The sequence below is a fragment of the Camellia sinensis genome, chromosome 14, assembly GCF_055761805.1.
Source record: "Camellia sinensis isolate YWXY chromosome 14, ASM5576180v1, whole genome shotgun sequence".
Lineage (NCBI taxonomy): Eukaryota > Viridiplantae > Streptophyta > Magnoliopsida > Ericales > Theaceae > Camellia > Camellia sinensis.
Window position 1 is genome coordinate 133,004,182 of NC_138974.1, and position 144,179 is coordinate 133,148,360.

A 144,179-nucleotide genomic window follows, 5' to 3' on the forward strand; every position below is an offset into this window, starting at 1 on the left:
CAAGTCTTACCTTCATAATAACACTTTAATGCATTAAGAACAAGCATAAAAAAAATTCTTTGAAATCCAACACATATGAATTCCTTGAAAAGTCCCAACACATATGATTATTATCCCTCATAATAACACTTTAATGCATTAAGAACAAGCATAAAAGAAATTTCTTGAAAAGTCCAACGCATATAATTATTATCAAAATATTAAATTTTAATATAATATAATAATAAAAAAAATTAATTCCTTGAAAAGTCTAATACTATGATTATTATCAAAATATTGAACTTTAATATAATATAAAAAGGGAAAAAAAAAGGTATTTAAAAAAAAAGACATTTAAAAATCACAATTTACATATATAGATAATTGTAAATACAATCCGTGCATAGCACGGGTGATATGCTAGTAAAAAAGAAAAGAAAAGAGGGCCACAGCAGCCGCAAGCCACACACGGGGAGAAAGTGTGTGTGTGTGTGTGTGTGAGAGAGAGAGAGAGAGAGAGAGATTGAGCGAGAGCAGAGTGACGGCTCGAGGAGAGAAAGAGGAGAGGGAAGAAAATAAAAAATTAGGGTTTTATTTTGGTGACTTCTTTAGTTTTTCAAATAATTTTTTGATCTTTAAAAAAATATTTTGAGTATAAAACTCACTTTTCTTAATTTATATTTAATTCGTTATTTTTATTTATTTATTTATTTTTATTTATTTGATATTAGTTTGATTTTGTTTTTATATAAAGATGATATATTGATTTTAATTATTTCGATTAGTTGTGTATGTAAGGTTTATGATTTTTAGATGATTGATTGATTTTAATTATTTTGATTAGTGGTGTATGTAAGGTTTAGGATTTTAGATGATTGATTGATTTTAATTATTTTGATTAGTTGTGTATGTAAGACTTATGATTTTTGTATGGATTTATTTTATGGTTATAATCACACGCATGGATGTATGAAATTAAAATAAATTAGGAATCCATACATAAATTCCTTACACTCCACCATGACTCAATGGATTGTTGTTTTGTTTGAGTGTTGGTGAGAAAAAGTGTATAAAAAAAATGTGAGAATTATGAGATTTATTTGGATGCCTTAAGCTTGGCATTGTTATGTTTATTCTCACGAGTGAGATGTTGTGTATATATATATATATATTGTTGTCTCGTTCTCATGAGTAAATGAGTGCTTTGATTTACGCGCTTACGTATAAGCTAACCATCCGGGGAGTGTGAGTCAAACTCGGGACGATATCCCCTTGCAAGTTGGGCTTCGGAGCGGTGTTAGGTATACGGGAGGCACATGGGATATATGTGCAGGCCGGATGTGGAGGGCCGAAGTGGTAGAGTTAAAGTACAAAAAATTTAATCATGAGTTTATTAGTATAATGTGAATTGTATTGATTTGCATATCTTGAAAAATAGTAAATGACCTCGATAAATTATGAAATTTAAGAAGAGGTATGTATACGTGATTCTAGACAACTTTTGTGTTTTAACTTTTTATTAAAAATATCGATTAGAACTTATAATCGGATTATCTTGGTTATTGTAGGTTTGATTCATTTTAACAATGTAGATTTTAGAGGCTGTTTTAACCCACGAAATGAGCTCAGTTTTTTTTGTTTTGCGTAAACTGAAGTAAAACATTATTCTACACACTTTTCGTGTTTTGAACTTTTTCGAAAAAAATCATCTTAGGGTATTTTTTGTTCGTTTTCAGCTTCAGATCTTTCGATTGAATTCCGTCTAGGTTTTTCTATCAAATTTTTCTCTCAGCCTGTTCAGTTTCTGTTAAATTCGTTCACGTTGTCTTTTAAAAAATTTGATTCTGTACAACTTTTGTTGTTTGAGTTTTGATCAATTCGAATTATTTAAGTATAAAACGGTGCATTTTTATACTTCTTCAACAAGTTACTTATGATTAAATTATACTAACTTTATTTTTTTTACAGGATGGTGGGTCTTATTAACTTTTTTTACGCAAGGCTGGCCCATCATATTTTTATTCCTATTTTGTGTATTTTATAATCAATTTATATTTCGTTGTGTACGGATAAGAAACTAAATGTCACCGTATCTCGGGAAATTACCCATTCGTCCCGATGCGGTGGGAACTACTTGTCTTGTCTCGTAATAAAAATTGTATGTATTTTTGTTTGTGTCTAGTGAACAAATATGTGTTAAATCTTGTACTCATACCATTATACCTGTATACTGGCCCGTTTTGTTTCTTGGCAACTCGGGTGCGTTCTGTTTGAGCACAACTGAGCTTCCTTCGCAAGATTAATCGGGGCTACGGTGGTGACGTGGAATTACTATAGTGTTAGACTTGTCGTTCGGACTTCTTTTGTTTTCTTGAGTTTAGGGTTAATATTAGTTTATGTATTTTTTTTTTCTATGACTTTAGTATTGTGATAATTTGGCATGATTTGTAACCGTACATTATTTAAGTTATTTTGATTACGTATTGTTACTTTAATGTTGGAGGTATTGGTTAGTTATGAAATTTATGGTGGATGGTTTGGTTGGCGTTTAGTTAGTTTTTTTTTTTTTTTTTGTTTCACCCCTAAGATTTGAATGATGAAATATTGATTGAGGTTTAGCCCTAATTTAATATTTGATTGTCCAAATTTTGGGGCGTGACAGCCCCTTAGGTAGTCCCATGAGCTAAAGCCTAGTAACCACGAGAAGTTCAACCCAAATCCAATAGCGTTTGGACATCTGTCAGAAATGGAGTCAATCACGTGACAGACAAAGATCCTACAGAGTTATTAAGCCCAGGCATCAAGCATTAATGAAGATGCCATAGTATTAAATGCAACAAGACCTCTTGTCCCTTGATATGGTGAAATTATCATGGCCGACGGCGAGTAGACTATAGACTTTCGGCCAATAAGACAGCTCAAATGGATAAGGAAGTGATTGGTAAAAGGTATAAGGAAGCTTGTAGACACCCCATTTTTGACCGACCTTGAGACTCAGACGTCACCAGTTGAGCACTTGGTGATATTGCATAATGTGCTCGTTCAGAAGTTTCAGAGTCTTGGCTGCGAGCCCCGCCTCCGGAATTCCGAACCCTCTTCTGTGCCTTGTCTCGGTTTGCGAACCAGACTCGGTTTTCTCTGTTTCTTTTCCTGAGGGAAGGGAGAGGTCCCGTAGACTATCTCTCAGTGCCCGTGGGCTACATTTGGTGGCCGTAGGCCATTTTGCCCATTTCGGAGCCCGGTTCCCGGTTTTCGGAGCCGTCAGGCCGTGTGCCTCGGTTCGGGACCGCCTAACCATCTCCGTTTGCTCTGATTTTTGGCATACATCTTATTTTCTCCCTTTTGAGGGACACTGGGGTCTGAGAAACCCACTTCATGGCCGAACGCCACTTTCGGTGTTTAACGGGCAGTTTTTGGGGCCCCGAACTGCGTGTTTTGGCCCCCGAACATTCGTTTTGCATCGGTTTTCGTTCATTTTTGGCAGGTACCTCTGTTTTATCACCAGGAAGGTCACTGAAGGGTGGGAGGCTAGTAATTGTTGCAGCAACCAGTTATCTCTCCTCCGGAGCCTCCCGGCGCCCGTTTTTCCAACTTCCGGGCTAATGTTGAACACCTTGGGGTTAGTGTTGCCAACTTTCAACCACATATTTGTGATGTACACACATGGGAGGCCACTAAAAAGTGGTGGCCGGCCATTAATTCAATTTGACCCTTTTGAACCCCTCCTTCCGGGCTAATGTTGAACACCTTGGAGCCATTTTCTTCAAACCCAAACCACATATTTGTGATGTACACACATGGGAGGCCACTAAAAAGTGGTGGCCGGCCATTAATTCAACTTGACCCTTTTGACCCCTAGCTGGCCGGCTAGGGGGGTGGCTGGCCGGCTAGGGGGTGTGGCTGGCCGGCCACCTGCAGAAAAAGTGATAGGCCGGCCGTGTTCCTTGCACTGTGCACTTTACAGCTGTGAGGCAATATCCCCCAGATATTTTCTGTGTCCGGGGGATATTTTGTGGGGGAGTTTTACCCTCCTTTTCCCCCACCTTTACACCCCTTCTTTGGCCTATATAGCAAGCAAACCTTGTTCTTTGTTGGGGTTAGAAAATTTACTCTTCAAAGCTCCATAGCCAATTCCATCTTCTTCCATCTCAATTCTTCGAAAAACCCTAACTCCCTAACCATCATTCCTTCTACACCACCAAGCTCTACCACCACCACCTCACCTCCAGCAGCAAGGAAGGTTTCTAGAAGGCAAAAGAAGCTGCAAATCCATCCAAGAAGCAACAAAAGCTTGAATCTTCAAGGGTAAGTTACACTTTTAACCTTTTGACCCTTTTCCTTGATCTATTTCTAAGCCCCACTTCTTTTTGGTTTCAAGCTCCGGCCCTAACTGAAAAGGGCCATATTTTGAGCTCATCTTCACTTCTCATTAAGGGCTCAACCCTGTTTGAGCCCTCCATAATACACTTGCTTCATTGATCATCTTGTATGTCATGATTTTGCATGCTATTTTTGGCCCATGCGCAATCTGTTTTTGAGCATGTTATAAACTGATATAAGGCTTATTTTGAGCCCCTCTTCAACATTGGAGAAGGGCTCAACATTGTTTGGTGTCTCCATGTGTCACTTGTAGTTATATCCCTTATTTGGCCCCATTTTTGCATAAATTGATAGCCCTCTTTGCTTCTGTTTTTGGACCTTGGTCCGAACTGAAAGTGGTCTTATTTTGGCCTATACTTCATGTTTCATTCACACTTTTTTTCTGTTTGGTGATTATTTTATATACTTCATGTTATAGCACCTTTTGAGCCTTGTTTTGCATCACATTTTTAGCATGTTTGTATACTGATTTGAGGTCTGCCATATACTGTGAATGTTCATATTTTTGGTCCATCTTCAGTGTTGTAGAAGGAAATTTTTCAGTTTGAGTCTTGCTTATACCACTTGCTTCATTACCCCTCTTTTGGCCCCTATTCTTGCATGCTATTTTTCCCTTACCTATACTTGCTGTTTGGCCATGTTCATAACTGTGAAAGTGCATCTTTTGGGACTGTCTAGCTTCTGTCTTTGCATTGCATGTCCATATTGTGCATGTTTGGCATAGCTATAGACCATTTCGGGTGCCTTATGTTGCATTTCGGGGCATTTCCTTGCATTTCATGTCATTTCGCTTCATTTCGGGACTGTTTTCCCCCGTATTTTGTTGCTGAAATTCCATTAGCATGCTTGCATATCATTTTTGTCATATTTCATTGCATTTCATCATTGCCTCGGTTTGCATGCCCGTGTGCACGCATTTCGAGGCACTCCATTTTTATCCAACGGCATCCGATGTGAGTGTGGCTGAGGCTCACTCATGTTGGTATAAGCCCATTTGTCATTTCTATGCCATTTCATTGCATTTCATCATTGCCTCGGTTTGCGTGCCCGTGTGCACGCATTTCGAGGCACTTCTTTTTTATCCGACGGCATCCGATGTGAGTGTGGCTGAGGCTCACTCATGTTGGTATAAGCCCATTTGTCATTTCCATGCCATTTCATTGCATTTCATCATTGCCTCGGTTTACGTGCCCGTGTGCACGCATTTCGAGGCACTTCTTTTTTATCCGACGGCATCCGATGTGAGTGTGGCTGAGGCTCACTCATGTTGGTATAAGCCCATTTGTCATTTCCATGCCATTTCATTGCATTTCATCATTGCCTCGGTTTGCGTGCCCGTGTGCACGCATTTCGAGGCACTTCTTTTTTATCCGACGGCATCCGATGTGAGTGTGGCTGAGGCTCACTCATGTTGGTATAAGCCCATTTGTCATTTCCATGTCATCTCATCGCATTTCATCATTGCCTCGGTTTGCGTGTCCGTGTGCACGTATTTCGAGGCACTTCTTTTTTATCCGACGGCATCCTATGTGAGTGTGGCTGAGGCTCACTCATGATTGGTATAAGCCCATTTGTCATTTCCATGTCATTTCATCATATTTTTGCATCGCCTCGGTTTGCGTGCCCGTGTGCACGCATTTCGAGGCACTCCATTTTTCATTCACCGGCATCCTATGTGAGTGTGGCTGAGGCTCACTCATGTTGGTATAAGCCCATTTGTCATTTCTATGTCATTGCATCGCATTCTGTCATTGCCTCGGTTTGCGTGCCCGTGTGCACGCATTTCGAGGCACCCCTTTTTTCATTCACCGGCATCCTATGTGAGTGTGGCTGAGGCTCACTCATGTTGGTATAAGCCCATTTGTCATTTCTATGTCATTGCATCGCATTCTGCCATTGCCTCGGTTTGCGTGCCCGTGTGCACGCATTTCGAGGCACCCCATTTTTATTCACCGGCATCCTATGTGAGTGTGGCTGAGGCTCACTCATGTTGGTATAAGTCCATTTGTCATTTTCACATATCATCGTCTCGGTTTACGTGCCCGCGTGCACGCATCTCGAGACACATATCATCGCCTCGGTTTGCGTGCCCGCGTGCACGCATTTCGAGACACATATCATCGCCTCGGTTTGCGTGCCCGCGTGCACGCATTTCGAGACACATATCATCGCCTCGGTTTGCGTACCCGTGTGCGCGCATTTCGAGACACATATCATCGCCTCGGTTTGCGTGCCCACGTGCACGCATTTCGAGACACATATCATCGCCTCGGTTTGCGTACCCGTGTGCACGCATTTCGGGGCATCTCATTTTCATAGCATTGAGTATGTTAGGATTGTATCTTAGTTGCATTTCATGCATATCATGCATATTGCATCGTGTCCGGAATAGGAGTTAGTCCGGGCACGGGAAACGAGGTACATTTCGTACTCCGAGTGACGGAATGTGTCTCAATTCCCCAGTCGCCGACACTCCGGATTACCCATGATGGAGTTAGGTTTTGTTATGTTTATACGTGCATTCATCCTATATTGAGTTGCACAATTCGACTCCTCTGCCATCATGCATCGATATGCGTGATTGGTGGCACGAGGATCGAGGCATGCATATATCTGTGAAAATACATTGCCATGCCCCTTTCCTGCTCTCTGTGGCAGCAAAACGAAGAATCAGCAACCTTTCGGGGCTTGGCACGCATTTCAAGAACAGGTGTAAACAGAGGCTAATTGGGGCATTCCGGGGGATTTCCGCGCAAGATAATCCGGACATGCATCATTCACTAGAAGCAAGGCAGTCCCTGGCTTGCACGCCAGTTTTATTTGCTTTCTTAGTTAATTCATTAATTAATTAGGATTCTGTAATATTCTCATATTCGGACTGTAATATTTTGGACTGTAATATTCTTTTATTTTGGGGACTGTAATATTTGGACTGTATTATTTATTCGGACCCTCCGAGTGAGGGCACAATTGTAATAAGTGTGCGTGAGTGTGTTGTATGTCTTCCAACCCCACGTCTTTCTCCCTTTTATTTACCCGCTTTTGATGGTTAGATTAGGGCATATTTAAATTAGCATACAATATGATAGCATGTTTGCATCATTCATCTGTATTGCATGCACCGGGCTCGGCGCATCATACTAACTGCATTGTATTTTCAATTCCAAGTTGAATACATGTTAGTTGTAGCATTTCATATGCCATCTTAGAATAGCCGAGCCTGCCATAGTTGCATTTTGCATGTGTTGCATTAGGCATTTCTGTATACTTAGGGTCATGCATGATTTCTAATACAGTTTTTGTTTTGGCTTGGAGTACTCGGTAAGTTCTATGCTTTAGCATCCTTGCATGCGTGTGAGTGAATGCCATGAATAGCATGCTTACCATGAGGCTATGTGCTCATGTGATATAACTGCCTGAATGCCTGTGGGTGAAGGTTGGGTTACTTAAATTGGGACAATTCATCAAATGTTTGTTTTAAGCCCACTAGATAGTGGCAAAACCATCTTTTCCAAAAGCCCACCTGAGGGTGGCAAATCCGTGTCTTAGCCTACCTGCGGGTAGCACCATCAAACCATTTTCAAATAAACAAGCATGAAATGTTTTGTTCCAATTCGGACGACCCAGTCTATATTTATATGCTGCGAGCATCACATAGTAACCTAGGCTAATAACCGGAATAAGAACATACATTGTTTTCAAAAATTGATATCATGGTTAGTAGAGGCCGGTCTATGACCGGGCGAGCGGGGGTGCTCACGAAGTGACCTTCCCCAATCGTACCCAAGTTCCCGAGCCGAGGCAACTTTGGTGATGACGGACACGTGGCCTTTCGGCACCGAGTCAGGGTTTCCTAAATTTCCCAAAATAAAATATTTAGGTGGCGACTCTGTATCTGGCAAAGCAGTCCATGTTTGGCACTACTTTTTCAAAAAATCTGATTCTCAAAACAATTTGCCAGATTTGGACTCTTTGGTTCAGACTTAGAACCGTGACTGCGAAAGTCGAGTCCGAGCTGTAGCGAGGTCCCCCGCGGGCTTGTTACAAAGCTTGTAAAGAACGTTAAAGACAACAAGTAACACTCTCTTATCTCTCTCTATTCATTCTCTCCCGATCACTTCCTGTCTAACTTAATCATCGGAGTGTCTACGAGGAGAAACCACTCCAACCTTGGTACCTCTCCATTGGACCTCTTTGTAGGCATATATCAAGGAGATGAAGGCCAGTAGACCCATGGAGCACATAGATCAGTTTGATCAATCTCCCATTGACAGTATTACATTGGCATTGTTTGAGAAGTGGGTTTGAGGCTAAAATTGTCACAAAAAAGAAAATAGACTTTTTAGCCTAAAGTATCGCAAGGCACGGACTCCAAGAAGAAGTCAAGCCTGAGGATCAAGAACACAGCGGGCTCAAGATTAAAAGCCAAAGCAGACTAAGCCTCTGTTTGGCAAGTTGGTTCTTGGGCTTTTTTAGCTATTTTAGCCACAAAAGACAAAATAGGCTATTTTAGCCATAACAAACAAAACATCACATCCAACCCATAATCATTACACTTTTCTCTCACAAAAAAAGTCAAAAAAGTCAAAAAGTCAAAAAGTCCTTCCCAAACCAAGCTTTTTAGCCCAGGCTAAAATAGCCAAAAAAGTTAAAAAGTCAAAAAGCCAACCCACTTCCCAAACGAAGCCTAAAAAGAAAGAAAGTGAGCTCAAGATTAGGAGCCACAGCGGACTGAAAAGAAAGAAAGCATAACAGGAGAATAAAACAAGTAAGCCTTCAAGTAATATGTTACAGGAGAGCATTCAAAGAAAGAAAGATGATTTAATTTTTTATCAATTTTAAATCACATTATGTTTTATATTTTTTATTTATAAGAAGATAAAATAAATTAAGAAAAAATTAAAAAAATAAGTTTTTAACAGCTTTCCAAAACAGCCCACAATCTATCTCTCTTTCTTTCTTTAGTCTTTCTATTACCTTTCCTTGTTTTTAGGTAAGTTCATAGAGCCAGTCAAGCCTGCGAGTCAAGTATTTGACAGACAATATTTGACAGACAATACATTCTCCTAGACGTAAATTTTAAAAAATTGTTTGGCTAAGTTTGACATATCTTCTAAAAAAAATTATTATTTTATTTAAAAAATTATTATTTTATTTAAATTACACTGACTTATTTAAATTACATTACTCTTTTACGACGTCCCTTCAAATTCAAATTCAATTTATATTTTATAAAAAGTAAAACATGCGGTTTATAATAATTTAGGAAGGTAGCAGCGTCGTAAGATGCTCTCATCTCCTTTCTTTGCTTCGTCCCTGCCATTGCAGGGTTTGATGGGTTCTTCTTACTACCTGGCTCACCCACTGGAGATCGAGGAAGATCCAATTCATAGTGAAATGGCTTAATTTATCTTCCCAATTTCAGAATCAACAATGCGAGGATTGACCAAACTTATATCCTTAACGCACCCAAGTCTTCACCTTTCGCATCCGACTCTCGAATCCTTCATCTGGAACACCCTCATTCGAGCTCACGTCCAAGGCAAGACTCGATCCACAAGCCCCATCGATGCCCCAATCACCATATTTCACCGCATGCGCTTCCATGGCGTCGACCCTGATTTCCACACTTTCCCTTTCCTTCTCCAATCCTTCTGTTCTCCACCTCACCTTCCCTCTGGACAAAACATTCATGCTCAAATTCTTTGCTTTGGCCTCGATTGTGACCCATTCGTCCAAACATCTCTCATCACCATGTACTCTGCTTGTGGCAATTTGGGTTTTGCCCAACATGTGTTTGACGAGATTGTCCAACCCGATTTACCCTCCTGGAATTCGATTATCAATGCGAATGTGAAAATGGGTTTGGTCGAAATTGCGCGGAAGTTGTTTGATGAAATGCCTGAACGAAATGTAATCTCTTGGAGTTGTATGATAGATGGGTACGTGAGGTGTGGTGAATGTACAGAAGCGCTTGTGTTGTTTAGGGAGATGCAGGAGTTGGAAACCAGGGATGTTAGGCCCAATGAATTCACCATGTCGGTTGTGCTTTCGGCTTGTGGACAGTTAGGTGCACTTGAGCATGGGAAATGGGTCCATGCTTATATTGACAAATGTGGGATGGAAGTTGATGTTGTTTTAGGGACTTCTTTAATAGACATGTATGCCAAATGTGGGAGCATTGAAAGAGCAAGATGGGTGTTCAATAGTTTAGGTCCTAACAAGAATGTAATGGCTTGGAGTGCAATGATCTCTGGTTTGGCTATGCATGGGCAGAGTCAAGAATGTCTTGATTTATTTTCAAAGATGACAAAGCATGGGGTGAGACCTAATGCTGTTACATTTTTGGGTGTTCTCTGTGCTTGTGTACATGCGGGTTTAGTGAGTGAAGGGGAATCGTATTTTAGGAGGATGAGTGTAGAATTTGGCATTATGCCTTTGATTCAACACTATGGTTGCATGGTTGACCTTTATGGAAGAGCTGGCCTAATAGAGGAGGCATGGAATACTATAAAATCTATGCCAATGGAACCTGATGTTCTTGTATGGGGAGCTATTTTGAGTGGATCTAGAATGCACGGGGACATTGGAACATGTGAAGTTGCAATCAAGAAATTAATTGAGTTGGAACCCACGAATAGCGGAGCTTATGTGCTTTTGTCGAACATTTATGCAAAGACTGGTAGGTGGAAGGATGTAAGGCACGTTAGGGATATAATGGAGGCACAGGGGATTAGGAAAGTTCCTGGTTGTAGCATGGTTGAGGTGGGGGGTGTCATTCATGAGTTTTTGGTGGGAGACGAGTCTCGTCCAGAGACGAGAGAAATATATATGATGCTTGAAGAGATTATGAAGAGGTTGAAGATGGAGGGTTATGTGGGAAACACAAAGGAGGTATTACTTGACTTGGATGAGGAAGAAAAGGAGCTAGCACTCTCACTTCATAGTGAAAAATTGGCTGTTGCTTTTGCCATTTTAAAGACAAGTGCAGGTTCACCTATATATATAGTGAAAAACCTTAGGATATGTGATGATTGTCATGTTGCTATAAAGATGATTTCTAGGAATTTTGGCCGGGTTATTGTTGTTAGAGATTGCAATAGGTTTCACCATTTTGTTGATGGCATATGCTCTTGTAAAGATTACTGGTGAGTGAGAAAATTGCCAAATTTTTGATTAGGTCATCTCTACACAACCAGGCATGATGGAATATAAGCTGCAATCTTAATGGAGCGAGTTAAGGAAACTGCTCTCAAATTTGCACATTTGGCTTCAGATGCAAATCTGATGCATATAACCCATATTATTGAGGTGAACATTGATGTCTAACCTTGAAGCATCTCATTCTGCATGAAGGGTGTTTATTAGCAATAACATATGCTCTTATTTTGGGTACCATTGAGACAAACTTACTGTTGAAGTGAATACTATGCAACATTTTTTGCCAATGCAAGTTGTTATCTAGCCATACTTTGTTACAAACATCCTTAACACGTGAACCGTGAAGGAAGAAATGATGCTTTTGATTAAGATTCCGTCTCAGTCTCTGTCTCATGCTACCTACATGATAATTGATTAGAGTTGGGATTACACCAAGTTTAATTCATGCAATTTGAAAAGAAATTCCAAATTCATGTTGCTGCTGGGACCTAGTCTGGATCTGCTCAATCTGTCTCCGATGTGACTTGCAAAGATACATGATTTCTTCACCGTAATCAAATAATTTTATTTAATTGATATAGGTAATTATCAACTGTATTATGATGTGTGAATATTATAATTGTGTTTGTATATTTCAAATGAAGATTACCAATCAAGGAGCAGCCTAACTTTTTATACTCATAAATAGGTACAAGAAGGAGAGCAGCCTAACGTTTTAGCATTCAGTCCGGCAATGATGGATCTACGGGCGACTTTTAATACTCATAAATAGGTACAAGAAGGAGAGCAGCCTAACGTTTTACCATTCAGTGGGGGCGGCCACATCCACAAAATTTGAAAAATATCCTATATTATATTAAAAATTTTAAAATAATTTAAAATTATAGGAATTTGTATCCCTAAATTTTTTAAAAAATAAATTATTTATTATTATTATTATTGTTTTGTTGGTCTAATATGTTGCTGACTTATGCCTATCAGTATGGCCACCTCATTCACGTGTTTCTTGTTTTTGAATGTGGATTATTTTATTTTAATTGTGGTCCAGGCTGCTCCACCTAATTACATCAGTGATCAATGGTTCGAGAGTGATAGAACACAAATGTGGGAAACATGAGACTAGCCACTTCACATTTCGCGCAGCCCATTCATTAGGCCTGGAATATGAAAGCCATGTTTATTGGTTGCTCTGCAGATTTGTTTCTTTTTTGATTTCCAAACTCACGGTTTTGCTTTGGGCCTTGTTTTGCACTCAATTAAAAAGGAAGTTGCTTAAATTGAAAATTATAATTCATTAAAAATAAATCAATTAGAATATATATACAAAATTTTGTCCAAAATTATATGATTATAGTATTTAAAAAAGGTTTTGCTCAAGAACTCTTTACTCAATAGTGTTCGTTAAGAATAATGATCTTAAAAGAAATTAAAATTTTAATATATATTTTACAAATCTTCATAAACTTTTATATAATTTTATACACATTTTAATATATATGTATATCAAAAGTAATCATTTCCCATTAAACATTAAATAACATTTTCTTTCTTGAAATTATCCTCTATTATAAAAAGTCGAGCAATGATACATTTTCTTAATTTTGGAGCTCTAATAGAGCTCTAATAATGTGTCAAGAAATTTAATAATAAAAAAGATTAAAATATCACATTATAATGAGACTCATTCCATTAGAATTCATTATAGTTTCTTTATTAGAGTTATCAATTATTTTTGTAAAAAGTGCGAGGAATAGATAAGGAGTTATATAATTTATTTATTTATATTTATCTAGCAAGATATGTTATTTCGTGATTTTGATCTACCAAAGAAAGGGAAAAAGATAGCATCAACGAAATCAATTTGCTTGTTAGAGATTTTGTACTAAAAATTATTATTGTTACTATTAGGGGTAAAATATAAATACATGTCCTTAGATTTGATTAAAATACGAATCGCTTATGTGGTTTTGAAAATTATATTACACCCCTTGAGATTTTTAATTTCATAACAAATCATCTATTTTATTAATAAATTATCAAGTTAATTAACAGTTTTTAATGATATTAAAAATATGTTTCAATTAATAATTTAAATAATTTTATTATTTTATAGGAGAGAAATTATGAATTTCATTTTTTTAGTTAATTCTATTAAATAAAAAATTCTAATGAGGGAATATTTGTAATTTTTCAAATTACAGGGAATAATCTATATTTTAAGTAAGCGTTAGGGGGTGTATTTGTAATTTATCTTATTATTAAACTAATAATAGTGAATCCAATCAGTGAACTTAAATTCATATGAACAAGAATAATGTTATATGACGTGGCTAAGCCCATAGAGGCCATAGCCCATTATAAACAACTCAAGCCCATCACTTGGAGCCCAGTACATAATCCAGCTGGTGGAGTCCAGAACAACTGGAATCCGGCATGGCACAAAGAGCCAATGACATTCAGACATATGGCAGGCAAAGGACGAGCCACATCAGCAGACAAAGATCTGCAAAGTTATTGCCACTGCACATCACCATTAAGGCAGCCCATCACAGCATTTATTACGACAACACCTCTCCGTCGGAACAGGATCCCCTTACCCTGAACAAGGTAAGCTACAGCATAGACTTTCGGCGAGGAGGGCAGGTCGGAAGGGACAGCGAAATGATTACCAAAGGATAGAAGCAAACGTTGAAGACAAGAAGAAGGTTAAGCTTTTCTATCTCTAATCTCTCCTCTATACTCTACTTCTCTTCCTAACTTGCTCGTCGGAGGGTTCACTGGAGGACTACCTCGTTCCCCGTTGAACTTGTTTGCAGGTTATCCGGTGAGCTTGATCATTTGGACCCAGGCTTGAGGAGCTTGGACCAGTCCGATCCATTCACTGGGACAAACTGTATCATCAGTTGGCGCCGTCTGTGGGAAGTGGTTCTTATCCGGACGTCAGTTGTGCTCATTGTCGCCAGAGACCCTGTCCTAACAACCTTTTCCTCCTACCCATCCAAGTGTATGGTCACGACTAGATCCATGGCCTCTCGCCATAATGTTGCCAACCATCAAATCGACCCTCTCAATCCAAACAACCCACCACAGTATATCGTTGAGCTTTCCAACAGCATTAACCGCATGGCCGAACAAAACCAGGCCCTGATAAATGCTTTACTCCAAAGAAACCTTCCGATGTCTCCTCCACTATCTCCAGATATTCCACCTAACCAAGAAAGAGCCCCGAGCCATACTGTTCCGCAACCCTATCCACCCAACTTGGAAGGTTCGCAACCTCCTCCCCCGTATATAAATCTACCACCTCCCCCCTCACACCCTTCGGTCGTGGCACCCGCCCCTGAAGGGGAAGCCAGCAGTGTCCAGCCCCCATTGACTAACCATGGTGACCACATTCCCCTCTGGGATGCTGAACTCCGAGCAATGAAGCTCCAGCTTCAAGGGGTCATGCAGAACATTCAGCATAAACCCTCTACCACGACAAGCTCACCATTTGTTGCCTCCATCCGAGACAAACCTCTGTCCGCAAAGTTCAAAATGCCTACCATTGACTCTTTTGACGGTACGACGGACCCAGTCGATCATCTGGACACCTACCGTACCCTCATGATCCTCCATGTCTTCCCTGACGAGATCATGTGTCGGGCTTTTCCCGTGACACTGAAGGGGTCAGCTCGACTGTGGTTCAGCCAGTTACCAGCAGACTCTGTCTCCACTTTCTAGTATCTCAGCAACTCCTTCCTCAGCCATTTCATTGGAGCCCAGCGCCAACGCCGCCCTGCAACCCAACTCCTCAACATCCATCAGACCGAGGGGGAGTCGCTGCGCAGCTTCGTTACCCGCTTCAACACCAAAGCCCTGCAAGTAGCGGAGAACGACGAGAAGGTCATCCTCACGGCTTTCATGGTCGGGCTACGATCGTCCGATTTCCTCTTCTCCCTCTCCAAAAACCCCCTGACCTCCATGACAACCCTACTCTCCAAAGCCCAGAAATACATGAATGCCGAAGATTCACTAGCCGCTCGACAGGATCCCATATCTAAAAACCCGACTCCCAGAGAAAAGAAAAAAGACTCAGAACCTAGAAACACCCAGTATAACAGCCAAACACCCCATTATACCGACCGACCTCCTCGCACTGACCGGTCGACACCCGCCCGACCGCCCGGTCAGTTCGAGCAGTACACGCCCCTTAACTCTCCTATGGAACAAGTCCTCCACCAGATCCAACAGGACTACCCCCCTCAAATGGCCTCTACCTTCACGGACCCCTTCCAATCGAAAAGACCAGTCCAAATATTGTCGTTTCTACCAGGACCACGACCACAACACTGATGACTGCAACAACCTCAAAGATAAGGTCGAGACCCTAATACGTCAAGGGTGTCTTAGCCGGTTCACGGACACCCGCCCACAGCAAAGGCAAAGAACCGAGCCCCTCAGAAACAACTGCTAGCACACCCCACCCCGGCAGCCAGCCCAACCTAACCAAGGCCATGATCGCCCTCCACAACAGCCTCGGCCGCCAAGCAATCCCCCTCCACTAGTTGGTGAAATTCGAGTCATTTTCAGGTGGCCTTACTTGTGGGGGACCATCCTGCTCGGCTCAGAGGGCAGAACTCAGAAAGATAAGGTAAGGCTCAGACAAAGCAGTTGCTACGATAGACCGACCCTCCAAACAGCCAAAGCAGTGGACAGAGCCCATTGCCTTCACGGACGCCGACTGTACTGGCATCCGTTATCCTCATGATGACCCTCTCGTCATTTCTGGCCTCCTCTCCAACTATAAGGTCAGACGGGTTCTCATCAACAACGGCAGTTCTTCAGACATCATATTCTTTAGCTGCTTCCGCCAGCTCAAAATTGGAGAGGAAAGTCTGTCTCCCCTCCAAACCCCTTTGGTCGGTTTCACCGGTGACCGGGTGACCTCCATCGGCTCCATCGATCTCCCTATCACCATCGGCGAATACCCACGGCAGACTACCAAGTTGCTCACTTTCCTTGTGGTCGACTGTCCCTCTGCCTACAACATCATCCTTGGTCACACTGCCCTCAACGCTTTCCAAGCCATCACTTCAACCTACCACCTCGCCATAAAGTTCCCTACCGACCAGGGCGTTGGGACAGTTCGGGGAAAGCAGACCATAGCCAGGGAATGTTATATCGCCTCACTCAAGGAAGTCAAGCTGAAGGAGGCCATGATCATTGAAGGACTTGACGCCCGAGATGAGGACGAGCTGGTTAGAGGCGAACCAGTGGAGGAGTTCATTGAGATTCCTATCGATCCCACCAACCCAATGAAAACTGCCAAGATCGGCAGCCAACTATCCCCCCAAGCTAAGGCCGACCTTACAGCCCTTCTGACCGAGCACAATGATGTATTCGCCTGGACTCATTCAGATATGCCAGGCATTGACCCTTCTTTCACAACTCATCGCCTCAGTATTGAACCTCATTTCCGACCTTACCGCCAGAAGCAGTGCATCTTTCATCCGGAGCGCAATACTCTTATAGCCACCGAGGTCGACAAGCTCCTTGAGGCCCAATTCATCAAAAACGTCGACTACCTTAAATGGTTATCAAACGTGGTCCTAGTCTGCAAGAACAATGGCAAATGGTGACTCTGTGTCGATTACTCTGACCTGAATCGAGCTTGCCCCAAAGACAGCTATCCTCTTCCTCGCATAGATCTGCTGGTTGACGCCACGGCCGATCATCAAATGCTCAGCTTCATAGATGCTTTCTCTGGTTACAACCAAATCCTGATGCACCCGTCCGATCGGGAACATACATCATTCATTACCGACCGAGGTACCTACCACTGCCGAGTAATGCCATTCGGATTGAAGAACGTTGGGGCCACCTACCAACGGTTGGTCAATGCCGTTTTCCATCACCAGATAGGTCGGAATATGGAAGTATATGTCGACGACATGCTAGTCAAGAGCAAACTCTCCACTGATCATCTGACCGACCTGCGGGAGCCTTTCGCCACCCTACGCAAGTACCAAATGAAGCTCAATCCAGAGAAGTGCGCTTTCGGCGTAGGGTCTGGGAAGTTTCTGGGCTTTATGATTAGTCAGCGGGGCATTGAAGCTAACCCTAAAAAGATCAAGGCCTTGATTGAGATGCAGTCACCCAGGACGGTCAAGGAGGTTCAAAGGCTCACTCGTCGAGTTGCAGCCCTTAACCGTTTCATTTCCCGCGCAACAGATAAGTGCCTACCGTTCTTCAAAGTTCTTCGGCAAACTTTTGAATGGACACCTGAATCTGAAGAGGCTTTTCAGCAGTTGAAGCAGTGCATGGCCAATCCACCCCTCATTTCATAAGCAATTACGGGCGAGCCCCTCTTCCTCTATTTAGCCGTCTCAAGCACCGCAGTCAGTGCAGCTTTTATCAGGGAAGACGACTCTGTCCAACGGCCGGTCTACTACATCAGTCGGGCTCTCAGGGGAGCAGAGCAGAATTACCCGCTGTTAGAAAAATTATCCTTGGCCTTGGTCACCGCCTCCAGACGACTCTGTCCCTACTTCCAGGCCCATTCCATAGTAGTTCTCACCGACCAACTCTTGAAAAAGGTCATGCAACAACCAGAACTTTCCGGCAGACTCATGCAATGGTCAGTGGAACTCAGTCAGTTCGACATCTCTTACCGGCCTCGAACAGCAATTAAGGGACAGGCTGTCGCGGATTTCATCCTAGAATTCACTAATCCTACCCCAACCGCTACGCCCCCACCGCCACCAACCCTTACCGAGCCAGAAGACCCGCATTCATGGACTCTCAACGTGGACGAATCATCCCGCAGGGAAGGTAGCGAGGCTGGCCTCATTCTCACCGCCCCTGAGGGCGGCTATTTCAAATGTGCTCTCCGTTTCTTGTTTAATGCCAGTAACAATGAGGCCGAGTATGAGGCATTAATAGCAGGGCTCCGCCTCGCTAAGGACATCGGAGTCAGCCACATCCGGGTGTTCAGCGACTCCCAGCTCATCGTCGACCAGATTACGGAGGAATTTCATGCCAAGGAGGACACAATGCGGGCTTACAGGGATATGGCCCTCCCCCTTGTTCACCTCTTCAATACCTTCCACATCAAGCACATACCTCGGGCACAAAACTCTAAGGCAGATGAGATGGCTCAGTTGGCCTCTGCAGACCAGTCCGACCTCAGCCACGGTGTCCACCTCGAATACCTAGCCCACCTGGCCATCTCACCCGACTTACAAGAAGTGCAGTTCCTCCAAAGCGAACCCATCCCTTGGGCCTCCGACATCTTCCTATTTTTGACAACGGGGGAACTCCTAGATGACCAACAGCAGGCCGCCAAAGTCAGGGCCCGGTCGTCCAATTACATCCTGGTCAGTGGCGTCTTGTACAAACGTGATTTTTCACGCCCATACCTGCGATGCCTCAATTCGGCTCAAGCAACCTATGTAATACAGGAAATCCATGAGGGAATTTGTGGTAATCATTCGGGAGGCAGGTCTCTGGCCTACAAAATACTCCGTACCGATTATTTCTAGCCAACTCTCAATCAAGATGCGACTGATTTCGTACTCAAATGTGTTAAGTGTCAACGTTTTGCCAACATCCCCCATGCTCCTCCTACAGAGTTGATCACACTTTGCAGCTCTTATCCGTTCGCCAAATGGGGAATTGACTTGGTCGGTCCACTTCCCACCGGCCGAGGTCAGACCAAGTTCGCGATCGTCGTCATTGATTACTTCACCAAGTGGGTAGAAGCAGAACCCCTTGCCACCATTACCGAGCGAAACACAACCAAGTTTATCTAGCAGTCGATCGTTTGCAGATTTGGCATCCCTCAGGCCATCGTCTCCGACAACGGTAAACAATTTGACAACGCCAAGTACAGGAAGTTCTGTGCCGACCTACAGATTCAACCATGTTTCTCTTCCCCCGGTCATCCTCAGGCCAATGGCCAAGTCGAGGTCACCAACCGTTATCTCCTGAAGATCATCAAAACTAAGCTCGAGGCTGCTAAGGGACTTTGGGCTGAGGAACTATCGAATGTACTATGTGCTTATCGAACTACAGCTCGGACTCCCACTGGGGAAACCCCTTTCCGCTTAACATACGGTGCTGAGGCGATTATCCCAGTAGAAGTCAGTCTGCCTACTCCCAGGGTTTTACATCTGGATCCAGCACAAACGGAAGAGCTCTGTCGGGCAGACCTGGACCTAATCGAAGAACTCAGAGAGACCACCGCTGTCAGACTGGCCTCATACCAACAGAAAATGAGAACACACTATAACCGGAAAGTCCGACCAAGGGAGTTCGCTGTAGGGGACCTTGTCTTCAGAGAAGCAACTTTTGCCACCAAAAATCCGGCTGAGGGTAAACTGGCAACCAAATGGGAGGGACCTTATGTTGTGAAAGCCCGACCACGTCTGGGCACCTACCGACTTCAGGACATGGAAGGTCGAGACCTCCCCCACCCATGGAACGCCGAACACCTGAAACGTTACTTTCAATAAGCTCCTACTTTTGTATCGCTCAGTTATTGTATTTTCTTTTCGGCAAATTTACACATTTTTGATATCTCCTTACGCAATGTAACTTTTCAATTAACTGGGTTACACTCCCCTTGTCATCCATTATATATTTCAGTTATCTGTATGGTGTCTCCATGACGTTTTTATTGCAGTACTCACGAAAAGCCTCAGCCAGACTGAGCATCATAAAGCCTCAGCCAGACCGAGCATCATAAAGCCTCAGCCAGACTGAGCACCAAAAATCCTCAGCTAAACTGAGCATTCTAAAGCCTCAGCCAGACTAAGCACTAAAAAGTCTCAACCAGACTGAGCATCAAAAAGCCTCAGCTAGACTAAGCATCAAAAAGCCTCAGCCAGACTGAGCATCATAAAGCCTCAGCCAGACTGAGCATGAAGCACTCGGCCAGACCAAGCCTCAGCCAGCCTAAGCATAACAAGTCTCAGCCGGATCGAGTGCCACAATTTCAGGTTCAGACTGGGTTCCTTACGACGTCAATGAATCATAGCTTTACATTTTAAATTTCACTCTGCATTGAGGAGTTCCTAACTTTACTCTGCATTGAGTCTTTATTACATTTTAAATTTCACTCTGCATTTAGGAGTCCTTAACTTTACTCTGCACCCAGTTTCTATTACAATTTCAATCTCACTCCGTCTTGAGGAATTCCTAAATTCGGTTGTTATCACAAGTTTATCACAAGTTTTTATCACAAGCTTTCATCCATTTCAGACGCACAAGTAAACACAGTCAAATGCAAAACATAACTGAAATTTTATTTATTCACAACTTTGTACATAAGTTTATTACAATAATTCAAAAAAAAAAAAAAAAAAAAAAAAGGGAAACAAACAAAACAAAACAAAAACAATGTCTGTGCAAAGTCTTCTCCTTCTTCTTCTCCAGTTACTCCTCCTCACTAGAGATGAGGTCTTCTTCTTCGATACTCTCATCCAGGGGGGTTTGGGCCACATCATCCTTACCAACTGTTACACTACTGAGGTCTAAGTCTGGGAACAGTTCTTCAGCTCTACGTTTGAACATCTTCCAGCCACTGTCCCAGAACTCAGCCATTTCGTGTTTGTACAAGTCTGACCGCTGGAAACTCTCAATAACTTCTGCTTCAGTTCTGCCTCCAGCGGTCGTCGTCGATGGGCCCGCCCCCCTAGTGTCTAGCCAAGCTACTGGCGACCGCGGCATCAACTGCCATCTGAAATTCAGCAGACCCTTTGAACTGCTCCACTGCTGCGACGCACAGATCGGGGTAAGCTGCCCTTTCAGAGGCTGCCTTCGCCCTCTCTTCGTCCAGCTCCCTCTGCAGGGCCGCCCTTTCAGACGCAGCCTTAGCCCTCTCCTCCTCCAACTCCTTCTCGAGGCTCGCCTTTTTCGCTGTCGCCTTGGCTCTCTCTACTGCCAACTCCTTCTGAAGTCTCCCCCTCTCCTCCATTGCCTTGGCACGTTCGCCCTCCAGTTCCTTCTTCAGGTCGCCAATCTTCACATTTGCCTCATCTTTCTGCCTGACCAGCTCTTTGTTACTGCTCATTGCCTCTTCATGTCGTTCGACTGCGACTGCGCAAGGCTGCCTCCATTTGAGCGGAGCATAACCCCCTCAGCAGTTCAGCCTCGTTGAATCTGGATGCTGAACGGAGGGCTGCCTCTTCTACAATCCCCACCAGGCAGTCTGCCCCTGCCCTGGCTGGGCCTTCTTCTCCCTCCAGCTGCCCAGCCACCGCACGAGCGTGATAGATCGCTGTAGTCAGACTAACTCCCCCTCCTTGGGGTGCAGGCCCATTCTGGGGCTGTTCTCCCCTCCTTGACTCAGGGGCGACCTTCGCAACCTTTACGCCGATCGCCGGCACCATTGGCACGACTTCCCTGACCTCTGAGGCAATGTCCACCGCTTCTGGGACAATTACCCTTCCTGGGGTCTCCTTCACTTTCCCACCCTCTATCTCCTTGGTCAGACTGGCCTCTTCTGCCCTCACTTCCCTCCTTCTCTTCTGGGCAGACTCTTCTTCACTCCGCATCACTCTCTTCTTCTTCTTCACCACGCCTAACACCTCTATCTCCTTCAAAGACCTCTCCTTCAAAGGGTCCATTGGTGGCGGTCGTGGCACAAATTCACCTAAATCTTTCTCCCCCAAGGGTTTGGGGCGAGGTCGAATCCTCTCTCTGGTAATCGGTTTTGCCGGTCGGTCTGCCTGAGACTCTTTGAATTTTTGGGCCTTTGCAAGAATGGTCCGATCCTCCGCCTCCTGAGCCTTCCTCCTTGCCTCCAACTCCGCTCGGTCAAGATCCCCCCCGCTCGGCTGTGGACCTAAACCTGCCTCAAACAACGCAGACAGCTGTACGAGCTCGTCTCATCTGGCCCATTCCTTTTCCTTTCCATTCCTTTACCCTCTTCACCCTCTCCTCTGCTGCTGCTCCCAGCTTTGGCTCCATCGACTTGGTGGGCACCTTCCAAATGGTGCGCACTCCAACCCCTCCACTGGCAGACACATAGAACCACCGTGGTCTCTACCCCTTAATCGACGACGTCAGCCCCGCCACCAGCCCTTTCCCTGCCGCTACCTGCAGAGTGACCCAAGTCTCTTGCTTCCCGGAGGCCTTGTAACATGCGAAGAATTTGTCCACTGTCATGGCCGCCCCTTCGTTCGCCTTCGGCCAGGCACTTGCACAGGACAATAAGATCTTCTACGCATTAGGCATTAGTTGGCCTGGCGCCACCTCCAAACGATTTAGGACATCTACTACGACCTGCGGCAGGGGCAGCCTTAGTTCTCCTTTCAATGCCTCCTCATAAAGGGCAAACTGCCCTGGCCTGGCATTGGATGGCCTCTCCGTCAACATCGGCAACGATAACTCTATTTCAGTAGGCACCTGATATTTTTCGCGAACAGCCTCCAAATCCGCTGCAGTAACCGTTGATTTATCTGCCTTTGTATGCCAGTGGTCTGGTTCTGCCTGGCTGATTGGCTTTGCAGCTGCTATCATGGTGGAACTGTGGGATCGTGCGACCGACTCCCCCACCCTCTCCATCCTATATTGCTGCGCTAACTCCACTGCATCATCATCACCTAGTGGATCTACCCTGACATTCACAGCTTCTTCTTGGGCCATCTCTAGGGTATGTCTGCGAATCGCTTCCGATGTAGGAGCAAGGAAATTGAAGAAGTGCTGCAGAGGTGTATCGTGAGCAACAAATGAAGTAACACTTGGAATGTCTTGGTTCTTTGTAAACAAGTAGGTGAATCGAATGATGCCAAAAACCCACGATTTGCCCGTATTCCAAGGATCCCAATTAATTTTCGCCAGTTTGAAAACTTTTCAAATCATCCGCTAAAACTGTCTTTTCAAACACCCATAATGACCCGCCGTTTCATTTCTGCTCCAACACCTAATCTCCTCCCACGAGATGTTGCCACGTGTACGACCACGATTCACTGTCTCCTCCCCTTATCCCGTCTTTTCCACTTCAAATCACTACGTGATACGCCGCCTCTTGAGCCCTGCACCCCTCCCACTCGGCCAACTCCCACGGTCGGCCCCCCCTCGTGGTCGGCCCTCCCACTCGGTCACCCTTCGCGGTCGGTCCATCTCGCGGTCGGTCCTCCCCGCGGTCGACCATCCTCGTGGTCGGCCCTCCCATTCAGTCACCCTTCACGGTCGGTCCACCTCACAGTCGGCCCACGCCCTCGGTCACCCCTGTCGGTCGACCCCCACCCCACCATTCCCTGGCATCCTCATTCCTTTCATTTGTATTCCCTTCGTTGGACTAAAGCTGCACTCGGGAATGGGAGACTACTGACGCGGCTAAGCCCATAGAGGCCATAGCCCACTATAAACAACCCAAGCGCATCACTTGGAGCCCAGTACATAACCCAGTTGGTGGAGTCCAGAACAACTGGAATTCGGCATGGCACAAAGAGCCAATGACATTCAGACATATGGCAGGCAAAGGACGAGCCACATCAGCAGACAAAGATCTGCAAAGTTATTGCCACTGCACATCACCATTAAGGCAGCCCATCACAGCATTTAGTACGACAACACCTCTCCGTCGGAACATGACCTCCTTACCCTGAACAAGGTAAGCTACAGCATAGACTTTCGGCGAGGAGGGCAGGTCGGAAGGGACAGCGAAATGATTACCAAAGGATATAAGCAAACATTGAAGACAAGAAGAATGTTAAGCTTTTCTATCTCTAATCTCTCCTCTATACTCTACTTCTCTTCCTAACTTGCTCGTCGGAGGGTTCACTGGGGAACTACCCCGTTCCCTGTTGAACTTGTTTGCAGGTTAATCGGTGAGCTTGATCATTTGGACTTGGGCTTGAGGAGCTTGGACCAGTCCAATCCATTCACTGGGACAAACTGTATCACCATTATGTGTATCAATTAATGTACTAATTAATATACTAACATATGATATGTCATAATTTTAGAGATTTTAAATATTTATAATTTGTATAATATGTGAGGTCAGTAATAATGACATAACACTAATTGATATGCTAATATATATATTAATTGCTGCATGTAATATCACTAAACATACAAAGGTCTTGTTTGATTGACATGGGGTTGCTCATAATTTTTATTTATTTATTTTTAAAAATTTATGTAAAAATATTTGGTACAGTGACACTGCTAGAATTTTTATTACAAGATTAGAGCGTTTCGCGCTGCTAATTATAGATGGCGGTGGTGGTATAATATAAATTCAGCACAACTCACTCTTTAACACCAAATTTTAATTTTTGACTTCGCATTTTCGTTCCCTAAAAGGTAAAGCCGAACGATAAAGAGAACAGCGTCCATGCACGTCTGTTTCCTCCTCAATTTTGTGGTTTGACTTGTGTTTACTCTACATATACATATGTACACAATTTGGAGAATTTTATTATACATATTCTTTTATTATATATATATTTTAATTATATTATTATTTTTTTAATTATGATATAATTTTAAAATATTTAATTATAATTTTTTTTATTTAGTTATAATATTTTTTTAATTATAATTTAAAGAGAGATTTATTTATAAGTCTTTTTTCAGACGCTTATGGTAGGTTAAGTCCTGTGTAATTTTTTATAGAGTCTCAAGTCCTATTTAGATAGGAATATATTCCACAAGATCCTACATAAACGTAACGTGACGTGACATCTACATAAACGTAACGTAACGTGTCATGTTACGTTTCGCAAACTTAATGAGTTTTTATTTTTTTAAATTGAATGTGAAAATATTGCTGATTTATGTGGGTGTCACGTTACGTTTCATATAAATATAGAAAATTGAATGTTGCCATAGATCATAGGTGTCACGTTATGTTTATGTAGGTGTCACGTTACGTTACGTTTATGTCGATATGATCTATGGTAACATTCAATTTCGTAGAAAATTGAATGTTGCCATAGATCATAGATGTCATATTACGTTTATGTAGATGTCACGTTATATTATGTTTATGTATATATGATTTATAGTAATATTCAATTTCCTATATATGGTTTTACTATTATTTATGATATTAACAACTAATATGAGGATAAATGTGTCAACAAATTTTCCATAAGACTTATAGAAACATAGGCTTTGTTTGGTTTGTGTTTCTCAAAAATTTTTAGGAAAAATTCTCTACAAATAAATTTTCAAAAGTAATCAAATCAAACAAATTTTTTCAAAATTTTTTTTCAAAACTTATTTGGTTTACAAGTTTTTCAAACAAATCTCTCTCTCATATATATCAAATCAATTACTTTTTCCAAAACTCTCCCTCAAAATAATTTTTCAAAACATCTTTTGAAAAAAACCAAACCAAACAATTTTTCGTACTTTTTATCTCTAAAACTCATCTCCCAAACTCAAACTAAACATATACATAAATTTTTAGTAGAATCATATATAGCATAAGTCTCCCAAATAGAACTTATAAATAATTTTTCATAATTTAAAAGATATAAAATTATATTATTTTCTTGAATATATATATGGTAAAGGCCACTATAACTAATTCCATAGCAGACTTGGGGGCCAAAATTAGAAGGTAAATCGTTTTTTTTAAACATATAGGTACAGTCTCCATCGAATTCAAAGGCAGCAGGATTCTTCGGATTTGAGGCTCTTCGTCATTATATGCATCGACGGCTCTCCGGCGATCTCCAGATTTCACGGCCAGAGATCTCCGGCGATCCGTACACCTCTACTCTTCAGGTATGTCGGTTCCTTCATGCTCTATTTATACAGTCACAATTTTCCATTTTTCTTTTGAGATTCGAGCACTCGAGAGCATGTCTCAAATTTAGCGGTCGACGTTGTTGCGAATTTAATTAATTAATTAATCTTTTTAAAAAATTTGATTTCATTAATGAGTTGTGAGCTTTGTTCCTTTTTCTTTTCTTTTCTTTTTTTTTTATTTTTTTTTTTAAATTTAAAATTTTATTTTCCTCGTTGGGCAAAATTGCATTATGTGATTCACAGACCAATTTAATTTGGGAATGAGCTTCTGTTGTGAGATTAAGTACTTGCCAGTCATATAAGTGGCGTGCAAGTTTTGTTAATTAATTTATTTTTTTGCTACTGAAAACATTTAGTTATGTTGTATATTCAAATTGCAAATAAACCCAATTAGTTTTTTACCTAGATTTGTTGGAGCTTGAATCAAGCCATCACTTTCAAATAAATCAATTAAAGAATACAACATCAATATTTATGTAATTGAAGATTTTTGCATACTTATTATTGATAGAATGTAATTGTTTTCCTCAAAATTCTGATTTTGGGTTTTGCTTACTAGCTGCTTATTTTTTGTCAGATACGTAATTACTTGCAACAAGTAATCCTCCATTTGCTTGAGCAGTGAAATTCGAACTACTTTGAATGGTCTCCATGTATAACCATTCTGCTGAGAGCATACATCGAATTTCCAATATTTTTGGGCATGAAAAATGCGTAGACTACTTCATTTTTAGTGGTGAAACTGCCCTTAGTGATGGATTCAGGGCCTTTTTGTATTTTCTTGGTCTTGGTTATTGTTTTATTGGATTATCAGCTATAACTGATCGGTTCTTCCGGTCTATGGAAAATGTTGTTAAACACACTCGGACTGTGGTGGAGATAGATCCTTTAACAAATACTGAAGTTGTTAGATATGAAAAAGTGTGGAATTACACAATTGCTGACATCACCTTGCTGGCGTTTGGGACTAGCTTCCCTCAAATCTCTTTGGCTACCATTGATGCCTTACGAAACCTTGGGGAATTGTATGCCGGAGGTTGGTCTGTTACCTTCTTTCTATACCTGTACTCAGTGCTTATTCTAACATAGGAGATGATTTTTTCTATCTGAAAAACAAATGATATAAATTTGGAAATCTTTCCCAATCTTGTTGGAAATTATTGTCATTTTCTATGTATTTAATGATGAGATAAAATTTGGAAATCCCTGTCCATCTTGTTAAACTACTTGTGATGTGATGGCCATTGTGCTTCAAATTTTATATCTCTATGATCCAAGTTATGACAATTAACTCTGTATTCTCATCAAAGTCAACTACATTTGATGTCATAATAATTCTTTGTATATATTGCTTATGAAGTTTTTTTTGTCTTCCCATTTGCTCTTGTTACCTTGGTTCTAGTTCTTGGATTCATTACCATACAGTTTTTCATAACTGCTGAAGTTGAAGTTTCTATCATTGAGTGAAGTTCTTAACTTATCACAAATTTTTTAAAAGATTAAAGAGAATTGGAAGACTAAAATATAATTTGGAAACTACTAGCTTAGTATTGTAAATTTAAATTTAACTCACAATTAATAGTTAACTAACAATTTATTTGTGAGCATATTTGTTTGTGTTCATATGTGTATAAACCACAAGGTTAGTTATTACAGAGGTTGGATTTGTGAACTTTGGTTCTGATTGAGCTGTACACTTGGTCACTCTTGCATGTTTTGGTGATAACCCTGCTAAACAAATATGTATTGACAGGTTTGGGTCCTGGAACACTTGTTGGCTCTGCTGCATTCGACCTATTTCCTATCCATGCTGTTTGCGTTGTGGTTCCAAAAGCTGGAGAATTGAAAAAGATTTCAGATTTAGGAGTTTGGCTAGTAGAACTCTTTTGGTCCTTTTGGGCCTATGTTTGGCTATACATAATATTGGAGGTGATATTTTGTATCCATCCTCTTGAGTGAGCCATCTTGGTTTCACCATTATGTATTTGTTTCCTTCAATGTCAAAACATTTGTGAACAAGTTTTCATTACTTTGCAGGTATGGACTCCAAATGTTGTTACCTTATGGGAAGCCTTATTGACAGTGCTCCAGTTTGGGTTTTTGCTGATACATGCTTATGTTCAGGACAAGCGTTGGCCCTACTTGTCTCTTCCTTTGTATGTTTTTTCTTATTTTAATTTTGTATGCATCTTTCTTCCTGCTGTACTGATGAAAATGTTGCAATTAGAAGGGTTGATATTTGGCTTCACTCACATCTTTTTTATATGACTCAGCGCAAGAACTGAGAGGCCAGAGGACTGGGTGCCAGAAGAGGTTGCTTTTTGCAAACATGACAATGTCTCTGATGAGTATTCTGAAGTACTTCAAGATGGTGAAGATGAAAGTAGAAGCATCGGTGATATTTTTACTGTTCATTCAGGAAACAGGGCAGGTAATGTTGCTCAAAGAGAGTACTGTTTTCCTGTTGTCTTGTGTGGATATTGTGAATAGCGTTATTATAGCTTCAGAAAGGCTCTCTGGCTCAGTAACGATAAACATCTGGAAGGATGTCTAAGCTATGTCAAAGGCTAAATTTATGGAATTTGAGGCTTAATCTGCTGTGAAAAATATGAAAGCAATTAAGCTGTATGAAGCTTAGTAACTCTTGATGTCAAAAAACCATAACTATGCCTAATGTATTAGATTAAGAGATTTGAGAGGAAGCATCATCCAGATGTCGTCATAAATAATGTTCTAATGCAATATACTACACTATTGTTTGTATTTCTCTTGTTTTTCACCATAAAAATTGAATCTAAATCTCTCTCTTTTCAAAGTGTAACTTGCAGGAACTTATCAAAATGTGCCTGGTAGTGATCTAGCTGAATCTTCAAGTGAACATTTTGTAAAAAAGATTGATTCTGAAGAATCTCATGTGCTCTCAATTTGGAAGCAGCAATTTGTGGATGCACTCAAGGTACATGATTTTGAATTCTTTCAAAATTTTCTTTTAGAGTGGATGAAAAGCGACTCTTTTAAGTTTAGGCATGTTACTTTTATTTGAGCAAAAAGTTCAGGCATATTATTGCTATTTGGAGTAGATACTCGATATATATATATATATATATCCACAAGATTTTGATATCCACAAGATTATTTGGATTAATAAAAAAGATACCACAGGATTGGAAATTTGGAATGCTAAATCAAGGCCAATTCTATGCAAACCAAATGCAGCCTCAATGTAACACGTTTGTATATATCCTGCTTACTGTTTTATAGACTTATAAGGCATATATATGACTTGTTAAATTTCAGTGGACAATGTATTCATATCCTTAGAACATAAGAAAGTGGTCACATTTTTATTGAATAATTTTTTCTTTATTTAACAGTTGGAGAGCACAGAATCAAGAAAATTGAACAATATCTACCTGCGGGTCGGAAGAATTTTTGGGCAGATACTCCTTGTACCATGGAGACTTTTGTTTGCTTTTGTCCCTCCTTGTCAAATTGCTCATGGGTGGATTGCTTTCATTTGCTCCCTACTTTTCATCAGTGGGATAGCATACATTGTCACACAGTTCACAGATCTAATAAGCTGTGTCACAGGTTTTCCTCCTGACTGCCAAGCTTTCTTTAATTCACCATGATTATTCATTTGCATTAAGTCTGGTTAGTGTACATAGGCATTTCATGTACATTTTTCATTTATTTGCAGGAATAAATGCGTATGTCATAGCATTTACTGCATTGGCGGCTGGAACCTCGTGGCCGGATTTGGTGGCAAGCAAGATTGCTGCTGAACGTCAGACAACAGCAGATTCTGCCATAGCAAACATCACTTGCAGGTTCATTTGTCAATTTCCAATTCAATTACGACCTTGCTAAATTTAAAAAGATTAGCTCTACTATATTTTCTCAAATTCATTAGACAAGACATGGATATCATTCTTGAAATTTCATGACGTGGTTGTTGCACACCTATCTTGAATTTTACCTTGTGAAAACTTGTATTGATACAGTTTTCTTGTTTGTGCTTTGTAGCAATTCGGTGAACATTTATATTGGCATCGGCATTCCATGGTTCATTGACACAGCATACAACTTCATAACATTAAGGGAACCTTTGCGGATCCAGAACGCCAAGGGACTCAGCTTCTCTTTGCTTGTCTTCTTTTGTACTTCTGTAGGCTGTATCGCTGTTCTAGTATTTAGACGTCAAACATTGGGAGCTGAGCTTGGAGGGCCAAGGCTATGGGCCTGGCTTACTTCCGCTTACCTCATGATGCTTTGGATTATTTTTGTTGTGTTGTCTTCCCTTAAAGTTTCAGACATCATATGAATGTTTTTCTCACTCTATTTTTTACCTCCACAAACCTTGCTTTTGATTGATTTTATTTTGTATTCATCATGTGGCAAAGGCTATTTTTTGGCTAAAATTTACAGAAAGACAACATATTAAAATAGTCAATAAGACAAAATATCACATTAAATTTATAATCATTTCACTTTTTCTTTCACAAACATCACATTTATCTACAAAAAAATTCAACTATCTTCCCAAATACAAAAATTTTAATTTACTAAAATAGTCAAAAATTAAAATAGCCTACTAAAAGAGCAACTTTTCAAACACTTACATAGTGTTTTTGGTATAACTCTAAAATTCACATATGAACATTTATCATTGATTGCAACTAGAAAAAAATAATATACCATGATCAACAGATGTTGCATTCTATGGCAATTTGGTTGCTACAATTTCTGGTGTGGATGTTACAATGAACATAGAGTGAATTATGAATACAAAAGCACGTTTGAGCTTTGGGCAATCACAACTATGATTACGCCTACATGAATTATCGACCAATTTAGGACTATTAAGCACCTCTCTATGACACAATATTGAAAACCACTGAAAAAGGTAACCTTGTCAAGCATTCCTAATAAAATAAAGCCATAACAAAGCAATAAAAGCACAACCAAACAGACCTGTCATTCACAAGAATGGCACATAAACATCCGAAATATTGGACTAATTGGCCATATCTATCAAGAATAAGAAGAGGAGCTTTCATTATCAACAATTATTTTGGCAATCAAGAATACTAGTGTTCGACAAGGAACAAGCTCACTTTTTTAAAAGAACCCTACAACACCTAACAGCTAAAGATTGGGACGTCATTAATGAATGATGAAACTCTCCTTCAGGAATATATTTGCTTTTCACTTCTAATACACCCTCCTCCCTCAAGCAGTGGCAGCTGTGCAAGCTGTGACCGGAGTAATGCTTGGTTGCCTAGCAGAGCTGTATTTCTTGGTAATGAATCTGAAAAACCACCAAGAAGAAAGCAATAGCATCAGCCATTTCATGAAGAAAGACAATTCAGGAGCCCACACTTGTACACTTATTTTTACGTGCATATTAAAAAAATCACAATATTTAAAAAAATGTGGTTAAAGTGTGATATGAGCTTAATGGTTTGTTGAGAAACCTGAAGAAATCCCTCCACAACAGCTCATACATCAACCAGTTCATTCCAGTATCAGATGAGCCGCTGCCACCATCTTTCTGATTTGAGGCAGCGGCAATTGTCCTGTCAATCACATCAAATCATTCCAAAGTAAGAACATGTCGGACAATTCCATTATAGAGAACAATTTTTCTCAACCAGCAAACAAGAACACAGTAAACTAGGGCATACCGGGAAACAGATTTCTTCAGCTCATCAAACATTGTGCGGGGAGAGAGGCATCCCATAGCAAGCCAAGGAGAGATTTTGCAGGAGAAGTTTGCACCGTATATGCTATCATTGTTTCCATTCTTGGTTCCCTTGTTTGGTTGTGCTTGGCATTCAGCGGCAAATTTTGTAAGCCTCTGCAATGCTTCAGTTTCTCCTCCCACCAGAGAAGCATTGGTGGCTGGTTTTCCATCCTACATGACAGTAAATGCTGACCATGTTACTTTTCGAAAGTAGACAACGAAGTCTGTCAGTTTTTCTTACTATTTCCAATAAATGTTGAAATATTGTTGATGCTGTAGGCCACATATATATATATATATATATGTACATGTATTTGTGCAGAACTCAGCAGGTAGCATGAGTATACCATTAAAATTGGTGACTCAGTGCGAGAAATCATTTCAAAGGGATGCTACAAAGCCTAAAACATTTCTAAATGTGATTGTCTTCAATGGTTTCACACCCAACATGTCAACATAGTAGAACTGCTATTTAAGCATTGTTGCAGGAGAATAAAAGGACTTCACAGAATGTAAAGCTTTCAGTTTGTGATTCCTGTCTACCTTCAGACAAAAGGCAAAACGGTTTGCGATTTGATAACAATGGTCCACGCGCAATTCTAAGGGGAATCCCAATTCTATACACAAAATATAGTTTAGGCAAAGTAATAAAGGCTTGACTCAGGATATGAATGCATATCCTTTACATTGTTCAAATAAAAAAAGAAAACAAAAAAGGGAAAGAGAAAACAAAAACAATCAAATTGTTTTAAATGTGAACTTGAAACAATTCACCAGTACTCATATTTCTTCCCACAGAATGCATTATAATTTATAAGCTACTAGTCTTTGTTCATTCAATTATCTTTATTTCTTTATGTTTACAACTATTGGTAAGGTTAACAAAATCAGTAGTACTTCAGAACTTCAAGATTTAAATACTCCCAACTAAGCCAATATTATATGACTAGTCACAAAGAATTCCTATTCCCTTCCTTCTACCAATCATTTGCAATACGAAAGGCATACATACAAAATGGCAGAACAGTTATCATAGAATCAACAAAAACTAAATTGGATAAAATAGCAATTTTAAAGAACCAGGGACAGAATGAAATTGAACCATACAAAACAACAACAAATCCCATACCTGACCCAATGTTGCAGATGGGTTGAGACCCAAATCGACCAAAGATGGAATCTCCCCAGACTCCACATCTCCTCTAGACGGTAACCCCTTCAATTGATCCAAAGCCGTGATCGTCTTCCTCACTTCCAAACCCTGCACTTTCTCCTTAAACCCACCATAATTCGTGGGCATTTCCTCCATTTTAAATGGCAAATCATCAACATGATACAGAGTGCTTCCCCAGAAGTACTTGAATTCAACACCCTCATCCTTCATCGCCGCCTCAATCTTCTCCTCAGCCTTAACCTCATCGTGCGAGACCTCTCTGTGAGCATACACAGCATCGGCCCCAATTTCCTTCGCCAATTCAACCAACACAGTCTCGGGCTTCCCAATTCTGACCACAAGATCAGACCCTCTTGCCTGAAGGTTCTTCCTGAGGTCCGAAACCGATTCAATCAAGAATGCGGCACGGTACGGACCGGTCTTATCGAACCCAGATGACGATTTTCCGTAATCTCTGGGGTCGAAGCAGTACAGAGGAAGAACAGACATGGATTCATTGTTGGCTGAATTGAGGCACTCGTTGTCATGGACTCGAAGATCGTTGCGGAACCAAACAATGGAAGCTCGACGAATTCCGGCTGGGTAGGAGGGGTCGGAAGGGCGGCGGGGGTTGAGGGAAAGTGGGTTTTGGAGAGGGTTTGAGGAGATGGTTGATTTGAAGAAAGGTTTAGCAGGGGAGAGAGAGGAGGAGAGAGAGAGGTGAGAGAGGGATGAGATTTGAGAAGGGATTTTGACCTTGTTGGGGTGAGTAGGAGAGGAGAGAAAAGAAGAGATTTTGGGAGGGAGGAGGAAATGGGTTGGGAGGATTGTGGAGAGAGAGAGAGAGATTGAAGCAGTGGGAAGAGGGTTGTTGTTGTTGGAGGAGGATACAATGGCAAGACGGTTTTGGTCTTCTGATGGTGTTTGGGATTCTGGGTTCTCTAGGGTTTGGTTATTGGGATCCATTTTTTCTTGGGTTTTTCTTGAAATAGAAGATATGGTTTGAAGATAAGCACTTTTTATCTCCTCCTGCCCTCTCCTCTTTCTGCTTTGCTCTCTTGCTCCTGTTGTGTGTCTGTGAAATTGTTTGGTGGCAAATTCGAGGGGGATATAAAGCCGTTGTCTGCATTAGATTAGATTTGACCCCTCTCTCTCTCTCTGTCTCTCCTATGACTATACCCAACTTCTCTGCCACTAACCTTCAAACTCGATAGCCTTAGAGTGGGTTGTTTTTGGAATCAACAATGATTTATCCCATTAAAAATATCACCACTAATAGCCTTAATACATTAAAAAACTAAAAAAAGAAAAAAAATACAATTTTAAGACCAAAACATCACATCATTAATGGCGGGACCCACTGTCACATAATTAGTGCTGCCACCTAATTAGTGGGAGCACTAATTAGTGCTCCCAAGTATTTTTCTTTTGGAATTTCATTTTTGGGTTGGTAGAATAGCATTGGCAAGGTTAACTATTTGTTTTTAAGATCTAAATACAATTTTATATATCTCTAAGCATATTTTAAGACTCGGAATGTGGGTGACGGAGCTGCTAATTGGTGCGAGGCGTAAGGCAAAATCCATACCTAGTTTCGTCTTGTCAGAGAAGCAAGGTCGAAACCATAGATAAGGTGGAATATATTTTTTTAATTAGTTAAAGTCCTTATCGAAAAATTAAGGTCTTGATTTGTTTGTTTTTCAGAAAAATTTTTGAAATTTTTTTTTATAAATAAATTTTTAAGAATAATTAAATTAAACAAATTTTTTTTAAAAAAATTTCAAAATTTTGTTTGGTACTTACTTTTCAAAATCACACTCTTCCTCTCATACACATCAAATTAATTATTTTTTTAAAACTCTCTTTTTAAAATAATTTTTAAAAAAAGAAAAATCAAATAAGTTTTCGTACTTTTTATCTCAAAAATTACTCTATAAACACAAACCAAACACACCCTAATTTTTTTTTGTCGAGTTAAAATATTTTTGTAAAAATATTAAATTTTTTTAATTATTATAAAAATATTATCTATCTTTTATCTTATAAAATTTTAATATAAAAGATTTTAAAAAAAAAACTCCACAAAAGAAAAAGGTACAACAATTTCAAACTTGATAAGACATCTTGTTAACAAATTATTTTGTAGGGTAATTTGTTCCAAATTCTAAAATTATGAAAATATGAAATTATATAGGGTATGTTTGGTTTGTGTTTTAAAGATGTGTTTTAGAGATAAAAAGTACGAAAAGTTGTTTGGTTTGATTTTTTTCAAAAGATGTTTTGAAAAATTATTTTGAGAGAGAGTTTTGGAAAAAGTGATTGATTTGATGTGTGTGAGAGAGAGATTTGTTTGGAAAACTTGTTTGGTTTACAAGTTTTGAGAAATTTTTTTGGAAAAATTGTTTGGTTTGATTACTTTTAAAAACTTATTTGTAGAGAAAATTTCTCAAAAATTTTTCAGAAATACAAACCAAACGAACCCATAATCTCTCCTTACTTAAGCCTCTTTGCCAAGTAACTTTTTTTTAGCTTATTGGCCTTTTTAAAAAATATATAGGCTTATTTTGGGAAGATAGTAAAAAGTAGTTTTTTGGTTTTAACCAAGTTTTTGGCTTTTTTAGACAAATGATTTGGAAAGTTGGTAAAAAGTGACTTTTGACTTTTTTTATTAATGTTTGTTTATGATGTCAAATCATAATAAAATGACGAAACTACCCCCATTTATTTAAAATATTTACGACTTCACCTATGTAACACATTTTGACTCATGAGGGTAAAATTGTAATTTCACCATTGGCTAAAAACCAACTTCCCAAATGAAAAAAAAAACAAAAAAGCTAACTTTTGGCTTTTGTTACCAACCAAAAAAAGTGACTTTTAGCCAACTCCCCAAAATAGCCCATAAAAAAAAAAAAAGTAACATAACTTCAATAAATCAACTTTGATAAGTCAATAAATTATTATTATTATTTTTTGTTTTTCTATTTATCAAAATAGGCCTAAATGAGTTTGAATCCCGCGCAAATTACATAATCTGGGTGTTGAGTTATTCACCGGACCTGACTGCACCACCACATACATGGAATGTGTGGCAGCGGCCTTCTCACCCTCGGTGGCTACTGCTATTGTGCGCCAGCCATTATTAACATGCGCCTCCAAGAAAAGGAAAATTAGTGGTGGGTTGTTGTTGAGAGCCAAACTCAACGACGACGACGAAGATGACCCTTTACTCCAATCCGCCATTGATCGCGCTTCTCTTCGCTTTCAGGAGACCCATCGTCCAGGCAAACCCACCTCTCTCTTTCTCTCTCTCTCTGTAGTACACTGATTCAGATAAATTTATTCGTTGAGGCATTTTGTCGAACAGTTTGTGTTAAAGTTTACTTTTTGAAGTGTGTATCGACATTGTAATTTGTAATATTGAGAATTTGATCATGGTCAAGTGAAGGTGGAAGAAGACATAGGACTTGATGAAGTATTGTCCAAATTACTTGGTTTTTGTCTGTATTTTTTGTTAGATCATTTGACAATCTCAAATACTCATGCTTTTCTTTGCTCATGTTGTCCTACTTGAATCGTCGATTTGAACTTACTTATTGTTAGTATATTATTATACTTTGTATATAATATAGCATTGTTTATAGCATTACTTTAGTATTGTTTATTAGCATTGTATCCGTTCATTGTTATCATTATGTTTGTTCACTTTCGGCTAAAGCTTTAGCCTTGCCTTTCGGTGCCTCGCGTCTCGCATGGCATGCCTCGCATCCAATATCAGACTATAAATAGAGAGCTAAGCTCCCTTTGTAATTACAACAACAAATTCAATATACACATTTATTCACTTGCTCTCTCTCTCTATCAATTTATTTTACATGGTATCAGAGCATCACATTTAGACAGATTGTTGCATCTCTCGAACTTCTCTGTCTTCGTTATTCAACCACACCAATCTCTTCGTCTCCTCACGACGAATCCATCGCCACCAAATTCATCACCAGACGACCTTCCACGCGCCTCCACGCGCTGCCAGAAGTTAAGGCCACGCTCATCCTCGTTCTCCGACGCGCTCTACGCGCCTCTGCACTGTCCCGTGCTACTGTGCGCCGCGGCCTTCTCTGCTAACGTGAACCGCGTGTTTCTGCGTCAGCCGACGTCAGCCCTACTGCTTTCGTGCGCCGCCTGCCGTCCTCTGCTATTGTGCGCCGCGCACCTCTCTGCTAACGTGCGCCGCGCACCTCTCTGCTTTCGTGCGCCGCCTGCTGTCTCCTGCTATTGTGCGCCGCGCACTCTCTGCTAACGTGCGCCGACCGAATTTTGACCAGCCACTTTGACCAGCCCATTTAGTGCCTTTCTGGTCCTATTTTTTGGTCCGGTCACTCTTTTCCCACTGATTTCGACCTTCTGAATTCACTGGTACCCTCGGATTTTTCAAATTCTACCTCGAAAGTACGCTTTTGCCCTCATGGATCGTCTCGACTCCTCTAACCACCCTATTTCCGTTGTTCTTGACGGGACTAACTATGTCTTATGGGCACAAGCTATGTCTGGGTTTCTCAAAGGAAAGAAACTTTGGCGCATCATCACTGGGGATGTGTGCAAACCCATCCATACAACCACCGAATCCGCTGCCACCACAGACTCCGCTGCCAAATATATCGATCGTCTGGAGGATTGGGATAGTAAAAACTATCAGATCATTACCTGGTTTCGCAATACTTCTATCACATCTATCAGCCTTCAGTTTGGTCGGTTCCAACTTGACTCTGCTTCCTCTCCCGCCAAGGACATCTGGGATTTTTTACAAGAACGCTATCAGACTACTGGCCTTGCTCACCAATATCAGCTTCTGAGTCACCTTCACCGTATGCGCCAAGAACCAACTCAGACCATTAATGATTTCTTGTCCCAAATGTATTATGTTTGGGATCAACTCGCTCTTTCTGAACCTCCATGGGATTGTACTAAGGATGCTGCCTTGTTTACTACTTACCGTGACCAACATCGCTTGGTTCAGTTTCTCATGGCTCTTACTTCCCGTTTTGAGCCCGTACGAGCTTCTCTCCTCAATCGCACTCCTTTACCCACTCTTGAGCAAGCAATTTCTGAACTCTTGTCAGAGGAAACTCGGTTTGGTACTCTCCATCCGCACCCTGTGGACTCTGTTCTTGCTACTCCCCAGACTAAGAGTTCTCATTCCCCACCTTCACCACAGAAGTCAACCTTCTGCAACTACTGTCAAAATCGCAGTCTTCCGTCGACTCATCTTCTGGTTAATTGTCCTGTTTGCCTCTGTCGATTTTGCAACAAGACTGGTCCTGGTCATCTCCAGCAAGATTGCTTCCGCAATCCCGCCCGTGCTTCTCGCAATGGTCTTTCCCCCGGGCATTTTTCCCGCAGCACCTCACATGGTCGGTTCCAACGCACTGCTGCTGCTGCCTCAGAGGATGTACCTTCCCCTGTCCCTATAGATCCTTCCACTCCAGTCTTCTCTCACACAGATGTCGAAGCCATGTTTCAACATTTTTTGCAAAAATCTGGTACTCCTTCCTCTCCTGCCTTGTCTGTCACTGCAGGTAACACTTCCTGGTACTTTGACTCCGCTTGTTGTAATCACATGACCTTTGACTCTACTATTTTTACTCCTATCTCTGTTACTCCTCATGTTCCTTCTATCCATACTGCTGATGGGTCTCTTCTGTCTGTGAGTCATGTTGGTTCTGTTTCCACCTCTCACTTATCTTTATCTCATGTCTATCTTATGCCTGCTCTCACTTTAAATCTTATCTCCATTAGTCAATTATGTGAGCATGGTCTAACTGTTACCTTTTCTCCTACTGGTTGTTTGGTGCAGGACCCTCGGACGGGACAAACCCTTGGGATAGGCCGTAAGCATGGACGCCTCTACGAACTTATCCATCTTCATGTTCCGGATTCCTCTCAGATCACAGCTCCTACCACTACTACCACTGCTCCTCGTTTATCTCCTTTTCAGCTTTGGCACTGTCGTTTAGGCCATCTTTCTGCTGGTCGTTTAAAAACTTTAATTTCTAGTGGTCATTTAGGTCCTGTCAGTTCTGATGCTTTAGATTGTGTGTCCTGTCAACTTGCTAAACAACCTGCTTTGTCGTTTAATAAAAGTGACTCTGTTTCTCTTGCACCATTTGATCTCATCCATTCTGATATTTGGGGACCCTCTCCTACTCCCACTATGGGCGGAGCCCGCTACTTTGTTGTTTTTATTGATGATTTTTCCCGTTTTACATGGTTGTTCCTTATGAAAACTCGCTCTGAGCTCAAACAACTTTATTACAATTTTGCTACAATGGTTAACACACAATTTTCTAAAACTATTAAGATTTTTCGCTCCAACAATGCCATGGAATATAAAGATTTTGACTTTCTTTCCTTCCTTCAGAGTCATGGTACTCAACCTCATCGTTCCTGTCCCGGTACGTCTCAACAAAATGGCCGTGCTGAACGGAAACATCGGCATCTTCTCGACACTACTCGTGCTCTTCTTCTATCTTCCTCTTGTCCGGAACATTTTTGGGGAGAGGCAGCTCTCACTGCTGCTTACACTATCAATTGTATCCCTACACCTGTCATTCATAATCACACTCCTTATGAGCGACTGCACGGCACCCGTCCTCCTTACACCGCCCTTCGGGTCTTTGGCTCTGCCTGTTTTGTTCTTCTCCAACCTCATGAACGTACCAAACTTGAACCTCGTTCTCGCCTTTGTTGCTTCTTGGGCTATGGTATTGAACATAAAGGGTATCGTTGTTGGGATCATCTCTCCCAACGACTTCGTATCTCTCGTCATGTGGTCTTTTGGGAACACAAAATGTTTTCCTCTCTCTCTCTCTTCCGTTTGTCTGTTCCCTCCCCCTCTCTGTTTTTTACTGATCCTTCCACCGATCTATTTTCTGATGATCTTCCTCCCCCACCCACACCAGCTTCTCTCGAGATCGCCTTGCCTGCTGGACTGTCCCATGCTCCTGCTCCCTCTGATGGTCCTGCTCTTACTTCCTCGACATCCTCCCCTCCTGCTGAGTCTCTTCCACTGGCTCCTCCTCCGTCTGCTCGACCACGCCGGGTAACACAACCTTCTACTCGTCTTCGTGACTTTATTGTTGGTTCTACTGCTTTTTCTACTTATGAACCGACCTCCTATCGTGAGGCTCGCTCTAATCCTCTTTGGCAGCAAGCTATGACTACTGAATTGCAGGCCTTAGCCAAAACTCATACTTGGGACATTGTTGATCTTCCTCCTGGCAAGTCTGCCATTGGCTGCAAATGGGTATACAAAATCAAGACTTGTTCTGATGGATCTATTGAGCGCTACAAAGCCCGCCTTGTTGCCAAAGGCTTTAACCAAGAATATGGTATTGACTATGAAGAGACCTTTGCTCCTGTTGCTCGTCTCACCTCAGTTCGCAGCTTGATTGCTGTTGCTACCTCCCGCCACTGGGATCTTTATCAAATGGACGTCACCAATGCTTTTCTTAATGGTATTCTTCTTGAGGAAGTCTACATGCAACCTCCCCCTGGGTCTGCTTCTCCACCTCATAAAGTCTGCAAACTTCGGCGTGCCTTATACGGTCTCAAACAAGCTCCCCGCACTTGGTTTGCCAAGTTCAGCTCTACTATTCATGACTGTGGTTTCACCTCCAGCTCTTATGATACTGCTCTTTTTATCCGGAAAACAGCTCAAGGGACCACCCTGCTTTTACTTTATGTGGATGACATGATTATCACCGGTGATGATTTTGATGGTATTCTTCGCCTTAAACAGTTTCTTAGCCACCATTTCGAGATGAAAGACCTTGGTCCTCTCAGCTATTTCTTGGGTCTTGAAATCTTCCATGATTCTACGGGTTCTTTTATCTCTCAAGCTAAGTATACCTCTGATCTTCTCACCCGTGCTGGTCTTATGGATTGCAAGACTGCCTCCACTCCCCTCGAGCCTCAGAGTCGTCTTACACCTCTTGATGGCACTCTTCTCTCTGATGCTACCCTATATCGACAGCTGGTTGGCAGTCTTGTCTATCTCACTGTTACTCGTCCTGATATTGCCTATGCAGTTCATATTGTCAGCCAGTTTATGTCGGCTCCTCGTACCCCTCATTATGCTGCCTTACTTTGTATCCTTCGGTATCTCAAAGGCACCATGTTTCATGGTCTTCATTATTCCGCCCGCTCCTCTCTCTAGCTTCGTGCTTTTTCCGATGCTGATTGGGCTGGCGATCCTACTGACCGCCGGTCTACTACTGGGTTCTGCTTTTTTTTGGGTGATTCTCTTATTTCTTGGCGCAGCAAGAAACAATCTCTTACTGCTCGTTCCAGTACTGAGGCCGAATACCGTGCTCTTGCTGATACTACTCAGGAACTTCTCTGGCTTCGTTGGCTTCTTACTGATCTGGGTGTTCCCTCCTCTGGTGCTACTGACCTTTTTTGTGACAATCACACTGCTCTTCAAATTGCTCACAATGATGTTTTTCATGATCGCACCAAACATATTGAGATTGATTGTCATTTCATTCGCCAGCATGTTACCTGTGGTACTGTCCATCTTCTCCCTATTGCTTCTGTCGATTAACCCGCTGATATCTTCACTAAAGCTCATCCTCCTGGCCGCTTCACTGATCTTGTTTCCAAACTCAACTTGGTTGATGCTTTCCCTCCTTGAGTTTGCGGGGGGATGTTAGTATATTATTATACTTTGTATATAATATAGCATTGTTTATAGCATTACTTTAGTATTGTTTATTAGCATTGTATCCGTTCATTGTTATCATTATGTTTGTTCACTTTCGGCTAAAGCTTTAGCCTTGCCTTTCGGTGCCTCGCGTCTCGCATGGCATGCCTCGCATCCAATATCAGACTATAAATAGAGAGCTAAGCTCCCTTTGTAATTACAACAACAAATTCAATATACACATTTATTCACTTGCTCTCTCTCTCTATCAATTTATTTTACACTTATCACTCGGACCCAAAAAGAATTCCTCATCATTCTTTGTCAAAGTGTTCTCAATTCAATTGCCTGCGTACATTTATCCCTCCCCACTCGCTTTAGCAGGAATCCCGTGCTCTGATTCTCCCTTTTTTCTTCTTCTTACATTGGTTACTTGTAACTTTTCACAAGCACATTTCTTACATGTGACCTTGATTCTTGTCTTGCCACTTGTCCATCTTAATGTCCCTACCTCATCACCAATACCTAGAAGGTTCTCTTGGTCTCTGCAAATACCGGCTTCTATATGTAATCTCTCCATGCACATCCATCTTCTTTTTTGTCATCTCTTGACATGTGTTTTTTATATATTTTATGCAAGTTATAAGGAGAATTTCTTGGTGAACCAAGAGGTGTGTGATTAATGCTTACTTGCAGATCCTCTTTTTGTCGACCAATATGCTGGTTGCTTTGTTTCTCACAATATTCTGATGGATATGGAGCACTACTCACACCATTATTGCCTTGCAACCAAGTTTATTGATGATAAATTACTTACGACAATGAACAATATGGACGGACTTAAGCAGGTATAATGTGATGCATATGTATGATAAAGTGACTAATTATATTGGTGTGAAATTTTATATAGATTTCTACTTATATCCTGCAGGTTGTTCTGTTAACAGATGGGATGGATACTCGGCCTTATAGGCTCAGTTGGCCAACTTCGACTATAATGTTTGACGTATCGCCTGAAAGAGTATTCAGAAAAGCAGCTCAGAAGCTTGAAGGTGCATTTTACTTCACCAAATTTATCGGTATAGATATGAACATATAGTACATAATGCAGCTTCAGTTAAATGGTTTGAATGCTAAACAAAGATGAATAAGTTTTGTATCTTCATTTTTTTCTTTGGCTGGTAGGGGAAAGAAACAAAACACAAACAACAAGGGACAAGAGAGAAAGAAAAAAAGAAAAAGAAAAACAGAGAAAACTAAACTAAGAGATGACCACAAACAAAGATAACATGTTCTCGAGCAATTCCTAACTGAGAACAGGAGAACACCTTGGCAGAGGAGCCTGAAAATATGTTTCAGAATGCCCAAGCTGCCCATTCATGAGTCACTCCATTAACAGTTTGAGGAATCCATCTGACAGACCAATTAGGAATGGTATCCAAGAGAGCTCGTCAGATGTCTTGAATAATTGTGGCATAGCCCCATCCACCATCATTATTCATTTTCTTGATAGCATTCACAATCTCTAGAGGATCTCCCTCCAAAATGATATTGTTCCAATTAGGAATGACTAGATTTTGTATTTATGGAACAATTTGAGTAATGCACAAAGTATTTTTTGTTTAATACAATTATAACTAAGTTGTTTATTATTATGCAAAATATTAAAAGGGTATGTTAGCTTGATAAAATAGTTGCTTATGAAAGCTAAAAATCTAGGCTAATTTATTGCCCCCAATGCTTAAAATTGTGCTTGAGATTCTTAAAAATATGCACAGACACACACACACACAAATAAAAAGTTTACTGGCCAGTTGTCATCTTTATGTTGCAGAACACTCACCAAGTGTCATGGAGTTCTATGAATTCCAACTGTCCAAGTTTCTCTTATACCAGTTTTCCTTTTGTTTCAATAAGGACTGCAGCTTGTCCTGACAATATTTTCTTGAGAAACCGTTAGATGTTGGAGCTAAGATTCCAAAGAGCTGCTTGTTTCTTCATGTTTCACTGGAGGAATCGCCTGATATACAACATACTTTACGCAGCAAGGGATTTAATGGAAATCGACCAAGTATATGGGCCCTCCAGGTGATTAAGGCTTTATTAATATTTATAAAGTCAATCACATGTGGCTCCTCCATACCACTGAGGCATTAATGGGGGATTGCTTTAGTTAACAAGTCATTTTGTTTTTCTTATGCAGGGACTGCCAGTGATGACTTTGGAGAGTTTTGAAGAAATTATTTCCATTGTAAGTAACTTGGCCATGAAGGGATGTCTTTTTTTGGGGGAATTACCTGCCTGGTTGATAGAAACCGAGACTGAAATCAAGGTCAGTTTTGAGTTGGAATGAGGATCTCTCTTGAATTCAAATGCCTTATTTTTATTTTTTAGTTTTTAAAGACCATCTGTTTTTCGGTTCTGTTTCACAGTCAAGCACACAGAATATGGACAAGCTTTTTGTGAGCAATGGTTTCCGAGTGGACATGATTAGCAACAATGAAATTGCAAAGAACCTAGGCAGGAAACCGTTGCCAGGAGACTACAAGAGCATTTTTTTTGTTGCCGAACAATTACGATTTTCTGATGATCAGGTGAGAAAGCTTCTTTCAGCTTTAATGTATAACTGTTAGTATTATTTATCTGATGTTAGTACATGTGGGACAGATGGATACATGGAGGAGAGAATTTCAAAGAGTAGAGGAAGAAGGTGACGAGGAAGGATTTGAGGAGCTCTAAATTTAAAAGGACGTTGTCAATACTATATTGAAAATATATATGAGTAGTGCAAATCCATTACACCAATGTTATATGTTGACAAGTAATTCCGGAAACATAGTATGATATAAAAATGAAACAATGTCAGACACATCATTAGGGGGTATTTTCAAGTGTCTCAAGCATTTTTCTAAAAAAGGTGGTGTGGCATTATTGTGAGATACCCATTGTTGCAAAGCATTCAAGAGTTCTTGTACTTGGTAGGTGGTGCATTCGAGAAATTTATTCAATGTTTATTTGGTGATTCAATTTTATAATTATTGGTTTAAATTGGAGAATTTATCACTTTTGTGCTAATACTGTGAAAGACAACATAAGTATAACTTGATAAATGGCTTAAAGCATTACTTCAGTAGCAAATAGTTTCTTAGTTCATTCGGTATTGGGGGTGTTGTTGTAGGTGGTGTTGTGGTTTATTTCCTTTTGGCCAACATTTTGCAATATTAGTTAATCTACATTTATACAATTGTAGAATTAGATGCAAGTCTCCATATGTAATCAGATTTTATGTACTTAAAAAAAAAATTCTTGGAAAACCTCATTATAAGGCTTCAAGCTTGCAAGATCGCATAACTAATCTCTCCTTGCTTTGGTGACAATTTTTTGCTTTTTAATCACCGCATTTATCCATGATTTTGTATCACAATGATATGCTTTCTACTCCAATAGTAGGAGTTTTTTAAAAAAATATTCTAAAAAAAAAAATCTATTTAGAGAATTGACCCACTTTTTAAATTATTTAGAAAACTAACCTGCTTTTCAAATCGCATTTTGAAAATACGATTTTGAAATTGAAATTACATTTTCAACGCATTTTCAACCTGTGACTTTGAAATTACATGTTGAACATGCAATTTCACCATGTTATAATAAATTGCATTTTTAACCTGTGATTTCAAGGTAAAATTACATGTTAAAAATACAATTTCAATTTTAAAATTGTATTTTGAAAATACAATTTCAAAAAAAAAAATTAATTTCTCAAATAATTTAAAAAATGAGTCAATTCTCTAAATAATTTTGTTTTTTAGAAAATTAAAAAAAAAAAAAAAACTCCCCATAGTAGAGGCTGCAGATTAGAGGCCCATGTGAAGTGTTAGTGGTGATTTTTTTATTATTAGTTAGTGTAGGTTAACCCCCGCGCCCCGGGGGGGAACATAACTCCATATGCACATTCCAGAGTGTACAGAATTTTCTCTCTCTCTCTCACACACACGCGCGCGCGCACACACACACAACCGTCTTGTTACAAAAATAAATACCATTACATTTTGTGGGCCCATTCTCAAAAATAAATAAATAAATAATGTTATTAAAAAGGGTATAATGCACCTGACTGATTTTTGTAATTTTCTTCCGTTCAAAATGATGTTTGCAATTTCTTTTTGAGTCATGCTACGTCGCTCGAAATTGAGCGATCCCTAATTTTTTGAATTTTTTTTTTTTTTCAGAAGCAGAGAAAGGAGGAGGAGGAGGAGGAACTGGAGGGGGCCATCAAAATGGAAGGAGGCGGAGGCGGGGCTAGGCAGAGGCTGCGACGGCGGGGCAGCTGAGAAGACGACCGGGGCTGGGCAGACGACCGGGGTTGGGCAGACGAGCGACGGCGGCGACAGGCTGGGCGACGACGGCAACGGGCTGGACTCTCTTCTTTCTCTCTCTCTCTCTCTCTTCCCCTCTTCTCTCTTTTTCTCTCTCTCCCTCTTGCGTTTCAGAGTCGAAATGGAAGAAGAAGAAGAAGAAGAAAAAAAAAAAATGGCCAAAACGACGTCGTTTTGACTATTAGGAGGATTCGGGAGAAGAATTTCGAGGGACAAATCATTATTCATTCTTTTTTGATTGGATTTTTTTATAGACTCTCAACCTCCAATCAAGATACAACCAAAAATACACATTACATTTTTATCAAAAAAAAAGAAAAAAACCTTTTGCTGGGAAACATTCAAGGAAGCAGTCAGCGTCAAAGTCAGCTACCTAACAAGTGCTTATCACCTAAATACCATAAAAAAAATTCGTACAATCTTGAAAATGGGCCCACAAAACCTCCATCTATCAGGACCACCTAAAGCTTTAGTCAAACAAGAAACAAGAAATCGAACCACAAACCCAAAACTAGCCATCAAAAACACCACCCAACTTTCACCAGCAGATCAATTATCATCGGTGTCATTTGAATTATATATTATATATACATATATAAAAACATATTTAATAAATATATTAGTACGGAAAAACCCCTTGCGGTGTGGGGCGGGATGTAAAGGTAAAACCCATCTGAGATAGGGCCGGGACGCAGAGATAGAGTGGAGTGGAGGAAAATGTGTTAGAAATGGTTTTGAAGTTTTGAAAAAATTTGATTTTTTCTTAACTTTGGTTTATTTTTTAGGTAAGACTCATTCGTCAAATTTCGCAAGTCAAGGTGATAACACATTCTATGTCGCGTTGTGATTCACGTGATATATTTGATTGCTCAAAACCATTATCGGGTGAATAGAAAATTGAAGCTAAAATTTGCTCCGTGAAGATGAAATTTTTGTGAAAAATCTTTAAAAGTTTGAATAAAGGCTTATCCTACATTGGTTTGGTGGGAAGAAATTTATGGGTTTAAAAAGCTTGGAATTATAACTTGGAGAGGGCCCCAAGGGACACCCCAAATTTATAGAAGGGAGAGGTTATGGGCAAATTGGGCTAGACCCGTTGGACCCAAAAATAACTAATTGCCGTCCATCTAGGCGGGCTGGGTTGGGTTGGGTTAGGCTTGTCTAGTCCAATACTTATCTTTTTGAGCAAAAAACATTTGAATTTTACTCTTTTAAAATTAAATTCTAATTTTTTGGAATTTGAATTTCAGAAATTTAAATTCAAAAATCTGTCCAGTCTTTTGGTTCCAAAAATTCGGTTAGAAATCTATACAGGTTTATATCTGTCCCAATTCAAATTCAAACCCAAACAGATTCATATCTGTTTGAATTCAAACCCAAACAGTGTCATTCAAACCAAACAAGTCTGCTACTTGTTCAAACAGGTTGATTACCTGTTTAATTCAAAATGAAAAGTCATCTTTACACTTATATATAGACAAGTCTCTCACTTGGTTTTTCACACCAATTTCGTCCAAAATTTTGCCTGCCCTCTCTGCATTTTTGCTGCATAATTTTTCTTGTGAGAAAGAGTGTAAACACTTAGTATATTCGTTGTACAAACAATTTGTAGTGCTATTATTGTTTGCTGTTGATCATTTTATCCTGAGAGATAAATGCCCACATTCTAAAAGTACCATGAAGATGATGAATCTGTCTTAAGGACACTGATTAGAAAATTTGTTCAAGAAATTAATTTGGTATGTAATTAATTTATTTTCTGTTTTATTTTTTTTTCTGTTTCAGATTTTCATTTTGTTTTTGTAACAAAATAAAAATCTTTTTTATTTATTTTATTTTATTTTCTGGTTTGATTTTTGTAATCAAACAAATTCTTTCATTTCCTTTATTTCTTCTATATTCCGTTTGTTGTTAAATACACAAATATAATTTATTTTTCAAATACAGTGAAGATTGTCTAACAATCTTAAGACAGACTTTTATTTGGTGTCTTCATTGTATTTGATTTTCTGTATTTTCATAAAGTGATATTATGGTTGAAAAATACAAATAGTGTTTGACAAATAGTAGTAGTATACTGTTTATTTTCTTTGACAACTAGTAATAATATACTGGTGTCATTAGCAATTGTAGAATATTAATTTGTGTTACAGAAAATTATTGTGGTATTTTATTTTTTTAGTTTTAGTAACAAGGAAAATAAAATTATTTTGTGTTATAATTTATTTTCTAGTTTTAGTAATTAGAAAATTAATTTGTGTTTTGGTTTTTTCTGATTTTTGTAATCAAATATTATGGCTGCTGAAAGTAGTACTCCAAAACCAATCGTTACAACGACTCTGGTCCCTATCCAGAACCATGTTCAAGTTCTGATAAATCATGGAAAAAAATCGAAAAAATTTAATGGCACTGAGTTTAAGAGATGTCAACAGAAAATGTTGTTCTATCTTACAACTCTAAATTTGGCCTGATTTCTCCGTGAAGAGACTCTAGTACTTAGAGAGGATGAAAGTGATTGGCAAGTTGTTGTCGCGGTGGATGCTTGGAAACATTCTGATTTTCCATGCAGAAACTACATCCTTAATGGCCTTAACAACATGTTGTATAATGTTTACAACCCTCTGAAAACCGTAAAAGAATTGTGGGATTCTTTGGAGAAAAAATACAAGACAGAGGATGCTGGCTGTCACGCCCCAAAATTTGGACAATTAAATATTAAATTAGAACTAAACCCCAATTAATATTCCATCTTCCAAATTTGAGGGGTGAAACAAAAAAACTAAACGCCAATCAAACTATCCACCATAATTTCATAACTAACCAATACCTCAAACATTAAAGTAACAATATGTAGTCAAAATAACTTAAATAATGTACGGTTACAAACCATGCCAAATTATCCTAATACTAAAGTCATAAAAGAAAATAATAATAAATAGAAAAACTAATATCAACTCTAAGTTCAAGAAAACAAAAAAAGTTCAAACGACCAATCCAACACTATAGTAATTCCACATCACCACTGTAACCCCAACTAATCCTGCAAAAGAAGCTTGGCTGCGCTCAAACAGAACGCACCCGAGTTGCCAAGAGACAAAACGGGCCAGTATACAAGTATACTGGTATGAGTACAAGATTTAACACCCATGTGTCCACTAGACGTAAACAAAAATACATTTAATTCTTATTACGGGACAAGACAAGTACTTCCAACCGCACCAAGACAAATGGATAGTTTCCCGAGATACGGTGGCATTTTATTTCTTGTCCGTACACAATGGAATATAAATTGATTATAAAATAAACAAAATAGAAATAAAAATATGGCGGGTTAGCCCTGCATAAAAAAGTTAGTAAGACCTACCATCCTGTAAAAAAAAATAAAGTTAATAGAATTTAATCATAAGTAACTTACTAAGGAAGTATAAAAATGCACCGTTTCATACTTAAATAATTTGAATTGACCAAAACTCAAAGAACGAAAGTTGTACAGAATCAATTTCCTAAAATATAATGCAAACAAATTTAACAGAAACTGAACAGGTTGAGAGAAAAACTTGATAGAAAAACCTAGACGGAATTCAATCGAAAAATATGAAATTGAAAACGAACAAAAACTTCCCTAAGATGATTTTTTTCGGAAAAGTTCAAAACACGAAAAGTGTGCAGAATAATGTTTTACTTCAGTTTACGCAAAACCAATAAAAATGAGCTCGTTTAGTGGGTTAAAACAGCCTTTAAAAATCTGCATTGCTAAAATGAATCAAAACTATAATATTTAAGATCATCCGATTATAAGTTCTAATCAATCTTTTTAATAAAAAGTTAAAACACAAAAGTTGTCTAGAATCATGTATACATGCCTCTTCTTAAATTTCATAATTTATCGAGATCGTTTACTATTTTTCAAGATGTACAAATCAATACAATTCACACTATACTAATAAACTCATGATTAAATTCTTTGTACCTTAACTCCACCACTTCGACCCTCCACTTTCGGCCTACACATATATCTCATGTGCCTTCCGTATACCTAACACCACTCCGAAGCCAAACTTGCACGCGGATATCATCCCGAGTTTGACTCATACTCCTCGGATGGTTAGCATATACGTACGCGCGTAAATCAAAACACTCGTCTACTCATGAGAACGAGACAACAATATACATATACGAAAATCTCACTCTTGAGAACAAATATAACAATGCCAAGCCTAAGGCATTTGAATAAATCTCATAATCCTCACTTTTTTTTTATACACTCTTTCTCACCAACACTCAAATAAAACAACAATTCATGAAGTCATGGTGGAGTATAAGGAATTTATCTATGGGTTTCTAATTAATTTTAATTTCATATAACTATGAGTGTGATTACAAACATAAAATAAATCTACATAAAAATCCTAAAACTGACAAACACAACTAATCAAAATAATTAAAATCAATCAATCAACAAAAAATCCTAAACCTTACATACACAACTAATCAAAATAATTAAAATCAATTTATCATCTTTATATAACTACAAAATCAAATAACATCAAATAAATAAAAATAAATAAATAAAAATAACGAATTAAACATAAATCAAAAGAAATAAATTTTGTACTCACAATATTTTTTTAAAGATCAAAAAATTATTTAAAGAACCAATAGAATCACCAAAACAAAACCCTAATATTTTTCTTCCTTTTTCTTTTCACCCTTTTCCGCCGTCTCTCTATTCTTTCTCAATTCTTTGATTAATCTCTCTCCCTCTCGCACTCGGCTGCCGCATACACTTTTCTCTTCCTTTTTGTTTGGTTCTGTTTTTTTTTTTTTTTTTTTCTCCTTATTAGTATCAGCCACTTATACATGCTTAACCTAACTTAGGATTATATATTATTTTATAATACATAAAACATATTTGACTAATATATTTATATTATAAAAATAGAACATAAATATAATATATATAAATATAAATATGATATATATTTTATCAATATATAAACATCTCTTTTTTTTAAACCATATAAATATATCAATATTCAAATTAATTATCCATAATTAAACAACACATTAAATTAATTAAATACCACATTAAATTCTCATGGATCTACATAATTAATAAAGTCAAAAATAAAATAAGATAATAATAATCATAATAATAATAAATAATGACTTAAGAAAATTAGGGTCACTACAATATACACACCTCAAAAGAATCTCGCTACAAGATTCGATAGGAGAGAATACTAGGCAAAAAGTTCCGAGTGCATAAGCCGAACTTTCTCTTCTAACTCCCAAATAATATTGTTCTCATCTTCGCTCCATTGCACTTTCACCAAGTTCACTTTCCTGCGCCGTAACTGCTTTACATCCCAATCTAGAATAGTAACTGGTCGCATCACATATGTTAGATCATCACTAATCTCCAACACTTCTGGTGATACTACTTAGGAAGGGTCTTGTACACACTTCCACAATAAAGATATATGGAACACATTGTGAATCATAGCTAAAGCAGGCGGTAGAGCTAATTTGTAAGCCACATTACCAATTTTCTCAGTGATCTCATATGGTCCCACAAATCTAGGTGCCAACTTTTCCCTCTTTCCAAACCTCATGACCCATTTCATCGGCGAGACCTTCAAATATACAAAATCTCCAACATTCAACTCAACCCCTTTACGTTTTCTATCAGCGTAACTCTTTTGACGACTATGTGCAGTCTTAATACGTTCCCGATTAATGTTCACCTTCTCCATGGTCTCTCTCACCAACTCTGGCCCTAATAACGACCTATCTCCTACCTCCATCCAACATGCAGGTGATCAACATGGCCTCCCATACAAAGCCTCAAAAGGTGCCATCCCGATACTGGAGTGATAGCTTCTATTATAAGCAAACTCCACCAATGGCAAGTGTTCTTCCCAACTACCACTAAGATCGAGAACACAAGCTCTCAACATATCCTCCAAGATCTGATTTACCCGCTTAGTTTGCCCAACTGCCTGAGGATGATGAGCCGTGCTCAGGTTTAACATAGCACCCAAAGCATGCTGAAAACTCTCTTAAAACTTTGCCACAAACAACGGATCACGGTCCGAAACTATAGAAACTGGTGCGCCATGAAATCGCACCACCTCCCGAATATACAACCTAGCCAGTTTATCCGCAGTTCGGCGAACACTGATAGGAATAAAATGAGCAGACTTGGTAAGTCGATCTACTATCACCCAAATAGATTCATTGCCTCGCTTAGACCGCAGAAATCCATCCACGAAGTCCATAGAGATGTACTCCCATTTCCAAGTAGAAATCTCAAGAGGCTGCAAAAGTCCAAACGGTCGTTGGTGTTCTGCCTTAACCTGTTGGCACACATAACATCGAGAAACATACTCTCATACGTCTTTCTTCATACCTTCCCACCAAAACATCCTCTTCAGGTCATGATACATTTTAGTTCCACCAGGGTGAATGGTATATCGGGACCTATGGATATCATCCATAATCTCTTTTCTCAATTCAACAATGTTAGGTACACACAACCTGCCTTTAAATCGCAATCCCCAATTTGAATCCACAGACCAATCAGTAGGACAATCATCGATCAAATCCACTACAAGATCATTGAGCTTGCTGATGAGAAACCCATCTAAATTCTGCATCTGACGAACTTTACCCAATAAAATCGGCTGCACGGTCAAACTACCATTGTATGCCTTCTCAGCACTCTCTATTGGTTGAACATCATGCATAAAAAGAAGCTATAATCCCATGTTGTCGACTAAGTGCATCAGCGACCACATTTCCTTTCCTTGGGTGGTAAAAGATCTCGAAATCATAACTACTGACGAATTCAACCCACCTCTGTTGTCTCATGTTCAACTTTTTTTGAGAAAAAAGATATTTGAGTCTCTTGTGATCTGTGTACAACTCAAAGTGCTCCCCAAACAAGTAGTTCGCCACACTGTCAACGTAAAAACAACTGCTGCCAACTCTAAGTCATGAGTAGCGTATCGTCTCTCATGAGGTTTTAACTGTCGAGAAGCATAAGATACAAGTTTTTGATGCTGCATCAACACACATCCCAACCCAGTTCCACTTGCATCAGTAAACACTACTAACTTTTCCCCTTGTACCGGTATAGTTAACACCGGAGCTGTAGTTAATCGCTGCTTCAATTCCTAGAAAGCTTTCTCACAATCATCTATCCATAAGAACTTCACATTCTTGCGGGTCAACTTGTTCATGGGTGCTGCAATAGTGGAAAACTTCTCTATAAATCTTTTGTAATAACCAGCTAGTCCTAAAAAACTTCTCACCTCTGTAGGGTTCGTGGGCTGCTTCCATTCTTTGACCGCAACAACTTTCTCAAGATCTACCGCTATCCCTTGATTGGATACAACATGCCCCAAAAATCGAACTTCTTTCTCCCAAAAGTGACACGTATTGAACTTAGCGTATAACTGTTGCTCCTTCAAAGTCTGCAATACAACTTTCATGTGTTCTCTGTGTTCCTCCTTATTCTTAGAATACACTAGAATATCATCTATGAAGATAATCACAAACTTATCTAGTTATGGTTGAAAAATTCTGTTCATCAAGTCCATGAAATAGGCAGAGCATTGGTCAAACCAAAAGGCATTACAGGAAATTCATACAACCCATACCGAGTCCGAAAAGCAGTAAGCGGTATACTTTCCTCTGATACACCCATCTGATTGTAACCTGTTCTGAGATCAAACTGAGAGAACATAGCTGCTTCCTTCAACTGATCAAACAAGTCATCAATTCTAGGTAGCAGATACTTGTTCTTGATAGTCACATTGTTCAGCTCTCTGTAATCTATGCACCTACGGAGAGTGTCATCTTTCTTGGAGACAAAGATCGCAGGTGCTCCCCACGATGAGTTACTTGAATGTATAAAGCCTTTCTGAAGCATCTCTTCCAGCTGCTTCTTCATCTCCACAAGCTCTTTAGGCGCCATTCTGTATGCCGCCTTAGAAATTGGTGCGGTTCCCGGCACTAGGTCAATGCGAAATTGCAGCGACCCTAATTTTCTTAAGTCATTATTTATTATTATGATTATTATTATCTTATTTTATTTTTGACTTTATTAATTATGTGGATCCATGAGAATTTAATGTGGTATTTAATTAATTTAACGTGTTATTTAATTATGGATAATTAATTTGAATATTGATATATTTATATGGTTTAAAAAAAAGGGATGTTTATATATTGATAAAATATATATCACATTTATATTTATATATATTATATTTATATTCTATTTTTATAATATAAATATAATAGTCAAATAGGTTTTATGTATTATAAAATAAAATATAAATCTAAGTTAGGTTAAGCATATATAAGTGGCTGATGCTAATAAGAAAAAAAAAAAAAAAACAGAACAAAAAAAAAGGAAGAGAAAAGTGTGTGCGGCAGTCGAGTGCGAGGGGGGGAGAGATTAATCAAAGAATTGAGAAAGAACAGAGAGACGGCGGAAAATGGAGAAAAGAAAAAGGCAGAAAAAAATTAGGGTTTTGTTTTGGTGGCTCTATTGATTTTTCAAATAATTTTTTGATTTTCAAAAAAATATTGTGAGTATAAAACCCACTTCCCCTGATTTATGTTTAATTCGTTGTTTTTATTTTTATTTATTTGATGTTAGTTTGATTTTGTATTTATATAAAGATGATAGATTGATTTTAATTATTTTGATTAGTTGTGTATGTAAGGTTTAGAGTTTTTAGATGATTGATTGATTTTAATTATTTTGTTTACTTGTGTATGTAAGGTTTAGGGTTTTTTATTGATTGATTGATTTTAATTATTTTGATTAGTTGTGTTTGCCAGTTTTAAGTTTTTATATGGATTTATTTTATGGTTGTAATCACACTCATGGTTATATGAAATTAAAATTAATTAAAAACCTATAGATAAATTCCTTATACTCCACCATGACTCAATGGATTGTTGTTTTATTTGGGTGTTGGTGAGAAAGAGTGTATAAAAAAAAAAGTGAGGATTATGAGATTTATTTGAATGCCTTAGGTTTGACATTGTTATGTTTGTTCTCAAGAGCGAAACTCATGAGTAGACGAGTGCTTTGATTTACGCACGTACGTATATGCTAACCATCCGGGGAGTGTGAGTCAAACTCGGGGCGATATTCGCGTGCAAGTTTGGCTTCGGGGCGATGTTAGGTATACGTGAGGCACATGGGATATATGTGTAGGCCGGAAGTAGAGGGCCGAAATGGTGGAGTTAAGGTACAAAGAATTTAATCATGAGTTTATTAGTATAGTGTGAATTGTATTGATTTGTACATCTTGAAAAATAGTAAACGACCTCGACAAATTATGAAATTTGAAAAGAGACATGTATACGTGATTCTAGACAACTTTTGTGTTTTAACTTTTTATTAAAAAGATTGATTAGAACTTATAATCGGATGATCTTAAATATTATAGTTTTGATTCATTTTAGCAATGCAGATTTTGGAGGCTGTTTTAACTCACGAAACGAGCTTATTTTTATTGGTTTAATACAAAATGAAGTAAAACATTATTCTGCATACTTTTCGTGTTTTGAACTTTTACGAAAAAAATCATCTTAGGGCAGTTTTTGTTCGTTTTCAACTTCAGATTTTTCGATTGAATTCCGTCTAGGTTTTTCTATCAAGTTTTTCTCTCAGTCTGTTCAGTTTCTGTTAAATTCATTCGCGTTATATTTTAGGAAATTTGATTCTTTACAACTTTTGTTCTTTGAGTTTTGGTCAATTCGAATTATTTAAGCATGAAACGGTGCATTTTAATACTTCTTCAGTAAGTTACTTATGATTAAATTATACTAACTTTATTTTTTTTGCAGGATGGTGGGTCTTACTAACTTTTTTATGCAGGGCTGACCCACCATATTTTTATTTCTATTTTGTTTATTTTATAATCAATTCATATTCCGTTGTGTACAGACAAGAAATTAAATGCCACTGTATCTCGGGAAACTACCCATTTCTCGGTGCGGTTGGAACTACCTGTCTTGTCCCGTAATAAGAATTAAATGTATTTTTGTTTGTGTCTAGTGGATACATGGGTGTTAAATCTTGTACTTATACCAGTATACCTATATACTGACCCGTTTTGTCTCTTGGCAACTCGGGTGCGTTCTGTTTGGGCGGGGCCGAGCTTCCTTTGCAGGATTAGTTGGGGCTACAGTGGTGACATGGAATTACTATAGTGTTGGACTTGTCGTTTGGACTTCTTTTGTTTTCTTGAGCTTAGGGTTGATATTATTTTATGTATTTATTATTATTTTCTTTTATGACTTTAGTATTGGGATAATTTAGCATAGTTTATAACCGTACATTATTTAAGTTATTTTGACTAAGTATTGTTACTTTAATGTTTGAGGTATTGGTTAGTTATGAAATTATGGTGGATAGTTTGGTTTGCGTTTAGTTTTTTTATTTCACCCCTAAAATTTGGATGATGGAATATTAATTGGAGTTTAGTTTTAATTTAATATTTAATTGTCCAAATTTGGGGGCATGACAGAAATTCTACTACCCGTCGAGGTGGAGGTCCAGGTATCTCCTGAAATACATCTTCAAACTCACGTACCACACCTACCTCACTAATATCCTGCTTAGGGATTTCTACTGAGCATAGAAAACTCGTCATCACCGACTCTTCTCCATCGCTAGAAGTGTGGGTAAGCCGTGGCATAGCAAGAATATCTATATTTACAATCCTTTCAACACAATCTAGAGTCACAAAGTATTTTCGCAGCCAATCCATACCCAAAATAGTTGTAAACCCCTCAAAACCTAACATAATTAGGTCCGCATACAAGACTTTACCCGCAAACTCAATCTCAAAATCTTTACACATCTCATAAAGAGTAATTGCCCCTCCTAAAGGGGTCTCAACATGAATAGGTCTAGATAAAGAGGTAGTTACAATATGTTCTCTTTCTACAAACTGTCTAGATATAAAAGAATGAGAGGCGCCAATATCAAAAAGTACTTTAATGGGTTCTTGAAAAAGATTAAAAGTACCTTGCACTTTGTCAGTTCTTGGCATCACTACAAATGCTTTGGCTGGAGCTGTCTGACCCTGTCGCGCCTGCTGTCTCTGAGGGCAATCCTTGATTACATGCCCCAACTGCTGACACCCAAAACACTTCCTATTGCTCGGCTGAGGTGCTACTGGTTGGATAGGTGGGGGCCCCTTTACTGAGGTACAAGAGGACGATAACCCAACTGTGGCACTTGGTGCTGCTGTCCTTGATAACCCTATGGGCGCAGACCACATTGTCTCTGATAATAGTGCCCTTGGGGCTGGAAATTGCCCTGAGGCCGAAAATTACCCTGAGGTCTGAAATTTCCCTGACTACCCTGTTGTCGTGGCCTCTGAAACTGTTGATCCCTATGCCTTTGATCATAGGGTTGGTATCTGTTCCCATCCCGCTGCTGTAAGTGACTCCCTCTAGAAGTCTCTCCGACCTTGGCCTTCCCTTCTTTAAACTGCTTCTCTTTTTCCTCATACTTCAGTGCCAAGTCAAGACCTCTATCAAACGGTTCAGCATCAAAGGGAATAAGGGACTTAGACAAGTAATGACTCAATCCCTTAATAAACTTCGCATTCTTCTTCTCTTGCGTATCAACCAAGTAAGGGGCATATCGAGACAACTCATTAAACTTGGTGACATACTCGACCACTGTTCTACCTTCTTGAGTCAGCTTCGAAAATTCATCACTCAGCTGAGACCGAATAGCAGCAGGAACAAACTTCCGGTCAAAACGAGTCTTGAAATCTGTCCAAGTCAAAGTTGTTAAATCTAGACCCTCCTTCCACGAGTTCCACCAAAATAGGGCTGCTCCCTCAAGCTGATGTGTCGCCAGCTCCTGTTTTTGGACCTCGGTGAGCTACATACGACTAAACACCATCTCACATTTTTGAACCCAAGCATCAGCTGCAATGGGTCCTCCATTTCTAGAGAATTTCTGACCTCCCAAAGAACCAAAGTCTTTGTTTCTCTTCAGAAAGGGCTGGCCTTGATTATTGTTCTGAACAACCTGAAGTAACTGAGCCATCATCTCCCCCACATTAACCTGCACCGTATTGGTTGCCTCAGTAGCAATCACCGCTGCCACTGCCGTTGCCGCTGCGTTAGCAGCTGTTTCTTCCCATATGCCATTAAGCTCAACACTTCTCAAATTATACCTTCCAGCCATCACCTTCAAGTTAAACACACAAAAATTCGTTCATGAATACTTAGAATAAATTCAACCACCAACCTAAACCAGCTAACCCATGTTTCCACAATCCGAGGATCACCTAAACTCTCACAAGTCTAGGGTAACCTAGAGCTCTGGTACCAAACTGTCACGCCCCAAAATTTGGACAATTAAATATTAAATTAGAACTAAACCCCAATTAATATTCTATCATCCAAATTTTAGGGGTGAAACAAAAAAACTAAACGCCAACCAAATTATCCACCATAATTTCATAACTAATCAATACCTCCAACATTAAAGTAACAATATGTAGTCAAAATAACTTAAATAATGTACGGTTACAAACCATGCCAAATTATCTCAATACTAAAATCATAAAAGAAAATAATAATAAATATATAAACTAATATCAACCCTAAGCTCAAGAAACAAAAGAAGTCCAAACGACAAGTCCAACACTATAGTAATTCCACGTCACCACCGTAGCCCCAACTAATCCTGCAAAGGAAGCTCGGCTGCGCTCAAACAGAATGCACCCGAGTTGTCAAGAGACAAAACGAGTCAGTATGCAGGTATACTGGTATGAGTACAAGATTTAACACCCATGTGTCCACTAGACGCAAATAAAAACACATTTAATTCTTATTACGGGATAAGATAAGTAGTTTCAACCGCATCAAGACAAATTGGTAGTTTTTCGAGATACGGTGACATTTAGTTTTTTGTCCGTACACAACGGAATATAAATTGATTATAAAATAAACAAAATAAAAGTAAAAATATGGTGGGTCAGCCCTGCATAAAAAAGTTAGTAAGACCCACCATCTTGCAAAAAAAATAAAGTTAGTATAATTTAATCATAAGTAACTTGCTGAAGAAGTATAAAAATGCACCGTTTCATACTTAAATAATTCGAATTGACCAAAACTCAAAGAACGAAAGTTGTATAGAATCAAATTTCCTAAAATATATTGCAAACGAATTTAACAGAAACTGAACAGGTTGAGAGAAAAACTAGATAGAAAAACCTAGAAGGAATTCAATCGAAAAATCTGAAGCTGAAAACGAACAAAAACTGCTCTAAGATGATTTTTTTCGAAAAAGTTCAAAACATGAAAAGTGTGCAGAATAATGTTTTACTTCAGTTTACACGAAACTAATAAAAATGAGCTCGTTTCGTTGGTTAAAAGAGCCTATAAAATCTGCATTGCTAAAATGAATCAAAACTATAATATTTAAGATCATCCGATTATAAGTTCTAATCGATCTTTTAATAAAAGTTAAAACACAAAAGTTGTCTAGAATCACGTATACATGCCTCTTCTCAAATTTCATAATTTATCGAGGTCGTTTACTATTTTTCAAGATGTACAAATCAATACAATTCACACTATACTAATAAACTCATGATTAAATTCTTTGTACCTTAACTCTACCACTTCGGCCCTCCACTTCCGTCCTATGTGCCTTCCGTATACTTAACACCGCTCCAAAGCCAAACTTGCACGCGGATATTGTCCCGAGTGTGACTCATCAAACTCCCCGGATGGTTCGCATATACGTACGTGCGTAAATCAAAGCACTCATCTACTCATGAGAACGAGGCAACAATATACATATACAAAACATCTCACTCTTGAGAACAAATATAACAATGCCAAGCCTAAGGCATTTAAATAAATCTCATAATCCTCACTCTTTTTTTTTATACACTCTTTCTCACCAACACTCAAATAAAATAACAATCCATGGAGTCATGGTGGAGTATAATGAATTTATCTATGGGTTCCTTATTAATTTTAATTTCATATAACTATGAGTGTGATTACAACCATAAAATAAATCCACATAAAAATCCTAAAACTGACAAACACAACTAATCAAAATAATTAAAATCTATCAATCAACAAAAAACCCTAAACCTTACATACACAAGTAAACAAAATAATTAAAATCAGTCAATCATCTAAAAATTCTAAACCTTGCATACACAACTAATCAAAATAATTAAAATCAATTTATCATCTTTATATAAATACAAAATCAAACTAACATCAAATAAATAAAAATAACGAATTAAACATAAATCAAAGAAAGTGAATTTTGTACTCACAATATTTTTTTGAAGATCAAAGAATTATTTAAAGAACCAATAAAGCCACCAAAACAAAACCCTAATCTTTTTTTTTTCTTTTTTATTTTTAGCATCAGCCACTTATATATGCTTAACCTAACTTAGGATTATATTTTATTTTATAATACATAAAACCTATTTGACTATTATATTTATATTATAAAAATAGAACATAAATATAATATATATAAATATAAATATGATATATATTTTATCAATATATAAACATCTCTTTTTTTTTAAACCATATAAATATATCAATATTCAAATTAATTATTCATAATTAAATAACACGTTAAATTAATTTAATACCACATTAAATTCTCATAGATCCACATAATTAATAAATCCAAAAATAAAATAAGATAATAATAATAAATAATGACTTAAGAAAATTATGGTCGCTACACCGGCACAAAGAAATTTGTTGTCAGTAAATTTCTGGACTTCGTTATGGTGGACTTTCAAATGGTAATTTCTCAAGTTCAAAATTTTCAATTAATTTTTCATGATATTCATTCTAAAGGTATGTCTCTTAGCAAGTCTTTCCAAGTCGCTGCTTTAGTGGAAAAGTTACCACCGGCTTGAAAAGATTTCAAAAATTATTTAAAATATAAACGCAAGGAGATGATCATGGATGAATTGATTGTAAGATTAAGAATTGAGGAAGATAATCGAAAGGCTGAAAAGATGAATGGTAAAAATTCCATTGAGTCTAAGGCTAATGTGGTTGAACAAGTGCACACACCACATAACAAAAAGATGAAGTTTACTAGAGATGGTCCTAAATAAGGCAATAACAATGGCAATAAAAAGTTCAAAGGTAAATGCTATAATTGTAGCAAGACTGGACATCGAGCTTCTAATTGCTGCCGCCCTAAGAAAGATCGCAGAAGTACGAGCAAAAAGACCACCAATCAGGCCAATGTGACAGAATTAGATTACATCTCTGACGAGATAAATGACATCAACCTCTCTGTTGTGGTGTCTGAGGCTAATTTGGTTGGAAATCCCAAGTAATGGTGGGTTGACATTGGGGCAACTCATCACAAATGTGCGGACAAAAAGATGTTCACTACTTACAATGAGGCTACAAATGGTGAACAACTTTTCATGGAAAATTATTCTATTTCTACTGTGAAAACCCATATTTAAATTATTCTTGAAAGAAAATAAATAAATAAATTAATTAATTAGTTTTAAATTAACCAAATCCTATCACTAACAAAGACCCTATTAAGAATAATAATTTTGTGGGTGTTCAATATTTATTGTTTATAAATTATTTTAATTAGGATTCAATATAATAATTATTCTTACTAAATACCTTAGATAAAAATCTTAGTGTATCAATTTTCAGAACCCATACAAATACACACACACACACACAAAAAAAAAAAAAAAGAAAAAAAAAGGAGATGTTCGTAGCTATGCCACGTGCTTGTTTGCATGGCGGTATAGGAACCATAAACCACAATCCCTCTTGGAATTTAGGGAAAGAAACCACCATCCCTCTTGGAATTTAGGGAAAGCTTTCATTCTTGGAACTTTGAGAAAGTGAGCAAGATAAAATAATGGAAAGAATGAGAGGGAGAGAGAGATGTCTTCAACTAGCATTTTATATATATATATATATATGCATGCAAGCCTTCCTTGTGCATGCAAGCATTCGGTAGAAGAAAAAAAAAAAAAAGAGAGGAGAGAAATCTCTTAAGCAACCAAGTTTAGTAGTAGGGGAGGAAGAAGAGTAGGAGGTTAAGGAAACCAAAGTTCTCAACCATTTTGTCACCCTACTACTAGGTAAGAAAAACCCTTCCAACCCTCTCATTTTTTTTTTATTGTTGGAATCTTCAGATTTTATTCCTATGATAAAATGACTAATTTATAGATAGAAATTTTTATATATATGTATGTAAATTTTGTGATGTGTATATCAAATATCTGAAGATACTGATAGTCAAAAAAAAAATCATGGCATTATTGTAAAAATAGGCTTGCATGTGTATTTCATACCATTAAAGAGTGAATTGAAGAATTTATTTGGTCTTTGAATCTGCCAGCCTGTTACCCGAATTTTTAGATTATTTTATACTCAAAATTTCGAGATGATTTCTTCTACAAAGTTGTTGATAATGATGTCTAGTTTGTCTAGAAATTTTTGGGAATAATTTTCGAGTTTTCTACGAATTTATACAAATTTTTAACTAAATCTGAAACTGTGTTGAGAATAATCTGTCTTGAATCTGCCAGCATGTCACTCGAATTGTTAGATAATTTTATACTCAAAATTTCGAGATGATTTCTTCTACAAAGTTGTTGATAATGATGTCTAGTTTATCCAGGAATTTTGGTAACAATTTTTGAGCTTTTTACGAATTTATACAAATTTCTAACTAAATCTGAAACTGTGAGACAGATTTTACCATGTATTTGAAAATTTATTTAAAATTCTATACTAAGCCAAATATGGTAATTTCTAATTAAAATATGAAATTTGAGAAGTCTAGTTTCATGATAAATTTTTAGATTATGGGTTTGATCTATAAATTTAAGCATGGAATTAATGTAAGGAAATGTAACAAATCTGTGTCATAAACACCCTTGGAATTTGTTTAGAATTATTTATAAGTTATTTTTGGAAAATAATTTCTGAAAAATAACCATAACATGTTTATTGAGTATCCTGTAGATTGATATGAATTTTAGAGTTGTATAAGTAATGTATTTATAATTTTATTTGCAAGATATATACTCTGAAAGTTTTTCTGGACAGGATAAAATATTATGCTAGTCTAATTTTGTAAATAAAAAATTTGTGCATGTGTGTATTTATGGTTTAATTCTTGTATCTAAGTTATTATTTCATACCATGGTTTAAATAAATTGTTTATTTAAATTCTGTACTTTTATTTAATATTGTGTGACACATGCAATATTTTATGATTGGGAATTTTAATGAGTTGGTATAACATTACTTGTGATTAAAAATTTGGAATTATTTGTGATTAATATCAAAATTAACTAAAATGATTAACGGCATATACAAAGTTAACAATTGACGGTTAATATCAGTTGTTCGGGGTGAGTCTTGGTTTAAAGACTGTACGGAATTAAGGGTTGACGGTTAACCTCGGTTGTTCAGGGTGAGCCCTGGTTTTGAGAATTCTCACGTAAATTGTGTTGCGAAACTCTAAGATGGCACGGGACTTATTTGAACCCTTTTCGGTATTCGGTTTTGGAATAAGGGTGGATGTGCAGGTGGCACACAGGGAGGTTACTTACCCCTGGCAGACCGTTTCCTTGGGGCAGACCACGGATGCCACTACTTGGGTATATAACTCCGGACGTGGGCATCCCTGGTAGTTACGGTTGGTAACACTTAAATATTTGACCAAGGGAGGGTTTCAAATTAACCGTTGCCATGCTTAGTGGTTGGTAAGTTAAATCTCTTTGGTGAGATTTCGAGTGTCACCTAATTTATAAAAAATTACTGAAATTATTCTAATGGTTGTAAATTCTGTGTATAATTATATTGTTATCTCATGTTTAGAATATTATTATTTTTCTTTTAAAAAGAATGGTAGGTTGGTTACGTTTTTCTTACTGTGTTGCAAAACTCATGGCATATATTTTGTTGCCCTGGCGTTTCATGCCAGATTATGTCGAAGAAGGGACTGAGGCTGAAATTGGAGCTGCTGCCAATATCGAACCTTGGCTGACTTAGAGTCAAGATTTTATCAAAATAAAATCCTGTTATCCCTTGTATTAGGATTTAACTATGTTGTGACGTTGTGTGTGAACTTGTAGTTTTATTTTGTCGTTGGACTTTGACTATGTAAGAACTTAAAAGTTCCTAATTAGTAGTTAAAACTTTATCTAGCAAGTTATCGTTATTTAAATCTTATGACGTTTCAAAAAAAAAAAAAAAAATTGGGGCGTCACAGCTTGGTATCAGAGCCTAGGTTTGAACCTTTGGGCCATGGGTAGTAGTTTATTATTTTTACAATTAAGAAAACCTTAAGTTAATTTGTAATTCTCGGTGACCTAACTAAGTTAGAACCTTTTTATTTGTAGGATGCCAGGGTCATCAGACATTAACTCTAACGAGGAAAATTCGGTGGAAAACTATGACATAGAATCTGACCCAAGTGAAGAAGTGGAGATACCTATAGAAGACTATGAATCCATAGAATCTGACCCAAGTGAAGAAGTGGAAATGCCTATAGAAGACTATGAATCTGAGCCTGAGCTTGACCCTGAACCTGATCCTGAACTTGAGCCTGAACTTGAGTCTGAAGAAGTTGAAGAAGTTGTACCAATATACAACCCCCCGGAGGTTATTGTGATTGAGTCGGACACGGAAGATGAGTCTATGGAAGGCAATACCGAGGAGAACACTGGAGATACAGGAGCCACGTTTGAGGGTTGGGATGTGCAAAACGGGTTGCAGATTGGCTCTTTTGTATATGTCAGACTTTATCCTCTAGGAGGTTGTGCTTGGAAAGCTGAGAGTTGGGTGGGTACCTATATCGGACCTGTCCAGATTCTAGGACAAAAGACTCCCTGGGTATATCAATTAGGCCCTTTCCCGGATGGTTTCACTGATAGAGTGGGCGACCTTTTTGACTTTTGGAGCCTTCAGTGTATCATGCCCGACCCAAGCAGAATTGTGAGGAGAGATGGGTCAGTGAACTTCAGGGACTGGAGGAATTATCGGGAGGAGCCAGCGCTGCTGCTAGGGCATCGTGTGTGCGAAATTGCTATCTTTGTAAGGGTGCTGTGGCGATTCATGGGACTTTTCCAAGCCACATGGGAGCCGGAAGCCCTGGTGTGGAGAGACTCTCCTTGGCTATTTTAAGGGGTCTTAAGGAAACTATAAGCTAGGCTAACTGATTGTTTTGTATGCTCACATGTAAAAATTGCCTAGTTTAGAATTGTGAGTGTAGGAGTCAACTCGGATTGTAGGGACTATCCCTTGCCCGTAGTATGTTATTTAATCTTTTCCTTTGTTTTATTTGTATTTTGCTAATTGTAGCTTATCTAATCTAATTAATGAAGTCTTTTTTTTTAACTATCCTTGCACATACGTATAATAATAATAATGATAATAAATAAATGAATAAATCACAAGAAAATCCCATCATGCAGAATGGCTGGACGAACAAGAAATAATAACAACGGTAATGGTGATGGAGTGCCGGAAGGCGATGTCGCTCGAATTATACGCGCGATTGTTGATAGGGTAAGCAATATACCACCCCGAAACCAAGATCAAAACAAATCGGAGATGATAGCAAAATTTGAAAAACTACGTCCCCACAAATTCCTTGGTGGACCAAACCCCCATGAAGCTGAAGCTTGGTTAAGACAAATTAAGAAGTTGCTAGATACTTCCGACATCCGAGATGAACAAGATAGAGTGACCATGGCGGCGTTTCAAATGGAAGGGGAAGCAGATCATTGGTGGGAAATGATCAAGGGTACTCGACATGTAGAGACATTAACTTGGAGACAGTTCGAAGATCTGTTCATGGAAAAGTATTTTCCTAACTCGCTAAAACAAGAAATGATTCAAGAGTTCCTCCAACTGAAACAAGGAAAAATGTCAGTCGCTCAATATGCGAACCGTTTTGAAGCTCTTTCACGGTACGCTTCAGCCATAGTAGCAAATGAAGAGGATAAGGTTAGGTGATTTGAATGGGGCTTGGACACAGACATTAGAGGAAGATTGATCGCAGTGCAACTCTCCACCTATGCCCAGATGGTGGATCGAGCTTTAATTGTGGAACGAGAGTTAGCAGATTCCGAACGCATTCGAAATCAGCGATCAAGGAACAACAACCAACCACGCGGAGGAGGCCCAGTCCGCAACACCAGAAACCATCCTGCGCCAGCACCTTATGCCGGAGGGATGCAGCAGCAACAAAGGCAGAATCGAGGAAACCAGCAAGGAGGAAACTTTGTAAATGAGTGGAAAGGAAGATGTTTTAGATGTGGTCAACAGGGGCATCGTCGAAGTGAGTGTCCTCAAGGTGGGGAGTATTTTATGGATCAGCGAGGGGCACAACAATACAACAGATGCCAACCTGGGCAAGGTTCTAAGCCTACTCAAAATACTCAGACCAACAAGGGGCAGCCACAAGCCTCTAGGAATGCAGGCCGACCAAGACCACAACCACAAGGAGCTGGAAATGGGAAGAAACTAGGAGAGACTAACCAACAAGCAGTAGGGAGAATGTATGCTCTCCAAGAAGAAGAAGATGTTGATAACCCATCAGTGATTCAAGGTATGTTAATCCTTATGAATTCTTGGGTTAAAGTATTGTTTGATTCTGGAGCTTCGCATTCTTTTATATCCACTGCATGTATGACAAGTTTGGGTTTAAAGCGAGAGGCGCTAGAGATAGCTATGAGTGTCGTTTCACCCTTAGGAGGTCAAACCCGAGTAAATCTAGTATGTAAATCTTGTGAGCTAGAAATCTCCGGTTCATATTTGATCTGTGATCTAAGAGTTATGGATATGTCTGATTTTGACATCATCCTAGGAATGGATTGGTTGTCAGTTCATCAAGCCATTATTGATTGTTACCATAGGACAGTGACAGCATCCTCCCTTAACGGCACGAAAGTCCAATTTAAAGGAGATAGACAAGATTCTCTAACTCCAACGTGTCGCAAGTCGAGACGGCATGATCAACTAATCGGATGGTTGGCAAGCCTAATTTTGGAAGGCAAAAATCGAGAGGATCCAGGATTACCCCATGTGGTGTGTGAGTACGCTGACGTTTTCCCTGATGAATTACTAGGGTTACCCCCAAAACGAGATGTAGATTTCACGATTGAGCTTCAACCCGGGACTTCACCGATTTCAATAGCACCACATCGTATGGCGCCAGCTGAACTTCGAGAACTGAAGGAGCAGTTGCAAGAACTGTTGAGTAAGAAGTTCATCAGACCAAGTACGTCCCCTTGGGGAGCGCCAGCATTATTCGCCAAGAAGAAGGATGGAACCTTAAGATTGTGCATCGATTATCGACAACTAAATCGAGCCACCATTAAAAATCGATATCCTTTACCCAGAATTGATGACTTGTTCGATCAATTAAGAGGTTCAAAATGTTTTTTCAAAATTGACCTTAGGTCGGGATACCACCAACTTCGTGTCAGAGGAGAAGATATACCCAAAACTGCATTTCGAACCCGTTATGGCCACTATGAGTTTGTGGTAATGCCATTTGGTTTGACAAATGCTCCTGGGGTATTCATGAGTTTAATGAACAAAATTTTTACCCCCTATTTAGACCAATTTGTGGTAGTATTCATTGATGATATTTTGATATACTCACGATCGGAGGAAGACCACGAGAAACATCTGAGAACCGTTTTGCAAACTCTAAGAGAAAACCAATTGTATGCTAAAGCTAGCAAATGTGAATTTTGGTTGAAGGAAGTAAAGTTCTTAGGTCATGTTGTGTCCGAATCAGGGATATCAGTGGATCCTGCTAAAGTAGAAGCAGTAATGGGGTGGAAACAACCTAAGAATACGTTTGAGATTCGTAGTTTCTTGGGATTAGCAGGTTATTATAGGAGATTCATTCAGGATTTCTCCAAATTAGCCAAGCCAATGACACGCCTAACGCAAAAAGGAGTAAAGTTTGAATGGAACGAAGCGTGTGAGCAGTCATTTCAAGAACTCAAGAAGAGACTGACAAGCGCTCCAATATTAATCATACCCGAATGCGACGTTGGGTATACTGTTTACTGTGATGCCTCTAAAGAAGGGTTAGGTAGTGTGTTAATGCAAAACGGGAAGGTAGTGGCTTACGGATCAAGACAATTGAAGAATCATGAGAAAAATTATCCTACTCACGATCTGGAGTTGGCAGTTGTGGTCTATGCACTTAAGACTTGGCAACATTACCTTTATGGCGAAAAATTTGAGATATTTACCGATCACAAAAGCTTGAAGTGCTTGTTCACACAAAGAGATTTGAACATGAGGCAGAGACGCTGGATGGAGTACCTTGAAGATTACCAATTTACCTTGTCTTATCATCCCGGAAAGGCTAATGTTGTAGCAGATGCACTAAGTCGAAAGACAAGGGAGATTGTAGCCAACATATCAATTAAAGAATGGGAAATGGTAAGCACTGTGAATGGTTTTAAGCTACAACCAGAGACTCAGAATGGAAAGGGTAGGTTGTTTACAATAGTTACAACACCCCAACTTCTTACCAAAGTGTTGGAAGCCCAAAGATTTGATCAGGAGACCAACTTCATCAAGGCCTGATTAGTGATCGAGGAATCTTCAACGGATTGGACACTCCATCAAGATGGTAGTTTAAGGTATTTAGGTAGAATTTCTGTGCCAAACATTGAACAATTAAGAGAGGAAGTACTTAAAGAATTTCACCATTCGATTTTTGCGGTTCATTCGGGAGGAAATAAGATGTACCAGGATCTTAAGCGACAGTATTGGTGGAGTGGAATGAAGAAGGATGTTGCTCAATTCGTATCTAAGTGTTTGACGTGTCAGCAAGTGAAGGCAGAACATCAAAGACCGGCAGGGAAACTCCAACCTTTACCAATACCTAAGTGGAAATGGGAACACATAACAATGGATTTTGTAACGGGATTACCCCGGTCGCCGCAAGGCCATGATGCCATTTGGGTGGTGGTTGATCGATTAACTAAGACGACACATTTCCTACCAATAGGACCAGCAGGCACACTCGAATCTTTAAGCCGATTATTTGTTCGAGAAATCATTAGATTGCATGGAGTACCAGTCTCAATAGTGTCAGATTGTGATTCTCGTTTTACGTCACAGTTCTGGCAAAGTCTGCAAAAGGCCTTGGGTACAGAGTTGTGTTTTAGTACAGCTTTTCACCCTCAAACTGACGGTCAATCAGAAAGAACAATTCAGACTTTAAAAGACATGCTTCGAGCTTGTGTGATGGACTTTAAAGGTAATTGGGAGAAACACTTACCACTAGTCGAATTCTCTTACAATAACAGTTTTCAAGCAAGTATTGGTATGGCACCGTATGAAGCTTTGTATGGACGGCCTTGCCGATCACCAATATGTTGGATAGAAGTCGGAGAGGCACCTCTTTTAGGGCCAGAATTAGTTCAAGAAACTACCGAGAAGGTGAAACTAATTAGGCAGAGGCTCGAGACCGCTCAGAGTAGGCAGAAAAGCTATGCAGATAAAAGGAGAAGACCTTTAGCATTTAAAGTTGGAGATCATGTGTTTCTGAAAAATACAGCCTCGTTGAGGAGTTGTTCGTTTCGAAAAGAAGGGAAAGTTGTCACCTCGCTTCATTGGACCTTTCGAAATTTTGGACAAAATAGGAGAAGTGGCGTACCGTTTGGCTCTACTGCCTCAACTGGCTGGAGTACATAATGTTTTCCACGTCTCTATGCTACGGAAATACGAGCCACACCCTTCTCACATCATTAATTGGGAGGAGATTAATCTTGATGAAGACGTGACAATTGAAGAAAAGCCTGTCAAGATTTTAGATCGTCGCGAGAAAAAATTACGAGGTAAAACTATACCATTGGTTCGAGTTCTCTGGAGACATTGTGGGACGGAAGAGTCAACGTGGGAGCGAGAAGATGTGATACGTGTCAATTATCCTCAACTTTTCGAATCTAAAGGTACGAATTAATTTCGAGGGCGAAATTCTTTTTAGGAGGGTAGATTGTGAAAACCCATATTTAAATTATTCTTGAAAGAAAATAAATAAATTAATTAATTAATTAGTTTTAAATTAACCAAATCCTATCACTAACAAAGACCCTATTAAGAATAATAATTTTGTGGGTGTTCAATATTTGTTGTTTATAAATTATTTTAATTAGGATTCAATATAATAATTATTCTTACTAAATACCTTAGATAAAAATCTTAGTGTATCAATTTTCAGAACCCATACAAATACACACACACACACACAAAAAAAAAAAAAAAGAAAAAAAAAGAGAGATGTTCGTAGCTATGCCACCTGCTTGTTTACATGGTGGTATAGGAACCATAAACCACCATCCCTCTTGGAATTTAGGGAAAGAAACCACCATCCCTCTTGGAATTTAGGGAAAGCTTTCATTCTTGGAACTTTGAGAAAGTGAGCAAGATAAAATAATGGAAAGAATGAGAGGGAGAGAGAGATGTCTTCAACTAGCATTTTATATATATATATATATATATATATGCATGCAAGCCTTCCTTGTGCATGCAAGCATTCGGTAGAAGAAAAAAAAAAAAAGAGAGGAGAGAAATCTCTTAAGCAACCAAGTTTAGTAGTAGGGGAGGAAGAAGAGTAGGAGGTTAAGGAAACCAAAGTTCTCAACCATTTTGTCACCCTACTACTAGGTAAGAAAAACCCTTCCAACCCTCTCATTTTTTTTTTATTGTTGGAATCTTCAGATTTTATTCCTATGATAAAATGACTAATTTATAGATAGAAATTTTTATATATATGTATGTAAATTTTGTGATGTGTATATCAAATATCTGAAGATACTGATAGTCAAAAAAAAAATCATGGCATTATTGTAAAAATAGGCTTGCATGTGTATTTCATACCATTAAAGAGTGAATTGAAGAATTTATTTGGTCTTTGAATCTGCTAGCCTGTTACCCGAATTTTTAGATTATTTTATACTCAAAATTTCGAGATGATTTCTTCTACAAAGTTGTTGATAATGATGTCTAGTTTGTCTAGAAATTTTTGGGAATAATTTTCGAGTTTTCTACGAATTTATACAAATTTTTAACTAAATCTGAAACTGTGTTGAGAATAATCTGTCTTGAATCTGCCAGCATGTCACTCGAATTGTTAGATAATTTTATACTCAAAATTTCGAGATGATTTCTTCTACAAAGTTGTTGATAATGATGTCTAGTTTATCCAGGAATTTTGGTAACAATTTTTGAGCTTTTTACGAATTTATACAAATTTCTAACTAAATCTGAAACTGTGAGACAGATTTTACCATGTATTTGAAAATTTATTTAAAATTCTATACTAAGCCAAATATGGTAATTTCTAATTAAAATATGAAATTTGAGAAGTCTAGTTTCATGATAAATTTTTAGATTATGGGTTTGATCTATAAATTTAAGCATGGAATTAATGTAAGGAAATGTGACAAATCTGTGTCATAAACACCCTTGGAATTTGTTTAGAATTATTTATAAGTTATTTTTGGAAAACACTTTCTGAAAAATAACCATAACATGTTTATTGAGTATCCTGTAGATTGATATGAATTTTAGAGTTGTATAAGTAATGTATTTATAATTTTATTTGCAAGATATATACTCTGAAAGTTTTTCTGGACAGGATAAAATCACCACTTTAATATTATGCTAGTCTAATTTTGTAAATAAAAAATTTGTGCATGTGTGTATTTATGGTTTAATTCTTGTATCTAAGTTATTATTTCATACCATGGTTTAAATAAATTATTTATTTAAATTCTGTACTTTTATTTAGTATTGTGTGACACATGCAATATTTTATGATTGAGAATTTTAATGAGTTGGTATAACATTACTTGTGATTAAAAATTTGGAATTATTTGTGATTAATATCAAAATTAACTAAAATGATTAACGGCATATACAAAGTTAACAATTGACGGTTAATACCAGTTGTTCGGGGTGAGTCTTGGTTTAAAGACTGTACGGAATTAAGGGTTGACGGTTAACCCCGGTTGTTCAGGGTGAGCCCTGGTTTTGAGAATTCTCATGTAAATTGTGTTGCGAAACTCTAAGATGGCACGGGACTTATTTAAACCCTTTTCGGTATTCGGTTTTGGAATAAGGGTGGATGTGCAGGTGGCACACAGGGAGGTTACTTACCCCTGGCAGACCGTTTCCTTGGGGCAGACCACGGATGCCACTACTTGGGTATATAACTCCGGACGTGGGCATCCCTGGTAGTTACGGTTGGTAGCACTTAAATATTTGACCAAGGGAGGGTTTCAAATTAACCGTTGCCATGCTTAGTGGTTGGTAAGTTAAATCTCTTTGGTGAGATTTCGAGTGTCACCTAATTTATAAAAAATTACTGAAATTATTCTAATGGTTGTAAATTCTGTGTATAATTATATTGTTATCTCATGTTTAGAATATTATTATTTTTCTTTTAAAAAGAATGGTAGGTTGGTTACGTTTTTCTTACTGTGTTGCAAAACTCATGACATATATTTTGTTGCCCTGGCGTTTCATGCCAGATTATGTCGAAGAAGGGACTGAGGCTGAAATTGGAGCTGCTGCCAATATCGAATCTTGGCTGACTTAGAGTCAAGATTTTATCAAAATAAAATCCTGTTATCCCTTGTATTAGGATTTAACTATGTTGTGACGTTGTGTGTGAACTTGTAGTTTTATTTTGTCGTTGGACTTTGACTATGTAAGAACTTAAAAGTTCCTAATTAGTAGTTAAAACTTTATCTAGCAAGTTATCGTTATTTAAGTCTTATGACGTTTCAAAAAAAAAAAAAAAAATTTGCGGCGTCACATCTACTGTGGTTGGACAAGGAAATGTGATCTTGAAGATAACATCAGGGAAGGAACTTACCCTCAACAACGTACTACATGTACTAGACATCCAGAAGAATTTAGTTTCTAGTTCTTTGTTAAGTAAAAATTGTTTTAGACTTGTATTTGAGTCTGATAAATTTGTATTAACAAAGAGTGTTATTTATGTTGGTAAGGGATGCATGAGTGATGGTCTCTTCAAGTTGAATGTAATGATGGTTGTACCAAAACTTGCTATTAAAGAGAATAACACATCTTTTGCTTATATTCTTTAGTCGAATTTACGGCATGGTAGATTAGGACATGTAAATTTTGATGCTTTGCGTAGATTAATTGGTTTAGATTATATACCAAAGTTTGAAATTAATTCTAATCACAAATGTGAGATTTGTGTAGAAGTGAAACTAACTAAGGCTCCATTTAAATCGGTTGAAAGAAAAATCGAACCTCTAGAATTAATTCATACAGATGTATGTGATCTTAAATTTGTTCAAACTAGAGGAGGCAAAAAGTATTTCATAACATTTATTGATGATTGCACAAGGTATTGTTATGTATACTTACTTAGAAGTAAAGATAAAACCTTAGAAATGTTTAAACTCTACAAAACTGAAGTTGAAAATCAACTTAGAAAAACTATTTAAATGGTTAGAAGTGATAAGGGTGGTGAATATGATGCACCATTAAATGAATTTTACATGGCATTATTCACCAAACTACAGCACCCTATTCTCCACAGCAAAATGAAATTACTGAAAGAAAAAATAGAACCCTAAAAGAAATGATGAATGCCATGTTTTTAAGTTCAAGCATACCTCAAAACTTGTGGGGGAAAACAATATTGTCTGCTAATTATGTTCTTAACAGAATACCCCATAAAAAAACTAACAGCATCCCTTATGAATTGTGAAAAGGTCGACCACCTTCCTATAAATACTTAAAAGTGTGGAGGTGTTTGGCAAAAGTTGAAATTCCTATTCCTAAAAAAACTAAGATTGGACCAAAAACGGTGGATTGTGTGTTTATTGGTTGTGCTCAGAATAGTAGTGCATATCGATTTCTGACTTATAAATCAGAAATACTTGATATAAATGTGAACACTATTATAGAGTCAATGAATGCTTTATTTTTTGAACATGTCTTTCCTTACAAGAAATGATAGGAATTAAGTTCACAGAAAAGAACTTATGATTATACACAAAGTTAAGAGACTAATGACAATTAAACACAAGAGACTAGTAATGGTCTCGACCAGCAGGATTTAACTGATGATGAACCAAGTCGAAGTAAGAGAGCAAGAACATCAAAATCCTTTGGTCTAGATTTTCTGACATACTTGTAGAAAATGAACCTCAAAGCTTTAAGGAAGCAATGACAGGTCCTGAAGCACCTTTGTAGAAAGAGGCTGTTAATAATGAAATTGAATCCATTATGCAAAATCATACTTGGGAATTGGTGGATCTTCTATCCGATTCTAAACCTCTTGGATATAAATGAATATTCAAGAGAAAAATGAAATCAAATGGTTCAATAGACAAATATAAAGCAAGACTTGTAGTAAAAGGTTACAGATAAAAAGAAGGTCTAGACTATTTTGACACATATTCCCCTGTGACAAGAATAACATCTATTCGCATGCTTATTACTATAGCAGTATTGTATAATTTAGAAATATATCAAATGGATGTTAAGACAGCTTTCTTAAATGGTAATCTAAATGAAGAGATCTATATGGAGCAACCCGAAGGGTTTATAGTGCCGGGACAAGAAAAGAAAGTTTGTCGGTTTGTAAAATCTCTTTATGGATTAAAACAAGCACCCATCCAATGGCATGAAAAATTTGATCATGCTATGTTTACTAATGGGTTAAAGATAAATGAATGTGACAAGTGCGTTTATGTTAAAAATACTGACCAAGGATATGTCGTAATTTGTCTTTATGTGGACGGCATGCTTATCATTAGAAGCAGTCAAAATATGATCAAATCAACTAAGCAAATGCTGAATAGAAGATTTGATATGAAAGATATGGGGGTCGCAAATGTTATATTAGGAATGAAAATTACTAAAACATCTTATGGGTATGCATTATCTCAATCTCATTATATTGAGAAAATTCTTGATAAATTTATCAAGAATGATATGAATGTAGCTAGAACACCTGTAGACATCAGTCTTTATTTATCGAAAAATAGAGGTGATGCGGTGTCTCAGTTAAAATACTCCAAAATCATTGGAAGCCTAATGTATCTAATGAATTGTACTCGTCCTGATATAGCCTATGTTGTCAGTAAATTGAGTAGGTACACTAATAACCCCAGAGAAGACTATTGGAAAGCGATCATTCGGGTTCTTAGATATCTAAGATTTACCCGTGATTATGATTTGAACTTTACTCGATATCCAGCAGTACTCGAAGGGTTATTGTGATGCCAATTGGATATCGGATACTAAATATTTAAAATCCACTAGTGGATATGTTTTTACTCTAGGAGGTGCTGCTGTTTCTTGGAAATCCACAAAACAAACATGCATTGCACGATTCACAATGGAATCTAAGTTCATTGCTTTAGACAAAACAGGAGAAGAAGCAGAATGGCTTCGCCACTTCTTAGAAGGCATTCCAATGTGGCTAAAACCTATGCCAGGTATCTGCATTCATTGTGACAGTCAATCTGCAATAGGTAGGGCACAAAATCATATGTATAAGGTAAGTCACGACATATTCATCGTTGATATAATACCGTAAGGCAATTGCTCTCAAATGGAATAATCTGAATAGATTATATAAAATCTAAAGAGAATATTGCGGATCCATTAATAAAAGATTTGACAAAAGAGCAAGTGTATAGTTCATCAAAGGAGATGGGATTAAAGCTTATTATATAAAAGTCATCATAATGGTAACTCTACTTATATGACTAGAGATCCCAAGAACTAAGTTCAAAGGGACAACTAAGTTATGTGTGGCTCACCAAAAATCACGAAGGGATTTAAAATTCCCTACCCATTCCTATGGTGAGAGTGATATCTGCAACATGTGTCGTATGCAGGACTCTAAGGATAAGTTTTGCTTTTAATGATTACTTATATCTTGATCTAGGCATAAAAATCAAGACGAGTATAAGGAGATACTCACAATAAGAATCACCTATATGCGTGTTGAACTGGGGTCGGTTCTATGAGAATGAAGAGGCTAAATTCTCTAGAAGCACTCATGAAAACCAAGAGCGTTCAAGGCCAAAATGAACACTACCGTGAGAATTATGATGTCTCAGAAGATATTTTGTATGAAATCTATTGTCTTGGCTTACACAAACGATTGAACAATTCAAAGCATCGCATCCATTGGTTAGCTAGTAAGTTCGATAGGTTATCATTAAGGAAGGTTCAAAGTTAAAAGTTACCTATCTTGATGCAAGATATTTTCAATTTATACTCTTTCGACAAATTCTGCATATTGTAGCATTTCCGCTGTCATCAAATTCCATTCATGTGAGGGATTGTTAGAAATGGTTTTGAAGTTTTAGAAAAATCTAATTTTTCCTTAATTTTGGTCTATTTTTTAGGTGGGACCGATGCGCCGAATTTCGCGGGTCAAGATGGTAACGCGTTTTATGCCGCGTTATGATTCATGTGGTATATTTGGTTGCTCAAAACTATTATCGGGTGAATGGAAAATTGAAGCCAAAGTGTACTCCATGGAAATGGAGTTTTGGTGAAAAATCCTTAAATGTTTGAATAAAGGCTTGTTCCACATTAGTTTGGTGGGAAGAAATTTATGGGTTTCTAAAGCTTGGAATTATGATTTGGAGAGGGCTCTAAGGGGCACCCCAAATTTGTAGAAGGGAGAGATTATGGGCAAATTGAGCTAGATCCATTGAACCCAAAAATAACCACACGCGCACGCCGCCGCCGTCTATCTGGGCGAACTAGGCTGGGCTGGGCTTGGGCTTGGGTGTGAGGTTGGGTTGGGTTTATCCGGCCCAATACTTATCTTTTTGGGCCAAAAACATTTGAATTTTACTCTTCTAAAATTAAATTCTAATTTTTTGAAATTTGAATTTCGGAAATTTAAATTCAAAAATCTATTCGGTTTTTTTGTTCCAAAAATTCGGTTAGAAATCTATACAGGTTTATATCTGTCCCAATTCAAATTCGAACCCAAACCGTGTCATTCAAACCAAACAGGTATGATACCTATTCAAACAGGTTTATTACCTGTTTAATTCAAAATGAAAAGTCACATTTACACCTATATATAGACAAGTCTCTCACTTGGTTTTTCACACCAATTTTGTCCAAAATTTTTCCTGCCCTCTCTGCATTTTTGCTACATAATTTTTCTTGTGAGAAAGAGTATAAACGCTTAATGTGTTTGTTGTGCAAACAATTTGTAGTGCTACTATTGTTTGTTGTTGATCATTTTATTCTTGGAGATAGACGTCCACATTCTAAAAGCATCATGGAGATGACGAATCTGTCTTAAGGACACAGTATTAAACACTGGACTTGATCAGAAAATTTATTCAATAAATAATTTGGTAAGTAATTAATTTATTTTCTGTTTTATTTTTTTTTTCTGTTTCAGATTTTCATTTTGTTTTTGTAACAAAATAAAAATCTATTTTATTTATTTTATTTTATTTTCTGATTTGATTTTTGTAATCAAACAAATTCTTTCATTTCCTTTATTTCTTTTGTATTTCGTTTGTTGTTAAGTACACAAACAGAATTTATTTTCTAAATACAGTGAAAATTGTCCAACAATATGACCATCCCTAGTTTGGTCAAATGATGACTCCCCTTTATAGGAGCAACCTTATCCTCTCTAGAAATAATCTAGAATGTACAATTAATATAGTGTGTGAAATCCTCTAGAAATAATCTAAAATGTACAATTAATGTAGTGTGTGAAATTCTCTTGAAGCCTTCCACAACCTTTCTAATCATTCTAAAACTCTTTAGAATCTACTCTAGGATAGTTTTAGAATTGTGTACAATATTCTTACATGAGAGATTTTGAAATCTTATATTAACCTCTAATGTTTCAACTCTCTTCTAGGGGAAGATTGGGCTCACCTGAATTACGTAAGTTGGACGACCTCCCGGACGATTGCCGAAATGACTAGTGTCACCCTTGTTAACCGCAGTTGTCACCTTTGTCAACCAGCGTGTCAATCGACATCCGCCTAGATGATCGGTCATACAACCTCCCGAATGACCCGTGTGTCAACTGGCATGCACAAATTTGGATAATTTGGGCGAGTTCAAATTTAGTGGATGTAGCATTACTGTTCAAACTAGTCAAATTACACAACAATACTTAGGTACACTAATATACTATTTCTTTAATAAAATTAAAGACAACGAGGTTGCAATTTTCAATCAATCAATCAATCAAACAGAGAGAGGAGACAAAATGATTGTTTTTAAGAAACCAACAAAAAAAGTCTTTGTAAGTAATTTAAAATTTGTGCTTTGAAAGAAATCTATTTTTCTTTTAATATATTGCTTGTTTTTTTACTTAAAAAACAAAATTTCATACTTTAAAATAAATCTATTTTTCTTTCTTTATTTATTTAAATTTTTATAAAGGAAAAATTATTGAAAAATCCTATTTGGTAGAGTTTAAATCCAAGGAATCCTCTTTTTATTTTTTAATATATTAGTAAGTCGTTCCTTTTTGGCAATGTGACCCGCAAGATTCCTTTTGTTATTTGTGGAATGAATTTAGTGACGTTTTTACCCTTTTCATCGTGAGAGAAATGCTTTGAAATGAATTTTTTAATTCCATTGATTATGTTAAGCTCGATATTATGTACACATCATAATGATGTGGACAAAGCCACCCAACCTGACAATACTTGCCCTCCCACAAAACACACGGCAAAAAAAAAAAAATCCCTAACTTTTCCCAAAATCTCATCCATCCACTCCCCCACATCCCACGCACAGGTGGTCACAATGTGACACGTGAATATCCATGGAACAATACACAAATTACCAAACATATAACAAGCATTTACACAACCATGTGGGGAAGCATTTACACAACCATCCTGTAACAAAAAACAAGCATTTACACAACCATCAAAACCAACCATGTGGGGAAGACAAACATGGAGGTCGACTAATGTGACACCATAGGTACACAAACAGCAACACACTCACTATGAAGCAAAATCAAAATAAAACCAGACAAACCAAAGCCACTATTTAATCATAGTATACAAACTGACATATACAACACAAACTCTAAATACACGCGGATGATTTCATAATATTAAATCCCATAGTTGTGGTTGCCACATTAAGATGCAATGTCGACAACAAAAACTTAGTCGGAGTTGACGAAAATTGTAACCCAATCGAATGTGGAACACCCAAATGAGAACAACAATACGTTGCTTTAATGACAATGACGATACGTTGTGGATTTCATGGGATTCGGGAGGGATTTTTGTGTTTTTTTTTGTGTTTTTTTTTTTCTTTGATGTGGATTGATTTGTTTCCTTAACTACATTGCATGATATGTAATTCGATGCTATAAAAACCATAATACGACATGATTTACACAAACTATAAACCCATACAAATGATTTCGGAATATCAAATCCTGCAGATGTGGTAGCCACGTAAAGATGCAACGTACATGTTGAAAAACCCCGATTGGACTTGCCAGAAACGATTACCAAGGTGGTTATGGCACACCCATCTACAAGAACGACGACACGTCGAACTGTCGAAACCTGACAGACACACCGAATTAAAGATGCTAGTCGGAATCCTCAATCTCTTTGAGAGCTGAACCGTTTGACATAATTCCCAGATGAGAACAACGAAAACGTTGCTCTAATGAAACCCCAATCGACAAAAGCACAAAATCAGTGGCGTTTGGTTGGAATTCTGAATTTTGGAGGTTTAAATGTTTGGATCGGATTTGAATGTGGTTTGATCAGAATCCTCAATTTTGGGAGGCTGAAATGTTTGGGTTGGTTCCAAATGTGGGCTACCATACATAGCCTTCGTTTGGCATGCCAAACTTTTTAATTTTTTGACTTTTTGACTATCTTAACCACAAAAAGAAAAATAGACTTTTTAATTTAATAAAACAAAACATCACATCCAAACTATAATCATTTCATTTTTTCTCTCACAAAAGTCAAAAAACAACGAGGCTTTCCAACCCCAAATTAAAATAATCAAAAAACTAAAATGCCAACCCATATCCCAAACAAACCCCTAGTATGGTAAATCCAAAAAAAATTCCTATACTACGCTTTTTCTAAACATATCATAAACGGAAATCAGGATAATAAAATATTTCAATTACAACACCATTCACAAATGGGCCAAAATATCACTCCACACCAAATGGTACTTCCGTGTGTATTAAATAAAAAATGGGACTGAGTCTACAATTCATCCTTTTCGGACTTATGAATCAATTCTTTTTTATAAACTCTATTTATATATAAAAATTATACCAAAAAACCAATCGCAAAAATAATGTTACAAATAAAAAGCACCTTCTTCAATGTTTTATTTTAAAATGAAATGTTCACATTAAATTACATCATTTTATACCAAAATTATAGATGAATTTTTTTTTATACCATTATTAAAAAAAATGATATCATGATTGCCAACTAAATTAGCCTTTTCAATAAGATTATACTCACCATATTTTTAAGTCATGTTTTATACTATCTAATATGTGACATACAATGATTGTTGTAATAGTATACATACAAGTCTCATTCATATGAATATTCAACCATTAATAATTATGTGTGGTAAACCAAAAAATGATATAAAAATATGATAAACATATAACTAATTGTTTTTTTAAACAAACTTTTTTTTTTTTGATAATATATATATATATTTTTTTTGGAACAATTTTGATAGTGTAAATTTATGAAAATCTCTCAAAAAAAGTTTTATATAATACTACATAATTCTTTTAAAAAAAAAAAAAGTTCAGTGGTCCAATTGAACCCCGCCCATGTGTCTAAAGTGCCCGGCTAACAGCAGGCCGAGCATTGGATTCAACCTTCAAGCTTTAGCTACAAGACGATGAATCAACTAAATTTCAACTATCACATGAGAATCTATCTACATTTGAACCAGGACCATTGGAGCACTACCTCACAGTCAATACCTTGGCCGGTTCTAAAGCAGAGAATATTGAATGTTAATTTCATTATTACTAATGCAAAACTGGGAGTATTGGGCGTGGTCTGACAACATTCAGTACGCCTCGAGCAGTTGTCTGTTGACAGAAAAATAAAATAATTAGAACATCAGTGTTGGAACAAAATTAAAAAGAAGCATCTCTTGAGAAGATCGAGTTACCTCAAAGAAGTAATTGAAGTTTAGACGTAAAAGAAAACGCCTAAGAAATGGGGCTCTCTGACTCCCGGCAAGCCTGCTGCTACGTAGTATGGTGTATAAGGAGTTTGATGTCTTGTTAAATTCCTGGAGTGGAAGAAACACAATAAAATTTGATGGTGAAATTCAAAGCTAATAATAATAATAATAATTAGAGGCAACAATACTTTGGATTAGAATGCTACTACCAAACTTGGCAGAAGTTTACTTGATGTTCATAATATTCAATAATGATATTGTTGGTTACATATTTTGTATAGGCCAATCGTAACTTAACACGTGGCACATAAAGGGTAATTTGGAGAGTTAATGCAAATCTCCAACCAGTAACAGACACGTAGCAGTTTATATTAGTAATGGTGGGTCTGTGTCGCATAAAAGCAGTTAGAAGGTGCGACATGACATGGCCCAACGGTTACTCAAAAGTTCAAATTCAAATACAGGAGGGAAGCCTAACGACAAAGAAGACGTCGTAGGAGCAGATTGTTCAGGACAATAACGAAAGATCACGGCAGTACATTTTGACGGTTACCATTGGGAAGTATAAATAGAGAGAAGGCCCTAGAATGAAAGACCCAGATTCAAATCCAGAAACCAATTTATTTACTTCATATTTCTTTCCAGTTTTACATTTTCAATTCTTTACATTTCCAGTTCTTCAATTCTTGTGCTGAACTTCATTTCTTAAGAGTAGCTTCAAGTAGTCAATGCTGTAAACCTTTTCAAAGGCTGGGTCATTTCATTGTAAGTTCCTATTTAGTTAATGAAATTCAGTTTCTGAATTGCTCTGTACTTGTTATTTCTTATCAATTTTTCCTAAAACAAGTCACTAGTAAAAGTCTTCTTCATTGAGGCTAAAAGAAGTTCAACACAATCACCTGATAATTGGTTGGCAATTAAAATTCTGTAAGAACTGATTGATCCTTATTGGCACGCTTCAATTTACACTATTAACCCTTGAAAGCCAAAAAAGCCAACAGATATACAGAGGGATGCATGATCAATAGCTTCGGTAAAATTCTTACGTCTCATAAGACAGTGACCATTAATAGTAATTTACTTCACAGAGATGCTCAACTCCAATGCTAAAGAGTAGCAACTCATCTGAAGCTGTAGGTCGCATGGGGCAGTGACCTATCTGGTAAAGGGCACCGACCCATGCTCCCTGTACATGTACAGACAAAATTGAAAATATAGCGGATGAAAAGCTCATTTTACGGCCCAAATTATTATACAAGATAAAGATTAGATAACAATACCTCAGTTATACGATCCAGCTCAACAGTATTTGAGCTGCTTTCTTGGTTCTCAATATTCCAGCAGAACTGCAGGCAAAGTTTCATTATGCTGTCCAGTATCCTTGATACAGAGCCAATGTCCAAGAAAGATTGTGAAATTAAAGCTGATAAGTACCTGCAAGTAATGTCTCAATTATAACTAACTTACTAATATCACTGAATTTCGAACCAAATCCATTTAGGTAACCCAGAAGATCAATAATAGAAACCATATAAGTAAGATGTTCACTTTATCAATTCGTCAAAAGAATAGAACTATAAATGTACAATTATGAACAAGATACCATACTACAAATGCTTTGGAGAGAAACAGTTCCATCTAATTTTACTTACTCTTGATGGAAGCCCACCAGTTCAGTGAAATCACGAGAATCCTGAATATGAGCTTGCAATACATTCCATTGAGATTCAATCACGTCCACCTGGGAGGAAACAGGTGGTATTAAATAAGTTGAATAACCCTCAAAATGAAAAGGGAAAATATAAAGATTCCAAAGTATCTGTAAGATTGATTGGAATCATAGTGATGACATAACAGGTCCCACCAAGGACCTCTCTTGTACACCCCACCCTCAGGGGGAATAAAGGAGGGGTTTGCAGGAAAAACTCTTGGATAGCAAAAAAATGAAAAAATAAAAATCAACAATTAAACAACCAGACAGGAAAAAAGAAAAAAATAGGAAATAATAGTTCAGGCAAGGTTCACATCTACACAACAGAATTCAAATAGGGAAATCGATTTTGGAAGCTTAATGGGAAAGATTTTCACAATTTTCTTGCATCATGAAAATGTAGTTCTCCCAGCACATCTATAAATTTAAAGATTTAAGACACTTCAGTACATTGTGCATACATGATTTATGTAGATTCAGTTATAATTACACAAGATATGAAATGGAAGATTGTGCATATCAATTACCTGGATATAAAATTGAAGGTTTCTAATCAAGAAAGCCATATGCTCCCTAACCCGCCACATTGGTCTAAAACGTTGCCGTCTCTGCTGAGATATGGAGCAGTTCATACGGTCGTTGCGGTGTTTGGCAAAATCTGTGTGATCTTGATGCATCACAGAAGCCCATGATTTCTCCAATTCCATTTGGGTCCGCTTAAGCCGGAGCAAATATTGGAAGATCCGGCGGTACCTACAGCATTCTTAATGTTTTATAATTATAAATAAGGCAACTAAATTGACAATCAATAATGCTCTGCCACTGCATTTGCGCACACAAACAAGCCGGGGGGAGGGAAACTATGAAAATGTCACAGGAAAGGGAGGCTGGGAGAAGCTTTGTGAAGTAACTCCAACTCCATTACTTAGAAAAATAATTTCACCAAATCAAGGCAGCTCAGAAACTTACTTCGAGAGAACTTCTTGTGTAAAGAACAATTGTAAGGGCCAATCGACAGAGTATTCAAGAGCAATACCATCCCAACCATCAAGTGACATCTCTGCTGTATCTGATAGTGTGCTTGAGTCTCCCTCGCTGCAAGCTTTTGCCTTTGGCAAATCCACTTGGGAGGATTTAACTGAAATTCCAAAGGCAGGCATCCTGGTAGTGGTGAAAAGAGAAGTAAGCACATGTTCTTACTGCTATTAGATTACTAGGAACAAAAGAAACTGCTATTTGACAAACCCCATCTTCAATCAAACATAAAGAGTAGTCAACAGAGCTCTAACCGCAAGGACACCCTTGGAAAATATTTGTCTTCATCACTGATGGTCTTTATTGCGGCCTGCATTTCAAATATGCAAATGAATTTATTTTCATACTGAGCTGTTGAGAAATTCAACTTTTGCTAAATAGACAAGAATAAGTTGATGTGAAACTATAAAATCTTGGCAAACAACAAGAGGAAAGTTTCAGATTTAAACCGGCCATGGAAGAGCACCATTGGCACTTTAACTAGTAACTAAAACAAATTTATTTGGATGGATGTTCCCTAAATGCAACAAAACATTAGGTCAGAAGATAATTTTAAGAAAATGATCTTAAGCTAAACGTACCAGCTGAAACGGGACCATAAGATCAGATTCAGCAGTTGACTGGCGAGGTGGTAGACGCATCAACTGGCGACTTTCTTCGAGAAAACTCTAGCATATTAAACCATTTCTTATCAAGAACAATCCTCAATGTTTTAAAAGTAACAAAAGGAATTGCATAAAATTTGCTGACAAGATAGCAATGCAGGCAACATTCTTTCTGATCTTCATTTTGCTTTTAATCGTCATTATTTCCTAGCTTCATTGATGTTTGATTCAGAAACAAGAGGCATAATCATCATCAGGAGATGCTCGACTATATCATGAAGGCATGGAAGGATCCAAGAAATTCAAATCTCTCTTTTTTCACTCAACCTCCGCAATAGGATAACCAAAATAGTGAATTAGTGGGTCCACTAATTACTTCATCTATTATTTGGTTATGAAGTTTATGCTTGTTAACTTCATATTTATTTGAGTCCAATAGGAAGGATACAAAAAAACAAATGGAGTTACTGCAAGTTCTTTTTCCCACATTTTGGTATGTATAAAAGGAGTTGCAAGAAGTTTTGGAAAATCACAGTTCAAACAAAAAAAAAAGTTGTTTTGGAAAATCAGTTTTCTTTTTCAATTTTAATTAGTAATTATAAAATTAAGACATAATTAAACTATATGTTAAACTTTGAATACATTGCTGTGATATATAAAAAGTAAAGATTCTTCAGAAGGATTCAAATGCAAAAATATACTTAGAAGATTCTACAGATCAATTTTTGATTGGCATAAAAGTCGAGCAATATGTAAAGTTGTCAATAAATATTAATAATCACTAAAAGTCCTTAGAAATCTAAGAGCATGTTTTCAGATTGCCCCAAAACATTGCCATTGACAATTTTTGAAAGAGCATTTGCTTTTTTTTCTCCGAAGTGCGTGCACAGCTATATGCATCTTTTGCAAGGTTAATAAGAAATGACAAAAGGAACTCCACAGCATAAATATAACAGGGATAATCAAACTATTGGTCATTTTTTACCTGGAAGAAATCACCTTTGGCTAAAAGAAAGTAGTCTTTAAGGGCCTTCAAGTGGCCATTTAAGTTGGCACGTACAACCACAAGCTGCAGATATGGAGGGAAAACAGTAAAACAGATACTCTTGAGAAATAAAAGGAAAAAATATGTCACATTCAGAACCTGCCAAAGGTGACTGGCTGCAATAGCCTGAATTGAGTCCATAGCACACCCAAATGATCTTTTGTGGAACTCAGATGATTCCTGCACATAGTCAACCAAGGATTTAGCTTAAAAGCAAAAATGTGATACAGGAATATAATCTTCATTTCAGTTCCCATATGGGAACATAAAAGTAGGCCATTAAGTTGAATGAAGAACTATATTTCAAGTAGAAAAGTCAATGCATACAGTAAATAAACCAGAGCATATCAGTGACCTCATGCGAGCATCAATGATAGAAGGGGTGGCACAAAATAATATCTAAATCATACAAATGGACAATGCAGGAGGACCTTCAGGTTCTGAAGCATAGCTTCGATCTTATCAGCCTCAGACTGAGGAAGTAATTCTTCTCCAATTTTTGTATCCAAAGACGGTTCCCTCTGGAAAGAAAAGCGTTCCATAAATCCTTGAATTCTTTGTGATCCTCTTGGTTTCTGTTGATGGTACACGGCATCCTGAAATCGGAATGCAGGACTTGGATTCCGCAGAACCCTGACTGCTTTTCCAGCAAAAAGAACGGACTCTGCAACACGCATGGGGATATACTCTGGCAACATATCCTGTAAACAAAGCAGAAAGCACAAAAAGCTTTGCAACATCAAATATGGTCCATAAATTAGTACACAGCCAGCAAGATAACCCAAAAAAAATAATTCATGCACACATACACATAAAACCAAATAAAGCCCTATGGAAGTTGATGAGAAAAACCAAATCATCACCAATCTGTGTTCCAATTGAGATATACAACAAAGAAAATCAATAAAATGGTGGCAATCTGCATAAGGTAAATAATGCAAGAAATATGTTTTAATGTACCAAAGAAATGTGAAATCCCAAGTGCCAATCCGTTAGAGATGCTTCATTAGTTGACATGCATGCAAACTTTTCAAGCATATCTGAATGAGATGAGTCATGTTCTGTGTCCCTGTCTTCCTGCCTTGAGAAAAAACAAACACCACATACCCAATTTCAATCCTACTCCCCAAAACCAAAAGTCAAAAAACATACAATAATAAAGATAAACAAAAAGAGTTAAATGGAAAATGTTCAACTAGTCAATCACTACAACAAAGTGAGGGAAAGGAGTCAGCTTTTATCTACAGAAAAGTAGAGTAAATTCTCAAAGTTCCCTTGTTCATAATTTCTTACATCTCTATGTATGTGAACTTAGATAGCCATCACAAGAGGCACAATAGGACAAAAGAACATAAGGTCCATGACATTATGCCTCTCCAAATTGTATATATTAAGAACTAAGAACATTAGAAGCTGATCCTTTTTTTCCTGCTACTTTTCACTTTCTTCCTCATTTTCATTCTCAATTTTCTTTTATTGTTTCTACTTAAATATCGTTTATCTTGTGCTTCTCCTTCAAATTCTAAAGCACCAACAAGAAAGCCAAAAAAAAAAAAAAAATTGATTTTATTCATATAAGTTACCCACAAACAAGAAAAGCATGAAGGCCTGTTTGCATTTGGAATCGGGAGGAAATCACATAAAAATTCATTATTATTTGTTACCTGCTAATGAAAAATTCTCCATGCTGGTCATTAAGAATCCCATAAACCATCCAGGAAGCAAGTTGATTATACATGACCTGGTGCCCATGCCAAAGAAGCCTATGCTTTCAGGAAACCAAAACAAAAATAGTTTGGTTATTATTTTGTATCTCAATAAATATTATGTCTGCATTTCATAAACAACTAAAGTATAATTAACACAATACTACTCCATTGGGCTTTTAAGAATAAGTCATTTAGTCTGTCCCAGAAAAAGACCACTGGTTAAATCAACACTTATCACTAATCATATCACAGTAAATTTACGTTTGAAGTCCAAGATTAAGAAATTGTACCAGACAAAGACTGTAAAAACTATGCATCAAACACAATTTCAGAAATCTACCACTACTATTACATTTGAAGCATAGTATTAGTAACATGTTAAAACCTTGTTTAAAAATAAATTCTCCCATTCCATAGTCCAACTGAAGAACATCACTAACAGGTCAATTTAGTCACACAGATTATGGTCTGCTAATTTGACATGATGGTGATGGGTCCTAATTTAAACTAGTAATTCCTGATTGTAACATTTTTTACATATGGCTGAAATTGTAAGAAAGCATGTCTATATGGAAAGATCTAGGAGTTGCATTATTCTTGGATTCACGTAGCTCAGGCATGCTACAGGGCTCAAAGAGAAAATATGTTTCCTCTATATTGGACGATACCAGTATGTAAAACACTAAACCACAGTATGAGAGGCCTTGTGCATAGGTACACGGTAATTTTTTTTGTAAGGAAATGCATATAACAAAAAAGTCAACATCGACCCACTTTTAGCTGAAGACAACTAATTGCTGAGCAATAGAAATTTTCATTTCTACTTTTAATTCACTTCTATATGGATATCACAGCTATAAAAATGCATCATTTTTCCAATGTGTCAAAGAACATGGAACAACATATACATTTCATCAAAATTCTTTTTTAACAAAAATACATACAGCTGCCACGTGGTTGTGAACTTTAATTCAATTAAAAGACTAAACAGCCAACCAAGGCAAAAGAAAGTGGACCGTAAACATCCATACCAATTTACATGTAAACAAAGTTGATCGTAAAGTTCATACCTTTGGATGCATGTCTGTAGTTCAGGCACCCCACAATGGCATCGTTTGTGCAAAAGGTTAAGAAGTCGTCCTCCACAAATATCTTCACGCTCAATCTCTAGAATGAGCTCATAAAGAGGCGGCAAAAGAACAAAGAACTAGAACAAACATCCATCAATAACAAACACACGGGATAAAAGGATAAAAATCACTTCCAAAATGAAAATGAAAAAGAAAGAATACAATCCCTAGATACGAAACCCTTGAAGGAGTCACTTAGAAAAGGAAGTCACTTTGGAAAAATAAAACTGCAGCCTAGCAAACAATACATATAAGTTCATCCTTCTCATTCTCATAGTAAAAAACACTACTCAATGGACAGACAGCATATTCTGATAATAATAATTATAAAAAACTAATTCTTTACTATATTTTTATTACAAAATTAATTATGAGTATGAGCATTTGTATTAGTTAAGGAAAGAAACAAACATAAAAATAAAAATAAAATATATTTCCATGCCACCACAAGAGACTACAGATTTATGAAATTTACCACATACCTTATTGAGGCCTTGGGTAACTGTTGCCAAGATGGGCACAGAATCTGCCAACAACTTCTGCTCAATTTGTAGAACAGCAGACCTGTAAACTGACAGCACCTCAACAATGCCATTAGCAATGGCCCTCCTGTACACACTCTGCTTCTCCTTTTTCCCATTGATTAATTCAGAAGTTCGGGACATAGGAGACACATTTGCAGACCTTATCCAACTTAAATTCCGCGACTTTGCAGCAAAGCGGTCAAGTTCCCTATAGTAAAACCCTAAGGTAATTATCCGTTCAATTACATCCCTGCAAGCATTAGCAGTACAACACAACGTAAGAACCAAAAGAATTCGGGTTGTTTGGGATGATTTAAATAAGTGCACTTTTTAACATTTTACAAAAGGATATGCAGAAAATAAAGAAGTGTTGTGATCCAAATAAGTCACTACATATGCCCATGATGCTTGTAAAAAAACAACAATTCAAAGACTAAATTAACATTTTAACCTAAGAAAGGAGAGAAATTTATTAAAGATCGCTCACAATTAGGAATCAGCAAAACAAAAAGCTTAATTCTAACACCCAATTAGCCAAAATTAGGAACCAGGAAGACGTAAACCAAATGATTCAAAAAAAAAAAAAATCTTGGCAACCAAACACAGGGCAAGTTTCCATATAATACACATCAGAAAAACTGCTTCTTCCTCAGCAATCCATAAAGCCCTAGTACTAGAGAGAAATTTCGGCAGAACACTGTTGCGATCCATACAAAAACTTCAGAGAGAGGGGGAGAGAGAGAGACCGTTCGCTGGGTTGAAGAAAAGATATATCAGGAGCGAGCTTGAAGGTGCGTTCGTCAGAGATGGGAGTGTCGGGAGATAAGAAAATGCCGAGAGATTTCTGGTCTTCTCGCTCGTCGATTATGAGGTCTCCTGTGTAGCCCAATAGTGCCAGTAGAAGTTCGTGCAACATTGCGAAGATGATGATGATGAGTGAACGCACTCGCACACCAGTCGACAGTGAGAGAGATTGCTCACCGCAGTCCCGTTTGGTGCTCTGAAAGAAACTGGAGGAGGAGTTTTGAATTGCAAATGGAGACCGGAGTTTGTCTAGGAAAGGGGGTTTGGTTTTGCTGCTGTTGAGCTTAATGCGATCGAGTGCGGTAGTCCATGTGTTCCAATAATGAATTGCCACGTGTAGTCCATGTGTTCCAATAATGAATTGCCACGTATACCGATAAACACGTCGGCAAATTCAAATGACAATCCCGCTCTGGGATTTTTTGGGAAGTAAAATACCAAAAAGTTAATTTTTAACTTTTTTATCTATTTTGGATCATATTAACTTCTCATGTTTTACTTATAAAAAGATAAAATAGATTTTATAAAGTTAAAAAGTCAACTTTTCATCAATTTCTCAAAACACCACTATGTAACTCGAAAAGATGAAGTTCGAATGGCCCGTTTTTTTTTTTCTTTTTTTCTTCCTCTTCTCCCTCTATTCTTTCCAGCAGCTCTGAACTCAAAATTAAAATCAATTTTTTTTTCTTCTTTTTCCTTTCCCTTCTCTTCTTCCTTTTCTTCCTTCCCCTTCTTTTTTTCCTTCCTCTTCTTCCTCTGTTCAAAATCAAAATCAAAATCAAAATCAAAATCCAAAATCCAAAATCCAAAATCCAAAATCAAAATCAAATCCAAATTCAAAACCAAACCCATATAAAATCAAAATCAAAACAGCCACAACCGTTTCTCTCTCTCTCTCTCTCTCTCTCTCTCTCAAACCCAAGGATGAAGAAAAATAGATCGAGAAAAAAAGTTGGTTGGCCAGCATTTTTTTTGGGCGGCCAAATGGTTTTATGGCCGGCCGGCTATCTCCATACAAATCTTGTTTGATCTTGCATTCCCAATTTCATTATTTCCTCAGTAGATAAAGAAAAAAGCTATTAATTTCATCATTCCCAGTTTGATTTTGTATTGTTGTCACTAGTACAGTTTAATTTCATCATTCCAAGTAATTACTATTCAACAAAGCACAATTTGCAAAATAACCCAAAAAAAACCACAAAAAACAAAACAAAACAGCCACACCCGAAGATATCAAAATCATAATCAAAACAGCCACACCCGAAGATCAAGCTTCGGCCTTTCCGTCCATGGCGGTGGGTTGGGTTGTGGTTCAGTCAAAAATCATGGTTTAGCAAAAGATCCACAGTTAAAGATTAAACTTCAGCCTCGCAGTCCATGGTAATGGGTTGGGTTGTGGTTCAACCGAAGATCAAGTTTCAGCTTCTCCTCTCTTTCTCCTTCTCTCTTTCTCTCGCCTCTATGTTTCTCTCAAACCAATTTCGAGAAAGAAAGAAAAAAAAAAGAAAAAAAAAGTCATTTTGGCACTCGGGGCATTCGAGCAGCTCCAATTTCAAGCTACCACGCATTTCTCTTTAAACGAAGAGTATTATTAGAGTTGCTCTTAGTTATGATGAATATTGATTAATTTAAATTTTTACAAAGATACTACATTTAATAAATTTTATATTATGAATTGTTCAGAATATTAAAGTTTGAAATAAACCCTCATATCACTCACAATAATTGATGTTATGACTAACATGTTTGATTTAAATTTTTATAAAGATGCTATATTTGATAAATTTTATAATATGAATTAGAAGTGTTCGCAGTTCGATTGCGGTTAGAAAATCTCTAATCCGCTATCCGTCCACTGAATTGACATATGCGGATTGAACGGATTGGTGGTTTGACAGATGGATGCGAATCGGTTTAACGGTTTAAACTTTTATTAATTTTGAACATAACATAACAACTTGTCAACATTGTTTTTTTGATAACAATCCAACTCAACATAACCAAAAGATTATCAAGTAAATTGTCAAATACCAATAATAAATGCGTATAAGAAAACTATGCATTATCAAACCTATTTAATTTGATTTTTTAAAAAATTGACAAAATCAAGTTTTATATTTTTCACACAAAAATACCAAATATCAACCATTGTCATTTGATAAAAGGATTTCCAAATTGAAAATACAACAAGAAATCTGTGGGGCCGAATTTAATATACTAAGGAAGGCCAAATGGATTTGAAGACACCAGGCTAAATACAATTCGGCTCTGACCAAGGGCTCTTGAAGCCAAATATACAAATCGGCCACGTAAGGAGTCAAATAGAAACCAGCACACAACCGCAAAGCCGAGTAAGCAAATCATGCGCGAGATTAAGAGTGGGCTCGATCCTTGGGCCCAGAAGGTAATATAAATAAAGGAACATCAACCAAAGAAAGGTATGTGAGAAGAAACAAAATAACTTGAAAGAGAAGTAAGTTGGAGAAAATACTAACTTGTCCGTCGGAGTGCTAATTCCGACAACCCTGACCGGAGTGTTTGTCCATTTTTCAAGTAGCGATTAGAGGATCAAGGACGTATGGCTGGATCCTGGAGTATTTCCAAACCACTTCTCCACAATTGGCACCGTCTGTGGGAATACTCGAGCTCATCTATGGCGGGCGTAACAGATGATCCTCCGGTAGTTGCTGACGACGTTATGCCAAGAGATGACATCACTCCAAGGAACATGCTTGGACCGGAGAATATCACTGCGCGACGAGCCTTGAACTTCGACTCAATAGCTCAAACCTCACCCCTCAACTTCAGTGCAAGAGACAATGCAGACAATCATGGATCAGGCAAAGCAAAATGAACAGTGTCTAGAAAACATGATGGCTGAGAACGAGCGCCTACGCCAGGAATTGGCCCTGGAGTTAGCCAAATCCCAACAGGCCACATGCCATGACCGGGGTCGACCCCCAGGAAAGAAGGATGATCGATAACGTCGACTTCGAAAACATGATAATGACAGTGATTCTGACTCGACATCCCAGGAACCCAGAAAGAAGGAACGAGTCGATATATCTAGCTCATCCGAAGGAAGTTTGTACGTACGGCATAGACGAGGGAAAAGAAGTGATGATTCGAATGAAGAAGACAAGCATGACCTTTTTGTGCGACGCATCGCAAGGGTTGTACTGCCCAAGAAGTTCAAAGCACCATCGTTCACCCTGTATGACGGAAAATCAGACCCCACTGACCATATTCTTCATTATAAACAAGCGATGACACTGTATGCTGACGATGAAGCCCTCATGTGTCGAATGTTTCCAAGCAGCCTGGGACTATTAGCCGTCAGATGGTACTATAAACTAGATTCGACATCGATAAAGAGATTTTATCAACTCCAAAAATCTATCAGGGCAAGATTCATCACCAATGAAATTCAGCCAAAGCAAGCTGACTCTCTCTAGGCAATGCAAATTAAACGAGAATAAACCGTTTGTGAATATTCGGCCTGCTATTGGGAATGTTTTAACCTAGTAGATGATGCCTACAATGACTCCATGGTCATCACCGCCTTTAAAATAGGATTACATCCTGATAGTCCCCTCCATAGTTCGTTGACCAGACGGCCCCCCAAAACAGTTTGGGCGTTAATGAAGAAAGTCGAAGAATATTATAACGTGGAGGACGATGCCCTGCGGGTTAAAGCCGGACAGAAAGCCATTAAGGCGGCTCCGTTTGGTATTGTTCAGCCAATAAGCGTCATGCCATTAAGGAGCGCTAAGCCGTGGAATTGGGCTAAACGAGACAAAAGGCGTGATTCGCGCCGATCAAGCGATCAATGTACACACCGATCAAATGAACAATATCAAGTAGATAGCAGAGGCGCAAGACGCTCGGACAAGAAGTACACGAAATTAGCAGAGCCGATTAGCAAGATTTTGTCGAAAGTCCAACACCTTCCGTTCTTTAAAATGACCTTCCAAAATGATGAGACCTTCCGATACAATAAGAAGAAATAAGCGGTGCAAATACCACAAGGACCATGGTCATGACATCGATAGTTGTTATGTACTGAAGGATCACCTGGAGGAGCTGGTACAAGATGGTCTGCTGGCGCAACACATCCAAAAAAATAATCCACCGAACATGGTAACCTTACGACTAGATTCACCTCTGCTTGGTGTAATTCACATGATATACAATCTGCGGTCGTCAGTCGAGGTACATACAATTCAGTTGCAACCTAGCCTGCGTAAGCCAATCACACCAGCAAAACGGTCCCATGAAACTGGAAGGATTAGTTTCGACGACACCGACTTAGTTAGAGTAACTCTCTTCCATACCGATCCCCTCGTCATCGAGCTACGCGTGAACAGATTCACCATTGAACGCGTTCTCATCGATCAGGACAGCACTTTAGAAATAATGTATTACAAGATGTTTGTTAAACTCAGCTTCACTGACTCGGATTTGTTGCTGGCCGATTACCCATTATTCGGCTTCAACGCTAACCCTGAGTATCCTTCGGTAAGATCACACTACCAGTTCAGGCAAGCACCAGGTCAGTAGATGTAGAATTTATGGTTGTCAAACTTCCATCAGTATACAACCTCATCATGGGAAGTTGGTTGCATACCATGCAAGTTGTGCCAAGTACCTACCATCAATTACTTCGTTTTCTGACTGAGTATGGCATTGAACAAATTTAGGGTTCTCAGAAATCGGCACAGGCATGCTACCTTTTTGTTGCTGCAAAGAGACCAAAGGAACTGGAAATGAATTCGATTGAAGTACTGGATCGAGAGAGCCTCGAGGACATTGGAAAAGTCCTCAGCGAAAAGGCAACTAAAGACCGAGATCGAATCGAAATTAATGAAAGTCTTGACAAGGTCTTCATGACCGGCACTTCCTTAAACGAAGTTGACAGACACAAGCTTGTATCCTTTTTACTCGACAACCTCGACGTGTTTGCGTGGACATCATACGAGATGCTAGGGGTGGATCCATCTGTATCCCAGCACCTCTTAAACGTTGATCCAAAATGTAAGCCAATCATTCAGAAAAGTCGACGGTCAGCCGCAGAGCATGCTTCGACCGTTATTGAAGAAGTTGACTGATTGCTTGACGCTAGGGCAATTTGCGAAGTAACCTATCCTACATAGTTGTCCAATACCGTAGTTGTAAAGAAGAAGAATGGATCTTGGCGTGTTTGTGTGGATTTCATGGATTTGAACAAAGCTTGTCCCAAGGATTATTTTTCCCTCCTCATAATAGACCAACTCGTAAATGCAACGGCACATCATCAATGCATGAGTTTCTTGGACGCTTATAAAGGCTATCACCAAATTGTCATGCATCTGGAGGATCAAGAAAAGACCGCATTCCTCACCCCCAAGGGAAACCTATTGCTATAAGGGCATGCCTTTTGGGCTGAAGAATGCGGGGGCAACTTACTAGAGACTTGTTACTGCCATGTTCAAGGAACAGCTCGGTCGCACCATGGAAGTATACATCAACGACATAGTGGTCAAATCCAAGGAAAAGCATGCCCATCTAGCTGATTTGTCAGAGACATTTGGCATTCTTCGAAAGTATAAAATGAAACTGAACGCCTCCAAGTGTGCATTCGGCATCAGATCTGGCAAATTTCTCAGCTACATTGTTAACCACCGCGGAATAGAGGCCAACCCAAAACAGATCACAGCAATTCTAGAACTTGGCTCTCCTCAATTGGTCAAAGAGGTTCAGAAGCTGATAGGAATGGCCGTCTCGCTCAACAGGTTTATCAGTCGTTCCACAGATCGCTGCCGATAATTCTTTCACACACTTCGGCAAGACAAAGCCTTTGAATGGACCCCCGAGTGCCAGGCCACTTTGGACGGCTTCCGATCATTACCACTCTTGGCAACCTACTCGGCAGACGATCCACTCATTTTGTATTTGGCGGTATCTGATCGGGCGGTTATCGCCGTACTTTTAACGGAAGAACTTGGGGTACAGTAACCAGTTTACTATATAAGCAAGGCAATGGTTGACGTCAAAACATGTTATCTGCCACTGGAAAAGCTCATCTTTGCTCTCGTCATGGCTGCAAAAAAACTGATGCATTACTTTTAGGGGTATACCATAAGGGTATTAACAGACTATCTCCTCCGATCAGCGCTCCGTAGCGTGGAAGCATCAGGGCGCATTTCGAAATGGGCTTTGGAACTCGGCTAGTATGATATCCAATTTCTGCCTAGAACTGCCATTAAGGGGCAGGTGTTTGCCGACTTTGTAGTCGAATTCACAGGATGCCTTGCCAACCTCAAGTCCGATCAAGTGCAACCTAAACCCAATTGGAGAACATATGTTGGAGACATTTAGCAGATATACTGTAATTGGTCATCTAACCAACGTGACAGTGAAGCAAGCATAGTAATCATGACCCCTGAAGAGGCAATTATTAAATAGGCGGTCAAACTGGGCTTTGATGCATCAAATAATAAGGCTGAATACGAAGCATTGCTAACCAGCCTTTGGAATGTATTTCACCTTGGTGCGCGGCGGTTGTTTGTTTTTTGTGACTCGAAATTAGTCATCAACTAGTTAAAAGGGGAGTATACAGCTAAAAATGACTGCATAGCAGCCTCCATGAAAACGGTGAATTCCTTGCTCGCGAAATTCGACCACCACAAATTGAATCAAATAACCCGAGATCAGAACACGCATGCGGATGCCCTTGTTTGCCTAGCCTTTACCATCAACTCAGAAATCAAACGGACAATCGAAGTAGAATTCATCATTGAGCCGAGCATTACCTCTTCTGAACCAGTTCAAATTAGCATCATTGAACCAGGACCAAGTTGGATGGATCCTATTGGTGTATTCCTTTCCTCAGAACAACTCCCAATGGATAAGAAAGAAGCCCACAAACTGCGAAATAAAGCCCTGTGATACTACTTGGATCCACATGGAAAACTCTACAAAAAATCCCTTTCTGGGCCGTACTTAGAATGTCTTCATCCAGATAAAGTTGAGGAACTCTTGGCTGAAATACATGAAGGTAGCTGTAGTGCCCATTTTGTAGGACGCTCATTGGCCCATCAAGCCGTAACACAGGGGTATTATTGGCCGACTATGCGAACAGATGCCGAGAATTATGTCAAGAAATGCGCACAATGCCAGAAGTTTTTCCCTTTAACTCATCTATCTGCCGATGAGTTAAACTCTATCAGTAGTCCTTGGTCGTTCGCTCAATGGGGACTTGATATCGTTGGACCATTACCACGAGCTCCAGGGAACAAGCGATTCCTGATTGTTACAACAGATTATTTTACAAAATGGGTCAAAGTAGAGGCATTAACACATATTCGCGATGTCAATGTTAAGCGTTTTGTGTGGAAAAATATCATAACACGATTCGGCATACCAAGAGCACTTGTCTCAGACAACGGCACCCAATTAGATTGCGGCGTCTACCGAGAATTATGCAACACGTATGGTATCCGGCCCTACTTTTCCTCGCCGATTTATTCATAAAGCAATGGTCAGGTGGAGGCCTCCAATAAAGTCATCCTGGACGGTATCAAAAAAAGGTTGGAAAAAGCTAAAGGTAGATGGTTCGAAGAGTTGTCCAGTGTGTTGTGGGCTCATAGCACTACTCCAAGACAATCCATTGGGGAAACGCTGTTCGCTTATGCTTTGGAACCCAGGTGATTGTCCCCCTAGAGATCGGCCTACCCACGCTGAAATCCAAGGTTTTTGACATGAGCCGTAATGACATGATGTTGGCCTTAGACTTGACTCTGATTGAAGAATGCTAAGATCGTGCCCTTGCGTACATGGCGCAGTATCAACAATAACTCGCTAAATCATATAATTAGCGTGTACAGTTTTGTCGTTATACACCTGGAGAATTAGTCCTCAAGAAAGTGCTTCATGCTACTAAGAATCTAACAGACAGAAAAATTAGGCCCCAACTAGAACAGCCCTTATCAGGTTGATTCAATCGCCAGAACAGGGGCGTATTGACTCAGGGATATGGCTGGGAGAAATTTGCAACACCCCTAGAATTCCACACATTTGTGCAAATTTTATCAATAAGCTAACTTGTACGGCATGCTAGTTTATTTCTAATTTTTGCTGATATGTTATGTGTACATCTTTAAATTCCCCAATACAATATCCTTTCTTATTGCAGTCTCGTTAATAATGGTTTAATAACGAATAAAAGACTCATAATTTGGAGCCCCCTTCATGGATATCACGATTGGCCACCACAATAAGATTTCGAATTCGGAGCCCCATTCGTGGATATCACATTTGGGCCGAATAAGCCTCCGAATTCAGAGCACCCTTTGTGGATATCACGATTGGCCAACACAATAAGACTCTGAGTTGAGAGTGCCCTTCGTGGACATCACGATTGACCAACACAATAAGACTTCGAATTCGGAGCCCCATTCGTGGATGTCACATTTCAGCAAAATAAGCCTCCGAATTTGGAACCCCATTTGTAGATGTCACGTTTGGGCCGAAAAAGCCTCTGAATTCGGGGCACCCTTGTAGACACCAATTTTTGACCGCCTGTAAGACTTAGACTCTTGATTCAATGCACTCAGTGATGAAAGTTAAATTGTGTATCCGCAGCAATTCGAAATCAGTCAGGCTTCCCAAATAACCTCACATCTTCAATAATTACCTTGTTTGAACCCTTGGGTTTCATTTTTGGACCATTTCTCACCTTAAGGTGAGTTTGAACCAAAAAAATAGAGGAGCCCATCAAGGCCCAGCCGTGCGTTAGTGATGGCCGGCCGTGGCTGTGAATGACTGGCCGACCTTCGACGGCTATAAACACTATTCTGGGCGAGAGACTGCCAGTTGTCCATTTTTGAAGATATTTATCACATTTTCAGCTCAAATTCTATAAAATCGAAGCTTTGGGATTGTTTTGAGGGTTGAAAAAAATTCAAGAAGAGATATATACACCTTGAGAGCCCTTCACTCCTCCTTCTTCCATTGCAAGTTACCTTGAAGCTAACCTAGCTTGCTTACACCACTTATATACACCATATACAACCTTGCCTTACCATCAAAAAGTCTTGGTTAATCTTGAGGAAGTGTAATTCAAGCTTGAGAATGTATTGAAACCAAGTTTGAAACTCCAAGAACAAGTTTACTTCTTGAAAGGTATAAGCTTGTTTTCTCTTTTCTTGCCTTCATTTCTGTTCTTTACTCCATTATTCTTGCTGTTTTGGTTGGTTTTGAGTTTGTTTGAAGTGTTGGAGTTGGGTTTGAAGGGTTACCAAAAGGGTAGAGAGAACTTGCTTTCTACACCTTTATTCATAACTCAAACTCTTCTCCTTTTCACTCTTTTTCTTTGGTATTCATACTGATTTTCAGAGGTTTGAAAAGGCTGAAAATAATGTTTTGAAGCTTCAAAAACGGAGGGGTTAGCCACCCCTCTTCACCCTTGTTTACTAGCCTTAATCTTTATTGTCTAACTCTTTAACCCTTTTTATGCATGTTTCACCTATGATTTTCATGTATTTAGGACTGTTTTGAGGTTGTCTAAGCTTTCTCAATTGGTTTGTGCCTTATTTGATACACTTGAGGTCTCATAAGTTGGTTTGATTGTTGTTTAATGCACTTTCTTTGTTCATTTCCATGTTTGGAGTCTAAGTTTGCTAATCAACCAATCATTTCATATCTTTCATTCATGAGGATGGTTTCAACCAATTGAGGTTACTCAATGCATGTAAAGGAGACCTACATGTCACGACCCAAACCCGGCCCTATGGGTTTAGCACCGTAACCGGCCAGTAATCTGAGGTTACCGAAGACCTGCAGAACAGTAGTACAGTAATACAAAGTACAGAGCCTGGCGGAAGCCAAAACAGTAAATAAACAATGCCCAATGAGCTGTGACAGTCTGTATGCAAAAAGACTTTTCATACATTTATACATAAACAGTACCGAATAGTATGCACAATATTTACAATCATTCAGACTCGGGACTCAATCCCTGCATAACAGTACAGTAAACATTCAGTCTATACAGAACAGTAAGACAGTACAGAAGGGGGATTCTAAAACACCCCTAAGCCTTAGCACGATAGGCTCGGAACCTCGCAGTGAGGCACATAGGCTGGCTTGACAAAACTGGAGTAACCCTGACGCCTCTAGCCGCGGTCTGGTGCCTGAACACCTACATATATATATGAGCAGTGAGCTAAAGCCCAGTGAATAACATAAAGCGTAAAGAGGTTAAGAATGAATGTCCTTACAGTATGAAAACAGCTCATTTAAACAGTATTTCAGTCTTTCAGTCAGTACAGTCATATGTGGTACACCCATTAGCATAACAGTACAGTAAACAGTAGGTCTTAAAAGACCGAGCAGTAATGATGGCCATCAGTCAGTAAACAGTAGTGGTTCCAACAAGGGAACCGACAGAGAATTCTGTCGCAGTAACAGTAAACAGTAGGTGCTAAGGATGCCACAATACAGTTCAGAATATAGGACATACATTCATTCAGTTAACAGTAATCAGTTCAGAAAACAGTACAGTTCAGTTGTTCAGAAGATAATCATTTGTGAACATATCTTTACACAATCGTTACTCACAGAGTTTGGGCTACAGTATGCTAGAGCGTGCCTCTCCAGTCGCCAACCCTACACAGTTAACAGATTGAACACACTAAGCTACACAGCTGGGAAAGATAATAACTTAACCCCTAATGCCTCGGTGTGTTCTACATCTATATCCTCAAAGATGTCTTAAACTAGGCCTAAAAATGCCTAGAATGGGATGAGGATGCAAAGATGTACACAAAAAGCAGTTTCAGAATTTTCAGAAAAACAGAGTCCCGCTCGAGCGTAGGTTTCCCCGCTCGAGCGGTCATGCAACAAAGGTACCCGCTCGAGTGTCAACTTTCCCGCTCGAGCGTACTGTAAAAGTACTGGATGGGTGAAATCTCCACTCGACGCCTGCTCGAGCTTGAGACACAATCTTCCGCTCGAGCGCCCAATCCTCCGCTCGAGCGGACTGTAAAACAGTACGCAGAAATACTGGATGCTCGGATTCCACGCTCGAGCGCCATTTTCCCCGCTCAAGCGGAAGTGCAAAATCTGGGAATTCCAGATTGCACCTCCAAGCCAAAACCAGGTTCAAATGCATCAAAACCAATCCTCTTGGGCCCATTTTTCTGGAAAACCTTTATAAACACATAGAATATCATGGTTCAAAGCTCAATTTTGAGAAATCAAAGCCCAAGGGTGTTTAATTCAAACCCAATTTCAAACCAATTTCAAGAACAATATGAACATGCAAACATGCATGAATTTAAAACAACTTCAAAGTTCAATTTGATGCTCTAAGGAGCCAATTGATCCAAAAACAAGTTGAAAACATGGACCATTACAAAGTTATGGACATGCATGTACCATTTTACCATGAAATCAACTCACAACTCAACAATTCAAACATGCATGCATGAAATGAGCTTCAATTCACCTTGTATGAACTAAAACATGACTCAATCTTCAATTTTGACATGAATCATGCAAGAACAAGATAACAAGAGGGTAATTACTCTACCTTAGGTCTCCAATGCAAGACTAGGAGCTCAATTATGAAACCAATACTTCAATTACCAAGCAATTCTTCAAGGTGAAACCAAGATCAACTCAATTCTCTCTCTCTCTCGACTTGGTCGGTTGAGTCTAAGGGATATGGACTGATGAAATGTTTATGTACGAGTGCAAGGAGGCTCAAAAATGTTATATATATTGAGTGGCCACTAAGGCTAGTTTGGTAATTAAGTCAAACTTATGCAATTGATCAATATTTAATCTAATTTAATCATACCTAATCAGTTTTCAGGTAGATACACCATAAATTCACATTAATTATGAGGATCATAAAACATCAATCAATTCTCGGTTCGGCCGCCGATAAGGCCTTCAATTAGCAGTTTAAACATAAAACGTGAACAGATCAAATAATCAATCAAACAGATAGAATACAAATTAACATGCACACTCAGTCAATTCAATTCCAGTTTTCAGTCAGTCAGTTCAATTCAGTACTTTAATCAGTTCAGTTATCAGTCATAATTAGTTTAGTTCAACGGTAATCAGTGGTTATTCGGTAAACAGTGACGAGGGTTATTACACTACACTTAATGGCTTAATCTCTTCGGAGATTCATCGTCAATGGTGTAGTCTCCTTCTCATATTTTGGGAGGACCTCTTGTTTGACATCACTTCTTGTTTAGAGGACTTTAACATCACATTTTAATAAATGGACTAATGAATGGCAAAGCCTAAAACAATTGGTTTAAATTTTGGATCAACACACTTAAAGAAAATGGCTTAAATAGCTTGAACTTGGCTGGACATTATGCTAAGCTCATTGTGTCAAGGGTCATCAAGCATTAATTCATGGTGTTTTTAATGTCCTTGAAGCGTTTCAACTTCTCTTGTTAAGTTCATTCCATGACAAAAGGAAGTGGTGGTCCATTTGCATTACTTTCATTGATTTTTGGTCCAAAATGACATTCGAGATCATCAAGCGATCATATTGCTCATTGATGGTTTTGGAATCAATTCCAACCTTCTCTTGAGGTTTTCCTATGACAGAGAAGGAAGTAAGGACAAATAGAGCTTGAAAATGTTCTATTTGCATTTGTCACGACCCAAAATAGGGGCTAATCGGAATCGCGTGTGGCCAGCGCCTCGTCTCGCACCCTAGGCCTACTACTAACTAGTTTAGAGAACAAATAAATAAATCATCGCAAATACTAGGTGATTACATTTAACTAGAGCGTTGCTATATAAGTCATACAAGTCATAAAGGAAAGTTAAGTTACAACAATAACTTGGCCCTATGCCAACAAAAGAGGTAATACATGACTTATATAAAACTATAGGTCTAGAATCCATCCCAAGCCATGAGACACCACAAAAATAGGCTTTTGGTTATCCACTAAGCATTCTCCTTACCTGAAATGGGTTAGTAACACACCCGTGAGTTATAAAGCTTGTGAGAACATATTTACACAATTTACAAGTTTGCCACGGTTCAAACATAAATATTCCAAGTTTCAAGCATGACGGTTCAAACATAAATATTCCAAGTTTCAAGCATGACTGTTCATGTTCAAAAGCCCAATGGCTGAAAAGACAAAATAAATGCTCTTTTATATATATATATATATATATATCAAAATATACATACATATGTCCATTCAACTAGATATGTTGCCAGAGAAGTAGGGAGCTACCCATACTAATATTAAGTGGTCATGATCATGCCAAGGGACGATGGTCGCATTCCAACAACCACCCTTTTGACGCCTCACTCGTTGGTATCTTTAATTTCCCTCAACGTCCGGGATGTTCCGTTCGAATGTACGTTATTACATTTGCAAGAGTTTTATAACAATGTCTTAACCATGGCTTCATAAAAACAATATGTATATAAGCAATACGTGTGAGTCGTCTTATCCCGTTAGCTCATGTTTTCTAAAACATAGCATGATTTTCAAAATGTATTCAAGGTGCTTTTCCAATCATAGGCATACTTGCTAAAGTTCAAAATCATATGTTTATTCAGTTATTCATAAATCAATGCAATCTCATACTCCAAAATAATTCATCAATCAAAGCATGTCATTATATTCAAATACATGTAAAAAGTGTAAGCATGAACTCACCTAAATGTACACGAAGTTTGGTAAAATCAACCGGAACCGAGATCTAAACACAACGTATGAAAAACTTGTAAGTATTAATAATACATGTAACCATAATAATAATGCGGAATTAAACTTAATAGAATCTTGAATTCAATACAACTCAAGAATAAAACGAACATACCTTTGTCAGCCATTGAATTAGAGAAGTTGAGAAAATACCCCTAATAGTTGAACCTTTAATTCTTGACTCACCTTCTTCTCTCTGTCTCTCACTTCATTAGGATGACTATAAAACTTAGAGTAATGGAATACTATCAAAAGAAGGGGAGTCACCCATCCTTATATAGAGGAGAGAAGAGGGCCAGATAAACTCTATCAGAAAAATTCCTAATCCATCAAGGTTTCCTTCTTATCTTAGAAGAGTGATTATATTAAAATTCTAATTACTGAACTTTATATATAATATTGGCTTTATCTAATTGTAGAGTCCAAATAAAATAAAACATGTAAAAATATGTAGGCTATTGGGTCACACTAGAAAATAAATCTGACATTCTCCCACTTGGCCCATTAAGCTGATTATGATGCAATTATGAGTTTTTCCAAAAATATGCAACTTATAAAAATTTTGACTCATTGGATTCCACACTAAAAACTTTGACACGTGATTTTAAAAAATAGCCAACAAGTTCAGATATATTAGGAACTATAATACTGTGATTACTTCAGATCACCAATGTGAGTCATAGCGGTTATATAACATTTATGTCATATTTCCTTCTATGCACTATACCATCGATAACCTTCACCAACCCAGTCCATTATCAGGATATATAATTATTTTCCTGAAAGGCCCCTGTAATTTGTCTTGTTAAGACATTTCCTGTTTATCAATATTCAATTTAATGTGTACACACACTTTTAGAACAGGAAAAACAGAAACAAAATTATTATTGTGCAAATAGTGTCAAATAAAAAATAAGCACTCGCGATTAACCATACACATCAAGGGTTGCTTAAAAGACCCATTCTGATAACATGCTCTTTTTATGTCTTTGGTGGCAATCCCTTTGTGAATGGATCAACAATCATAAGAGATGTGCTTAAGTTTTCAATTAACACTTGTTGTTTCTGGATTCTTTCTCTAACGACTATGTACTTTACTTCCATGTGTTTGGAACCACTAGAGTACTTTCCATTCTTAGAGAAGAAAACTGTTATGGTATTGTCACAATATATCTTCAGCGGCCTGACAATTGAGTCAACAACACCAAGTCCTGAGATGAAATTTCGCAACCATAAAGCTTGATTTGTAGTCTCAAAGCATATGGAATGTCCTTCATTTGTTTTCTTTTCAAGTCATTTCTTGGACACTGTTTTTCACTTAATTTATCACCCTTCATGATGGGTGCATCACCGGCTGAACAAAACTGCATATTGAATCTCTCCAAAACACGATCAATATATCCTTTCTGTGATAGTCCTAGCAATCATCGAGATCGATCCCTAAAGATCTCTATGCCAAAAACATAGTTTGCCTCACCCATATCGACCATTTTAAAGTTTTTGGAGAGATATTCCTTTGTTTTCATGCAATAAGCCAAGGTCATTACTAGCTAACAAAATGTCATCCACATATAGCACCAAAATAATGAACTTGCTCCCACTAACCTTCAGATATATGCACTGATCAACTACATTTTCCTTAAATTTGAAAAAGATAATGGTATCATTAAACCTTAAATACCATTGCTTTGAAGCTTGTTTAAGGCCGTATATGGATTTCTTTAATTTGCAAGCTAAATGTTTTTTACCTTTCTTTGCAAATCCTTCTGGTTGCTCCATATAAATTTCTTCATCCAAATTCCCATTTAGAAAAATAGTTTTCACATCTATTTGATGCAACTCTAAGTCATAATGAGCTACCAATGCTAGGATGATTCTAAGCAAGGCCTTCTTAGATACTGAAGAGAAGGTTTCTGTATAGTCTATGCCTTCTTTTTGAGTAAAACCCTTGGCAACAAATCTGGTTTTAAATCGTTCGATATTGCCTTTTGCGTCACGCTTGGTCTTGAAGACCCATTTACACCCGACCTTTTTGCACTTATTAAGCAATTCGACGAGATCCCAAACACTATTCTATTCCATGGATTTTAACTCTTCATTTATAGCATTGACCCATTTAGAAGAATCATCACTATTCATGGCTTGTGAAAATGAGACTGGATCTTTGTTAATCCCAATATCAAAATCAGATTCCTGTAGATACACCATGTAATCATCTGGAATGGCAAGCTTTCTTTCCCTCTAAGATCTTCTCAGAACTGCCGGTTGTGGTGGTTCTACAATATTTTCAATGGTGGTATCTTCATGAAGTGGTGAAACATGAAGTGGTGAAGGATTTTCATTATGTTGTTCGTTTCCCTCAGCTTGTGGAATAGTCTGAGGAACAATAATTTTTCGATAAGGGTCAAATGTTGGCACATCTACCCTAATTTCCTCGAAATTCACCACTCGTGTTTTCTCACTCCCACTAATTTCACCATTCTCTAAGAATCTAGCATTACCAGTCTCCACTATGCTCGTACTGTGATAAAATTTGTACCCTTTAGACTTGTCTGGATAACCAATGAAATATCCAGATATTGTTCTTGAGTCCAACTTTTTCTCTTGTGGGTTGAAGATTCTTGCCTCTGCTGGACAACCCCAAATATGTAAGTGTCTCAAACTAGGTTTCCTACCAGTCTACAACTCAAAAGGAGTTATTGGGACTGCCTTACTAGGAACCCTATTTAAGATATACATTGCAGTCTTTAAAGCTTCACCCCACATTGAAATAGGTACAGTTAACTAACTTAACATACTCCTAACCATATCTTTAAGTGTATGTTCAGCAACTCCATTTTGCTGTGGCGTACCAGGCATTGTATATTGAGCACAAATGCCTTTCTTTTCTAAGAATTTGGCAAATGGGCCAGGATTTTGGCCTAACTCATCATATTTACCATAATATTCACCACCCCTGTCTAATCTCACTATTTTAACCTTTCTATCTAATTGTCTCTCGACTTCAGTTATGTACACCTCAAGGATGTCAACAGCCTGAGACTTTTCATGAATTAGATACACATATCCATAACGTGAGAAGTCATCTATAAATGTGATAAAATATTTTTCACCACTAAGACATAGGATGTTGAGTGGCCCGCAAATATCTGTATGAATTATCTCAAGAAGCTCATTACTTCTTGTGGCACCTTTCTTGGTGTGTTTGGTTTGCTTTCCTTTAATGCAATTCACACATATCTGAAAATCAGTGAAGTCTAGGTTTTCCAAAATCCCATTCTTCACCAATTTTTCAATTTTATTTCTAGAGATATGCCCCAACCGTCTATGCCACAAGATTGAGGATTTTTCATTAATTAGACCACGTCTTAAACCAGTATTCGAATGCAGAGTTACTAATGATTGTGCAAACTCATGATTTAAGGTAATTTTATATAAACCATCACATAAATTACCAGAACCAATCACTTTTGAATTAAACATTAAATTGAGTTTTCCACAATCAAATAAAACTGAATATCCAACACGATCTAATTTGGATAATGAAACAAAATTCCTAGAAATTGAAGGAACATAAAAAGTGTCTTCTAGATCCATCTAATGACCTGTCTCTAAGATCAGTCAATAGGTTCCTACAGCTACGACTTCAGCTTTGAGACGGTTCCCCATATTGACAAATTTTTCACTTTCCTTCGGTTTCCTGGTTAAGAGATATCCCTGCATGTCATTTGTAATGTGGATCGTGGCCCCAGAGTCAATCCACCAAGTATTAGAAGATACTTCAGCAAGATTTGATTCATAGCAAACAAAAGAAAATTTCTTACATTTCTTTTCGAACCAAGCCTTTCGCTTGCTGCAGTCTTTCTTCACATGTCCTTTCTTGCCACAAAAGTAGCACTTGACAGTGAAACCATTCTGAGCCTGATTTTCTTCCCCAGGTTCATTCTTTTTCTTTGGTGGATTTTTCTTTGATTTTACAAACTTACCCATCTTTTTCTTTATAGCTCCATGAGTTACAGCCAATGCAGTTTGGCGTCCTTCCTTCCTCAACCTCACTTCCTCCTGAACACACATATTAGTCAGCTCATTCAAACTTCACTTATCTTTATTGGTGTTATAGTGAATTTTGAATGTACCGAACTGTGATGGAAGTGAGTTGAGAATAAACTAGACGAGGAAAGTTTCATCAACCTGCATCTCTAAAGTTTTAAGTTTTACAACTTTGTCGCCATATTGAGGATGTGATCCTAAACTCCTCGGTGGCCATTATATTTCACTGTTGTTAATTCAGCCATAATAGTGCTAGCAAGTGGTTTGTCGATCTTCAACAGCCTTTAACCAAATTTTACTTTAAGCATTAGGGTAACGCTACTAAAGAGTCTTTTGGTCAATAACCAAGTAAGATCCCAGGAAGGTCGGAGGAGTCAATATAGCCTCCCTTCTAAATCCAACCACCTTAGATAGCAAGCTATCTTTTTGATAGATCTTAAGAGGTATTAACACAAGATCTCATAAGTAACACGGAAAAAGGCATAAACAATATACATATTAAAGCTTTGAGAATTATGATGAACTATTGATATCACATAAGTCTTTCCTTTGGGCAAAACTTAGGTATATCTATTGTCCACTCGTCAATAATCACTTATGTAGGTCTAAAGTAATTTATGCAATTTTTTCAACTAGTCATGTTACCTTTGGATATTCAATTCTAATCTGTCAAATTACATAAGTTACATTATCCTACCCAGTTTATAACTATTTGAAAGTGACTCTCCTTTGGGCTAGTCTCAATCTCCTAATTATAACTGTAATTGAGAATATTATCGACCTTAATGTTACCCTTTTAACAATTCTTTTATATAGTTCTATATTCATAAATTTTACAAATCTAGGCCACTTTGGCAGCTACTAAATTAGTAAACCCTATGAATACGAAACTAACCAACAATATTCTCTATTCATTAATTTTGAGTTATTTAATTATCCTTAATTCAATCACAATTTTAATGAAATCACAATTTTATGATTTCTAAAATTTCTTTTATGTGATTGCAATTACCAATATAATAATAACAATAACTCTGGACGAACATAAATATTTATATATCAAAATCATGTAATATAACAATCATGAATATCTCATATAATGGTTAATAAGAATTACACCTAATATGAATTAACCACTTTAATATTTAATATTCAATGTCATAAAATTATGTCATGATATCAAATTTAAATCATGAAAATATATAAATATCAACAATAAGTGCATATAATCAAATGAGGTAAAATCATAATTCTTTAATAGACCGAATGATTCAACAAATTATAAAATTGCTTTTAATCTATGCACTTTATCATAACGGTAAGCAATACGTGCAATTTAATATCATATTATGATGATTATAAAAATTATTATCACTAAAATTGATATTAAATCAAAACATGCATATGAACAGCATATAGAATTACATAAAAGCCTGCACTTAACAAATCACAAAACAAAGTGAGTGGACTGTGCTCTTATTTAGGTTAGGACCTAACAGATCATGTTGTCTTGTGAGTGAGGGAGTCTATGATGTGCATACTTAGTGGAGTGCACATCACATGCCGACAGAGTTCAAACCTTATAAACAAAAGTATATTTTTTGTGAATAATTATAATTATAATATAATAACAATATTCATAAATATATTATTATTCCAAGGTGTATTGATTCACAAACTAAAGCTCTGATACCACATGTAAGTATTAATAATACATGTAACCATAATAATAATGCGGAATTAAACTTAACAGGATCTTGAATTCAATACAACTCAAGAATAAAACGAACATACCTTTGTCAGCTATTGAATTAGAGAAGTTGAGAAAATACCCCTAATAGTTGAACCTTTAATTCTTGGCTCACCTTCTTCTCTCTGTCTCTCACTTCATTAGGATGACTATAAAACTTAGAGTGATGGAATACTATCAAAAGAAGGGGAGTCATCCATCCTTATATAGAGGAGAGAAGAGGGCCAGATAAACTCTATCAGAAGAATTCCTAATCCATCAAGGTTTCCTTCTTATCTTAGAAGAGTGATTATATTAAAATTCTAATTACTGAACTTTATATATAATATTGGCTTTATCTAATTGTGGAGTCCAAATAAAATAAAACATGTAAAAATATGTAGGCTATTTGACCACACTAGAAAATAAATCCAACAAAACTACATTATAGTAGGTCTAGGAATTAATTCTAAGCATGAAATAAATATTCAAACCATAATCCAAAAGTGTACAATTTAAAAGGGGTCCTTCTCTTATGGTCCAGAAATTCTTAGTTTGTAGCACTTTAGATCAGAGGCTAAAATCCTGATGAAAACACTTTAAAATATTCTGAAATTTTACAAGGTTATCAATCAAGATGTTATGAAACTTTTTCATGGGGACTCGTCTCCCAAAAATGCTCATAAACAGGGTAAAATGGCAGTAAAACAAAGCTGGTCCAGATCCATTGCAGTTTCTAAAACATCATTTCCACAACAATCTAGCCGTTGGATCGAGTTGAAACAAATTGGGTTGGAAAGATAGCACTCTAATTTAACTCCGGTACAAAAATAAACCGTTAAAGTGGCATAACTATTTTTTGACAAATTTTCAAAGTAGACTGTCTATTCAGGAAAAAAAAACTGTTTGTTGGGTAAAATCCTTGTTTTGAGCTTTAGCCTCATGGTTCATTGCAACATGATATCAATAGGAGGAAATAAAGTCTAAATCTGTATTTTAAGATTTAGATTCATGGTTCATTGTAACATGAAATCAAAGGAAAGAAATGAAGGCTTTAACTTATGGAATTGAAGTAGATATAGAGAGGAATTTACCTAGACTTGAAGCTTGAAGAACAAAGATGAAAGTGTTTGATTTTCTCTCTTAAATCTACAAATTTTCAGCAAGAAGATGAAGTTTCTGCACATATAGGATATACATAGGAAGAAAGGGGTAGGTAGGATCAATGGCTAGGATTGAATGGTGAAGTATGTGGTAAAAAAGGGAGTGGGATGGATATATCTTTCACCTCACCAAGAAATTACAGCCATGGTGGCTGATTTTACCACCACAAATTGCACTGCTCTGATAAAACGCAATGCGCGGACATTCGGGCTGTCCAAAAATCGATTCAAGAAAAATTTCATTTAATCACTGTTGACTAATTTTGACATTCTGAGTTCGATGGTGTGATCCGTTTTGCCTAAAGAAAAAAAATATATACATCTTTACGAGTTTCATTTTTTGACACACTCGAAGAGGATTATCAATTATTGTTCTGTTATAGGTCCGCCCCGGATGGCGAAGTATAGATAATATTTATTAACATGACATTGATGAACTTATTAAATATGAGATGTGACCTCCGTTCATTGACGGTGTCAAACAAATGGCGAAAAGTTGGGTCGGGCCTTCACAGCATGGATTTCACCTTAGAGCACAAAAACAGAGTTTGCACCAAATTAATGCACGACCGGCCGTCTGTAGGCCCAACCGACCATCAGTAATGCACGGTCGACCCTTGGTGTGTGGCCAGCAGTGCAGTTTTGCAGAAACAGAGGCAGTGGCTGAAGGTGAAATAGAGGCAGTCTAGGGCAAACAGGGCAGCTTTCAGGCGATGCACATGTAACCTCCATCCATCTTCCTTAATATCCATATCAAATGCGTTGTTATTTAATTGTTTCATTAACATAGCAAATTGTGTTGTAATATTTAATTAGTCTAATTAGTTGTAGCTAATTAGTTGATGTTGTAATGTTTAATTAGCTTAGCCTAGTTAATTCATTAATTAACTTAGATAGTTAGTTAATTACTCATTTTGAGTTTTGTAATAATTAGCTTAGCTAGTTAGCCTATTCATTCGGACCCTCCTTCGCGAGGGCATAATGTTGTAATAAGTGTGCGTGCATGTGTGTATGTTTTCCAACCCCACGTATTTTTCCTTTTTATTTAATCGTTTTTGATGGTTAGATTAGGGACACGTTTCAATTAGCATACTTTATGTTTGCATCCATTCATTCATATTGCATGCACTGAGACTCGGCGCATCATTCAAACTGCATTATCATGTCAATAATTCTTTGAATACGTGTTTAACCGCATGTTATTTAATTGAATCATATGCCATATTAGTAGCCGAGCCTATTAATTGCATTCTTTGCATGCGTTGCATTAGTTATTTAACATAGTTAGGAATCATGCATATTTTTCTAACTCATATCTTATTAGCTGGGAGTACTAGGTAAGTTTTTAGTACTTTAACATATTTGCATGAGTTTGAATGTTGCCATGTCTAGCATGCTTATCATGAGTCTAAATGCTTACTTGTTAAACTACTTGAATGCCTGTAGATGAAGGCTTGTTGCTTGAATTGGACCGATTCAACGAATGTATGTTTTATGCCCACTTTGTTGAGTGGCAAATCATGTTTTAAGCTCACTATGTTTGGTGGCAAATCCGCAAACTTTAAGCCCACTTAAGGTGGCAAATTCAAACCATTTTCGCAAACAAACATGAGTTGAATTGTTTCAAATTGAGCAAACTAGTCTATACTTGCTTGTGTGCATCACATAGTAATGCTAGCTTAATAACCGGAATAGGAACACATAATGTTGATAAAATCATATCATGATTAGTAAAGGCCGATCTTTGATCGGGCCAGTGGAGGTGCTCAATTCATGACCTTCTCCTCTCGTACCCAAGTTCCCGATCCGAGGCAACTTTGGTGATAATGGACATGTGGCTTTTGGCACGAGTCATGGGTTTCTTAAATTTTTCCAAAATAAAATATTTAGGTGGCGACTATGTATCTAGCAAAGCAGTCTAATTTTGGCATTTTCGATTCAAAATCTATTTTTCAAAACGATTTGTCGGATTTGGACTCTTTGGTGTTTATCAATTTCACATTGCACTTGTGAGATTAGATTCAAAACCACGGGAGTCCGAACTGTAGGGCTTTCTTTTCAAACTTCCAAAAGGGGGCTCGAAAAAGCTGAGCTACAGCCTTTCGTGGATATCACGATTGGCCAATACAATAAAACTCCAGATTCGAAGCCCTATTCGTGGATGTCACGTTTGGACCAGATAAGCCTCCAAATTCAGAGCCCCATTCATGGATGTCACGTTTGGGCTGTATAAGCCTCCGAATTCGGAGCGCCCTTCGTAGATATCACAATTGGCCAATACAATAAGACTCTGAATTTGGAGCCCCATTCGTAAATGTCACGTTTGGGCCGAATAAGCCTCCGAATTCAGAGTGCCCTTCGTGGATATCACGATTGGCCAACACAATAAGACTTTGAATTCGGAGCCCCATTCGTGGATGTCACATTTGGGACAGATAAGCCCCCATTCATAGACGTCACGTTTGGGCCAAATAAGCCTCTGAATTCTGAGTGCCCTTTATGGATATCACGATTGACCAACATAATAAGACTCCGAATTCGGAGCCCCATTCGTGGATGTCACGATTGGGCCGAATAAGCCTCCAAATTCGGAGCGCCCTTCATGGATATCACAATTGGCCAACATAATAAGATTTCGAATTCGGAGCGTCCTTCGTGGATATCACGATTGCCCAACACAATAAGACTCTGAATTCAAAGCCCCATTCGTAGAGTCACATTTGGGCCGAATAAGCTTTCGAATTCGGAGCGCCCTTCATGGATACCATGATTGGCCAACCCAATAAGACTTTGAATTCGGAGCCTCATTCGTGGATGTCACGTTTAGGCCGAATAAGCCTTCGAATTTGGAGCGCCCTTTATGGATATCACTTTTGGGAAAAATAGATCTTCGAATTCGGAGCGCCCTTCGTGGTATATAACCACGAACGCCCGAGTAATCCTCCGAATTCGGAAGGACCAAATTTGGCAATAGAATGGCATGGATCAATGTATAATTGTCACAAGTAGATACAAACATTAATCGAAACAATACAGCAAATATTTATTTCATTAAATAAACACAAATACATGGCTTTTGACGAATTCAAAAGTACAACAATATGTATTGATATCTAAGTCTATTCGACACCCTCTTCATCGTCGATTTTCTCGGCGTCGTAAGCTTCGAAAGGAAATTTGTAATTCTGATATAGAGGCGATGTCGAATCGATACCCGTGACCTGCAAAGCCTTAATCCATCCATGTTTAAATCTACGATTTTCGCATCGATAGAAATCCTCAGCTAATTTTTCCTTCGTCTTTTGAATACCAATTTTTCGGCCGTCATAAAAACCTTGTTCGTAGGCCTTCGTTTTTATTGCTTCTCTTTCGAACATGCTTACCGTATCTCGGTCAGTAATCGCATGCTTCAGAAGACGCCGGTTTACGCTTTTCGCCACGCTCGGGTTCATTTGACTCGCTGATGGCGTTTCGAAAGCCTTAGCTTTTTTCAACTTATTCTCAGCTTTCTCTGCACGATGTTCCAAGCTCTGAATGCGGCCATCTTTCTGTTTTATCTCTCTTCACGGAGACGCATGCCAATTTCGTAAGAGGTTGTTACAATCCTGACCTATGATTAATGTTAATCCATGATTTAATATGCCTAATAAGTTCTTGAGATCAAAACTTGAATTAAATTGTATGTGTGTTACCGTATTTGAGTTTATATCTGTTTAACGTGGAATGATCTGTTCACGTTTCTGATCTGTTCTACAAATTGGAGGCCTTATCGGCATCCTATCATGAAATTGACTCAAGTTATGTGTTATTTAGAATTTTTAGAATATTATGATAGGTTTGGTTAAAATTCAATTCGGAACCAAATAATTAGACTAATTTAATGCGAAATGATTGCCTTTAACCTCAATTGAACATGTGTCCGTAAGTGGGCCATATACTTTATCCCATTAGATCATTTTTATATCATCAACTCATGCTCCTAAGATACACAAACGTGAGAGAGAAGTGAGAGACTAAGAAAAGGTTTGGGATTAAGTGAGAAAGGGGAAAACTTGCAAGAAATTGTTGTGTGATTGAAGAGAATTTAAGAGTTTCAACTTCAACACTTAGGAACTCAAGTCTCTAGGTAAGAATTTTATCCTTAAGCCTTGAAATCTAGACTATAATGCATGAACACAAGAGAATTATGTTAAATAATGCAAGAATTGAGCTAGAAATGAAGAGTATTGAGCCATACCATGCATGTATGCATATTTTTTTCACATTTTGAGTTTAATTTCCAAGAATTCCCTCATGCATGTCTTGAATTCACCTTAATTATGGGAAATCATCAAGTTTCATTTTGTTTTGTAGCATTTGATCATGTTTTGAGAAGCTTAAGTTCAAAGAAATTCATGGGTGTCATGTTCATGGAACATTCATAAATTTTAAGTTGAATTTTTGCACAATTGGCAAGCTATTGGGCCATAATTTCTTGAAATGATCCTTAATTCATGATGTTTTATGAGTTTCTGAGTGTTTTCTCAAGTTTTGGTTCAGAAAAATTGAGTTTTGATTCTTTAAGATTGAGTTTTGAACTTTGGGAGCAAATCTAGAAATTCCAAAATTTACACCCTCTACTCGACCGACCACTTTTGTTTTTGCACCTCCGCTTGAGCGACCAGAAGTCCGCTCAAGCGTGACATGCATGCTCCCAAAAGTTCATGTGTTTTTGCAAATCGCTAAATTGACAAAAGTCATGCTCGAGCAAGGGTCTGAGTTTCACGCTCGAGCGAGGATCAAGCGTCCGTCGAGATGAAAATCAAGCAACCAGTACTTTTTCAAAGTTTGTAGACCACTCGAGCGAAGAAAGTTGCGCTCGAGCGAACCCTCATATCTTGCATATCCGCTCGAGCGAGAAAAGCCATGCTCGAGCGTGGACCCTGTTTTCAGCAAGTTTTGAAAAATATTTTCAAGTACATTTTTGCATCCTCATTCTATCCTAGGCATTCCTAGGCCAAGATTAAGACACCATATTAAGGATAAAGGCTAGAAACACACTAAGAACAAATGAAATAAATTATGTAAAATCCAAGCGTGTATTTCAATGTATGTATCTATCATGTTATGTAGGTCACGCGTCTCAAGTTAAGTGAATTGGCCACCCTACCCATCTATTTGGAGCCACCAGTTATCTGTGAGTAATAACTTTGTAAAGTTATGTTCAATTATAAGTATTTTCATAATCATATAAGATGATCTATTTCTGAAATATTATTTTCTGTATGAATGAATGGTTGTCTAATATTTCTGAAATGTATTCGTGGCATTCTTAGTTTCAGATGACATCTGTTATCTGTTCTGTTACGTCCCAATTATGGGTCAATTATACGTCTCATGAGTCAACTGTTATGGATCCTTCTATATATGTCCCTTTATAGGTCAACTGTACGTCTCATGAGCCAACTATTATGGATCCTTCTGTATACGTCGCTTTATGGGTCAACTGTACGTCTCATGAGCCAACTGTACTGTCTCCATGCACGTGAGTCAACTGTATGCCTTTATGGCCGTCCCTTTAAGGGTCAACTATTTCTGCTAGTGCTAATAAATGTACCACGTATGATTAACTGCAAATTCTGATTATTAATATGAATCTGAATCTGTATCTATTATGAACTATGATTTCTGAACATGATTATGAATCCATTTCTAATGACTACTGAATTCAGTTTTCTATAACTGTCTTGGACAACATTCATTAAACCCCTTTACTCTGTTATTACTCACTAGGCTCCAACTCACTATTTATATTATATATGTAAGTGGGAAGGCACGTGACCAAGCCTAGAGTTGATGGCCTAAGATTCTGTTATGTTAGCCAACTACCATGCCTCCTGAGGAGGTTCCGCTTGAGAGGATCACGTCAAGGCTTTAGTTGAGTTTGTTCTGTATATCTGTACTTGGGCTAAGCTCCCCTCAACTCTATCTGTGTAATTGGGTGACGTAAGACTAATGTATTTTTGACGTCACATCTGTATACATATATATATATGTTTGTTTTGTAAATTTTCTGTCCCATGTAGGTCTGCACAACTCTATGGACTATGTAAATTTGTATATTTGCTTCTGCAACCCCTATTATATGTTATTCTATTCTAAGGCCTTTGGTAATCTAAGGATTACTGGCCGGTTACGATGCTAAACCCATATGGGCGGATTTGGGTCGTGACAGGGGTGTATAGGCCCTTTACTACTCCATGGATGCCCTCTCGAAAAATTTCGTCATCGGGCCGACTGTCCATTGATTGTTGGACTTCAGGCAAAAAAATTTGTCGAGCAAACTTGACTACCACATTTGGATCGCGGATAATCGAATCCGCTTCAGTCATCGGTTTATTCCCAACAAAAACCGAAAAACTCAATGGATGTGGTGGCCTACTAGTTTCATTTCGCAAACGGTGGGAGCTCCCTCGCTGCTGCCTCTCCTTCCTGGGTGACTTCTCTACCCCGCTCCCTCTTAGAGACCTACTTCGACAACGGGGGAGAGCGATACCTCTCACGCTCCTCCGACGTCCTGTTTCCCATTCGCACAGGTTCGCTACCTCCTTGATTTATTTCTAAGTCCAGTTCTGCTAGTGTCCTGCCCTCCTCTCTACTGTTGAAGAATATTCTTCTTGACATCCAAATTTCCTCAATTCGACACCACGCTCTTTTCCCTCTTGCAGATTGTCGAATTTGAGCACCATATATTTATAGACAGCACAGAACCTAAGCGCGTCTAGCCTCCACCCTGCTTATTAATTATGGGTGCAACGTTTCCAAAGCAGTCGCTTCAATGCATTTCATCGAATAATTATGATGCCCCACCCAATTCATGAACTACACATATTCGGCGGTTTTGTTCATTAATCAGCTGGGGCAATGGCAGATACATTAATCTATTCGGCCTACTTGCAATGCATTGCGCAGACAAATTATTGTGCCCCACCCAATCCATGAACTACACATATTCGACGGTTTTGTTCATTAATCAGCTAGGGCAATGACAGATACATTAATCTATTCGGCCTACTTGCAATGCATTGCGCAGACAAATTATTGTGCCCCACCTAATCCATGAACTACACATATTCGGCGGTTTTGTTCATTAATCAGCTGAGGCAAGGGCAGATACATTAATCTAGTCATCCTACTTGCAATGCATTGTGCAAACAAATTATTGTGCCTCACCCAATCCATGCACTACACATATTTGGCGATTTTGTTCATTAATCAGCTGGGGCAAAGGCATATACATTAATCTATTCGGCCGACTTGTAATGCATTATGCAGACAATATACAGTAATATATTTAGCCTTTATTTATAAATATACTAACTTCAATACCCCTTCTGATTGGCAGATTTTATTCAATGTGATGTTGCAAGCTGTATGTTTTATTCGGCTCGTCAATGACGTTCAAATTGGCACAAGACATATGATTATTCGACTTTAGACCGACTTGTCCAAATGGGGCAAGGGCAAATATACCATTATACTCGGCATATGATGTTATAGCCGAATTATAATACATCACCCCACTTGGCCAGTTAAGTTTGGCATTAAGTCGACAGATTATGCTATAGCTGAATTTTACTACATTTCCTTGCACTGTTGGTCATTAATTTTATCGCCGAATTACGTTACATCACCCTACTTAGCTATTAATTAGCATATGCAGAAGACAGACAAAAAGGCGATTTTCATTAATAAATTGAGTACAAACAATCATCATTTTACACATAAAAATTGCCTTATATTTGACTTCTAAACAAAATAAATAAGCAAAAATCTACAAAAACTATGTACAGAAAATACCAAACAAAAAGAAAAATTACACTGACACTACTCAGTCTTCAGGGTCAGACTCCAACGACTCAACCTCTGGCTGCTCATATGTAATTGGCTGCTCCAATGTCACATTAGCGGTAGCCAAGGCTTTGAGCCAGCTGTGTTTGAAGCCCCGATTTTCAAGCTTGGGTACTTCCTCCACATATTTTTCCAAGGTCGCTTTTTCCGGCTCCGAACGCCTTGGAGATCTCAGAGTTGGCGATTTCTTTTGCCTTCTTTGATTCTTCCAAATTAGCCTCCAGTTTGGCAATCACCTCCTTGGCCAACTTGAGCGCATCATCACTCGCGTTCGCCCTCTCTTCGACGGCCAGCCTGAGTTGATCAAAGCATTTGGCCTTCTCTTCCTCGACACTAACCCTCGCTCGTTCTTCCACTGCTTTTCTCACCTCGGATTCGGCTCTAAGAGGGGCTATCACCAATTCGGTTAACACCTCTTTAGCCTTGCCTTTTTAGTTTCAATCTCAGCTTTGAGCAAGCTGATTTGCTCGATAACGTCAAGTGACGGCGGCCGATTTCTGCCTGCTCGTCGCCTGAAACCAAAGATTAATAAGATAGCCTGCATAAAAAGGAACGAAATATTTTTTCAAGTTAGTTACGCACCAATATCGCCGATTGAGCAGCTGGTGCTATCGACACCACATTTGGCTCTGCACGGAACACTGCCTTGTCAATCGACAGAGAAATCGACGAGGCCATGCTTAAGGCCACGACAACATCCTTCAAAGCTGACGCATCAGTCGAAACTGACACGTTCTTTATTCTAGGCTGGATGATAAACGGCACCGTCAAATCTTGTGATTCTTCCATGCGTGGCCGTTTATTGACCAAGTCTCTAGAAAAATTGACTCTAATTTCAGCGGGCATTTTTCCCCCCTCTGTTCGGCCACCAGGTCATCTGATTGTCCAATGACCAGCTCGGCCGCAATAACTTGCTTCGTTTCCTCATCAAGAGCAGGAGAAGATTCAACCTTAACCGGAGCTGGTGGAGAAGATTCAGTCTGAACAGGTGGTGGTAGTGGGGGCTCAGATCTTGTGACACCCCGATTCTACACTATAGGTTGCAGTCAAGGGAAAGTCACTAGTGAGTTCTATGGTCAATAACCAAGTAAGATCCCAGATCGCCGGAGGAGTCAAATAGCCTCCCTTCTAAGTCCGGCTTTCTTAGGCAGCGCACTACCTTTTTGACAGATCTTACAAGGCATTGACACAAGGTCTTATAAGCAACGCTAAGGTTCATACATAGAATATAATTACATAACAACCACAATATACTTGATTAAAAAGATTGTTCCATTACATTACATCCCAAAAAGAAAGTTTTAAACTTCATATGAGTCTTACAAAATAACAAAAAGGAAATTTCTAGTATTCCTAAGATAGCCAAAAGTCTTCAAAGGTTTCCGGCTCGTCGTCTTCCGCTGTGAGTTCCGCTTTGTCACCTGGCATGATACGCCGTGAGCTTTGAATCCCCAGTAAATGCACACACACACCCCACCTCTTTTTCCCAGTCTAATACACAATCATAATTATGGCACCAGGTAGTAAAGCATGATAGATATATAAATGATTAAGTTAGATGTCAGTAAACTAGGAATCCCCCAAAGAGATTCCGTCCTCCCAACCACAAGAATTGGACGCAGATTATTCGGTATGCCCCCTCTTTTGCTGCTTTGTTGCAGAACTAACCTCGGATGCCTACCAACGGTTATATACCGCGTAGCGCCAACCGCAGGGCCTCAAAAGAGACGGTAAAAATTGGGCCTTGCCCGAATCCCTCCTTACACCAAACCACCTAGGGTCCGAATACAACCGCTCTGTTCAAGGGTTCCGAAAACCACTTGCGCAAGACTTTAACTTTTAAGTAGGGAACGCATCCCAACTTACCATATACCACATATTCTCATCTTTTCATTACTCAAATGTTCGAAAAACCCAATACCCACCCAATTAGGTTTCCCGTTGAATTAAGTGTTTTAAAACAAGGTTAGTTCAACATATAAAACATTAATATCCATATAAGCATGCATTCTTAAGACGAGAAAGGTAAATAACATAACCACAACACATATATTATCAGGTCAAGACATGATTATAAGCTACAACAATCTCATGAACTCAAAGGTACAAAACATCCATACCTAACAAAATTTCCAGATTTAGCATCGCATAAAGATTAAAATGAAAGAGCTATTTTAGATCCTTTATCGGGCTTGGCCTTCCTATGATTTGTAGAGGATTCAATCTAGTTTCTAGAACATTTTTCGAAATTGGGGTTGCTCTTCCAGATTCTAAGTTATTTAGAAAATATTTCAGCATTGTCCAGGGTCTGTCCAGAATCTGCCCAGATTTGTTGATTGTTACGAAAACTTGATTTTCTTGCAAACCGCTCAATTTTTTTCGATGAAACAAATTTTAGTTGAAAGCTAACTTCTAAAGGAAGGTTTTGACATAAAATGGAGGTTTAGAATATTTTTTTACATTTTTCTGGAATTTTCGAAGGTTGACTGCAAAAACAGGTTTTAACGTAGGATGCCCAAAACAATAAAATTTATAAAAAGAGGGTTCCACCATGGGAAAGTTTCATTTCTTTTGTTAAGAAAATATGCTAACTATCACATGTTTAACTCAGAAAATTTGTTTGAAAGAGTGCCCTTGAAAAGTTGAGAGATTTGTACAAAAAGAAGATGGTTTGTGCCAAAATGAGGAAAATACAAGAGAGATGGAAACAATACTCAAATCTTGGTATTTTTAACATAAGAACATGATAATAACAGATCTGAAACATCACTTAAAATCTTTAAAAGAACATGCATTAGAAAAGAAAATGAAGAGAAGGTTGTGTTGGTGGCTTACCTTTTAGCGTTGCACAAGAAACTCTCTTCTTCTTCCCTCTCCTCCTCTAGACTTCTCTTCCTTGCTCTCCTCCCTCTCTCTAACCAAAATGTGTGTGTGAGTGAGTGTGTTGTGTGTATGTTTGCAAGCTAGGGAGGGTGTGGTATATATAGGCAAATTTGGGGTAAAAGGACATAAAAGCCCTTTAGTTGGAATTGGATGGAAGGGTTAGGGTTTGATTGAATTCTAAGGGAATAAAAGGGGCTTAGGAGGTTTGTTCCATTGGTTAAGGCCACATCTAGTTGTAATAAAACTAATTCTTGGATTTTGCATCCTAGGTAGGTCACTAGGTTGTGTTTTTTCTTAGAACATCATGATGGTGGTTCTTGAAATGGGCTCCTCTCTTGGGGAAGTGTGAGAGGGTTATTATTTAAATCGTTTTAGGTTCTAGGCACACTCCTCTAGGTGTATATGTATATATATATAACAAGATTGATGGCACTTCAAGGTACAAGGTATAAATACTAGTTTGGGCAAGTTTTGAATTTAAAAAAAAAAAAAAAGTGAGGGCTTGGAGTAAATACATGTAACTTATGTAGAATTAAATTAGGTTAGGGATCCTAATCCGATTACGGAAATTCCTGTTTCGATAAAAAAAAAAGTAATGCTAACCAACAAGATTTGAATTAATTCAAGTAAACGAGGGGCTAAAAATAAATAAATAAATAAATATAATTCAACATTAGGGTCTTAAAAATAAATACATATTTCAGGGGCTTTACAACCTATCCCCCTTAAAACAATTTCGTCCCCGAAATTCAGCTACATACTGCCTTCGAAAAGCTCGGGGTAATTTGCCTTCACCCAATCCTGGCGCTCCCAAGTAGATTCTTCAATTCCTCGGTGACGCCATAGCACTTTCACCAAGTGAACCGTCTTGCCTCTGAGGTTCTTCTCTCGACTGTCCTGTATTGCTACCGGTCCTTCTTTAAATGTAACATCCTTGTCAAGGCTGATATCTTCCCATTTGAGGACGTGTGATGGGTCAGCGATGTATTTTCTCAACATAGATACATGGAAGACGCTGTGTATCCCTGCTAACTGCGGGGGTAGAGCTAGTCTATATGCTACTTCGCCCACTCTCTCCAATACCTCGAAAGGTCCAATATATCGTGGTGACAGCTTCCCTTTTCTCCCAAAATGTACGACTCCACGCTTGGGTTGCACCTTTAGGAACACGTGACTGCTTACTTCAAACATCAACGATCTCCTCCTCTTGTCTGCATAATTCTTCTGACGGTCCTGAGCAGTCTTCAACCGTTGTTGGATCAATTTGACCTTCTCAGTAGTTTCTAGGACAAGTTTGGGTCCTACCAGATTTGCGTCACCCACTTCCGTCTAACAAATCGGCGATCTACAAGGTCGTCCGTATAATGCTTCAAAGGGTGCCATACCGATGTTAGCTTGGAAGCTGTTGTTGTAGGCGAATTCAATTAGGGGTAGGTGTCGTTCCCAACTTCTTTGAAAATCCATTGCGCAAGCTCTTAGCATATCCTCGAGCGTCTGGATAGTGCGTTCAGATTGTCCGTCTGTCTGCGGGTGAAAAGCGGTGCTAAAACATAACTCCGTACTAAGAGCTTCCTGCAGGCTTCCCCAAAAATCGAGAGGTGAATCGTGGATCACGATCTGACACAATAGATACCGGAATTCCATATAGTCGAATAATTTCCCCAATGTAGAGTCTGCACATAGACTCTAAGGTGTCGGTCATCTTATAGGGTAAGAAATGTGCTGACTTGGTAAGACGGTCCACTATTACCCATATAGCGTCGCGCCCTCTAGGTGACTTAGGCAACCCTGTCACAAAATCCATCGTCACATAGTCCCACTTCCATTCGGCTATTGGTAGAGGTTGCAACATTCCTCCTGGTTTCTGATGTTCCGCTTTCACTTGTTGGTATGTCAAACATTTTGTTACAAATTTAGCCACTTCCTTCTTCATTCCCTTCTACCAATACTGCCTCTTCAAATCTTGGTACATTTTAGTCCCTCCTGGATGTACCGCAAATGCAGAATGATGACATTCTTTCAGTACCTTTTCTCTAAGTAACTCGTCACTTGGTATAAACAATCTACCCTGGTATCTTAAACTCCCATCAGGGTGATTTACCCAACCGAGCATGGGTTCTCCTGACTCTAAACGTCCTTTGATGTAGGCTACCTCTTGATCGTGCTTCTGGGCCTCCATGACCTCATTCATCAACTTAGGCATCACCTTCTGCGCACTAAGACATGCCTTTGTATCTTGAGATTCTACTTGGATCCTGAACTCACTGAGTGTCTTAACCATATCCCATTCCTTGACGGAGATCTTAGCCCTCATCTCTCTGCTCTTATGACTTAGAGCATCTGCTACTACATTGGCCTTACCAGGGTGATATGAGAGAGTGAACTGGAAATCCTCAAGATACTCCATCCATCGTCACTATCTCAAGTTAAGGTCCTTCTGTGTAAATAGATACTTCAAGCTCTTGTGATCTGTGAAAATCTCAAATTGTTCCCCGTACAGGTAATGTCGCCATTGCTTTAGGGAAAAAACCACGGCTGCTAACTCTAAGTCGTGGGTGGGGTAGTTGCGCTCATGAGGTTTCAACTGCCTGGATCCATATGCGACTACCTTTCCATTTTGCATGAGCACACAACCTAACCCTTCTTTAGACTCATCGCAATACACAGTATACCCCTCTTCTCGTTCTAGGATGGTCAAAATTGGCGCACTAGTTAACCTCTTCTTCAGCTCCTGGAAGGATTTTTCGCAAGCTTCGTCTCACTCATACTTTACTGCTTTTTGCGTCAAACGAGTCATGGGTTTAGCTAGTTTGGAGAAATCTTGGATGAACCTCTGGTAATAACCGGCCAATCCTAAGAAGCTACGGATATCTGACACGGTCTTTGGTTGCCTCCAATCCAATACTGCCTTCACCTTGGTCGAATCCACCGCAATCCCATTCTCTGATACCACATGCCCTAAGAACTTTACTTCATTCAACTAGAACTCGCATTTACTCGCCTTGGCATATAACTGATTATCCCTAAGAACTTGAAGGACAATCCTTAAATGTTGCTCATGCTCTTCTTCAGACCTTGAATATACCAAGATGTCATTAATGAATACTACTACAAACTGGTCAAGGTATGGTCTAAAGATCTTATTCATTAGGCTCATGAATACTGCTAGTGCATTGGTTAGTCCGAAGGGCATTACTACAAATTCATAGTGGCCATATCTAGTACGAAAGGCAGTCTTCGGTATATTCTCATTCTTGACTCGTAGTTGATGGTAACCTGACCTGAGATCGATCTTTGAATAGCACCTTGAGCCTCTAAGTTGGTCAAAAAGGTTATCAATCCTTGGGAGTGCGTATCGATTTTTAATCGTGACTCGATTAAGTTGACGATAATCGATGCATAGCCTCAACGACCCATCTTTCTTTTTAGCAAACAACACGGGTGCTCCCCATGGCGAAGTACTTGGCCTAACGAATCCTTTCTTGAGCAATTCCTGTAGTTGTGTCTTCAATTCTCGCAGTTCTGCTGGTGCCATGCGATACGGAGCCATGGATATTGGGGTAGTTCCAGGTTGTAGCTCGATGCCAAAGTCTACTTCCCGGGTTGGTGGCAATCCTGGTAATTCCATGGGAAACACATTTGCATAATCACACACTACGCGTGGAAGCTCTAACTCTCCTCGACTTTCTCATTTAGAATCAAACTTGCTATTCCACCCGCAAGTTGATTGCGCCACTGCGTTTGATGTTTTGTCGAAGCCATGGGGTCTTGTCTATCCCCCTTAAACTGGAAACGTATTCCATCTTGCGTGTGAGCTACCACTTTCCTCTGACAACAATCGATCACCGCTCGGTGGGTGGACAACCAATCCATACCCAAGATGATATCGAAGTCCGACATTTCCATGACACGCAGGTCGCAAGTTAAGCGTAGGTCCGACATTCCTATCTTACAGTCCTTACATATCAATCCTACCCGAATGCATCCTCCCATAGGTGACATTACACTTAGGGCAGTTTCTAAAGGTTCACATTCAAGTTCTAATGACTTAGCACAAGTAGAGGATATAAAAGAATGTGATGCACCTTGTAGACGTCCCCCGAACGCCCTGGAGAGAAACGAGGTCTCCCGTTCCGTTCAATATTGGGCTCACTACAGCTCAGGACTCTCAAATTGTCACGGTTCGTAATCTGAACCAAAGAGTCCAAATCCGGCAAATCGTTTTGAGAAAACAGATTTTGAAAGAAGTACCGAACATGGACTGCTTTGCTAGATACAAAGTCGCCACCTAAATATTTTATTTTGGGGAAATTTAGGAAACCCTGACTCGTTTGCCTAAGGCCATGTGTCCGTCATCACCAAAGTTACCTCGGCTCGGGAACTTGGGTACGATTGGGAAAGGTCACTTCGTGAGCACCCCCGCTCGCCCGATCAAAGATCGATCTCTACTAACCATGATATCTATTTTTGAAAACATTATGTGTTCTTATTCTGGTTATTAGCCTAGATTACTATGTGATGCGCACAGCATACAAGTATAGACTGGATCGCCTGAATTGGAACAAAACATTTCATGTTTATTTGTTTGAAAATGGTTTGATGGTGCTACCCGCAAGTAGGCTAAGACATGGATTTGCCACCCTCGGGTGGGCTTAGAAAAACATGATTTTGCCACTATCTAGTGGGCTTAAAACACACATTTGATGAATTGTTCCAATTCAAATAACCCAACCTTCACCCACAAGCATTCAGGCAGTTATATCACATAAGCATATAGCCCCATGGTAAGCATGCTATTCATGGCAGTCACTCACACGCATGCAAGGATGCTAAAGCATAAAACTCACCGAGTACTCCAAGCCAAAATAGAAGCTGATTAAAAATCCATGCATGATCCTAACTACACAGAAATGCCTAATGCAACACATGCAAAAATGCAACTATAGCAGGCTCGGCTATTTTAAACATGGCATATGAGATGCAACAGCTAACATGTATTCAACTTGGAATTGAAAATACAATGCAGTTAGTATGATGCGTCGAGCCCGGTGCATGCAATACAGATGAATGAATGCAAACATGCTATCATACTGTATGCTAATTGAAACATGCCCTAATCTAACCATCATAAGCGGGTAAATAAAAGGGAGAAAGACGTGGGGTTGGAAGACATACATCACACACACACACACTTATTACAGTTGTGCCCTCGCCCAGAGGGTCTGAATAAATAGTACAGTCCAAATAATACAGCCCAACTATGTACAAATCCCTAATTAATTTACAAATTAACTAAGAAAAATAATAAACTGGCATGCAAGCCAGGGACTGTCTTTGTAACAACCCTCATACTGTTTACTGATTAATGACTGACCGATTACCGATAATCACCGATTACTGTTAAACGAAACTGATAATGACTGATAACTGACTGATAATCGAACTGAATGAACTACTGAACTGACTGACTGAAATTGAAACTGAATTGACTGAGTATATGTTAGTTAATTGCATTCTATCTGTTTGATTGTCTGATTATCTGTTCATGTTTATATGTTTAAACTGCTAATTGAAGGCCATACCGACGGCCGAATCCGAAACCGATTAGTGTTCCGTGACCCTCATATTTAATGTGATTTTATGGTATAATTATCTGAAAATTGATTAGGTATGATTAAATTAGATTAAAATAAGCTAATTAAAGAGTTGGACTTAATTACCGTTTTGCCCTTGAGTGGGCCACTACCTCTATACCTTGAGCTCATTATACTTGAGCCAAGAACATTTCATCAGCCACTTCTCATTGTGCCTAGCCGACCTTAGAGAGAGAGAGACTTGAGGAGTTGATTTCATCTCAATTTTGCTTGTAGAATTGCTTGGTAATTGAAGAAATTGTTGAAGTGATTGCATATTTGAGCTCCCTTCTTGAACTACAAGACTAAAGGTAGCTCCATTGTCTTCTTGTCCATGTTTTGAGTTGATTGTTGCATGGTCCATGTTAGATTGTAGAGCTAAGTCATGATTTGGGTCATTAATGGTGAATTGAAGCTTAAGTGTTGCATGCATGTACATATATTGAAGTTTTGAGGTTGTGGTTCATCATACCTCACATGCATGTCCATCTTTTGGTCATACTCCATGAGTTCATCTTGTTTTTGAAGGCTTGAGCTCTCTTGAAACAGCATTAAAGCTTTGAAAATGATTTAAGATCATGCATGTCATGTTTGAAGATTGTTCTTGGAAAATGATTTGAAATTGGTTTGAAATTGGGTTTGAATTAAACACCCTTGGGCTTTGATTTCTCAAATTGAGCTTTGAATCATGTTACTCCATGTGTTTATAAGAGTTTTCCAGAAAATGAGCCCAAGAGGATCGGTTTTGATGCATTTAAACTTGAGTTTGAGCTTGGAGGTGCAATCTGGGTTTTCCAGATTTCGCACTTCCGCTCGAGCGGGGAAATTTACGCTCGAGCGTGGAATCCGAGCAACCAGCATCTCTCTGCACTGTTTTGCAGTCCGCTCGAGCGGAGGATTGGGCGCTCGAGCGGAGTCATGTCTCAAGCTCGAGCGGGCGTCGAGCGGAGATTTCACCCATCCAGTACTTTTACAGTACGCTCGAGCGGGAAAGTTTGCGCTCGAGCGTGTACCTTTGTTTGCCTGTACGCTCGAGCGGGGAAACCTGCGCTCGAGCGGGACTCTGTTTTTCTGAAAATCCTGAACATGCTTTTAAATGTACATCTTTGCATCCTCATCCCATTCTAGGCATTCTTAGGCCTAGTTTAAGGCATCTTGTTGAGGATATAGATGTAGAACACGCCGAGGCATTAGGGATTAAGTTATGATTTTTCCCAACTGTGTAGCTTAGTGTGTGTTCAACCTGTGAACTGTGTAGGGTTGGCAACTGGGGAGACACGCTCTAGCATACTGTAGCCCAGAACTCTGTGAGTAACGATTGTGTAAAGATATGTTCATAAATGAATATCTTCTGAACAAATAAACTGTACTGTTTTCTGAACTGATTACTGTTAACTGAATGAATGCATGTCCTTTATTTCTGAACTGTACTGTGGCATCCTTAGTACTTACTGTTTACTGTTACTGTTACTGCGACAGAATTCTCTGTCGGTTCCCTCGTGGAACCACTACTGTTTACTGACTGATGGCCATCATTACTGTTCGGTCTTTTAAGACCTACTGTTACTGTTATGCTAATGGATGTACCACATATGACTGTTTACTGTACTGAACAACTGAAATACTGATTGAATTGAACTGTTTTCATTACTGTAAGGACATTCATTCTAAACCTCTTTACGCATTATGTTATTCACTGGGCTTTAGCTCACTGCTCATATATATATGTAGGTGTACAGGCACCAGATCGGAGCTAGGAGCGTCAGGGTAACTCCAGTTTTGTCAAGCCAGCCTATGTGCCTCACTGCGAGGTTCCGAGTTGCCATGCTATGGCTTTGGGGTGTTTTGTTTGTTTACCCCCGTCTGTCTCCATACTGTTTGGACTACTGTACTGTTATCAAGGGATTAGGTCCCTGCACTGTGTGATTGTAAATTTTGTATAGACCGTACTGTTTTGTACAGACGGAATGTTTTCTGTATTATTATGTAGGGTTGAGTCCCTAGTTTGAATGGATGTGAATATTGTACATACTGTTCTGTACTGTTTATGTATAAATGTATGAAAAATCCTTTTGGCATACAGACTGTCACAGCTCATTGGACATTGTTTAATTACTGTATTGGCTTCCGCCAGGCCCTGTACTCTGTTTTACTGTATTACTGTTAAGCAGGCCTTCGGTAATCTCGGATTACTGGCCGGTTACGGTGCTAAACCCATAGGGCCGGGTTTGGGTCGTGACAGTCTTGACTCTTCTCCAGATGATGGATGATGCATGTCCGGGTCGCCTTTGCACGGAAATCCACTGTGATGCCCCAATTAGCCTCTGTTTTGCAATATTTTTTGGAAAGCGTGCCAAGCCCCGGAAGACTGCTGATTCTTGATTTGCTACAACAGAGAGCAGGAAAGGGGCATGGCAATGTATTTTCACACATGTATGCATGACTACTCTTCAGAGAGTGTAGTTCTCGATCCTCATGCCACCAATCACGCATGTCGATGTATGATGGCCGAGGAGTCAATTTGCATGACTCAATATGAAATGAATGCACATATAAACACAACAAAACCTAAACTCCATTACGGATAATCCGGAGTGTCGGTGACTGGGAATTGAGACACGTTCCGTCACTCGAAGTACGAAACGTCCCTCGTTTCCCGTGCTCGAGCTAACTCCTATCCCAAGCACAATGCAATATGCATGACATGCATGAATGCAATTCTAACATGCAACCTAGCACACACAATGCTATGAAATGGCATACACGATGCACGAGGTAATCATGGCATACACAATACGCTAACATACAACCTAGCATACACAATGCTATGAAATGAAATGACATACACAATGCACAAGGGACTTACACCAACATGAGTGGATCTCAGCCACACTCACATAGGAGGCCATGAGATGAAAATGAGACACTCGAAATGCGTGCATACATGCACGCAAACCGAGGACCGACCCTAAGGCACCAAATGCCACTCTAACAAGACATGGCAAGGCATGGAATATGGCATACAAGCATGCAAATTTCAGCACTGAAATACGATGCAAAACAGCCCCGAATCATGGAAACATGGCACCCGATGCATGAAATAAGACCCGAAATGCAAAACTAGGCATACGCAATGACCTATAGCTATACAAAGAATGCATTATTTGATCATGAAGAATGAAGACAGATTCAAGGAAGTCCCAAAAAAAGCATATTTACAGTTTTAAGCAAGGCCAATAGTGAACACAAATGGGGCTAAGCTAGCATGCAAAAATGGCCCCGAAAGAGAGATAATGAAGCAAGTGGCAGATGCTGTCCTTAAACAGAGAAGGGCCCTTCTACAATGTTGAAGAGGGGCCCAAAATATGGTATTCTACAGTTGGTGGATGAGCCAAAAACAGTACACAAGCATGCTCAAAATACTATACAAAATAAGGCCTAAAAAGAGGTCTAAACACAAGGAGGAAAAAGGAAACATCAAACAGCAAAAGACCCTTGATGAAACATGAAGAGGGGGTCAAAATAAGGCCATTTAAAGTTTGGACCAAAGTCCAAAAACACAAACACAACGGCTAACAAATCATGCAAAAATGAGGCCAAAAGAGGGATATAAAGGCAAGTGGCAAATGGAAGCCACAAACAGTGATGAGCCCTTCAACAATGTTGAATAAGGGCTCAAAATAAGCTTCTTTACAGTTCAGACTAGAGCTCAAAACAGTTTACATATAGGCCTAAAATAATATGCAAGAAAAGGGCATACAAAGGAGGTAATGAAGCAAGTGCAAAAAGGGAGCCTCAAATAGTAAGAGGCCCTTAAACAAACATGAAATAGAGCTCAAAAAAATGATATTTTTAGTTAGGGTCGGAGCCCCAACATGCAAGCACAAAGAGCTAAGATGTGAACCAAGAAAAGGGTCAAAAAGGGGAGAAGAGGACTTACCCTTGAAGACTAATCTTTGACAGCCTTTTAGACCAAGAAATGCTGCCTCCTAAGCTCTGAGAAGACCCTCGAAGCTGCTGGAATGCAGTGGTGGTGTGGTGCTAGGTGATGGTGAGGAAATGGTGTAAGAATCAAAGGGTTTTTTTAAGGCTTAGAGTAGAGAGAGAGAGATTTAATGTGAGAGCTCCAAAATAAAATTTTCTAACCCCTAAAACACAGCTGGGGGGTCTGTTATATAGATACAAGAAGGTGGAAAAGAGGGGAAAAATGGGGGGGAAATGAAATTCAAATTTCCCCCCAAAATTGGCCTAAAAGGGAGATAAAGGGGCAAGTGATAGTAGGAGATCTCAAATAGCAAAAGGTCCTTAATCAAACATGAAAAGGACCTCAAAATATGACTATCTCAAGTTCAAGTCGGAGCCCAAAAATGCAGAATGAAGGTTCGGGAGCCAAAACACGCAGTTTGGGGCCCCGAAAGTGGGCTATTAGGCACCGGAAGTGGTGTCTGACCACGAAGTTGGTCTCTCGGACCGCAGTGTCCCTCAAAAGGGAGTAAATAAGATGCATGCCAAAAAATGGAGCAAACGGAGGTGGTTAAGCGGTCCCGAACCGAGGCACACGGCCAACGGCTCCGAAAAACCAGAAACCGGACTCCAAACGGGCAAAACGGCCTACGACCATGAAACGTAGCCTACGGCCACTGAGAGATGATCTACGAGACCTCTCCCTCCCTTCGGGAAGAGAAAACAGAGAAAACAGAGCCTGGTTCGCAAACCGAAGCAAAGCACAAAAGAGTCCGGAAGTCCGGAGGCAAGGCTCGCAGCCGAGACTCTGAAACTTCTGAACGAGCACAATATGCAATATCACCGAGCGCTCAACTGGTGACGTCTGAGTCTCAAGGTCGGTCAAAAATGGGGTGTCTACACACCTGTATCAAATAAAACATGCACCCAAGAATTGTATAGTACTAAATTACCCTCGATTACAGACGGGTCCGCTTCTTCCTCTTGCAAGACAAAGATTCTGCTGGTTGCCTTCTGGTTGTCACTGGCCTTGGCGTTCTGAGTTCCTCCATTCTTCTGGTGCTGCTGCCCGGTGGTCCTGTCATGTTTGTCCAAGGCTTCTGCCCACCTAATGCCTAGGCATTTGCTCCGGAACCTCCTCCTTGATATCCAGATGGAGGGAGTTGGGGGCATTCACTCTTCTTGTGCCCTAACCGTTGGCAATGAAAGCACTGGATTTGTCCCACCGGCCTTTGATAGCCTCCTCTCTGAATCTGTTGCTACGGTTACTGTCGTTGTTGTTGTGGTTGTGGTCTGGAGTAGGGCTTTGAGGTCATGCTTCCCTTCTGGTTCCTCTGGGGTCTAATAGTCGCCTGACTTCCTCTTCCCTTGTTCCAAGCCTTTCTGGCGTCGTTCACTTCCTTTTCAGATTCTAATGCCGTCTCCAGCACCTCGGCATATGAGGGGAGTCGTTGTGAAAGAACTCTTCCCCTGATTGTAAGGTCTAGTCCCCACTCGAACATCCTTGCTTTTTCTTCATCATTTGCCACGAGTCTAGTTGCATAGCGGGCTAGCTCTTCGAATTTTGCAGCATACTGGGTCACGGTCATATTTCCTTGTTCGAGGTTCTGGAATTCCTTGACTCGTTCTCGGCGGATAGTACTTGGGAAATATTTATTTAAGAATAGTTCCTTGAACTGGTTCCATGATAGGCTTGCTACGTCACGAGTGCTCTTCATCAACTCCCACCAATGGTCAGCCTCATCATCGAGCTCAAATACTGCCAAAGCTATTCTATCAGCGGCCTCGGTGATGCCTATGGTGTCTAGCATTTTCTCTATCTTCCGAAGCCAATTCTCAGCTATTTTCCGGTCCGGTACGCCTGTGAACTTTGGGGGCCTCTGCTTCCGAAACTCAGAAAAGAGTCGAGTCCTCTCATTCTGCCGATTGTTCCTTATTTGCCCTAGTTCCTCCAAAATCTGATGACCTAGGTTGTTGGGGATGTCAGCCCCTGCGGGGATGGGTTCATGTTGATGCCTGGGACGGTTTCATACATTGTTGTTGGTTTCGGTATAGCCATTAGCTCGCGTGTCTACCATTCTGTTCATGGCACGAGGTGAGTTGGCTTCCAGTCTAAGAAAATCTTACTACTTAGATTTGAAATAAAGGTTTAGTTTCCTTAGGGTGCACTAAAGCAAGTAACAGTCAATAACATAGATCAACACATCATTTATATATATATATATATAATAATAGGCATCATTACAAAAGGCCTCATATATCAGAGTTACATTCAAGAGCATCTACGCATATAAGTTCAAGCTATCTTATACTAGGGATCCTCATTAGCGGATCTTACAAAAGTCTAGTTTTACTACCCCTCGAATTAGTTCTCGTTTCCCGACCAATCAAAGTCTTCGTCTGGGTCCTCGTCAGCGGAGTCGGTGGCTTGTCCCGGAGAGCCGTGTACATTGGTGAGGGGGGATTATGTTCAGATGATATCTCTATAGGGTGGGCTAGGTTCGCTCCTTGCTGCTCTGGTGGCTGCTCCATATCCATTGGTTGATTGTCGTCTGGCCCGTGGTAACAAGATTCGTGGCTTTCAGCCTGAGTTGGTGCCATGGTGGTCAAAGCTCGGTGTATCAGGGAGTCCATCCTCTGTTCATCTTGCTCCATTCGGACTGCCTTCCTTGCTGCCCGGCTTAGAAATTGTAGGCGGCGCCGCACCAAAGACCTCTTCTGCACCCTTGTATAGCGGGGGTATTCTGTCTCCACCTTACGTATCTCGGTTTTGATCATTTCCTCGGCGGTGATTTCACAGCGTCGGCGGATAAAGTAGGGGCTAATAGACATGGCCCTCCTTCATTGTAAACGAAAAACACCCCACGAGTCAATACTGATGCCGCGTCCTGGATAGTCTCCCGATGACATCCTAAGGTGGAAAAAGGGAGTTTCATTAGTTAATCTTCTTATAATAGTGTGATAGAATAAATAAGATAAGGGGTAAGGGCTTCTAGAGTCGCGTATAGGGTTGCGAGGGTTAAGGGTTGAACCTAGGCTCTAATACCAAGTTGTGACGCCCCGATTTTACACTATAGGTTGCAGTCAAGGGAAAGTCACTAGTGAGTCCTATGGTCAATAACCAAGTAAGATCCCAGATCACCGGAGGAGTCAAATAGCCTCCCTTCTAAGTCCGGCTTTCTTAGGCAGCGCACTACCTTTTTGACAGATCTTACAAGGCATTGACACAAGGTCTCATAAGTAACGCTAAGGTTCGTACATAGAATATAATTACATAACAACCACAATATACTTGATTAAAAAGATTGTTCCATTACATTACATCCCAAAAAGAAAGTTTTAAACTTCATATGAGTCTTACAAAATAACAAAAAGGAAATTCTAGTATTCCTAAGATAGCCAAAAGTCTTCAAAGGTTTCCTGCTCGTCGTCTTCCGTTGCGAGTTCCGCTTCGTCACCTGGCATGATACGCCGTGAGCTCTGAATCCCCAGTAAACGCACACACACACCCAACCCCTTTTTCCCAGTCCAATACACAATCACAATTATGGCACCAGGTAGTAAAGCATGATAGATACATAAATGATAAAGTTAGATGTCAGTAAACTAGGAATCCCCCAAAGAGATTCCGTCCTCCCAACCACAAGAATTGGACGCGGATTATTCAGTATGCCCCCTCTTTTGCTGCTTTGTTGCAGAACTAACCTCGGATGCCTACCAACGGTTATATACCGCGTAGTGCCAACCGCAGGGCCTCAAAAAAGACGGTAAAAATTGGGCCTTGCCCGAATCCCTCCTTACACCAAACCACCTAGGGTCCGAATACAACCGCTCCGTTCAAGGGTTCCGAAAACCACTTGCGCAAGACTTTAACTTTTAAGTATGGAACGCATCCCAACTTACCATATACCACATATTCTCATCTTTTCATTACTCAAATGTTCGAAAAACCCAATACCCACCCAATTAGGTTTCCCGTTGAATTAAGTGTTTTAAAACAAGGTTAGTTCAACATATAAAACATTAATATCCATATAAGCATGCATTCTTGAGACGAGAAAGGTAAATAACATAACCACAACACATATATTATCAGGTCAAGACATGATTATAAGCTACAACAATCTCATGAACTCAAAGGTACAAAACATCCATACCTAACAAAATTTCCAGATTTAGCATCGCATAAAGATTAAAATGAAAGAGCTATTTTAGATCCTTTATCGGGCTTGGCCTTCCTATGATTTGTAGAGGATTCAATCTAGTTTCTAGAACATTTTTCGAAATTGGGGTTGCTCTTCCAGATTCTAAGTTATTTAGAAAATATTTCAGCGCTGTCCAGGGTCTGTCCAGAATCTGCCCAGATTTGTTGACTGTTACGAAAACTTGATTTTCTTGCAAACCGCTCAATGTTTTTCGATGAAACAAATTTTAGTTGAAAGCTAACTTCTAAAGGAAGGTTTTGACATAAAATGGAGGTTTATAATATTTTTTTACATTTTTCTGGAATTTTCGAAGGTTGACTGCAAAAACAGGTTTTAACGTAGGATGCCCAAAACAAGAAAATTTATAAAAAGAGGGTTCCACCATGGGAAAGTTTCATTTATTTTGTGAATAAAATATGCTAACTATCACATGTTTAACTTAGAAAATTTGTTTGAAAGAGGGCCCTTGAAAAGTTGAGAGATTTGTACAAAAAGAAGATGGTTTGTGCCAAAATGAGGAAAATACAAGAGAGATGGAAACAATACTCAAATCTTGGTATTTTTAACATAAGAACATGATAATAACAGATCTGAAACATCACTTAAAATCTTTAAAAGAACATGCATTAGAAAAGAAAATGAAGAGAAGGTTGTGTTGGTGGCTTACCTTCTAGCTTTGCACAAGAAACTCTCTTCTTCTTCCCTCTCCTCCTCTAGACTTCTCTTCCTTGCTCTCCTCCCTCTCTCTAACCAAAATGTGTGTGTGAGTGAGTGTGTTGTGTGTATGTTTGCAAGCTAGGGAGGGTGTGGTATATATAGGCAAATTTGGGGTAAAAGGACATAAAAGCCCTTTAGTTGGAATTGGATGGAAGGGTTAGGGTTTGATTGAATTCTAAGGGAATAAAAGGGGCTTAGGAGGCTTGTTCCATTGGTTAAGGCCACATCTAGCTGTAATAAAACTAATTCTTGGATTTTGCATACTAAGTAGGTCACTAGGTTGTGTTTTTTCCTAGAACATCATGATGGTGGTTCTTGAAAATGGGCTCCTCTCTTGGGGAAGTGTGAGGGGGTTATTATTTAAATCATTTTAGGTTCTAGGCACACTCCTCTAGGTGTATATGTATATATATATATATATATAAAACAAGATTGATGGCACTTCAAGGTACAAAGTATAAATATTAGTTTGGGCAAGTTTTGAATTTAAAAAAAAAAAAAAAAAAAAGTGAGGGCTTGGAGTAAATACATGTAACTTATGTAGAATTAAATTAGGTTAGGGATCCTAATCCGATTAGGGAAATTCCTGTTTCGATAAAAAAAAAAGTAATGCTAACCAACAAGATTTGAATTAATTCAAGTAAACGAGGGGCTAAAAATAAATAAATAAATAAATAAAATTCAACATTAGGGTCTTAAAAATAAATACATATTTCAGGGGCTCTACAGATCTGGTGGCTTCAGTACTTCTTCAAGCCGCCATCTTCTCGGTATTTTTTCTTCTGGCCATCTACGCAAGCTATTCCCCGGCCATGTTTTCAAGATCCGTGCTAGGAAGGTCTCCTAAATCGGTGAAAATATCGTCTTCTAACGATGTCAACTCGGCTTAAAGTGAATGGAGGGTTAATGCCGACTTCCTCAAAAGCCAAGTTGAGAACGGCGTCGGATTCCTTCAAGTCAGCCTGGTTTGGTTATTTGGCGACCTGATCGCGGACTTCACCACCTTGCTTCAAATCTGAATCTCCAATACCAATTTTCGTAAGGCCTTTGTAGTTTACGAGAATGAGTGCCGTGAGCTGCTGTTCGCCCCTCGGAATCGGAATGTGATCCATAGCCGAAAAAGTAGCGTATGTAGGTTCGTATCGTAATAGTATAGGGGCGGCCCGCCCTTGTTTTTGGAGATTGGGATGGCCAAAGAACTCTAGTGCGGTTTTGACTTGCTGAAGCACAACGCCATCGGCCGAAACAAGTACTTTCTTCAAATCGTTACCTACACAAGTGAAACGATTAGTACATGGAATCTAAGCCAAATGAACTTATAAGAAATGCGTGAAGAAATGGGACTGCACGGCCACCTGGTTTGCCTTTTTGTCTAGGCACGGGATCTAGGCGATCTTCGCCTTCGCTGAATTCCCAATTGCCTCGGACAACGACCATGACATCATCAACACGCTTACCAAAGCTGGCAAGCATAGTCACCAAATGGTGGTCGATGTCCTTGGCCTTGGAGAAGTAGCGTCCCTACCAACCAGAAGATTTCACCAAGGCACAACAATACCGAATAGCAGGAATTCCTAGATTAATCCTAAGTCGGCGATTCAATTCTATTATTCCCATTAAGATTCGGTAAAAGTTTATGTTAGGTTGAGAAAGGAGTAGACCCCAGTAGCGAAGGACGGTCCTCAAAAATGGGTGGAGGGGAAAACGGACTCCACCTTCAGCGATTGATATGAGAGGAAAGATGATCATACTCGCATCAGTCCTCTCCATGTCAACTACGCTATCTACCATAAGTGACAGATGGACGTCGCCTGGAATAGAAAAGTGGCGTCGAAAAATGAAAACACGTTCCGCAGAAAAAAGAGCTTTCAAATGTTTCGTTATTCGAATCAGAATAGAAAATACTCTAAACTAAAAACAAACAAGAAAATGGGAGTTGGAGTAAGGAAGAAATGCAAAGAAGAGAATAACTTACAGGGTAAAGAGAGAAGAACAATGGGGAGCAGATGGAAGTTGTAGAGGTCGTGAAATGAAAGAGAGATGCTGAGAGGCAACCAAAGAGCCTTGCATATTCAAAAAATATTCGAAGGGACAACATGGCTTCAAATTGCATTAAATGAACGACGCATACGAAGGGACGAGAAATTGTAATGATTTCTATGGTTATTTTATGAGCTATTTTGGGATTAGGGGTATCTCTATGGTTTTTTTTTTTTTTTTTAATTTATGTTTATGTCATTTTTCTTTTTGTATACATTAATTTGTTCTTTTTGTTTAATTTACGTTTATTTCTTATTTATTTTTATTGGTATACAATAATTTATTTTTATTTTTCAAAAATGGGTTTTCATGTGTTTTATTTATTTGTATATTACGTGGCAAATGCTAATTTCTGTTTTTATGTTTTTAATTTTTTTTTTTTTGGATGAGGCGTATTTTTGTGGTTCTTTTTTTAAAAATTTACGGTTTTGTCATTTTTTTTTATTATTTCTATACATCAATTTGTTTTTATTTGTCAAAAATGGGTTTTCATTTGTTTTATCTATTTGTAAATTACGTGACAAATGCTAATTTCTGGTTTTATGTTTTTATTTTTTATTTTTTTCGATGAGGCGTATTTTTGTGGTTCTGTTTTTTAAATTTATGTTTTTATCAATTTTTTGTATTTCTATACATTAATTTGTTTTTATTTTTAAAAAATGGGTTTTCATGTGTTTCTGATATTTGTAAATTACGTGGCAAATTATGTTTTCATTTTTTACTTTTTTGGATGAGCCGTATTTTTGTGATTCTTTGTTGTAAATTTTCAAAATTGTCATTTTTTATTATTTGTATACATTAATTTGTTTTTATTTTTGAAAAATGGGTTTTCATGTGTTGTATTTATTTTTAAATTACGTGGCAAATGGTAAATTATGTTCTTATTTTTTTTATTTTTATTGTTGTGGGTCAGGTGTATTTTTGTGGTTCTTTTTTTTTTTTAAATTTACGTTTTTGTCATTTTCATTTTTATTGGTATACATTAATTTGTTTTTACTTTTTGAAAAATGGGTTTTCATGTGTTGTATTTATTTTTAAATTACGTGGCAAATACAAATTATGTGATTTTTTTATTTCAGTTCTTTTTCATTTACGCTTTTGTCAATTTCTTTTTATTTGTATACATTAATTTGTTTTTAGTTTACAAAATTCGTATTCCATGTGTTAGCTTTAATTTATGATGTCAAAAATCATGATCTATTGTAATTTTTTATGATAATTTTTCATGTCTAGCTTGGCTGTTTGTAGTTTTAAACTGTTTTATTTTATGTTTTTAATGGACGTGACACATGATAAATTTTGAATTCGTTTTTTTTTATTTTTCTTATTTGTTTGACGTTGGTTTTTTTTTTTTTTCCGTCTACGGCTTTTTTTGTTGTTTTTAGTTTTTCAAAGTTAGGCACGTCACCAACTGAAAAGGATTATATTCCCGTGTAAACACATACATATTGTACATGATAATATATTTGAATACAGTCTGTTCTACATGTGTTACCAATGTTACAACCCTACGAAAATTAGGTGGCCTATTATATATTTCCTAACGTTCCGTTATTACGCAAGTAACAAAACTTGTCACGTATGCGAAGGCGCACCAATGCCATATGCGGGTCCTCATCCCCAACCATTAAACCATCCTCGTCATGTTCAACTTCTGGTATGGCATTTACTATTGTCATAGCCTCTTCCTCATCACATATTGGGTGAACAGTTGTTGGATTACCTGTGTTTTGCCGTATATAATTATGTAATGCCATTGACACACCTACTAACTGAACTTGCACATTTGCAAAGTCATATCAAGGCATGTCTCGAATAAATCCCCATCAATTTTTCCAGGCATCGAAAGTGCGTTCCACCACACTGCGTAACGACGAGTGAACTTTGTTAAATAATTCCCTTGGCGTGTTTGCCGTCCTGTTCCATTGAGTACATCGGAATTCTTGTTGGTGGTAACGGCTGCCTCTGAATAGTGCTAGGTAACCTATCCGGTTTGGATAGTCAGAATCGACAAGATAATATTTGCCTGCAGACAGGACAACAATGTATGATACCAAAAACAAACATTGTGCTTCATTTTCAAGTAACGTTGTTTGACAAAAAATTATAGCCCCATCAATTCAGAATTCATGGCACTGTGTTACCTTCTTTAGGATGTGGAAATGGGACATTGTCATTTGTTAGTATCTCGTTGAAGATACGACTATCATGCATACTTCCTTCCCATCCGCACGAAATGAAGATGAAATACATGTCAAAATCGCACGCGACCATGATATTTTGCGTGTGACAGTATTTCCTACCGAAATATGTTGCCGCATCTAGCCCCGTAACCCATACACTTACATGTGTTCCGTCTATTGCTCCAATACAGTCCTACCAACAACCCAATTGTATTGTTACTCCTACGGGTACATGTAATGGTTATTTTCATACTTCACGTCCACTTAATAATAAACACAAAATAACTGAACTTCGCACAAATAACTGGGTAATGTTTTTCAGTAGTACCTTGAACGGTAGGTATTTCCGTTTAGACCGCACGTATGGATGTATACGATGCTGACTATATGTGGGCCGGCAATGAACAACAGTGAACTCTTTCATAGAAGCTCATACGTTATGCACGTGCCAAGACACAGTCTCTCCTGAATGTTGGAACCGTTCTTGGATTTCCCGATTTTGCTTCCCTTTCAACACGTGGATAAACATTGCAACGCTTTCTTCAAAAGCTAAGCCATGTGGACGTTGCGGTACTTGTAACCCAAAATCATTTACTAATGTCTCACACAAAGCGGCAAAAACTTCCTTCGCATGCAAACATTTTCCTCAAATCAACCCATATGGCCCGCATACAGTTAGGATATCCATGCATGCCCAGTCAGTATAGAAGTGCGACATGGCGTTTTAGCCATGTGTTTTTCGTACCACTCTGTGACATATTGGCATGCTTGTAGAAATGTCCAGTTGTGTTCTTGTTGCAGCTATACGGCCATTCTATTAAGCATTTCCCTTAACTCGTCATTGTTGCTTCCATCCCAGGGATTCATCACGTCTTTGTTGTTGCGAAACCTACAAGAGTGGCACTGTTCAAATCAGTTTGCGCGTGATGCATGGACTCAAATATAATAACAGTTTCCAATTACAGAATGCCGACATCATTTTTAATGTTAAAAAATGATGTCACCAATGTCATGACTACCGCATAATGAAATGAATTAAACAAATAGTGAACCTGGTCGTTATCTTGAGCAGGAGGACTATTAACACAGCATAAGCCATTGCTAACACAACCACAATAGATGACGTCAAACTAACGTAACAGTTTCCCAAACACAACATTTAATTCAAACACAACCATCATATTCCATTCCAAAAAAACACACAAGCATTCAGACATCGCGTCTACGACAAACATGCAAACCATTACTAAACCATAGCTAGCAAGAAAAAAAAAAAAAAAAAACATCGCACAAGTTTCAAACATACAGACACAACCATCCTGTTTTAGTATAGTTCCAACAATAACATAAGTAAAAGTTTTCCAAAGCAAGAGAAGGGCAGGCATCTTCAGCTTTAATAACACCGCTATATCACATCCGGCGAGCCCCAAAAAGGTTCGCAAACGGTGCCGACGCAGTACACTGGAGCTACTTCTGTGTAAGCCACCCTATAATGTGGTCGTCATCAGGCTGGCACATCATCACCTCCCGGTAACCAGCGTTATCCATAAGTGTCGAGGCAAAATGAAATAGCAGCGTACCAATAAGGGATGGAATAGTCGTCAGGCGATGCATGCACTCCGAGATAGTATACAACGATTCGTTACATGTGAGGTGCCTCACCGTAACCTGCTGATTCTTGGTACGCACCACATCTATTAGATTGTTCATGCTTTTCGCAATAACTGACGCTTCACTTGTTGCCTTCTTCGACTTTGAAACACTTGTTGATGGCGTTTTTCTCCTTTTTCCCTTTTCAATCGGAACAGGTTCCAGTGAAGAATCTGAATCCACGTCCTGTACTCCTGCGGGTATCGGATCAGCAAATGGCTGAGCTCCCAAACTACGCACAGAATCAGATGATTCATTGGCATCTTCAGCAAGTTTCTCTCCCGGGGTCCAATGGTGCATACCAGTAGCTGATGCCCTGATAAAGACCGTCTCCATCAAGTCATGATGTTCTAAAGTTGTTTTTCCTGAACTTGGCACACACCTTGTTTATCTGCACAGTTGGAGATTTAAAAAAGAGGAAGATGTTAGATTTCATATAACAAGTAATGCAGTTAACTTGAAAAGTTTAAATGTATTGGTAACAGACAAATATGAAACGCAAGAAACATGTACTTACCGATTCCATCTTGTCCCACCATTCCTCAGGTGCCTGAAATATACTGATCTCACTGTCAAACCCTATCCCTGACACTCCTTTGCTTGTGTCACGACCCAAACCCGGCCCTATGGGTTTAGCACCGTAACCGGCCAGTAATCCGAGATTACCGAAGGCCTGCAAGACAGTAATACAGTAAAACAGAGTACAGGGCCTGGCGGAAGCCAAAACAGTAAATAAACAATGCCCAATGAGTTGCGACAGTCTATATGAAAAGATTTTTCATACATTTATACGTAAACAGTACAGAACGGTATGCACAATATTTACGATCATTCAGACTAGGGACTCAACCTAGATAACAGTACGGTAAACATTCAGTCTATACAAAACAGTGAAACAGTACAAAAGGGGGAATTGTAAAACACCCCTAAGCCCTAACACGTTAGGCTCGGAACCTCGCAGTGAGGCACAAAGGCTGGCTTGACAAAACTGGAGTAACCCTGACGCCTCTAGCTTCAATCCGGTGCCTGAACACCTACATATATATATGAGCAGTGAGCTAAAGCCCAGTGAATAACATAAAGCGTAAAGAGGTTAAGAATGAATGTCCTTACAGTAATTAAAACAGTTCATTTCAATCAGTATTTCAGTTGCTCAGTACAGTAAGCAGTCATATGTGGTACATCCATTAGCATAACAGTAACAGTAGGTCTTAAAAGACCGAACAGTAATGATGGCCATCAGTCAGTAAACAGTAGTGGTTCCAACGAGGGAACCGACAGAGAATTCTGTCACAGTAACAGTAAGCAGTAGGTGCCAAGGATGCCACAATACAGTTCAGAATATAGGACATACATTCATTCAGTTAACAGTAATCAGTTCAGAAAACAGTACAGTTCAGTTGTTCAGAAAATAATCATTTGTGAACATATCTTTACACATTCGTTACTCACAGAGTTCGGGCTACAGTATGCTAGAGCGTGCCTCTCCAGTCGCCAACCCTACACAATTAACAGATTGAACACACTAAGCTACACAGCTGGGAAAGATAATAATTTAACCCCTAATGCCTCGGTGTGTTCTACATCTATATCCTCAACAAGATGTCTACAACTAGGCCTAAGAGTGCCTAGAATGAGATGAGGATGCAAAGATGCACACTTAAAAGCATTTTCAGAAAAACAGAGTCCCGCTCGAGCGCAGGTTTCCCCGCTCGAGCGGTCATGCAATAAAGGTACACGCTCGAGCATAAACTTTCCCGCTCGAGCGTACTGTAAAAGTACTGGATGGGTGAAATCTCCGCTCGACACCCGCTCGAGCTTGAGACATGACTCCGCTCGAGCGCCCGATCCTCCGCTCGAGCGGACTGTAAAACAGTGCAGAGAGATGCTGGATGCTCGGATTCCATGCTCGAGCGGAAGTGCGAAATCTGGAAAACCCAGATTGCACCTCCAAGCTCAAACTCAAGTTTAAATGCATCAAAACCGATCCTCTTGGGCTGAATTTCCAGAAAACATTTATAAACACATAGTATAACATGGTTCAAAGCTCAATTTTGAGAAATCAAAGCCCAAGGGTGTTTAATTCAAGCTCAATTTCAAATCATTTTCAAGAACAATCTTCAAACATGACATGCATGATCTTTAAATAACTTTCAAGCTTCAAAACATGCTCTAGTGAGCCAATTGATTCACAAACAAGATGAAAACATGGAC

The 144,179-nt window shown here is 38.6% G+C and overlaps 7 protein-coding genes and 1 long non-coding RNA gene across 9 annotated transcripts; 4 read left to right on the forward strand and 4 right to left on the reverse strand.

Annotated features, from left to right (window-relative positions):
- The first annotated feature begins 9,622 nt into the window (after positions 1-9,622).
- On the forward strand, positions 9,623-12,520 carry LOC114283519 (Pentatricopeptide repeat (PPR) superfamily protein). The gene is made up of 2 exons (XM_028226373.2): positions 9,623-12,101; positions 12,209-12,520. The coding sequence occupies exon 1, from the start codon at positions 9,793-9,795 to the stop codon at positions 11,509-11,511; it is 1,719 nt and encodes a 572-aa protein (XP_028082174.2). The 5' UTR covers positions 9,623-9,792; the 3' UTR covers positions 11,512-12,101; positions 12,209-12,520.
- A 13,474-nt stretch (positions 12,521-25,994) lies between these two features.
- On the forward strand, positions 25,995-30,632 carry MHX (magnesium/proton exchanger). Its single transcript, XM_028226374.2, has 9 exons — positions 25,995-26,250; positions 26,852-27,310; positions 28,028-28,203; positions 28,312-28,430; positions 28,548-28,705; positions 29,103-29,230; positions 29,649-29,865; positions 29,975-30,104; positions 30,301-30,632. The coding sequence occupies exons 2-9, from the start codon at positions 26,917-26,919 to the stop codon at positions 30,596-30,598; spliced, it is 1,620 nt and encodes a 539-aa protein (XP_028082175.2). The 5' UTR covers positions 25,995-26,250; positions 26,852-26,916; the 3' UTR covers positions 30,599-30,632.
- A 674-nt stretch (positions 30,633-31,306) lies between these two features.
- On the reverse strand, positions 31,307-34,412 carry PHR2 (photolyase/blue-light receptor 2). Its single transcript, XM_028226375.2, has 4 exons — positions 33,150-34,412; positions 31,962-32,191; positions 31,752-31,853; positions 31,307-31,585 (listed from the first exon to the last, which is right to left on the reverse strand). Exons 1-4 carry the CDS (start codon positions 34,137-34,139, stop codon positions 31,507-31,509), a joined length of 1,401 nt encoding a protein of 466 aa, XP_028082176.2. The 5' UTR covers positions 34,140-34,412; the 3' UTR covers positions 31,307-31,506.
- Positions 34,413-36,102: 1,690 nt separating this feature from the next.
- LOC114283518 (S-adenosyl-L-methionine-dependent methyltransferases superfamily protein) lies at positions 36,103-44,909 on the forward strand. 2 transcript variants are annotated; one of them, XM_028226372.2, is made up of 7 exons: positions 36,103-36,457; positions 42,571-42,722; positions 42,806-42,926; positions 43,835-43,962; positions 44,078-44,206; positions 44,307-44,468; positions 44,542-44,909. In XM_028226372.2, exons 1-7 carry the CDS (start codon positions 36,253-36,255, stop codon positions 44,611-44,613), a joined length of 969 nt encoding a protein of 322 aa, XP_028082173.2. In that variant the 5' UTR covers positions 36,103-36,252; the 3' UTR covers positions 44,614-44,909. The 2 variants fall into 2 exon arrangements, with proteins under 2 accessions (XP_028082173.2, XP_028082172.2); XM_028226371.2 differs by having other exon boundaries at positions 36,161-36,457; positions 42,806-42,953.
- Positions 44,910-66,389: 21,480 nt separating this feature from the next.
- Positions 66,390-68,918, forward strand: LOC145807307 (uncharacterized). Its single transcript, XM_082905278.1, has 3 exons — positions 66,390-67,587; positions 67,930-68,144; positions 68,229-68,918. The coding sequence occupies exons 1-3, from the start codon at positions 66,390-66,392 to the stop codon at positions 68,916-68,918; spliced, it is 2,103 nt and encodes a 700-aa protein (XP_082761404.1).
- Positions 68,919-81,101: 12,183 nt separating this feature from the next.
- On the reverse strand, positions 81,102-90,418 carry GCP4 (GAMMA-TUBULIN COMPLEX PROTEIN 4). The gene is made up of 16 exons (XM_028268954.2): positions 90,063-90,418; positions 89,275-89,566; positions 88,733-88,869; positions 87,618-87,716; positions 86,914-87,034; positions 86,385-86,654; positions 86,053-86,133; positions 85,894-85,977; positions 84,885-84,971; positions 84,558-84,613; positions 84,238-84,429; positions 83,796-84,021; positions 83,210-83,298; positions 82,838-82,991; positions 81,543-81,665; positions 81,102-81,459 (listed from the first exon to the last, which is right to left on the reverse strand). The coding sequence occupies exons 1-16, from the start codon at positions 90,230-90,232 to the stop codon at positions 81,397-81,399; spliced, it is 2,244 nt and encodes a 747-aa protein (XP_028124755.2). The 5' UTR covers positions 90,233-90,418; the 3' UTR covers positions 81,102-81,396.
- A 12,445-nt stretch (positions 90,419-102,863) lies between these two features.
- Positions 102,864-110,791, reverse strand: LOC145807982 (uncharacterized). The gene is made up of 2 exons (XR_014351433.1): positions 110,733-110,791; positions 102,864-103,098 (listed from the first exon to the last, which is right to left on the reverse strand). It is a non-coding gene; the product is annotated as an uncharacterized LOC145807982 (long non-coding RNA).
- Positions 110,792-119,167: 8,376 nt separating this feature from the next.
- On the reverse strand, positions 119,168-123,981 carry LOC145807308 (uncharacterized). Its single transcript, XM_082905279.1, has 6 exons — positions 123,601-123,981; positions 122,960-123,191; positions 122,364-122,875; positions 119,561-119,719; positions 119,274-119,438; positions 119,168-119,203 (listed from the first exon to the last, which is right to left on the reverse strand). Exons 1-6 carry the CDS (start codon positions 123,979-123,981, stop codon positions 119,168-119,170), a joined length of 1,485 nt encoding a protein of 494 aa, XP_082761405.1.
- Positions 123,982-144,179: the final 20,198 nt, after the last annotated feature.

Coding starts and splice junctions, on each gene's coding strand:
- LOC145807307 (XM_082905278.1), top strand. CDS start 66,390: ATGGTGGATCGAGCTTTAATTGTGGAACGAGAGTTAGCAGATTCCGAA. Junction 67,588..67,929: donor TAAGAAGTTCATCAGACCAA/GTACGTCCCCTT, acceptor CCCCCTATTTAG/ACCAATTTGTGGTAGTATTC. Junction 68,145..68,228: donor ATCCTGCTAAAGTAGAAGCA/GTAATGGGGTGG, acceptor AGATTCATTCAG/GATTTCTCCAAATTAGCCAA.
- PHR2 (XM_028226375.2), bottom strand. CDS start 34,139: ATGGATCCCAATAACCAAACCCTAGAGAACCCAGAATCCCAAACACCA. Junction 32,192..33,149: donor CATCTGCAACATTGGGTCAG/GTATGGGATTTG, acceptor ACTGTCATGTAG/GATGGAAAACCAGCCACCAA. Junction 31,586..31,751: donor TTGTGGAGGGATTTCTTCAG/GTTTCTCAACAA, acceptor GTGGTTTTTCAG/ATTCATTACCAAGAAATACA.
- MHX (XM_028226374.2), top strand. CDS start 26,917: ATGGTCTCCATGTATAACCATTCTGCTGAGAGCATACATCGAATTTCC. Junction 29,231..29,648: donor AATTTGTGGATGCACTCAAG/GTACATGATTTT, acceptor TTTATTTAACAG/TTGGAGAGCACAGAATCAAG. Junction 29,866..29,974: donor TCTAATAAGCTGTGTCACAG/GTTTTCCTCCTG, acceptor ATTTATTTGCAG/GAATAAATGCGTATGTCATA.
- LOC114283518 (XM_028226371.2), top strand. CDS start 36,253: ATGGAATGTGTGGCAGCGGCCTTCTCACCCTCGGTGGCTACTGCTATT. Junction 42,954..43,834: donor TTACTTCACCAAATTTATCG/GTATAGATATGA, acceptor AGAAACCGTTAG/ATGTTGGAGCTAAGATTCCA. Junction 44,469..44,541: donor TACGATTTTCTGATGATCAG/GTGAGAAAGCTT, acceptor CATGTGGGACAG/ATGGATACATGGAGGAGAGA.
- LOC145807308 (XM_082905279.1), bottom strand. CDS start 123,981: ATGGAGTATCTTGAGGATTTCCAGTTCACTCTCTCATATCACCCTGGT. Junction 122,876..122,959: donor CAGCTTCCAAGCTAACATCG/GTATGGCACCCT, acceptor CAAATCTGGTAG/GACCCAAACTTGTCCTAGAA. Junction 119,204..119,273: donor CTGCTCAATCGGCGATATTG/GTGCGTAACTAA, acceptor CTTTGGTTTCAG/GCGACGAGCAGGCAGAAATC.
- LOC114283519 (XM_028226373.2), top strand. CDS start 9,793: ATGCGAGGATTGACCAAACTTATATCCTTAACGCACCCAAGTCTTCAC.
- GCP4 (XM_028268954.2), bottom strand. CDS start 90,232: ATGTTGCACGAACTTCTACTGGCACTATTGGGCTACACAGGAGACCTC. Junction 89,567..90,062: donor TTTCTTCAACCCAGCGAACG/GTCTCTCTCTCT, acceptor TAATGCTTGCAG/GGATGTAATTGAACGGATAA. Junction 81,460..81,542: donor ACTTCAATTACTTCTTTGAG/GTAACTCGATCT, acceptor TTCTGTCAACAG/ACAACTGCTCGAGGCGTACT.